This window comes from Mustela nigripes, chromosome 17 (assembly GCF_022355385.1).
Source record: "Mustela nigripes isolate SB6536 chromosome 17, MUSNIG.SB6536, whole genome shotgun sequence".
NCBI lineage: Eukaryota > Metazoa > Chordata > Mammalia > Carnivora > Mustelidae > Mustela > Mustela nigripes.
The window spans coordinates 47397724-47520488 of NC_081573.1; the positions used below are offsets into that span (position 1 = coordinate 47397724).

The following is a 122765-nucleotide window of genomic DNA, read 5'->3' on the forward strand; positions in this document are numbered from 1 at the left end:
GATACGGGACTCGATCCCAGGACCCTGAGATCATGACCCGAGCCGAAGGCAGCGGCTTAACCCACTGAGCCACCCAGGCGCCCAAGAAATGGTTTTTGTGGTTTGTTTTTAAGTAAGCTGCATGCTCAGCATGGAGCCCAACTCAGGGGTGATGGGGGACAGTTGAGCTCACAACCATGAGATCAAGATGTGAGCTGAGATAGAAAGTTGGATGCTCAATTGACTGAGCCACCCAGGCTGAATCTACTGAAATTTGGATTGTGTTTTAATACTTTTTTTTAAAAAGTGAGAATATAATTAGAGTTTTATTTAAGATTGTATGCTTAAGTGATCTCTACACCCAACTTGGGGCTCGAACTCAATCCTGAGACCAAGAGTCCTATGCTCCACTGACAGAGCCAACCAGGCACCCCCAAGAGGATGATTAGGATTTTATTTTTTTATTTTTAAAAAGATTTTATTTCAGAGAATGATCCAGCAAGAGAGCCTGAGTTAGAGGAGCAGCAGGATCCCTGCTGATCAGGGAGCCTGATACAGGGCTCGATCCCAGGATCCCAGGATCATGACCTGAGGCTGAAGGCAGATGCTTAACTGACTGAGCCACCCAGGCAGCCCTAATTAGGATTTTAATCTAGGATTCTCATTTATTGACTTTATCTCAATGACTACCTTCTTTTCTTAAAATTTCTAATATTATTATTTTGTTCTATGCTGATGAATTGTCTAAAAACAAAACTCTGATTTGTAGTTTGCTGACTTCTATGGTAAACACTCCCAGCACGGCCAGCTTCCAGTTACCAGTGACTTAACAGCCAGCTTGTGTTGAGTTTCAGCTTTTGTCTAAATTCACTTAATAATTTTTTAGTGAAATGCTTTTTTTCTTTTCTTTCTTTCTTTTAAGATTTTATTTATTTATTTGACAGAGAGGAGGAAGCAGGCTCCCTGTTGAGCAGAGAGCCTGATGTGGGGCTCGATCCCAGGACTCTGGGATCATGACCTGAGCTGAAGGCAGAGGCTTTAACCCACTGAGCCAACCAGGTGCCCCAATGATTTTTTTCTCTTAACATTCATACATATTTGAAGTCTTTTTTATCAGGCCATTCCTTACAAGTAGTTTTATCTGGAGTGAATTTGATGTTTGTACTCTTTCTTAGCATAAAATTTCTTCCCCCTGACAATCCATGGGTGGGTGTAGCACTTGGCTCCATCCAGCTCCTGCCCTTTTTTCTAGAACAGGTCTGCTGACATTTAGTAGTCTGGGGATCTCACAGAGCAGGCAGAGTCAACAGGATTATGTCAATTGCCTGTTCTAGCAGGGGGTGAGTGGTCCAAGTCCTCCCACCTGCTTCAGAGGTCTGGGTCTTAATGAAAGTCTCCCCTCCAGCCAGCGCGCAGCTCAGGTTCCAGTCCGGCTCCCAGCAGCGAGCCTGGCTTTGGTTCTGGTCCTGTACGCAATGCTTCCCGCGGTCTCCACTCCGTGAGACAGAACAGCCGGTAGTTACTCTGTTTCTGGACTGAAGCCCAGCGAATTTTTGGCTTCAGCCCTGGCTCACCATTTTGCATTTTTACCCTATTGCGGGTCTACAGAAATATCGATCTTGTTTTGGGGTCAGGCAGGGTGTTTTCTGGTTTTTACCTTTTTGGATCACTGTTGTGTTGGGGTCATAGTGGGTATCACTTTAACTGGAGCGCTGGTGCCCCACCTGGCCTCCTCCATCTTCTGGTGTCCCGTGAGGACCTCTTTCCCCCTCCTCTTGTCCCCTCTCTGGAATCTGGTGCCCCTTCTTGCCCACCTCTTTGCCAAACCGCGCTCCCACCTCCAGCTCGCAGCCACCCCTCCCGAAATTGCAGCCACTCTCTTGCACCTGGTGACACCTGCAGGGACACCGAGCCCTTCCTTCCCTCACATCCGTTCCCAGGGGACCCTCTGTATTCTCATTCCCTGGGGGCATGGACTCCAGCCCACACCCACAGCTCTGCCATCCACTCACTCTCGGGACAACCATCATAATCACTTGCTGCAAATTAACAGGGAAAAACATTTAAAGATCTACAGGAATTTAGAAGGTTTACTCCCCAAAAATTGCCGCCACAGGAAACATGAGTAAATAATTTATAATACTGGGATGAGTACAGGATAAATTGGGGTTTATGACATAGGGATGAGGAAAACTTTTCTAGCCATGGCATAAATCCAGATTTCTTAAAAATGAAATCTGAATAACATTAAACTTTTGTGTAATATTATGAAAATTGAGTTTATAAAGACAAATGAGGAAAACACCCACCACTCAAGAGAGTCCCATTTCCTTAAAATAGCGGTGGCTTAAAATCATTAAGGGCTGACATTCAATAGTAAAGTGATGAGGCAAGAATGGGCAAAAACACAAATATCCAATAAACTGAAAAAGTTTGCCAAAGTGCACTAAATACAGAATGCAATGAGATCATTTATTTTTGCTACTCGAACTGGCAAATTTGTAAAAATTGACAATAGAGAGGATTGGCCAGCAGGAAAGAAAATAGGTACTTTTGTTATCACTACAATAATGTAAATTGGTAAAAACGTTCTGGTAGGGTAAGTTGGGAATGGATTAAAATCGTCTAAGTCTCCACTCTCTGACCCAGCACCAGGACTTCCAGGAACAGATCCTACAGCGACTTTCACAGGGCAGAGGTGAGTGAGGCTGCGGGCTGTGGCCCCGTGGCCACCTCCCGCGCCTGTCACTAGAGAAGCCAAGAACGCAATGCATATGCCTATGTGCTAGACATGACACGTCCAAGATAACGCTACTGAGTGAAAAGGCGCGGTGCACTAGAGCCAGAGTAGGATGTTCACATTTTTGTAAAAACGTTGATATGTAAACAGAAGGAAATACTATCGGATGTTCATCAAAATGCCAGCAATGGTGATTCCAGAGAGGCGGGGAGAGACAGCACCTGCTCCTTATGTATGTATATACACATACACACACACACCTTTTTTAATGAGCATATATTAGTCTAGTTAGCAGAAAAATACAAATAAAAATGAATCATGATTAGTAAAGCCTTTCATAATTACCTTAAAATTTCTGAACATAATGAATGATGGGTATAGCTCGAATTTATCTGTCCTTATGCATATAGATGACCTCTGAGTTAAAGTAGCCAACAGGTCCACTATTACAGATAAAGAGCACTATCAGAGTTTCCACTTGGTCCTAACTTCCTTTCCAAACACTGCTGCTCAACTCCAGGCACAGTGTGAAACCCCGTGGATAAGACCCAACTCACTTGGCCAGGTGTGTGTCAGAAACTCACCTGGTGTCTCCTGGGTGCCATGACCGACCACCAGTGCCTGAGCAGACACAGCAACAGCAGGAACAGGAAGGCCTAGATTCTGAAAGGGTTCTACCCTTGCCGGACCAATCCCTCTGAAGATTCACTGACTTCTGTGTTTCTCTCCAAATTGGGAGATTTACAAAAGTACCCAAGATGCTCACCCAAAGAGAAATGGACATCCTCTGGCACAGGGAACAGAGGTAAAAGGGATCAGCTGAAATGTCACTGGATTTAGAAGGAAGATGGCCCCAAGGGCAGGAGACATTGGCAGCAGGTCTCCAGGAAGGGACTGAGAAGGGGGAAAGCTCACGGGTCTCTCTACTGCTGCTCCCCTCACTCCCATCTGTGCAGCGGGGTCCGCACACCTGTGCTGTGAGGTCTCTCTCGCACTCTACATCTACCATTCCTGCAGGGGCAGGAGACGGGACCTATCTCCCCACCAACAAAATAAGCAGGGATTCCTAGGCTCTGTGATTATCCATAGCGACCAGATTATTATAAAGACAGGGAAAAACCATGGCTTAAAAGGGGGGAGGGGCAGGGGGAGGACTACTTTTTCCAAAATGCAAAATTTTCCTTCTACCTTCCCCCATCATTTGCACAATTTTTGTCGAGTCCAAACGTAATTTAAAATGAGGTAGGTAGTTTCTCTCTCCTCTGCTTTTGTCTTTGTGGTGACTGTCGAGGCCTGTGCCGTGAAAGCACTGGTCTCCCATGCAGGCGGAGTGCCGGGGTGGGCACTGGTGACTGGTGGAGCGTCTCAGTTGGCTATTTTCTCAATCTCGTCCAAATCATCTGTGTCCAGTCTTTCTATTTTCTTATCTGAGGAGGAAAATGAGAATTCAGAGAGAAATCAGTGCGGGTCTACCATGGAGACACACACCCAGGAAAGGGACAGCATGGCAGGGAGAGAGGAAACACAGCGTTCTGCCCGGCCTAGGAACAGGACCATACCTCTGGCCATAGCAGTCTTGCACTTGACCCCAAAGCCTCCCGGTGCTCAAGTGAGGGACAGAGAGAGCCCTAGGTCCCTCGGCCGGGCCAGGGGGGCACTGTCCTTTGCATCCCTGACCCTGAAAACTTGCCAGGTGTGCTCTTCGAGAACTTCCATATTGTAGGAAAGGAGGGGACTGTGTGACAAGGACACGGGCCTCTCTCAGGGCCACGGGAGAACCGACCCTTCCCCCCTCCCCGGGGGCCATTCCCAGGCGCTCACTAAAATGCTCCTGGATTCTGTTGAGGATGTTCATGCTGTGCTTGCTATCAACCATGTTCACTGCCAGGCCCCTCTTGCCAAAGCGGCCCGTGCGCCCGATCCGGTGCAGGTAGGTCTCGTTGTCCGGGTTCCCGTCCTTGTCCACGGGGAGGTCAAAGTTGATGACAACAGAAACCTGTTCAACATCAATACCTGCATGAAAGGCAGGTGCAGAGCAGTCAGAACAGGAACCGAAAATCCCTGCCCACCAAGTGAGGCTGGAACACACCAGCTTCGACTGGAAGGAAGCGTCTGGGGCTGGCCGGCTCTGGGATTCGGGGACCGGGGGCATGCAGCAGAACCCAGAGGGAAAGAGAACTTCGGCAAGTGCTGACAAAATTACGACCTCAAGAAGAGAGCCTCTGGGACGCCTGGGTGGCTCAGTGGGTTAAGGCCTCTGCCTTTAGCTTGGGTCATGATCCCAGGGTCCTGGGATCGAGCCCCGCATCGGGCTCTCTGCTCAGCAGGGAGCCTGCTTCCTCCTCTCTCTCTGCCTGCCTCTCTGCCTACTTGTGATCTCTGTCTGTCAAATAAATAAATCTTTAAAAAAAAGAGAGAGAGAGAGCTTCTGCTAGACACAAGTATCAGAAAACGCAGCCGAAACCTCCGTGGGGGCCCCAAAGAGAGCAGACACCATCCTGGGCCAGTGAGCTGCTGCTCCGTGTCCTTCCAGTACATCAGCGCCTCTGGCTTCTGTGACAGTTCTTAGCTGCGGGGGGAGTCCGGTATCTCCAGGAGAGAACCAAGCCCACGTGGACTCCCCCAAACCGACAGAGCGCCCCGTAGAGGACTCCCTGGCTACCCGGGGCCTGGCGGACAGACACATTCTCTGCTCACCGCGGGCACACACGTTGGTGGTCACCAGCACCTTCTCTTTGCCCTCTCTGAAGCGCTCGATCACCGCAGCCCTCTGCTCCACCATCATCTCGCCACTCAGCAGCGCCACCTGGTGGCCTTCTTTGGAGAGCTCTGCTGCCAGCCAGCTCGCTGTCTTGCGGGTCTGGAGAACAGAATTGTTTTAAGTGAAGAGACTTGTTAAAGAAAAAGATAACAGCAAAAAGTGGCTTGTTGCCATTAAAAGTACATGAAGACCTGCTGAGTTCAGTCATCAGGGTAGGCTTACCAATTTCAAAAATACTTCTAGCCCTGTCATTTTTTTAGATTAATTACTTAAATCATCTTAGTGTTCCGCTAGGAAGTGTGTGGTGTGAGCCAAAAGTCTCTAATGTTTTATATAATTATTTCACTGGATGTTATTTGGAGTTTTTTCCAAGTTATTTCAAAGAAGCGGGACCAAAGAAGGTTCAAATCTTGTCTTTCCCTCATAACTCGTTAGTTAAGTCTGAGAATACTCCCTGGGGCAGGTGGAGGTGATTCATCATTTCCTTTCTGGCCACACAGGACAGCTGGCCCGCCTCAGCACTGAGGTGGCGCTGGCTGAGAGAAGGGGCTGGCACACCCTCCAGAGCTGCTGCTGCCACTGCTACTCACATGGCAGAAGATCATGGCCTGAGCGATGGTGATGGCCCCATACAGGTTACACAAGGCCTGGAACTTCTCATCTCTGTTATTGCACAGCACATAATACTGCTTGATGGTGTCCAGTGTCTCCTCCTCGCGCTTCAACTTGATAATGTTTGGGTCTGGGACCACTTTCTGGGCAAACTTCCAGACAGAGTCTTCGAAGGTGGCAGAGAAAAGCAGCATCTGGCAGTTCCTGGGCAGCATCCTGCAAGGGAAGACCCAGGTACGGGGCATGATCCCGAGTCTTTTCTGGAACGAACAGAAGACAGCGGCCCGGGGCTTGCATGGGCTACGTGCCCAGGAAAACAGCGAAAGCGGGAGGAGAACAGCGGGGAAGAGGTGAGAGCAGCCACGGGGCAGGAATGGGGCTGGGGTTAGATTCCCTAAGTCTCCTTCCTCAACCCCAGTCAGTGCTGATGAGGAAGTGGCCCATCAAACAAATGCTTCTGGAGGTACTAGATAAAGAACCCGACAGGAGCAAGAAGAGGTGTTTGAAGTAAAAGGAGAAGATGCTGCAGATCAGGAGGCTGAGAAGTTCCTCTTGACTCAAGAGTTCCTACCTCTGGATGCGGATGCTCTGATCTTGGTGGCCCTGAGTAGCTATCATCACGTCAGCCTCATCCAGAACAAACACCTTGATCTTCTTGGGGTCAATGAACTTGAGCTTGGCGCACCAGTCCAGAACAGTCCCAGGGGTGCCGATGACAATGTGCTCACTGATCTTCTGACCTCGTTCCACTGTGGAGACAAGATGTATTCTGTGGGGATTTCCGTGGCAAAACCAGCTTTGGAAATCAAAGCTTTGCCCATCCTTCCAGAGTTAGTAAAACAAGTTAACTCCAGATGTCAAAACACATATATAGGAGTGTTACCCGAACGTCTTGGGTTCTTCTAAAGCAGGCACAATGGCACCCATCTCACTGCATCGTGGTCAGGATTCAATCCTCTGCAGTGAACCCTCAATAAGCATCATATCTCCTTCCTGTTTCCTCCTGTGATTCAACATCAACTTGCTCATTCTCCTCAACATCACTCTTACTCACTTCCCACCATACATTCACTCACGGTTCATAGGTTTTTCTTTAGTTGGTACTTGTGAGCCCCAGGATCCTGGCCTAATGCATTTTTGCTTTGTTAGACATTCTAATGTGTAGACAGTTTTCCTAAGTACAAATTCTCTCGTTTAAAAAACATATTACTTGGAGTGCCTGGGTGGCTCAGTGGGTTAAAGCCTCTGCCTTCGGCTCAGGTCATGATCCCAGGTCGTGGGATTGAGCCCCGCATCGGGTTCTCTGCTCAGCCGGAGGCCTGCTTCCTCCTCTCTCTCTCTGCCTGCCTCTCTGCCTATTTGTGATCTCTGTCTGTCAAATAAACAAATAAAATCTTTAAAAAACAAAAGAAAACAAAACAAAACATATTACTTTCGAATTACAGCTGGTGGGAGCTGAACCGGTACAATCACCTGTCGACATTACTAATGTGCATAGCCTGTGACCAATACTCCATGATTAGGAATTAAGCCTGTTGTATATTAATATGTGGGAAACAACACATATGCAGGGATATTCAAGCATCAGAAGGGGCACTAGGGGAGCTCAGTGGGTTAAGCCTCTGCCTTTGGCTCAGGTCATGGTCCCAGGGACCTGGGATTGAGCCCTACATCGGGCTCTCTGCTCAGTGGGGAGCCTGCTCCCCCCGCCCCCTGCCTGCCTCTCTGCCTATTTGTGATCTCTCTCTGTGTCAAAAAAATAAATAAAATCCTAAAAAAAGAAAGAAAGAAACCAAAAAGTTTGAGGACCACTGCTCTAGGCAAATATAAACTGCTTGGGTCAAAGGGTGGTCTGTCATAGTTTTTGTAAGCAATGCCAAACTGCTTCCAGAAATGACTGTCCCATTGTCTACTCCCTACCAGGAATGTATGGGCATTCCAGTTTTTGGACATCTCCATCAATACTTAGTATCATCAGACTTCTTCACTTCTGCCCGTCTGAGAGGCATACGGTGGTTTTAACTTACATTTCCCTGATGACAAATGAGGCTTTTGTGAGGAGTCTGTTCAACCGGGCCTCTTACTATTAGACTCTTTCCTTATTTAGACTGCTTACTTTTTCCTTACTGACTTACAGTTTTATATACTCTGATAACTTTCTAATGAACCATTTTCTACCTGCCCCTCCTCTCCACTTTACTCCATGTTCTCTATATGACATTCTATAAAAGACATGGGAGAAAAAAATGGTGGAAGGATTTCTGGTTTTGATAAGACCAAGTTATCTGTACATGCTCCTCATTTACTCTTACTAAGGCTGTGCTTGTTTTTAAACAAAGGGATATGACTCCAACCTACCATCCTCACACCTACTAATCCCTTGTTAGTAATAAGCAGCTTTAAGAACTCTGCATGCTGAATTCAAAACCCTGTTTTCTCTGGGAAGAACGCCAGGCTTTAAGAACTCCATGACTCATACAAAGATTTTTTACAACTCAAAATCTTTTAAGAGTAAAAAAAAAAAGGAGTAGAAACGACTGTTAAATAGCAAGTTTAAAACAGATTTCCTGAAAGTGATGCAGTGGGCCCTAAGGTCAACTGAACCAGTAAATTTAATATTATCATACCTTCAAAATTCAAACACCCAACCACCCTATCCTGCTCACTGCTTAGGTCTCAGGCCTTTATACTTACATTTATTGCCTCGAACAGCATAAGCAAGCTTTAGTTCTGGATGAAATTTGCCCATCTGCTCAATCACTTTTCCCGTTTGAAGCGCCAGCTCATATGTTGGGGAGAGGCACAGACACTAACAGGGAGATCATAAAGGTTGAGTTCAGAAGAGCCTTTCAGTAATAGACAACAGGACCTAAAGCAACAACACGCTGACTTTACCACCACTAAAAAGTGCAGGGAACCACATCCTTTCCAACCAGGCCCACTTTTCAGCTGTAGACCCAAACCTACAGCAGGGAGCCTTGGATGGGGGGATGCCTTCGGAAGCCACTGTTGAAGACTGCTGCTGAATGAATTCTATCCAGACTGTGGCCTAGTGCATGACCTGGCTCTGCCTGAGCCACAAGAAACATTTAGACCCCTTTAGGGGCACCACCAGTAACCTCCCACCGTATGGCACTGCCTTGCCCAGGGCAGGCAAGCCCTCAGGATCCCCCAGCCCTCACCTGGGGGTATTTCTCTGCTGGTTCCACTCGGCTGAGCATGGCCAGGACGAAGGCAGCCGTTTTACCAGTACCTGACTGAGACTGGGCAATCAGGTTTTGGGGGCTGGATCAAGAAAGAATAGAAATGAAAATAATACTGTTTAAACACAATACAGTATCAAAAGTTCTTTTTGGATGGTAGGCATGCAGAACTTTCTCCCTTTAGTCCAGGTTTTCTGCACTGAACACAATGATATATTTTTTATATGTTGTCAAAAAACTGCTTAAATATTAAGGGACATAATGATTTAGCTGTGTTCATGCCAAGAATCTTCACTCTAGACTCCAGCACAGCCAGCGTACCCAAGTTTTGTACCCTAGGGGCCCCATGGAAATTAACACTGCAGGTAAACTCTGTGCTGAGGCAAATCCCCGAAGGTATTTTCTGCCGAGCTATAATGCGTCTCCAGGACTTGGCTCCCTCTGTGTGTTCCCCTTCCCTTCTTTACGAAAATACAAGACACCAAGCCAAACAGATGCTTTAAAGGGAACTTTCACATTTTATTTAACGTAACCCAGTCAGGGAAATGGGAAGAATTTTTGTCGTTAAATAAGAAAAATAATGGAGTTGAATGGAACAGGTTACTACATAGAGTAGGATGCCAATTTTCTTTCTTTCTTTTTTTTTTTAAAGATTTTATTTATTTATTTGACAGAGAAATCACAAGTAGATGGAGAGGCAGGCAGAGAGAGAGAGAGGGAAGCAGGCTCTCCGCTGAGCAGAGAGCCCGATGCGGGACTCGATCCCAGGACTCTGAGATCATGACCTGAGCCGAAAACAGCGGCTTAACCCACTGAGCCACCCAGGTGCCCGGATGCCAATTTTCTACTGCTGAAGTTTCTCTCCTTCTCTGCCCCTCCCTGCACTCACTCATGTGCATGATGTCTCAAAGAAATATTTTTCAAAAAAACCCCAAATTTAAAAACTGCACAGAACAGCAACATTAGCTCTCTTCATCAGTTTTGTTTGTTTTAAAGATTTTATTTATTTGGGAGCAAGAGTGTGGACACATGAGCAGTGGGAGAGGGAGAAGCAGACTCCCCACTGAGCAGGGAGCCTGATGTGGGGCTCAATGAGAGGACCCTGAGATCATGACCTGAGCCAAAGGGAGCCACTTAACTAACTGAGCCACCCAAGTGCCGCTGTTTTATTTTATTTATTTATTTTTTTTTTAATTTTTTTATTTTTTTTAAAGATTTTATTTATTTATTTGACAGAGAGATCACAAGCAGGCAGAGAGGCAGGCAGAGAGAGAGGAGGAAGCAGGCTCCCCACTGAGCAGAGAGCCTGATGCGGGCCTCGATCTCAGGACCCTGAGATCATGACCTGAGCCGAAGGCAGCGGCTTAACCCACTGAGCCACCCAGGCGCCCGTGCCGCTGTTTTAAAGATTTAATTTTTTAAGGTAATCTCTACACCCAATATGGAGCTCGAACCTACAACCCCGATATCAAGAGTCACATGCTCTATGGACTGAGCCTCTGCCTTTGGCTCAGGTCATGATCTCAGGGTCCTGGGATCGAGCCCCACATCAGGCTCTCTGCTCAGCAGGGAGCCTGCTTCTCCCTTTCTCTCTCTCTGCCTGCCTCTCTGCCTACTTGTGATCTCTCTGTCAAATAAATAAGTAAAATCTTAAAAAAAAAAAAAGATTTTATTTATTTGAGATAGAGAGAGAAAGCGTGTGCATGCAAGTAGGTATGGGAGTGGGAAGAGGAGCAGAGGGAGAGGGAAAGGAAGAGAGTATCAAGCAGACTCCATGCTAACTGTGGAGCCCTGTGTGGAGCTGGACCTCACAACCCTAAGCTCATGACCTGAGATCACAATCTGAGCTGAAACCAAGAGTACGAGATGCTTGACCGACTGAGCGACCCAAGCACCCCATCAGTTTTTACTGTTAAGTGGAAAGGCAGAAGCTGTACCAAATTTCAAATGACTCTCTGCACTTGCTCAAGTGGTTTTCCTGAAGAAACATGCTGTCCCAAACATACCATCTTGTTCTCAAGTAGAGTTAAGAGTTATTGGTATAAGACATTAAACCAAATCCTGCATACTCACGGCTCAGCAAGCATCATGGGTAATGCGTTCTCTTGTATCTTGGATGGTCGATTGAAGCCCATGGCATAGACTCCCTGGAGAAGCTGTGGTTTCCTAGGAAGCCAGGGAGAGAAAGAATGGATTCCTAGTCACTCAAATTGTTTTAAAAGCCTAGAATTTTAGCTTTCCCTAAATCTAGCAAAGAATGTTTCCTATCTTTGTCAGACGTATTTTTCTAATGCCTTAAAAAATATCTAAAATGAAACCAAGCCACCATCTTTTCCTACTAAATCTTAATCTGCAACTCTTTATTTTAAGGTTTTATTTTTATTCATTTGACAGCACAAGCAGGGGGAGCAGCAGGCAGAGGGAAGAGGGAGAAGCAGGCTCCCCACTGAGCCTGATGCAGGGCTCGAACCCAGGACTCTGGGATCATGACCTGAGCCGAAGGCGTAACCAAATGAGCCACCCAGGTGCCCCTTAATCTGCAACTCTTGTGCAATTCCGAAAATACAGACTAGCTTCAGTTCTTGGAAAAATTCATGCTTTCCGCAGATCCACAAATATGACTGGTCTTGGAGGACAAATGTTCCCTGAATATTTCAAGAGTGGTATGTATTAATTCATATCAATCTTATAATTTGCATAAAATGAATTATAAAAGACATAGTTAAAAATATACTGCTTACTATACCAGTAACATACAGAAGTCCCCTTAAGGAATGAGATTCAGTTTTAATTTCTGGAGGCAGATGTTAAACTGAACTACAGTCATTTTGTATTCCACGGTCCTTTCAAAGCCAGCTGTGCAAATACTCAGGACAGTCAAGAAATATGAAAATTGCGACACCGGTGTGGCTAGGCTGTTAAGCGACTGCCTTTGGCTCAAGTCATAGCTCGAGTCCTGGGACGGAGACCCGCATTGGGCTCCCTGCTCAGCAGGAAGCCTGCGTCTCCCTCTCTCTCTCCCACTGCTTGTGTTCCCTCTCTCGCTAAATAAAATCTTAAAAAAAAAAGAAGAAAATTGTTTCAACCAGTTTCTATTACCGGATCTATAGTAAATAGGTAGGAGTGTTTAATTACCATACTTAACTTTCCAAATGTTCACATTTAGTTATTATGTCTAGTTAAAAATGAAGAATAGGAAAGCACCAGCTTATGTAAGTAGATGCACAACAAATATCAAATTCAAGTTGGTCGTCTTCTTCTTCTTCTTTTTTTTTTTTTAAGATTTTATTTATTTATGACACAGAAATAAAAAGCACAAGTAGGCAGAGCAGCAGGCAGAGGGAGAGGGAGAAGCAGTATCTCCACTGAGCAGAGAGCCCGATATGGGGCTCGATCCCAAGACCCTGGATCATGATCTGAGCTGAAGGCAGAGGCTTAAACCACTGAGCCACCCAGGCGCCCCTCAAGTTGCTCTTCCATTTCATTTACAATTAGCTCTCTGCTACCTCCACACTGACAGGGTGTTCCACAAAAATCCCACCAGACTGTAAAGAAGAGTCAAACCAAGTCAAGACTTCTGTTCTCTGAGCCCTCCTTGGAGTTAACAGGCTCTCTAAATGGCAAATTCTTCTGGCATATGTTGGTTCTCAGATACAAAAGACCTGAAAGCATAACCTCTGGTGTCTTCTGTTTGGAAGAAAAGGATATGAATCTTGGCAGATTTTGATTTGGTTGCTAAGGAAACAAAGTCACAACTGATGAAGATCTGAATGACCCAAGAGCTTCCGGTGGTTCATTATTTTTCTCTTATTTTGCAGATTAATTAAAAATGTTAAGTACAAAAACAAAGCAAGGCAACTTAAGTTTCATTTTTTGTTTCCTCTAGCCAACAGCTACTAAATCAGAGAGAACTTGACTTTTCAGAGAGGACAGTTCCTCACTGGTTGGACTGGGAGTTCAAGTCCTTTAAAAGAAATGGGGTTTAAAAACCATCAATCCTTGGAAAAGCAAACTGTCGCTTCGGGAAACAAAAGAGCACAACTTGCTGTCCTGATCTAGTTTATAAACAGAGGCAGAGATGACAGATTTGCTCAATGAAGCCCCTGACGGAGGGAATACACATAGAAAAATATAATATCCTAAGAACATTAAAAAAAAAAAGCCATGCTTTAAAAAACTTGTTCTTAGCTAACAGTTTAATAATGACTTGATTTGGTTTTATTCAGCTCTCATAGTTTAAATGTCTCTTACTTAAAGCAGTGGTAATAAGCTGGCAAGAATGTAGCCTTTATTAGCCCATAGTGGGCATACTATAGATTCTGCTGATAAAGGCAAAGAATCTATTAATTCCACCACTTTCTTGTTCACCAGCTATTTTCTGTCTGTGATTTCGGTCCCGGCAGGCAGCAAGAACAGTAGTTACGTCTTATGTTACTCACGACACCCAGCTCAGTAGTATGTCTATAAACCAAGGATTCATAAATACTTCTTTACTAATACGCTGAGAGAAACAAAAAAACTTGGTATGACCTTCCACAATTCTGCCTTTAAAATAAACAGATGTTAGAAGTCATTCTTAGCACAGTGCCATAAAAGTGCTCCCTTGTGGCTTAATTCTGGGTTCTGAATTAGTTTTTTTTTGTTGTTGTTTGTTTTTGTTTTAAATTCCAGGATACTGAAGGCTGCTTTCCGCCGTAGGTACTAGGAATCCTGCATAGGCTCTTTTGATTGATTATGTAAAAGCAGATAAAGTGTTCTCAAGACCGTAAACCCTATAGTCTAACGAAAGGGCTTACCTAATAAGAAATGTTCCTGACATCCAGAAATCACCTGTCAGCCAATATTTTATTGAAAGTTCTAAGAGCATAAAAGAAAAAAGACTTTCAGCTATGATGAATAAATTTGTGGCATTTAAAAATCCCTCCCAAGAGGAGGAGAACTGGGTAGCCAAGAGACAAGGGTGGGAGGGAAAACCATCACCGTAAACTTTTCCGTACTTTCTCACTTTTGAATCATGTGAATTATTAACTAATCAAAGAAGTAAATACATTAAGATTCTTAAAAATAAAGGCAAAAAGTAAAATTCCCAAAAAATCTCTGAGATGCTCAGTTTTAGAAAGGCGGGACCAACAAGGAACAGCTGTTCCAGGGAACAGACACTCACAGCCGAAGCTCCTCAAAGGACTTCACGGAGTAGAGCGGGGAGTTCGGGTCCCGCTGCAGGACTTCCACCTGGTTTGTGTTATCCACCAGGTTGCTTCGGATCAGCTTGTTGAGTAAGGACTGGGCAGCTCTGTCCTCTGTCAGGAAGAAACCAGCAGATCGCTTTCATACTCACTTGGCAAACCCACCCTCATGGAATCTTTCTCCCTGGCTCTGCACCAGCACCTGGGCCGCTGAGCACAACTGGAGAAAAACAATCACACCGACACCGACAGTGTCTAAAGAATCGCTTTAGATTCTTGACCACCAGCCTCAGTTGGGCTGCCCTGCCCTGTAAGTCTTCTTGTTTCTATTCTCTCCTCATTCACTCCTCTCGGATCTCCACCTCCACCTCTCTTCTCATCCCTCCTCCTTCTCACTCATCTGATGAACCACTTGTACATCTTCACAGAGATGTACAAGTGATCAGAAGCACCTCAGACACTGCAGTAACACACCTACACACCCACCTGCTTTGTGTGCATACTCTATGTCCCCTCTGGTAACCTGGGAAGGAAAAGCTTGTGCTTAAGGCTAACCCCTGCATTGGTGCAACAGGTCCCAGCCCCTTTTGCCTATAAGGATATTTCTCCCCACACTAACTCTGTCTTGCATTATCAGCTTTCCCTTCCCCTGGAACATTCCCCTACTGCATGTACACACATTTTAACATTTCATTATGAACTTGCTTCTTCCTTTAGTCCTCATTGCCATCCAGTTGCTGTCCTATTTCTCTACTCCCCTTTATAGGACATTCCCTGAAAAGGCTGTCTATGCTCATTGTCCCCACTTCCTGTCCCCCCCTTCTGCTAAATGTACACTGAATAGGCTTTTGTATTTAGCCTCTGCGCTTGAGACCTCAAAGGCCCTTGTTGAGCACACCAGTGGCTTCTACAGTGCTAAATCAAGTGAACAATCCATTTTTATATCTTCCTAATCGATTTATTATCTATATTTGACTACCTACTTTTGAAACACTTCCTTCTGGTCTCTGGATATCCCTCTCTTTTGGTTCTCCTTCCGCCTCACTGACTGCTTCTCAATCTCCTTTGTGATTCCTCTACATCTCTTTGATCTAGTGCCTCTGTCTCCAGAAAGGCAAATCTTGGGTCACATGTTGTTTCTTGCTACAGTGTTTTAAAAAGTAATTACCTTTCTCTTCTTCTTCTGTTTTCTCTGCAGTGGCATTGGTTTTAATAACACCTACACAAGAAAACAGGTGTCATCATAAAGGCAAATTTCAAACCCATCTGAAAGGTGTGACAACATAAATACTGAATCTTACATAAGTGATCAAAATGTAAATATTTGGCATTTCTTTATATTTAATGGGTTTTTATTCCTAGAAAGCACATATGAAAATTTCAACTTTCCAGATATGTTGGCTGACTTCATACTGATCAGAATATGTCACCTCTGACTTCCTTATCCTATTTTAAAATATACTATTATTTTAGCAAACACAATTGAAAATTGGTTAATTGAAAATTAACAATTGTTAAAATTTGAAAATTGAAAATTAACAATTAATTGAAAAATAACAATTAAAATTAATTGTTTAATTGAAAATTAAAAGGAAGAGGTAAAATCACTTTTTGTGGATTACAGGATTGTAAACCTGCAGGACTAAGTATTAACTTAAAAATGACTATAAAATAATATATCTGAGCAAAAGATAAAAAAAAGCTAAGTACAAAAGAAGTAAATAGAAATCAGCAGCTTTCATAAATACAGAAATATAACTAAAAAGATCCTATTTATAATAGCAATTAAAAAGATGAAATCCTGCACCCAGAAATAAAGTTAACAAAAGGTATGCAAGACTTATACGAAGAAATCTTGAAAAAAGTCATAAAATAATGCAAAGACTATAGCTAAAATGTCAATAAATTAAAGTGGAATTCTAAGATATTCAATTAAACCAAAAGGCAGGAAAAGAGAGGTAGAGAAAATATGAAAGACAAACAAATCAAACAGTAAAATTGCTTAACTAAACCCACCATATCAATTTTAACCCACCATTTATATTAAATGTAAATGGATACAAAAAATAAAAGGCATCCAAATTGGAAAGGAAGAAGTAGTGTTGGGCTGTGATGGCCGAGTGGTTAAGGCGTTGGACTCGAAAGGAAAAAGTAAAACTGTCAATATTTCCAGATGATATGATATTATGTACAAAAAGCCTCAAGATGCCATCAAAATACTGTTAGAACCAATAAATGAATTTAGTAAAGTTGCAGGATACAAAAATTGATACACAAAAATATGGCAAGTTTCTATACACAAATAATGAATTATTGGAAAGAGAAATTAAGGAAAAAATGCCATTTATAATTACATTAAAAATAATTAAATACCTAGGAATAAATTTAACCAAGAAGGTGGAAGGCCTGTGTACTAAACACTGTAAACATGAATGAAAGAAACTGAAGACACAAATAAATAGGAAGGTTTTCCTTATTCATGAATTGGAAGAATACTGTTAAAGTGTCCATATACCAAAAGCAACACACAAAATCAGTGCAAATCCTATCAAAATTCCAATGGCATTCTTCACACAAATAGAACAATTTAAAAATTTGTATGCAACCACAAAACTCCTGAACAGCCAAAGCAACCTCTGCCCCCACCCCCAAAGCAATCTCGAGAAAGAAAAACAAAGCTGGAGGCATTATACTCCTTGGCTTCAAACTATATTACAAAGCTATATAATTAAAACAGTATGGTACTTGCATAACAAGAGACACACTGACCAATGGAATAAACCATGACCAGAAATAAACCCATGCATACACAGTCAACTAATGTATGACAAAGAAGCCAAGAATACACAACAGAGAAAGGACAGTCTCTTCAGGAAACGGTGTTGGGAAAAATGGACAGCTACATGTAGAAGAACAGAACTGGCCCGCTATCTTAACCACATACAAAAATTAACTCAAAATCGATTAAAGACTTGAACATTAAGTTCTGAAAACTTCAGAAGGAACCAACCCTACTGACATCTTGATCTCAGATTTCTGGCCTTAAGAACTGTGAGACAAGAAACTTGGACTGTTTAAACCACTCAATCTGTGACCTGGAATGGCAGCCCCACCAAACTAACAGAGAGTAACAACTGGCTCAATGACCTTCCGGGATAAAAAGGAAGCTTTTTACCTGTTTACACGCTGAATTTTGAACCCAGATTTTTTTCAAAAAATTAAGTTAAAAATGTAAAGAAACACCACCAAAAGAACAGTGGCAGGAGCCAGAGACTAGGTAAAATCTGTAGAACTAATGTATCCTCTTCAGCAACGGAATTTACTGGCTCTTAAATACAGTGCCATCATTTGCGAAACATAATGTTAAGTGAAAGGCCTTTTCACGCAGCAGCTACTACTGCAAAGCAGGAAAGCAAGAGAGCACGCTTAGAGTGTGTATCCACCTAGTAGTTACAAGTGACTCACCATTGGTATCTGGTTTGACTTTTTCTTCCTTGATTTGCAAATTACTCATCTGAATGGAAATAAAAGGAAACAGAGTTAAGCAAATGACCCAATTAAAGGAAAGGAAGTCCCTTGAGCAAAGAGAAGTTCCCTAGTGAAAGTCTAGTAGCACTTATATTCAGGGAGTTGCCCTGCTCAAGCAGAAATCCTACAAGGTTGGGTGAAGACATTTCACATCCTCAAGAACCTTAAAAGGGGAGGGGACTAACAGAGCAGATGGGAAAAAAAAGTTTTGTTTTAAGATTTTATTTATTTATTTGAGAGACAGAGACAGAAAGTGTGCACAAGGGAGGGAATACAAGCAGGGGGAGTGGGAAAGGGAGAAGCAGGCTTCCCACTGAGAAGGACCCTGGGATCTTGACCTGAGCCAAGGCTGACGCTTAATGACTGAGCCACCCAAGCGCCCCAGATGGGAAAAAAGTTTGACAGCAGTCTCCAACCTCTACTTTTCTTTCAACTTATGCTCTTTCTAGAACATCTGCCTTCATTAAATACCTATGATAGCCTTTCAATAGCGGACACACTCAGTTTTCCTTCTGGATATGGTAAAAAACAATACCATCTCAGCTTTTAGTCCTGAAACCCACGCTGTGGTGGGTAAACACTTAGCAAATAAATTATAGCTTTCTTTTCTGCTTTATCAACCACTTCCATTATGAATTAGGTTAAAAAGTTATTTTATTTTTTTTAAAAGATCTTATTTATTTAGTTGACAGAGATCACAAGTAGGCAGAGAGGCAGGCAGAGATGAGAGAGAGAAGAGGAAGCAGGCCCCCTGCCGAGCAGAGCCTGATGCGGGGCTTGATCCCAGGACCCTGAGATCATGACCCCAGCCGAAGGCAGAGGCCTAACCCATTGAGGCATCCAAGCACCCCAAAAAGTTATTTATTTTTGATGAAAGAATCAACAAATTCATATTCATGATTTAGAATATTTTGGAAACTTGAACGAAAGATTTTTTATTTTGGCCACTAGTCCTGGTCAATGCAAACTTGCTTCCTAAGCTGCAAATGAAAGTGCAAGCAGACCAATAATTTATACATTTGTAATGAAGTTTCCGATCTCATGAGAACTATTTTTCCACACTCAAGGTATTCTTAAGAGTAAGGGTATGATACAGGTATGGGTATTATAAAGCTATGTTACCAGGGTCTGAAGAGCACCCCCAATCCAGTGCTAGACAGACCCCAAGCCCTTCCTTCAACATGATCCCTCAACTGACACAATCATTCATTATCCTTATGACGACTACCACTTGAGAAATACTTCCTCCTCCATTCCCCCTCTCCTCAACTGACTCTACTCTTGGTCTTTGGGAGAAGTCCACCCTCACGCAGTGGGAATATCCACCTCCTCTCTTTAAAATCAGGTCTTCCAGAGAAAAATCAGATCAACACACTACTGCAGATAGACACCCTTTCCCTAAGGCCAATGGGAAAGCTGGCACACAACAGAGAAGGTATTTTATACCAGAACTTATCCACTGATTAACCCCTATTTTTAGGCTAATACACAGGGATCTGCAGAAGCTGACTAGTCTTGCGATAGGCTGAAAATGCAAATAAGGCAGTCTGGTATGCCCAATGCAACCAAGCTGATTAGTCTCAAAGCCTGACTGATGGAAAAGAAAACCATAACCAAATCTACTGTATTATAATTTGTTTGACAAACGTATGTGCTAACAAAAGATGACAAGCTTAGAAGCTAGAGAGATCTAAGAGTTTGTCAGCATTTATCAGGCTGTATTCAAGGGAAATACTACTGGCAGATGAGTATTCCTGTCTTGAGACGTAACTCCACCATGGGAAAGAAGCAGGCCAGTCAACTCTCATTCTCCTTTATTCTGTATTCATCTTAAGTGAGGAGACCCTTCTGATTATTAATTATGCCTCTCACAGAAAGCAGTGTCCTTGACACTGGACACCTGTTTTCAGTTATGATAAAAACATCCTTCCCCTATCCAAACTGACAGAGTAGCTCCTGAAGGGTGGCTAATGTTTTCTGTTAGTCCCAGAGTCCCTGATCCATGAAGAGGTGAACTCTAAGGCACTCAAAGACTCTCAACAAGGCCTGAAGACCTACCTCTATGACAACCCTAACTGCAAAAGGGTCAGATTATATCTCTAAAAGATTCTTAGGGTTGCCTTTGGGTTTTTGTTTTTGGCTGACCAGGGAAAAGGAAGGAATTAAACTGGTGATTTGGCCAAAAAGAGGCAACAACGGAAGCCATTTGTGCTGGAAGAGATGATAGTGGCAAGAGAACTGGCATCACGTCCTTTCTACTGATTCAAACTCTCAGAATTTTTTATCAGGGTTCCTAGAACTGCAACCAAACTAAACTTCCTGACCTCTGCTTCCCCTACAAACCTGTTTTTATATGTAGAGAAGACTCAAGGCATATCCTTGACCACACAAGCTTAAACCTAACAAAAATCCTCACGGTGTGTAAATGTAGAATCCTTATCATTGTGCTTTCTCTGTCCTCTTCTGTCATTTTCATCTACTACCTGTACACTTGAGAGCACAGTCACATAACCTAATATCATGAATTATTCTTAAGGTACACAAGTCTACACGATAAAATAAAAAAGGGGGGATGGTCTTCCCCAACTAATAGGAAGCAGTGTTTTGTTTTAAAGATTTTATTTTTTTAGACAGAGAGAGAAAGAGAGAGCTTGTGCATGCAGGGGGTAGGGGCAGAGGGGAAGGGAAAGGGAGGGAATCCCAAGCTGACTCTGCTCTGCATCCCAGCCCGACACAGGGCTACATCCTACAACCCGGAGATCGTGAACTGAGCCAAAAACTAAAAGTTGCACACTCAAATGACTGAGCCACCTAGACGCCCCTAGGAAGCAGTGTCGTAACACATTTATTTATAACAGCTTCCTGAGAAGTACACTGATTAAAACCAGATACTAAGTATGTTTAGACCTATATTTACAATATTCGTAGTATCACAGCTAGATTAGAGTCATAGGCTTAAAAAGATTTGAAACCAACTGGTGTGAAATAGTGGATTTTAAATCCTCCTATGCCAGAACCTTAACTTTTGTCATACTCTCTGATTTATTTGTGGCAAACAGCCTGTTTTATTACTTGCCCTGATTCTTCTCCTGACTCCAATGCCACATTTCCAAATGCAAGATTGGTGCTGTGCAGAAAACACAACACAGCTAACAGTTTCCTATCCTTAGAAAAGTCAGCTTGCAAGGCTGGCCCCTGTCCCGCATCTGGGGTCTTGGACTTCTGAAGGGTTCCCACCATTCCTAGAACTGCTGAGGGGTTTGCTATGCCTAAACTGTTTGTAAAAACATGTGCTTTATGTTAAACACCTGCTTTCCTTCTCCAAGTCTGGATTTTTGGTACACGCTAGGCAGAGGGTTAGTTTGTGACAGCACCCACGCCCCCAGTAAGAACCCTGAGCACTGAGTCTCTAATGACCTTCCCTGACAATACTTCACATGTGCTGTTACAATTAGCTGCTGCAGGACTTAAACTCAAATTAAGCTGAGTATGTAAGTCCACTAAGAGAGGACTCTTGGAAGCTGGTACCCGGTTTCCTCTGGACTTTGCCAGATGTGCCTTTTCCTTCTGCAAATTTTGCTTTGTATTTTTTCATTGTAATAAATCATAGCTGTGAGTACAAACATATGCTAGGTCTTGTGAGTCTTCCCAGGAAATCACTGAACCTGGACTATTCCTGGGGATTCCCAACACAGGTACCTACCAAGAGACCTCCTTATCTCAAAATAAGAAGAGCCAAACCTGAACCCAACATCGTCCATATAAAATTTGCCCAACATCCCACTTCCCTGGTCCTGTTATTAACATTTTACTAATACCACCTGTGGGCTCCTGACTGCAAACAGCAACCTTTGCCTTTTTCCTAAATCCTGCTCTTTATACTGCCACAATTCTCTTGAATCCATCTCTTCATTGTCACTTCCACCAACCAACAACATACGCCCTCTCTGGGCTAGACTGCCACAGGGATTGCCTTTCCTGTGGACATCACTCCTTCTAACATTCTCTGTAGTTCGATAAATCTTGACAGCTCTCAGATCTAATCTTGAACAATATCCTCCCGAAAAATCCCCAAATCAACTAAGTTGAGTCTCTCCTCTTTAAGTTTTCAATGAAAGTTGCAAACCACACTGTATAGTATTTTCTGCTCAGCTTCTACTACAACCCATAAACTGAAGTTGTAGCAAAAATGAGTTCTGATTCTTGCTCTCTAGATAAGTCCAGCCCCTCTGAGCATTTTCTCCTAAAATGCCATTCACCTCTCTCCTAAATGACTCATTCTCTAAAATCCATTTGAAATAAAAACTTTTTCACAAGGAATTTCGCTATTTCCTACTCATAAACGGCCTCTTTCCACTCAGAGATCACTTATCACATTATTCTTACCATCTTCACAGCACTTCCCACATTCTCACCTTCCTAACTAGACTGTAAAGATTCTTTTTAATACTCCACTGGATTTAGCCCATAACATTTGCTGACAAACTGACAATCCTCCCAATGTAATCAAGGATGACTGGGGAAAAAAATGTAACTTAGCCATTAAAAAACTTAGATAAGAATTCAGACTATCAAACAAACACAAACTATTAAAATCAATTATCATTATCACTAAACTAACCTTAACTAAGATATCAGAACAGAAAGCCAGTTTACACTCTAATGACCTTAAGCTGAATGGGTCTTCATTGATCAAATAACCAGTATATGAAATAAAACGTCGCTTCAAACATCAACGAAACAACTTGAAGGGCCTCCCGCTGACATCTGCAGTAGACTGAAACAGTAAATCTGAACCTGAATCTGTTATTCTTCAAAGAGCTACAAACTGACAACCATGTTAAGCACAAACCGAAAAACAATGTTTAGCACAGAATCACTCAGAAAACAGACAAGAGAATTAGCACCTAAATTTCCCTACAAACCCCACGCCCGAAAAGGAAGTGCAACAGAAAAAAAAAAAAAAAAAGCAAAGTGGGAAAAAACTTGCTACTGGGTAAAAAAGTCTTTAACCCGCCCAGATGAACAGTACAAGGACGACGTTGGTCTCTTTCGTCCCAGGCGCAAATCGGGGCTAAGTGATTCCCGGCAGCAAACTCTAGGGAGATGTGGGCCACAAGCCTGCCCAACCCAGGTAGCTAGCTCCCTGGGCTCGCATCAGGGTTCGATCGGGCCCCTGCTACGTTCGCCCCGCGGGAGCTGAAGCCACTGACCGACTTGACAGCCGCTTCCTGCTCGTCCACTGCCAGGGCCCACGAGTCGGTGGCCATGATCCGGCGGGAAGTGAGGTCGACTCGCTAAAGAATTCACCGCACGCGCGCCAACACCAGTGCCGAGTCCGCTGTCTCGGCGAGAACCACCCCCACGAAGACCGGAAGCGGTGGTGCCGAAAGTGACGCCACTTCCTGCCCGGCGCAAGGCGTCACTATTCCGCGCCGCGCCGGGCGTGTTCTTCAGCGTCGCCTCTTCCGGTCGTTTGCTGACGCGCGTGTACCGCGGGCTGGAGCACCGTTGTCGCGCCTTGAACTCCCCAGGCTCTGCGAAGTCAAACTCTTAGTCCTGGCTCTATTGCCTTACTTCACACTGAGGTAACCCATGCTTTATTTCAAACCTGTCACGTGTCTCTGAATTCTAAAGACTTGCACAAAGGTAAGTCCCCTGAGAATGCCGTAGATGGCTGGTGTCTGGTGTTAACGCGGTAGCAATAAGACGAAAATCAAAAAACGAAACCAGGAGCCGTTAGACGCCCCCGTAATTCCATCACTCCGAAGAATACACGCAGCAGCGTTTTATTTTTCTTCTGGGTCCTTGCAGTTTTCGTCCACATGCATCAAAACACGGGTGTTTTACATAGACAAACAACGTACGCATACAATTTTAAATTTGACCCTTGTATTATATGGCTAAGTATTTTTTTCATGTTATAGTTACCGATGTCATGGCATTATAATAGGCCATTAAATTCATGTCACATAAATTACCTAACTCCCCCTGCCTCTGTCACCTTGGGGAAGTATAGGTAGTTTCCAACGTTTTCTCGTTTATACTCAGTGAACTTCTCCATCCCGTCAAAATTCATCTTGTTTGCTTTTGGTTCACGTTCTGCCTCTCGCCTCCCACCCCAGAATATGAATTCTTCGAGCAAGAGCGAACATTTTATGTCTTAGTCACAGTTAATTTGTGAGATATTCACGACACATACTGGCCTCTTGATAAATACTTCTTAATGTGTGGATGAATACGTTAATAGAGATTTTAGTTCAAAATGTATTACTTTAGGGCATCTTTTTAAAACGATTTAATTTATTTATTTGTGAGAGAGAGAGAGAGTACATGAGAAGACCCAAGGTTCAGAGGGAGAAGCAGACTCCCCACTGAGCTAGGAGCCTGATTCGGGACTCCAGGATCATGACCCGAGGGCTTAACCAACTGAGCCACCAGGCGCCCACTTCAGGACATTTTTAATTGCAACATTTATGTCAAAATGGGTGAATGACTTGAAAGCTTTGCAAAAGAGGATACCGTTGTGGCGAGTAAGTTCATGAGAAAGAGCTGGAAATCCCTGGTTCTTAAGGAAATGCAAATCAAAGTGAAATGCAAATTGAAGTCACCACACAGAGATACCACTGCACATTGGTAGAATGGTTAAAATTAAAAATTGACCTACCCTGTGTTGGTAAGAATGTGGAATGTTAAAGAAATATTCAGCGACATGGTAGAGATGGCAAGGCACACAGGATAGGTAGAGGGAACTCTACAGTGAGATTTTTTTTGGTGAGGGTGAGATGCAACATGAGGGAGAGTTTATAGCTGAGGAGCAGGGTGGTGGTGGTAGGGAGTGGTCAGTGGATCGAAAATTACTAAGAGCAAACATAAAGGTGTAGGGGAATTCTGTTAGTGGAATTCTAACCTAACGGGATTCTTGCTGATGAATCAGACCCTACCTGGGGGATGGTGCTGTCAAATACTGAGGTGGCCAGATACCAAGTGTTGGGGGGGGGGAAAGTCTTGCTAAAACTGGATTTTACAAGGAATGCACAGATAGGCTTAGTAGAAGGTTCAAGAACCTGACTAAAGTTTGGTCACGCAAAGAAGCTTTGTCAGGAGCAACTGGAACTCTCAGAAACTTCTGCAGAGAATGTAAAATGGCACAGTGGTTTTTGTTTGTTTATTTGTTTATTTGATAGACAGAGATCACAAGTAGATGGAGAAGCAGGCAGAGAGAGAGAGAGAGAGGGAAGCAGGCTCCCTGCTGAGCAGAGAGCCCTAGTCGGGACTCGATCCCAGGACCCTGAGATCATGACCAGAGCTGAAGGCAGCGGCTTAACCCACTGAGCCACCCAGGCGCCCTGGCACAGTGGTTTTGTATGTTAGGCAGTTTCTTAAGAAGTTAAATCTATACGTACTCTGTGACTCAGCGAATCTACTCCTGGTTACTATCCAAGAGAAATGAAACATATGTCCACCGAAAGACTTGTACCAAATGTTTATAGCAAAATTCATCAAAAATAGCCCCAAACTGGAAACCCAAATGTCCATCAACAGGAAAATGGATACACACATTATGGTATGTTTATTCATTGAATTACTACTCAGCAATGAAAAGGAATAAACTATTCATGATGAAGTAGGTGAATCTTAAGAGATGTTGCATTGAAGGGAAGAAGTCAGATATAAGAGATGCAATACTGTAGGATCCACATATATGCAAGTCAAAAATTGGAAAAGGGGGGTGCCTGGGTGGCTCAGGTCATGATCTCAGGGTCCTGGGATCGAGCCCCACATTGGGCTCTCCTCAGCGGGGAGCCTCCTTCCCCCTCTCTCTATCTGCCTGCCTCTCTGCCTACTTGTGATCTTTGTCTGTCAAATAAATAAATAAAATCTTTTTTAAAAAATTGGAAAAGGGAAATCTATAGTGAGAACACTCATTTGAGGGCAGTGCATCTGGATGAGGGAAGGTTGAGCAGGTCACAAGGGAACTTCTGGGTGATAGAAATGTTGTGTACTTTTTTTTTTTTTTTTTAAGATTTTATTTATTCATTTGACAGAGCACAAGCAGGGGGAGCAGCAGAGGGAGAGTGAGAAGCGGGCTCCCACTGAGGAGAGAACCCAATGTAGGGCTCGATCCCAGGCCTCCAGGATCATGACCTGAGCCTAAGTCAGACACTTAACCGACTGAGCCACCCAGATGCCCCTAAATTTTATTTTTAAGTAATCTCTACACCCAACATGGGTCTTGAACTTAGAACCCTGATATCAAGAGTCACATCCTCCGCCGACTGAGCCAGCTAGGTACCCAAAATGTTCTGTATCTTGATTGGGGTCCTGGTTACATAGATGTATAAGTTTGTTATATGGAACAAACTTGGAACTGGGGGTACCTGGGTGACTTAGTTGGTTCCAGCCCCATGTTGGGCTTCCCACTGAGTGGGGAGTCTGCTTGCTTCTCCCTTTCCCTCTGCCCCTTTCCCCATCTGCTTGTGCTCTCTCTGTTTCTCAAATAAGTAAAATGTTTAAAAACAAAAGAAACTAGTGGAACTGTATATTTTAAATGTCATTTTATTATATATAAATTATCCTTCCCAATAACATTGATTTAAAAAACAAAAAGGGGAATGAAGTACTGATAAATACAGCAACAGAAATGAGAGTTCTGCGGTCTTACAGACATTATGTTGAGCAAAAGAATCCAGAGATATAGTGTGTAGTACATGTTTCCATTTATGTAAGTTCAAAATAGGTATGTATATATAATCTCTAGAGATAGAAATCAGAATAGTGGTTGTTCGGGGATGGGCTGGGGTGAGTAGGATTGTTTGGAAGGGCAAAAGAGAACTTTCAGGAATGATGAAAATATTCTGTATCTGTTTTATTTTTTAAATGTTCTGTATCTTAATTGGAATGGCAGTTACAAAGCAGTGCAGTGAAAAAAAAAACCTAAATTTTTAAAAACACAGGTAGTAACACTTTGTACTGTAAAAAGTGTTTCTGGGGGTTTAGAATGTTTTCTCAGCTCTTAACTACTCATTTAAAAAGAGGGCATGCACAGGAGTATACCCTATGCTATAGAAAAATGCCAAATAGTCTTCCCAAGTAACTAGTTTAATTTCCGGCATCCGTAGCACCAGTGAGTTGGAAAACTACATTACTTATAAGGAGCCAGCACCATGCTCTAACTCTATGTGGGGCAGCAACCCTGAGAGAAACTGCTAATTGCATTTCTGAGGAATAATGTTTCTTCTGTCTTATTATTGCAGCAATTGCTGAAAATACCAACAACTAGATTTTGAGGCACCTCTCCCTCCCAGTCTGTCTTATCTCAAACATCGAGGCAGCAAACTCTCATGAAAAGCAAAAGCAAGAACATGAACAGCCTCGTTTTTCTAAGTTCTTTGGGGACAGAGGATCTTGTGTAGAGCACAACTGAAGTCTAGGAGTCCACTCTCCTCTTTTGATTGCTGGGGTTTTTTTTCCCCTTAAGATTTTATTTATTTGACAAAGAGCGCTCACAAGAAGCTAGAGCAGCAGGAGGAGGGAGCAGGAGAAGTAGGCTCCCTGCTCATCAGAGAGCCCCATGCAGAGCTCAGTCCCAGGACCCTGGGATCATGAGATGAGCTGAAGGTGGACACTTAACAGACTGAGCCACCCAGGGGTCCTTGATTGCTGTTTTATTACAAAGTCAGCTGCTCTGTCACTGAGAGGTGACACCTACATTGTTTCCACTGAGACACAACTCCTCAAGCTAAATATGGTCTCCTGGGGAATTGAGGATAGGACTTTTGCTTGCATCGGATATGTAGGGTGTTTACTAAATTTCTTTTTAGTTCACGAACTATTCCAGTTAGAAGGCTGGCGGGCATTTGCTTAGTTTAGGTGAGTTCTCTCAGGGAGATCTAGGGTGAAACTCTAGCCGGAACCTGTTTTAGGGCACCTCTGGGCAATAGAGAACTTGCCAAGGCTATCACTTCCCCCTCAGTTAGCATTTATATCCCAAAAGGAGGGCATCCAGCCGGAAGCCACCGAGAATCCCACTCTTCTCCAGACCAGTGACTGACAGGAAGGGCAAATTCTCCTGAAGCTGCAGAGTAGAGAGTCTCCTGCTCTGAGTAAGATTCAGCTCTGCTGGGTAGTGAGGACATAATGTGTTAACATTTTAAATGCATCCTACGTGACTTACTTGAATTATCTAATTAACTTTACTTGGTTAATCTAAAGACTAAAAAGTTAACTTTTCCCAGATACCAGTGGCCTAATAAGTGGCAAATATAGGATTTGAATTCAGGGCAACCCAGTTTCAGAAATCATTGGGCAAGAAAACCGGAAACTAAGGGCAGAGTGAGGGGTCAGCATTCCTGGGATACCTTTTTTTTTTTTTTTTTTTTTTTTTTTAAAGATTTTATTTATTTGACAGAGAGAGATCACAAGGAGGCAAAGAGGCAGGCAGAGAGAGAGGGGGAAGCAGGCTCCCTGCTGAGCAGAGAGCCCGATGTGGGGCTCAATCCCAGGTCCCTGAGATCATGACCTGAGCCGAAGGCAGGGGCTTAACCCACTGAGCCACCCAGGCGCCCCTCCTGGGATACTTTTTAACTGGCCCTTTGGGCCTGGGTGAGCTTGAACTGCATTGTCCATGGAATTGCCTGATCACTTGATTGTTTCAATTTCGTCACTCAGTTGGGAATCCTGTGGGCTGGGACCTTACCTGTTTTGTTCACATTTGGTTCCCCAGCATCTTGCCCAGGGCAGGGACACAGTGAACAGTTGGATTAGGTAGTGAACAGATCAGTGAATGAACTGGCGATCAGCAAATAACCATCTCTCAGGGACACACCTGCCTTTGTGGCATCATTTCTTCTGAGTGAATGGGTACAGGGAATTGCATTGCTTGTTCCTCTAGTGGGGGTGGGCCTGGCAGGACGATGGCTCTGCTCTGGGAACTGCTCTTTGCTCAGGATGCCTCTGTGGACAGGAGGCAACAGGAGGGGGATGGGAAGGGGGATGCTGTAAGGATCAAACGTTTTTTGAATAACAAAAAAAATTCTATGAAAAAGTGATTGGGATGATTTTAAAAGAAAACATGTAAAACGTCTTCCATGTTTTCATTGGTTAACACATTAGCAAAGCAGATTTCTCTGTAAAACACATCCTGCTGACAGGAATTCAGTGATGATTGAGTAAAACTACTTCCTGCCTTTATTGTCCTTAAGTACAAGGAACACAGACATCAAACCAGCAGTCTTAAACCTAGGCATATTTGTATGTGAAGCATATACAGCCTAGTGGTTAAGAATGTGGCCCTGGGGACACCTGGGTGGCTCAGTCATTAAGCATCTGCCTTCGGCTCAGGTTGGGATCCGGGATCCTGGGATTGAACCCCAGCATCTGGCACTGCGCATGGTAGGGGAGCCTGCTTCTCCCTCTACCTGCTGCTTCCCACTGTTTGTGTTCCCTTCTCTTTCTCTCTCTGTCAAATAAATAAATAAGCAAATATTAAAAAAAAAAAAAAAAAAAAAAAAAAGAACCTGGCCCTGTAGCCAGACTGCCCAGACTCAAGGCCTGGCTTGCTACTTCCTGGCTCTATGTTGTAGGGCAAATTCCTTAATCTCTCTGTGCTTGTTCCTCATCTGTAAAATAGGAATCATAACATTTTTTATAACATATTTCTTATGAAGAGTTGATAAGTTAATCCATATAGACCTTTAGAAGGTTATTTAACAGAATATTAATAAGGCAAGAACTGGACAAGATGGGGGATTATGATAGGGGAGTGAGGCATGCCTTCCTGAAGAATCAATTTTTACCACTGAAATTGGAAGGACCAGGAAGAGATAGAAGGATTGGGAGAGGAGTTTCAAGGAGAGGTATAACCATGGCAGTGGATGCAAATGGTCACAGGTTGTTAGGGGGCAGCTTGGGGAGGGATGAGTCTCTCCCTCCAGGCTCCCTATCCCAGTCTCCTGTGCTCTGCTGGGGGTAGGGGCACTTCCAAGAGATCAGGCAAGAGGGAGCTCCCCAGGGTGGAGCAAAGGGAGTGTCCTCTGAGCTTCTTCCACACTGCTCTCTAGCTGCCTGCAGCACTGGAGGGCTCCCATTTTTAGTTAGGTCTTTTTCCCCCAATGCTCATCTTAGCCACAATCCTGGAAGTGAAAACCTCTTCTAGCATTATATTTGAATTTTTGTTTCAGCTTCAGAGTGGGCTGGAGGAGGAAATGCAGTTTTGAGAAATTGGGGAGGGAAATGCACAGGACCACCACCTTCTGAGACATATTTGCCCAGCTCGAGGGCAAATTTCAGTGATAGTGGAGCAGAGAGTATGAGGGAGAAAGTAAAGCAAGTAAGGCATCTGATCTGGAGAGCCTAATTAGTACCTACCATGTTAGGCAGTTTGGGCTTATCTTTTTTTTTTTTTTAAAGATTTTATTTGTCAGAGAGGCAGAGAGTACATGCACACAAGCAGGAAGGGCAGGAGGCTGAGGGAGAAGCAGACTCCCTGCCGAGCAAGGAGCCTGATGGGGAACTCGATGCTAGGATTCCGGGATCATGACCTGAGCCAAAGACAGATGCCTAACCAACTGAACCACCCAGTTATCCCCTCCTTTTTTAAAAAGAATTTATTTATTAGAGACCTAGCGGGGGCGGGGGAGCAGAGGGAGAGGAAGAAGCAGACTACTCACCAAGGAAGAAGCAGACTGCTGACCCAAGGCTCTCTTCCGGGACCCCCGGACCATGACCTCAGCCAAAGGCAGATGCAAATGGACTGAGCCACCCAGGTACCTCTGAGCTTATCTCAAGAAAAATGGAAAGTGTGTATGAGGGCAGGAGATGGTTTTAACCTGAAGGGTGGGGTCATCAGACTGAAATGTTAGATCACTCTGGCTGCTGTGTGACAGTTGAACTAGAGAAAAACCTGACTGGAGGCAGGTTCCACTAGGAAGCTATGTAGTAGACCAATGACAATGGTGTCTAGACCAGGGGGAATTCAAGAAACATCAGATTGAACCATGTGAAAGTGCCACCTTTGTAGGTCAATATGTCATTTGATTCAACCCAATAGAAGGTGGTAGATTAAAAATAGCCACAGATACTTCAAGCTCCTCCTGTGAGAAGATATTTATTTCCCCATCATCTCTGCACTGGCCTTGTCATTTGCTTCAACTAAAAGATTGTGACAGAAGTGCACTGGGGAGGGGTGCCTGTGTGGCTCAGTTGGTTAAGCATCTGCCAGGATCCAGGGATTGAGTCCCCAGGTGGGCTTTCTGCTCAGCAGGGAGCCTCCTCCCCCTGCTTGTTCTCTAGCAAATAAATGAAATCCTTTATTTAAAAAAAAAAAAGTGGACTAGGGAATTCTGAGCCAAGGCTTCAGGAGAACTTAGAGCTTCTGCTCTCCCCTCTTGAAACCCAGAGACTATCTGCCATGTTATGAAGATGAAAGACCCTATGGAGGGGCCCAGCTGTCTCAACAGGGTCCACACAACAGCCAGGGGAATACAGCTGCATGTGTGAGCCTGGGAAAGGCCAGCAGAGCCACCCAGACTAAGTTGCTTTGAGCCATTGTTTTGGGATGATGTGTTACACAGCCGCAGATAATACATATGAAAGGACTTGGTGATTATTGATTGGGGGTCAGGAAGTTCCTGTTGAGTCCAGATTTCTGTTTTGAACAACAGACAATTGCAGTGCCATTTTGTGAGATAAAGTTAGAGGAAGAGCTAAGAGCAGAACATGGGTTTTTTGGAGTGGTGATGGGTTCAGTTTTGGATATGTTGAGTACAGGAATCCTTGACGACATTCCAATTGCAAGTGTCATGTGGGCAGTTGTTTCTATAACCCTGGAGCTTGAAAAGTGGGTCTTGGTATAGATTTTAGAGTTGCCAGCAGAAAGAAAGCCAGAGGAATGAACAAGATTGCCCACAATAGAGAAAGAGGAAGAGATACCCCAAAACAGATTTATGAGGAGTGCTCACATTTAAGAGGTAAATATAAAAGCCTACCAAGGAAACAGAGAAGTGGCCAGAGTGAAGGAAGACCAGTAAGTGTGGTGTGTCACTTTAGTCACCAAAGAATGGTTGGAGGAAGGGCCTGTTCCACAGTAACCAAACTATGGAAGGAGCCTAGATGTCCATCAACAGATGAATGGATAATGAAGATGTGTGTGTGTGGGGGGGTGTATTATAGAGTTATCATGCAGCCATCAAAAAAATATCTTACTATTTGCAACAACGTGGATGGAACTAGAGGGTATTATGCTAAGCAAAATGAGTCAATCAGAGAAAGACAATTATCATATGATCTCACTGATAGGAGGAATTTGAGAAACAAGACAGAGGACATAGGGGAAGGGAAGGAAAAATGAAACAAGATGAAACCAGAGAGGGAGACAAACCATCAGGGACTTTTAATCTCAGGAGATAAACTGAGGGTTGCTGGAGTGGAGGGGGATGGGAGGGATGGGGTGGCTGGGTGAGGGACATGGGAGAGGGTATGTGCTATGGTGAGTGCTGTGAATTGTGTAAGACTGAAGAATCACAGAGCTCTATGCCTGAAACAAATAATATACTATATGTTAATAAAAAAAAAAAAGAGGAAGGGATTGTTATGGTGCTAAATGCTGTTGGAGTCAAATGTAAGTACAAAGTTTTTCAGAGGTGCCTGGGTGGTGCAGTTGGTTGAGCATCCAGCTCTTGGGTTCAGTTCTAGTCATGATGTCAGGGTTGTGAGATGAAGCCCTGCGTTGGGCTCTGCGCTCAGTGGGGAGTCTGCTTCTGTCTCTCTCTCTCTCTCTCTCTCTCTCTACCTCCCACTTTTCTCCCTGTCCTCCTTGGGTATAGTTTCAGTTTTGCAAGATCTGAAAGAATTATGGAAATAGATGGTGGTTGCTTTATCACATTATGAATGTATTTCATACACTGTACACCTGAAAATGGTTAAGATGGTAAATTTTGTTATGTGTATTTTACCACAACTACTAATACTCCTACACACACACACACACACACGGAAAAATTGATGGGGGTGATGGGGGAACCAGCTAGTGGCATGGGAAAGGTTGAAAATATGAGAGGGAGAAGATGGAGCAAGTCCTTAAGCAGCCACAGTAGAGGGAATTCGGTGCACTGGTAGAGAAATTTAGACAGTAGGCACTTCTCCCATTGTAACAGGATGGAGAGGGAAGGATAGGCGTGCTTGGGAAAGGTCTGGTGGCAGAAAGCTGAGGGGGTTTCCTTGTGTTGACTGTTTACTCTGAATATGGAGATAATGGAGTTGAAGATTGAGGTGAGTCTTAAAATGGTTACTGGATAGCGTGGAAGAGTTCATCTGAAAGGACTGATGAGGGGCACCTGGGTGGCTTAGTTAAGCATCTGACTCTTGGCGTCAGCTTAGGGTTGTGAGTTCAAGCCCTGAATTGGACTCCATGTTGGATGTGGAGCCTATCTTAAAAAAAAAAAAGAAAGAACTAATGAACCAGGAGGCTAGAGGTACTGCAGCTGTTTCTGAAGTTGTTCCTTCCATGGGCATTAAATGCGAAATCAGATGAATAGAACACTATTTGTCCCTCTAACTTAACCTTGTTTTAGAAATTAAACCAGTGCCAAACACTGGGACTTGTGCTGTTGTTAAACCTGGATTCAACTGGCATTAATTTATCAGGACATTTCTCGTGTAAATTTAGAAGCTGTTGGTGTGAGAGGAATACAGACCAGAGGACAACACTTAGCACATTTGACCACACACCCAACCAGGGCTTTCTCATGTTCTTTCAACTCTAAGCATGGGGATGTGTGCTCTCAGGGATAAACTAACCTGAGACTACTTGGCTTTCTTTCAATTGGAGAATTCTGAAAATGGTGGAAGTATGTGGATAAAGATAGAACAGTTGTTAAGAATCAAGAAATGTGTACTGGTACTTGTAGGAGAGTTCCATTTAAACCCCTCCCCCTGCCTTAAGGGAGCTGACTGTAGCCCTGGGCTGCAGATCTGCATGATCCAAAAAGATCTGCCTGAGAGAGATGGCTAAAGTGGAAATGAGAGTGATCTCACCAGAGCAGCTGACACCCAAACCATGACCAATCTCAGACCACATCCAGTATTTGCCTCCACCTACTCCTATCCCCCATCTTACAACTAGAACTACTATGGAGCCCCTTGCTCAGATGAATACTCACACCAGTATGGTTTCTAAGTCAAGGCAGAAGCATCTAGCAACAGGGACTGGAAAACAAGAGGGCATTAGGTATGAGTATGACAGATACCCTCTAAACAGATCTCCACCTGGACTAACTTCCAACAAGGTGTTTGAAGTTATTCTGGGAAAACCCTGTTCCAGATGCAGGACTGGGAAAGCAGGGTCCTGGAGCCTCCTAGCATCAGCCCCTCTAGTTCCCTCACCTCCATTATATCATTTTTAGAAGATGCTGCAATCTGATTCAATCAACAGGATAAAGAATAATCATTCTCAAGCAGAAAAAGTCAAGTCAGGTAAAACCGCAGAGTTCCCAAGAACCTGACATTTGTGTCTAAGACCAAGAAAAACGTGAAGACCCCTGAAATCTACAAGATGTTGAAGAGGGACCCAAGTCCCTGCTTGTAGAGGTGACAGGCCTGAAATCATACATGCTGTGTATGAGACTCAACCCTGATGCATCTGTTCTTTCCAAACCTTCCCTTTGGGCTTCTTCCCAGAATTATTTTGCACAGTGGATCTTTCCACAAATCCTTTTTGGAATAATAAGCAGGTATAAAAGCCCATCATTTTTTCTGTGATAACCGTCTAGTCCACTTCTTTTGTGCTTTCAGTACAACCTTGGCACTTGCTGTGTGATGGGACTACACAATCATCTTCAAACTGTTTTCTCAGATGCTTGCCTTTCCCAGCTCCAACATATCCTACAAACCTCTGCTAGACCCCCCCCAAAAAATAACCCCACTAATTTAATCACTCCCTTTATGTGATTTAACAATCTTTGACTGTTCACTAATAAATCCAAACACTGTTCAAGTTTTCGTTTTGTACCTAACAAGACTTCTCTGTCACATGGCGAAGCTGCCCTTCTCACTGCCCTTCCAGTATGCTAGGTTTATCCTGGGGAAGCTATTTTATTTTATTTATTTTTTTTTTTAAAGATTTTATTTATTTTATTTGACAGAAAGAGATCACAAGTAGGCAGAGAGGTAGGCAGAGAGAGAGGGAGAGAGAGGAGGAAGCAGGCTCCCTGCTTAGCAGAGAGCCCGATGCGGGACTCGATCCCAGGACCCTGAGATCATGACCTGAGATGAAGGCAGAGGCTTAACCCACTGAGCCACCCAGGTGCCCCCTGGGGAAGCTATTTTAGTTTTAATATTACTTTCCATTGCCTACAGCACTCTCCTTGTAACTTTTCTCTCAGAAGCAAACTCCACTCCTTTATGAAACCCCTAGCCTCAGAAATCCTTAATTTCTGAATACCATTGACACTGAATGAAACTGCCTTCATGTTAAATAATAAACAAGATGAAACAAGGGGAGAAGACCTGCTTCCAAGGCCTATTTGTACTTCTTTCCTAGGACTAGAAGAATAGAATGTAAGGACTTTGTCTTTACTGCCATCTGCCGTCTTTCTGATTAGGTAGCCAGTGTTCTCTGGGTTTACCAGCAGGAAAAAAGGAATGTGAGGAGCACTCTGGCAACCGAGAGGGGTCCTTGGCCTATAGAGACATTGAAACTGTTCATGCTGGAGCAATGGTAATTTTGACATGTAGTAGTAGGATCAGGTAATGACTAACCTATGGAATCTTAAGTGTCTCGACTTAAGCATGATCACTAATTCCAGCAACCCAAAACTTACTTTTTATACTCATTAATGGTATCCTAGTAACATGCATACTTCATAATTCATTTAACATCAGTAAGAAATACATCAGCAATTGACGGTTCTTATGCACACAGCCATTCAATGACACTCCAGAAAATCCCAATAAAAAATCCATTGTTTATGGATGAACATATCCAGAATCTTCCATTGGACCAAAAATCTCTTTTTCCAGCTGAGTTTCTCTGTTCTAGGACAGTTTATCATTCCATACATGAGAACTTACCAAAAAGAATAAGAGAAACTCTGGGGACTGAAGCTTACCAAGTACATTTTCAGTACATCAGTGGTATCTCAAAACAGCACATAGTCAGAGGCAGCTGTGGACCACTGAACCCTGGGAGCCAAGCTCTGGCAAGGATGAATATGGATCGTGAAGAAATATGGGCTGCAGTGACACTGGGGTGACACTGCACAGCCAGCATAACACTCCTTTGGGAGTCTCACCCCAGGAAAATGCATCTAAATTCAAGATATGGCACATACTTCATAGACTCCATGAAACCCATCTAGTGAATTCTTAGAGTCCAAGCCCCCAGATGGAAAACTGTTGATCTAGACTTCTACCAGATACCTACTTACTCCTAGTACTGAGAAGTCCGAGGCCTATCCCTTCCCCTTTTCCTCCTTAGATTTAGGGCTATGTAGTAGGCAGGTTACAAATGTTGTGAGAAGAGGGGAAATGGAGGTCACCCTGCAGCTTTGTGAGGAGTCAGTACTCCTTTAATTATTGCCTTTGATTTAGTTATTATAGGGTTGGTCCACAGCACTGCAGGGGGTAGGAGACAAAAACTTCTTCTCAAGAGATTCGCAATGTGGGTCACAGTTGGCCAGAAGCAGAGAACACTCAACAGTCAAATGCCCACTGGGGTGGCGGATTGGCAGTCTGTCTGCAGCATCTGTAATGTCCAATTAAGGAAACCACCTGGAGGCTGGTATTAGCACCTTCCCTTCCAGGAAACAGATCTGGCCCTAAAACATGAAAACACAAGGAAAATCTGGGATTGGAGCAGTTCTCATCATAGAAAATCCCTCTTCCAGGCCTGGGCCTAGACAAATTACCCATTCTATATCAAGGTCAAAGAACTGGAGAGGACTCCTTGTGACTGGGGTCTCCGTTTCATCTCATCCTTGCTTTGTCATTCTGTGGGTACCATCAGCTTAGGCCGGGTCTGAAAAGCGTCCATCACTAGTATTTGCTTGGACTGTTCTGCACAAAGATGCCCAGTAAGGAGGGAGCCAGTTCCTTGGCAGTTACTTCGGCCTTGCACAGGTGAATGACCACAGTCCTTCTAGTCCCTTATTGCACTCCTTGTATTCCAAGAACTGTGAACACAGACGTTTGGAATCGCTTCACAACCAGGACGGCAAATAACTGAAATAATACCCCAGCTCTGACAAATCTTGCCTTCTGGGATCTGGAGACAAAGTATTTGTGACTACTGCTGACCACTTCTGGAGCTGCCTTGAAGCTGGCCACAAGTGATTGGAAGCTGTAATTTTCACTGAAGATCCAAACCTTAGATCACCTTTTATTTGCTTGGGGCTCCTAAGGGGTCAAGGTGACAATAGAGATTATAAAAAATATGCTGCAAATGCCTGTGAGCCCAGGATGTGTGGCAAGCTCAGGTCACCGCTAACTCTCCACGATGACTTGTGCACAGGCCTTGCTCAAGCACATGCAAGGGACCTACCAGGAATCATGTGCACCATTGCACCTGCTGATGAGAACCAGGAGGTTGTGGTCCTGCAGCACAAATCTGCATACACCGAAGTCTCAGGGTGGCACTTTGGTCCATGCTAAGCACATACCTTCCTGGTGTGGGCAGCAGGACAGAGGGAGATGACAACATTCAGATGAGCTCTACCACCCCACATCCAGAGCACCAGCTTACAGGCCTCATGCCATACAATAAACATGATGGCTGGCTGATATATCTGTCCTACTTGGGGTCTCTGTGTCCCTCTTCACCTCTATTCTGCTTGAGGATGTTCTGAACACTTCTGGCCAGAGAATAGGCAGGGGCTGCCACAAGGATCTTGAGCAGTGATTAGACACAGCATTTAGATGGGGGAAAAGAAGACGGAATTTCCAAAAAGTAAATTTCTCTGTATTCACGCCTAATCTTCAGAAGTTGTGTAAACAATTTTTTTCTACCTTCCCCCATTATTTGCACAATTTTTGTCGAGTCCAAACGTAATTTAAAATGAGGTAGGTAGTTTCTCTCTCCTCTGCTTTTGTCTTTGTGGTGACTGTCGAGGCCTGTGCCGTGAAAGCACTGGTCTCCCATGCAGGCGGAGTGCCGGGGTGGGCACTGGTGACTGGTGGAGCGTCTCAGTTGGCTATTTTCTCAATCTCGTCCAAATCATCTGTGTCCAGTCTTTCTATTTTCTTATCTGAGGAGGAAAATGAGAATTCAGAGAGAAATCAGTGCGGGTCTACCATGGAGACACACACCCAGGAAAGGGACAGCATGGCAGGGAGAGAGGAAACACAGCGTTCTGCCCGGCCTAGGAACAGGACCATACCTCTGGCCATAGCAGTCTTGCACTTGACCCCAAAGCCTCCCGGTGCTCAAGTGAGGGACAGAGAGAGCCCTAGGTCCCTCGGCCGGGCCAGGGGGGCACTGTCCTTTGCATCCCTGACCCTGAAAACTTGCCAGGTGTGCTCTTCGAGAACTTCCATATTGTAGGAAAGGAGGGGACTGTGTGACAAGGACACGGGCCTCTCTCAGGGCCACGGGAGAACCGACCCTTCCCCCCTCCCCGGGGGCCATTCCCAGGCGCTCACTAAAATGCTCCTGGATTCTGTTGAGGATGTTCATGCTGTGCTTGCTATCAACCATGTTCACTGCCAGGCCCCTCTTGCCAAAGCGGCCCGTGCGCCCGATCCGGTGCAGGTAGGTCTCGTTGTCCGGGTTCCCGTCCTTGTCCACGGGGAGGTCAAAGTTGATGACAACAGAAACCTGTTCAACATCAATACCTGCATGAAAGGCAGGTGCAGAGCAGTCAGAACAGGAACCGAAAATCCCTGCCCACCAAGTGAGGCTGGAACACACCAGCTTCGACTGGAAGGAAGCGTCTGGGGCTGGCCGGCTCTGGGATTCGGGGACCGGGGGCATGCAGCAGAACCCAGAGGGAAAGAGAACTTCGGCAAGTGCTGACAAAATTACGACCTCAAGAAGAGAGCCTCTGGGACGCCTGGGTGGCTCAGTGGGTTAAGGCCTCTGCCTTTAGCTTGGGTCATGATCCCAGGGTCCTGGGATCGAGCCCCGCATCGGGCTCTCTGCTCAGCAGGGAGCCTGCTTCCTCCTCTCTCTCTGCCTGCCTCTCTGCCTACTTGTGATCTCTGTCTGTCAAATAAATAAATCTTTAAAAAAAAGAGAGAGAGAGAGCTTCTGCTAGACACAAGTATCAGAAAACGCAGCCGAAACCTCCGTGGGGGCCCCAAAGAGAGCAGACACCATCCTGGGCCAGTGAGCTGCTGCTCCGTGTCCTTCCAGTACATCAGCGCCTCTGGCTTCTGTGACAGTTCTTAGCTGCGGGGGGAGTCCGGTATCTCCAGGAGAGAACCAAGCCCACGTGGACTCCCCCAAACCGACAGAGCGCCCCGTAGAGGACTCCCTGGCTACCCGGGGCCTGGCGGACAGACACATTCTCTGCTCACCGCGGGCACACACGTTGGTGGTCACCAGCACCTTCTCTTTGCCCTCTCTGAAGCGCTCGATCACCGCAGCCCTCTGCTCCACCATCATCTCGCCACTCAGCAGCGCCACCTGGTGGCCTTCTTTGGAGAGCTCTGCTGCCAGCCAGCTCGCTGTCTTGCGGGTCTGGAGAACAGAATTGTTTTAAGTGAAGAGACTTGTTAAAGAAAAAGATAACAGCAAAAAGTGGCTTGTTGCCATTAAAAGTACATGAAGACCTGCTGAGTTCAGTCATCAGGGTAGGCTTACCAATTTCAAAAATACTTCTAGCCCTGTCATTTTTTTAGATTAATTACTTAAATCATCTTAGTGTTCCGCTAGGAAGTGTGTGGTGTGAGCCAAAAGTCTCTAATGTTTTATATAATTATTTCACTGGATGTTATTTGGAGTTTTTTCCAAGTTATTTCAAAGAAGCGGGACCAAAGAAGGTTCAAATCTTGTCTTTCCCTCATAACTCGTTAGTTAAGTCTGAGAATACTCCCTGGGGCAGGTGGAGGTGATTCATCATTTCCTTTCTGGCCACACAGGACAGCTGGCCCGCCTCAGCACTGAGGTGGCGCTGGCTGAGAGAAGGGGCTGGCACACCCTCCAGAGCTGCTGCTGCCACTGCTACTCACATGGCAGAAGATCATGGCCTGAGCGATGGTGATGGCCCCATACAGGTTACACAAGGCCTGGAACTTCTCATCTCTGTTATTGCACAGCACATAATACTGCTTGATGGTGTCCAGTGTCTCCTCCTCGCGCTTCAACTTGATAATGTTTGGGTCTGGGACCACTTTCTGGGCAAACTTCCAGACAGAGTCTTCGAAGGTGGCAGAGAAAAGCAGCATCTGGCAGTTCCTGGGCAGCATCCTGCAAGGGAAGACCCAGGTACGGGGCATGATCCCGAGTCTTTTCTGGAACGAACAGAAGACAGCGGCCCGGGGCTTGCATGGGCTACGTGCCCAGGAAAACAGCGAAAGCGGGAGGAGAACAGCGGGGAAGAGGTGAGAGCAGCCACGGGGCAGGAATGGGGCTGGGGTTAGATTCCCTAAGTCTCCTTCCTCAACCCCAGTCAGTGCTGATGAGGAAGTGGCCCATCAAACAAATGCTTCTGGAGGTACTAGATAAAGAACCCGACAGGAGCAAGAAGAGGTGTTTGAAGTAAAAGGAGAAGATGCTGCAGATCAGGAGGCTGAGAAGTTCCTCTTGACTCAAGAGTTCCTACCTCTGGATGCGGATGCTCTGATCTTGGTGGCCCTGAGTAGCTATCATCACGTCAGCCTCATCCAGAACAAACACCTTGATCTTCTTGGGGTCAATGAACTTGAGCTTGGCGCACCAGTCCAGAACAGTCCCAGGGGTGCCGATGACAATGTGCTCACTGACCTTCTGACCTCGTTCCACTGTGGAGACAAGATGTTTTCTGTGGGTATTTTCCATGGTAAAGCCAGCTTTCCTCTCTGAGAAAAATCTAAAGCTATGCTGTACTTTAATGTCAACTGTTTTGATGTTTGCATTAATATCTTAAAGTAAGGTTATAATATCACCACAGCTTTTAATAATGCTGAAAAGACGCAGGATAGAAACAGTGACAAGATGAAAGCCTCTTCAGTAGTGTTCTTGTCCGTTCTCTGTAGTCATCCAGTTCTCTTTCAAGGAGGATCTGTTGTTTATTTCTTCTCTGTCAGCATCATTCCCCCAGCCCAGGGTTGCACTTCTCACAAGCAGACTTTCACCGCTCTCTCCAGTGCACTCTGCCCCTCAGCTATCCTGGCACCTACATCAAACAAGCCAGTTGCCTTCACACACCCTTGCCCAGGTCAGAAAATAGGATTCATCATGAATGGCTTTGCTTTCTCAAAGAAGCACAAAATGCCTCTCTTAGGTAAAGTGCTTCCCCAAACAAGGCCCAGCCCACCATGGCACATTCTTGACTCTGTGTGGTTTGAAACTGAGATTTGCCTCTTCGTTTTGAATTAGATGGCACCTATATATTGAATTTAAGTCTCCTAATTACAATCATGAACTGACATACACAATCTCCCTCTTAATCACTGCCAAAGTTTTGCCCAAATGTGAATGTTGAGTCAATTCAAAGCTAATAAATGCTGCTTCTTTCTTAAACCAATTACTGCCTCCCAGAAAAGTTATTCAGACTCTGGCATTCTAACTTCAACCCAGTTTGCAACCAATTTACGTAATAAGTTTATGATCATCTTCCACTAAGTTTTGTAATTGTATTACTTTTTAGAAGCAACTTCAAGTTGGTATTAGTTGGTATTGTACGCTGAGTGGATTTGTGAGTCATAGTTACACATGTGAAAGATTCACAGCCAAACTTTCAACAGTTTTTATATTACTTAAATATTGTTAATTTGTTGCAAAACAAAAGTACAAAGATGAATAAAGAAAGAATAATAAAAACAAGCTCCAAACAAAAAACAGACTCTTAAATACAGAGAACAGATTTGCCATAGGGGAGCTAGGTAGGGAGGTGAGTGAAATAGATAAGGGGGATTATCTTTTACATTTATTACACTTATTTTGATGAGAACTGAGAAAAATACAGACTTGATCTATCATTATATTATACAGCTGAAACTAATAAAACTGTTAATTATAATTCAATTAAAAAATTAAATGCCAGAGTTAATGGTCATGAATGTTCAGGAACATTTTTGTTCTTCTGATGACATTAAAAAGAAATCGGGCAATTAAACAAAACCAGAATGTACAGTATTATAAGCAGTTGGTCTGGACCATTCAAAAAGTCAGAAGTAGGGGGGAGGAGAAGGTGGAGGGACTATTCTAGATTTAAAGAAACGTAAGAGATACAACATCAAATGCAGTGCATTCACACCAATTTGATCTTGGTTCAAAAACAAAACAGCCATAAAGACCATGGGACTTTTGGGACTATTAGGGAAAAATAAAAATGGACTAGATACTAGTTATTAGAGAATCTCCTAATTTTCTTGGTTGTGATAAGGGTTTTATGGATATCCTGAAGAATGTACTTATTGTGGGGAACCTGGGTGGCTCAGTGGGTTAAAGCCTCTGCCTTGGCTGAAGTCATGATCCCAGAGTCTTGGGATCTAGCCCCACATCGGGCTCTCTGCTCGGCAGGGAGCCTGCTTCCTCCTCTCTCTCTGCCTGCTTCTCTGCCTACTTGTGATCTCTGTCAAATAAATAAGTAAAATCTTAGAAAAAAGAAAAAAAGAATGTCCTTACTGTGAGATGCATGCTAAAGTATTTATTAAAAAAGTTTTTTTTTTAAAGATTTCCCTAAGGGACACCTCAGTGGCTCAGTCAGTTAAGCATCTGCCCTCAGCTCAGGTCATGATCCCAGGGCCCCAGAATCAAGACCCACATGGGGCTCCTTGCTCTGCAGGGAGACTCATTCTCCCTCTACCTGCCATTCCCTCTGCTTGTGCTCAGTCTCTCTGACAAATAAATGAATGGAATCCTTTAAAAAAAAAAAAAGATTAAAAAAAAATTGTTTAAGTAGGCTCCACTCTGTTTGTGGAGCCCAATGTGGGACTTGAACTCACAACCCTGAGATTAAGACCTGAGCTGAAATCAAGAGTCATATGCTTAACCGACTGGTAGCCATCCAGATGCCCCAAGATTTTATTTCTAAGTAATCTCTACACCAAATGTGGGGCTCAGACACAAAACCCTGAAGTCAAGAGTTACATGCTTTCCTGAGTGAGCCAGCCAGGTGCCTCCAGGCTTAAGTATTTAGGAGTAAATACCACAATGTCTGCAATTTACTCTCAGATGGTTCCCCCAGAACATGCACACATAAAGCAAATTTAGCAAATGTCAAGTTTTCAAGTCTAAGTGAAATGTTAATTTTTATTATTTCAACTACTGTGTATGTTTTGAAATTTTTAAAAATAGAAGTTGTGGGCGCCTGGGTGGCTCAGTCATTAAGCGTCTGCCTTTGGGTCAGGTCATGATTCCAGAGTCCTGGGATTGAGGCCCATATCGGGCTCCCTGTTTGTTGGGAAGCTTGCTTCTCCCTCTCCCACTCCCCCTGCTTGTGTTCCCTCTCTCACTGTGTCTCTTTCTTGTCAAATAAATAAAGTCTTAAAAAAAAAAAAAAGAAATAGAAGTTGTTAGCTTAATGAATTAGGATCACATATTCATACTCACATTTATTGCCTCGGACAGCATAAGCTAGCTTCAGTTCAGGGTAAAATTTGCCCATCTGCTCTATCACTTTTCCTGTTTGGAGGGCGAGCTCGTAAGTTGGGGAGAGGCACAGACACTGGCAGGGAGAAAGTGCAGAGTGAGATCTCAAGGGCAGTGGGGAATCACCATCAGGACTTACTCCTCCAGCTGACGCTGAAGAAGAACATTAAAGTGCACGCCATTTGATTCTTCATGCTGCAAAGTCACAGGTTAGAACTCTGGTTGGGTAAATACACTTGAAAATAGCTATTGGCTATAGGAATACAAAACCCACATGTGAACAAGGATCTGAAATCTCAGGTGGAGATTAGCTTCCTTTTCATTTACTCAGGAAGTTCTCAGAACTTTCCAGAGGATGATAGCTGTAGATAGAAGAGGTCTTTCCTGAAAGTAAAGGTGCCAAGCCTATCAGCAAAATCTCAGAACTGGCAAACCATGGAAAGGGAACAGGATGCGTGTTGCTACCAGAAGGTCAACCATATTGTTTGTGCTCGACAAGGGGTTCTGTTTATGTAAAAAGTAATATGCATTTTGGCTTTCAATCCATCACATGTAATTTCTAGCTACACATCGACAGAAAATCCAAATTCACCAAGCCCTTACCTGGGGGTATCTGTTTGCAGGTTCTACTTGGCTGAGCATGGCCAACACAAAGGCAGCTGTTTTACCAGTACCAGACTGAGACTGGGCGATTAAGTTCTGTGGGCTGCACAAGAAAACATTGTTTAGGGGCTTACATCTTAAGTACCCTTTTAGTTAGTAACAGTGAAGAATAAATGAGTTTATGGTAGGAGGCTTTGATTGCTGCAGTAGTTATCACATGCTAGTACCACAAACACCAAGCACCACAGAGAGAAGACTAGTGGAATTTAAAGCACTCCCTATCTCTTATTCTTGACAGGGCAGCCAGTGACTCTTTTAAAATGTGAGTCAGCGGGAGCCTGCTTCCTCCTCTCTCTCTCTCTGCCTGCCTGTCTGCCTACTTGTGATCTCGGTCTGTCAAATAAATAAATAAAATCTTAAAAAATAAATAAATAAATAAAAATAAAATGTGAGTCAGCTCATGTCACTGCTTTGCTCAAAAGCCTTCCAGTCACTCCCCCATTTCATTCAGAGTAAAAGTGCAAATCCTTCTGCATTACAAGGTCCTACCTGATCTGGCTCCCTAGTAGTTCTCTGTTTTCAGCTCCTCCCACGGGCTCCCTTACTCATCCCACTACAGAAGCCTTGGGGCTGCCCCAAAAGCAAGCCAGCCATGCCCCCGTCCCAGGGTTTCTGTACTCTGCTGGGACAGCTGTCCCCAGATGACATGTCAGCTCTCTCTTCTCCTTCAAGGCTTTGCTCACACATCACCTACTTGATGAGATCATACCCTAAGCACTTGATTAAAATTGTAGCCTATTTTGAAATGCCTTAAAAATTATGTATTGGTAGGTAGATATGTGATAAAGTTTAGTAAAATGTTAGTGACTGCTATCTAGATGGGGGACATATGAGTGTTCACTATAAAATCCTTTCAACTTTAGGGCACTTGAATAGATCAGTTAGTTAACTGTCCAGCTCTTGATTTCAGCACAGGTCATGATCTCAGGGTCATGAGATCTAGCCCTTTGTGGGGCTCTGTGCTGGGCGTGGAGCCTGCTAAGATTCTCTCTCTCCCTCTCTCTCTGCTCCTCCATAACCGACTTGTGTGCTCTCTCTTAAAAACAAACAAACAAACAAACAAAAAACTTTCAACTTTGTTTTTTTTTTTTTTTTGACAGTTTTCGTAATATAATGTTGGGGGAAAACTGCAATCAGTTCCCTTGGTATTCCTGATCTCCCTTATTATGGTTTCTTTTTCTTATTCGTATTTATCATCTTTTTTTTTTATCACCTTCTTTTTTTTATCACCTATCACTTTTCTTAAAAAAAAAAAAGGATTTTATCTATTCATTTGACCCACAGACAGAGAGCACAAGCTGGGGGAGCCCCTGATGTGGGGCTTGATCTCAGGACCCTGGAATCATGACCTGAGCTAAAGGCAGAAACTTTACTGACTAAGCCACCCAGATCCCCCAGTATTTATCACTTTTTTTAAAAACAGCTTTTAAGTGTACAATTCAGTGGCATTAATTACATTTATAACTTATCTAACAAACTATACACTATATATCTTATTTATTTTTAATAAAAATAAATGATTTATACTCCAGACCATGCTCCTTAAAGACAGGAATTTTGGTCTGTTTTGTTTTCTAATGTAACCAAGTGCCTAGAATAGTATCTGTTACACACCTGCACTCAATACATATTTGTTAGAGAGGTACTAGATAATTCTCTCAGGTGTCTTCTAACATTGATGATTTTAAAAATTGAACATACTTAAGAGATGCATAAATGGAGTATTTGTTTCACACTGGTCATTCGCTTTTTGTAGATCCCAGTGCTTTCATAGATGCTCAAAATGTCAAGTTAAAAAGAGACATTATTTGGGGTGCGTGGGTGGCTCAGGGGGGTAAGCCTCTGCCTTTGGCTCAGGTCATGATCTCAGGGTCCTGGGATCGAGTCCCGCATCGGGTGCGCTCTCCTCTCTCTGCCTGACTCTCTGCCTACTTGTGATTCCTCTCTGTCAAATAAATAAAATCTTTAAAAAAAAAAAAGACATTATTCATCATGAAAAAAGTCACTAATTGCTTCTCAGGCTTCTGGCTAAGATCAAGTGAAAAAAGGCACCGTTTTGACACAGAACAAAGAAAACTTTAATATAGACCTAAAATTTCTATTTTTAGACTCTATGAAAGGAGTTTCAGGATTTAGGATCAGATGCAATACAACTTTCCATAATCATATATAATGTAGGGATCAGTTTTTATGAAAAGCTCCACATGCTCTTGAATCTTGTTGCTCAAAATGTGGTCTGAAACTAGTAGCATCAGCATCACTTAGAAGCTTCTAGGAAATAGTGAACCTCAGAGGGACTGAAATGAGGATCTGCATTTTAATAAATTCCCAAGAGATTCATGTCCCTATGAAAGTATGAAAAGCACTGCACTACAAAACAACCTTGGTAATTAACCTATTCTGATCTCCCAGAACCCTGCTTGGTTTTTGCTTACTGTTTCTGACACAATAAATTCTATCTATCCATCTAATGAAAGCAAGGTGTGTATGAATGATAAATGTTTATTTACCAACAAAGGATGATCATCTCACTAAGTTTTTAAAAAAGCACGTAAGATTTTATATGGTTCCGTTTTTTAAAAAAGGTATAAATATGTGAGTTTATTTTTAAAAAGTCTAGAAGTCTCCAAATGTTAGTATAGTAGGTTGGGGAAGATTACAAACAATTTTTCTTATTTTTAAATTATTTTCTAACTTTTCTAAAATAAACATGTGTTCCTAGTATAGATTTTTAAAATAATAGAAATTTAAAAAAAACAGAAAATTAAAAATGGGGTAGAGTTCTATCAGGACACATACGGCTCAGCAAGCATCAAAGGCAGTGCGTTCTCTTGTATCTTGGATGGACGGTTGAAGCCCATGGCATAGACTCCCTGGAGAAGCTGTGGTTTCCTGGGAAAACAGTTAAAGATGAAAGTCACCATCTCTTTGGTTGAGGAAAGAAGCCAGATATCCGAGGGATTTTTTTTTTCTCTCTTTCTTACTGTTGTTACACACAGTTTATTTACAATTAATAATACTTGAACTGTGCACTTTGCACAATTCACTTTAGCTAGAAATTTTACTTAATAGCCCAAAGTAGCTAAATTCTTTGATTAAATTTGTATTGGCTGGCAGCAGCTCTTTCTGCCCATGGATCCTGTGCTCCTCCTTTAATAAAATCACCTTTTATACCAATAAATAAATAAAGTAAAAAGATAAATTTGTATTAGCTAAAAATGTTCTGCTGTGGAAAAAAAAAAGTGTGTGTGTGTACACGTATGTACACGTACTAACAATGTTAATCTGTATCTAACACAAAGGGGAGAGTCCAAAAGTAATCACTCACAGCCGAAGCTCCTCAAAGGACTTCACGGAGTAGAGCGGGGAGTTCGGGTCCCGCTGCAGGACTTCCACCTGGTTTGTGTTATCCACCAGGTTGCTTCGGATCAGCTTGTTGAGTAAGGACTGAGCAGCTCTGTCCTCTGTCAGGAAAAAGAGAGGAAAGAATATATATTTTTTTTTAAGCAAAGAATTTTTAAAGGCCATGAAATCCACCATGAGCTCATCTGAATTCACTTTTCATTGGCATTTTAAGCACTTACATGTATGTATGCTAGGACTTATAATTCAGGATATATCATAGTTTTGATTTATAAATAGAATTAAAATTGCTTTATTAAAGAAAAAGGTTTTGATACTGGTGTCATACATTGGGGACTCCTATTCCTCTCCAGGACTCTCTATCAAGCCCTCCTTTCTGGAGGTTATCTATTCTTCCTATGTAAACCCAAGTATTAACTCCCTCCTTTGTGCTCAACAGAACATTGAAAATTATTAGCTTGGCCAGCACATCTCAACAATGGAAAAAAAAAAAAAACCCAGAAATTAACAAAGTTTGTATCTTGATATCATATAAGTTGTTTGTATTTTGTTATCCACTTTTAATGTGTTCAAGTAGCATTAACTTTAGTAGACAACGGCGATTCAACTTAAAATTTCTTTTATAATGCCCTGTAAAAGATCATCATTCAGGGCTTATTTCCTGCTGCTGCTGCTGAAGTCCCATCAGTTGTTCAAAGTAAAATTTCTTTAAAATGTAACCACTGAGAATTCCTTCATCAGCAACCATGTTGAGTGTTAGCAATATGACTCCCTTTAAAGTCAAGCCAAGTTGGGTCTAAAAATGAAGCCTGGTAACAATCTATTGTCTTAAGATGGTGGAATCTCATGGGTATAGCGCTAGGCTGTTACCTTTCTCTTCTTCATCTGCCTTCTCTGCATTAGCATTGGTCTTGACAACAGCACCTTTATCAGACACAAAGTGGCCGTCATTCAATATCACATACTATACCCAACAGCAGAGACAGTTCAAATTCTATGAGACACTAGAAATGTAAAAGGCCTGGGGAGCAGAACAATAAATGAGGAAACCAAGCCACAGATGAAACCATTTTATTGTTCTTAAATAAACAAAGGTATGAAACAGTGTTGCTTATATGCAGTTCTTTCCTATTCCGAGTCCTCTCACGGTACATCAAACATTAATGGGACTTTCCCTCATAGCATCAGTATTTCTGAAATGTTATAGAAAGATGATCACAGCAGGCAATGATCACAAACCACCTTGATGCTCAACAGAGGAATATTTGTGCAAACCGTATTTCATCAGTTTTGAACACTATAATGCCATTAAGATTCTATGTATATAAATTGTTTAATAGAAATGTATATTCACACAACGTTGTAGTTATGAAAAAATTACAGAAAAAGATTGTAAATGAATTTGGAATGAGGTAAGTGTTACTACCCCCCGCCCACTATATGTACATCATCAATGAAAATTTAATGGAAATCTTGGATTTGGGTAGATACGATTTCAGAATGACAATAGGTTAACTCTTAGGTTGTTCATACTTTGTATATTCTCATGGTCAGCAATAAGTTTGGTAATAAATAAGTCACTTAGGCATCCTATGCTTATTTTAAGCACAATACAAAGCAAAACAATCCAGTTTAGTTCCTAAAGCAAATGACTGCCAGTATCTGCCAGCCCCCTATTTGTACATACACAACTTTTTTTCCAGAGAGTTATGTCAAAGCAGAAATACTAAAGGAAATCACATTTGTTTTCAAACTAGCTTTTACTCACCATTGGCATCTGGTTTGATTTTCTCTTCCTTAAGATGCAAGCTGCTCAACTAAATGGAGAATATGGGGGGAGGGGGGAAAGTGTCAGGAAAATGACTTAAAAGATTTTGTATCAACAGAGTCTCCCCAGTGAAGCTGGGGAGAAATGAGCCACTCTCAAGATCTATTCATTAAGTTGTTCTGCCGGGCTCCTTTGGTCGACTAAATGTTTGAGTGAAAATAAACAAAATTTCCCATAAACACAGCAGTAGAAAAAAACTGGTTACACAAATGACTCAAAATCCACACTTCCTAATTACAGTCCCTAGAGAAAATTATAGTTTATGAGTTTGCTTAATGCTCTGATTACAAAGACTCTCAGTAGAATACCATTTGTCATTCTCTCATATTCCAAACGACAGGAAAATTTAAAAGATACTGGAAAATGCAGTCACACTTCAGACAGAGAACTTCAAGGGGGAGGGCTGCAACAAAAGCCGTGTGTGGGTGGGAGTCCGCTCCCTTGCACTGTAGGTTTGAGCTGCAGGACCACAATGTGCAGATACGCACCCTCATATTCAGGTTGCCTTGTTTTTTGCCTTGTAGTGGAAATCTAATATTTTAAACAGAGCAGTCTGGGGCATCGTGGCACACTGTGTAATCAAAATACCTAGCTGAAGTGGGAATACAAAGGAAGGGACAGAGCAAAGAGACATTTCAAAGAATTATTAGGACTTTGATAAAACACCATAAATTAGGCATATTGTGATGGCACTTTTCTCCTCTATTAGAATGAAAATATACTTTTGTCACTTATACCTCATAAATGCTAGGGGAGGGGAAGAAAATACCTTAAAGACAGGAATCTTTTTATTTAATTGATCTTTGGATCTAGCACAAAGCAGGTGCTCTAATCATAAAATATTAAGTGGGGCTTAGGACCTCATCTAGTGATGGGTAACAATGAAAATGGCTATTTTTTCTTTTTCTCTTTTAAAGAGTAGTCATTTCTTTCTTTCTTTCTTTCTTTTTTTTTAAAAAGATTTTATTTATTTATTTATTTGACAGAGAGAGAGAGACCACAAGTAGACAGAGAGGCAGGCAGAGAGAGAGAGAGAGGGAAAAACGGGTATTTCTTAACACACCACCTACACTGGTGGTTTATGTTTTCGGGTTCATTCTGTCTTTCCTCTAAGTCCGGGAAAGGCAAGAGAATGAAACAAATGTCTGTTTTTTGGTTTGTTTGTTTTTTAAAGATTTTATTTATTTGACAGAGATCACAGGTAGGCAGAGCAGCAGGCAGAGAAAGAGGAAGGGAAGCAGGCTCCCTGTTTCACAGAGAGCCCGATGCGGGGCTTGATCCCAAGACCCTGGGATCATGACCTGAGCCGAAGGCAGAGGCTTTAACCCACTTAGCCACCCAGGCGCCCCACAAATGTCTGTTTTAATAGGTGGTTAGTTAGGGTTGGAGGAACTACACTTCTTTTGTTGCCAACTGAAAAGGGAGTTTCTGGTGTTTCTGCTTTGGTGTTAGGGGAGGGAGAAGTAGGGGGGAACATATTGGAGAGACTGGCAAGAAAGGAAATTGGCAAAAAAGGAAATCATTGGGACACCTGGGAGGCTCAGTGGGTTAAAGCCTCTGCCTTCAGGGGCTCCTGGGTGGCTCAGTGGGTTAAGCCTCTGCCTTCAGCTCAGGTCATGATCTCAAGGTCCTGGGATCGAGCCCCACGTCGGGCTCTCTGCTGAGGAGGGAGCCTGTTTCCCTTTCTCTCTCTCTCTCTCTCTCTCCCTGCCTCTCCATCTACTTGTGATCTCTCTCTGTCAAATAAATAAATAAAATCTTAAAAAAAAGAAAGAAAGAAAGAAAGAAAGAAAAAAGCCTCTGCCTTCAGCTCAGGTCATGATTCCAGAGTCCTGGGATCAAGCCCTGCATTGGGCTCTCTGCTTAGCAAGGAGTCTGCCTCCCTTCCTCTCTCTCTGCCTGCCTCTCTGCCTGCTTGTGATCTCTGTCTGAAATAAATAAATAAAATCTTTAAAAAAAAAAAAAAAAGGACATCATCAGAAAACAGTAAAAATCCTTAATTCCAAATGATAGCAAACACACTAATAGATAATGAATATAAAGGGACCAGCGTAGTGCCTGATACACAGTAGGTGTTCAATATATTTTAATCTTCTCTAAAGCACTTCTCCATATCCTGCTGACAAACCCTGTTTTAAGTATAGTATCCACATCTATTGAGAGGGAGAGAGAGAGAGAGAGTGCGCAAGATGGGGACAGAGAGACAGCGAGTCTAGACAGACTGCCTGACTTACTGGCAATACTTCAACAGTAAACTTAATAGTACTCACTCCTAGGGTGAAAATTGCTAGCTAAAGCAAATGACAGGGCTGAGGTATAAATGAGTTAATGAAGTATAAATGAGTTACAAACATCTATTACAAAAAATTTTAATAATGATAAAAAGGACAAACCATTGTTTTGTTGATACATTGTTCAAACTGAAGTTAACAGTAAATAAAGTTAACAGTTAAAATAACTAAATGCAATATGTAGTAAAGTTGTTAGCAACAATGTAAATGAAACCAGCAGATGTTTTGATTACAACGTATCAGGATTCTGTAGAGGGTCCAGCGAATCTAAAAACAAACTCCTCCCTTGGCTATAAGGACCTTAAAGCCTGTAAAGCAGAGACAGTGATGTCTGTATTACCCAGTGCAGTGTCAGTGAACTGAACGCTGAAACTTCTATTGAAAGTACAGTTAGATACCTTCTTTGCTGTTTACTTGGACCAAAAAGGAGAAACCAGTTTCTTTTGCAACTTCATCAGAAACCATTCTGAAATTAACCGAAAGGCAAAAAAGCAAAAACATCCACTTTGTAATACCCACATTTTCAATGCCTTTAATACTTTAGTTTTTAAGGTATGTTAAAATAACTGAAAACTCTACAGTTACACACTACATTTTATTCAAAAGCTACTTGAGAAAGCATTCTTGAGACATAAAAGATTTAATAGTGAACTATAGAGAACAGGGATTATCTCTGTCAAAATGGTGAAGTAGAGGACATAGTCATACTCATCAGTTTTCTTATCTGTTTGCCCTCCTCTAAAAAGAAATTTCCCAATGGAACAGAAGGAGAACAAAGACAGGAGCCACTGGGGGATGAAGAAATAAATATAAATAGAATCTAGTATTTTCTTACCTACAATAAATAAGGAATGAAGCTTAATATTTAAAATACAGTAACTATGCACTACACACATCAGTGTTACCTATGTCATGCAGTGTCCTCAGTGAGAGTTCCATGAGGCAGAGGGTAATAGAGGCTTCTTGACTCATTTGCTCAGTTTTGGAAAGTTGTGATCTAATTTACCTGTGCATGGTTAAGTAGATTCACAAGTCTTATCCAGGTTCAACTATCTAATCCATACAATATGGACAGGTAATTTAAAAGATTCCTGCAGGGTACCTGGATGGCTCAGTTAGTGAAGCATCTGCCTTTGGCTCAGGTAATGATCCTAGGGTCCTGGAATCCAGCCCCATACTGGGCTCTCTGCTCAGCAGGAAGCCTGCTTCTCCTCCTCCCCAACTTCCTCTCTTGCTGTCACTCACTCAAATAAAATCTTAAAAAAAAGATTCCTGCATTGGAACTGTGATTTATACATAATAACAACAACTGCTATTACTTACATTGCACATATAACAGGCATGTCCATAACTCAATGAGGTAGGTATTATGATTATCTCCATTTTACAGATGTGGAAACCAAGGCACATAAAGATTAAACAATTTTCCCAAAGTCATAGAACTAGTAAACCATGGACCTACAATACAAATCCTAGACTGTCTGGCTATAAAGGCTAAGGTTTTAACCTCTACACAATAGTGCCTGTCACAGATAATACTAATCTCATAGAAAGCAATTATTTTAAGGGTGATACAATGGTGCAGCCACTTTGGAAAAGTCTGACAATTCCTCAAAAGTTAAACATAGAGTTACATAATCCAGTAATTCCACTTGTGGGTGTATACCCAAGAGATTTGAAAATAAAGGTCCATACAAAAACTTGTACATGAATAATCATGGCAACATTATTCATAATAACCAAAAAGTAGAAACAATAGAAATGCTCATCAATGGACACTGATAAGCAGAGAAATAAGATGTGATATATCTAGACAATGGAATATTATTTGGCAATAAAAAGGAATGACACCTACTGCAACATTGATGAACTTTGAAAACATTATGCTACGTGAAAGCAGCCAGACACAACAGACCACATATTGTACGATTCAACTTATATAAAATATCCAGAATAGACAAATCTCAAGAGACAGAAAACAAATCATCAGTTGCCAGAGAAGGGTGGGGAGAAGGGAGTGAATGCGAAAGTTTAAGGGAACTTTGGGCAGTGGTGGAAATGTTTTGTATCTTGATTGCTGTGATGGTTACACAACTGAATGCCTTTGTCAAAATTCACAGAACAAGGTGAGTTTTATTATTTTATTTATTTATTTTTTACAAGGTGAGTTTTAGTGTATGTAAATTTTACCTCAACAAACTTGACTTAATGATTGGGCCACTCTGAGATATCCAACGGTCAACTAGTAAGAATTCTTGAAAGAGCAAAGAAAAAACAAAGGGGGAGAAACAAAAAATGAAAATTTTCAAGAAAATTTCTCATAACTGAAGGATAAGAATTTTCCAGATTGAAAGGACCCCCCCAGGGGCACCAGGCTGGCTCAGTTGGAAGAGCATCCAACTCTTGATCTTGGGAGTGTGTGCTCAAGCCCCACACTGGGTATAGAGATTACTTAAAGTCTTTTAAAAAAAGGATATATCCAGTGCCCAGCAAAATGGATGAAGACAGACCCATACCAGTTATCAGGAATGTTCTGTATACTGGAAGCAAACAGAAGATTGTTCAAGTTTACAAAGGGAAAAACAGGTCACATAAGGAATCAGAATGGTCTCAGACATCTCAGTAACCAATAAAGTCTAAAAGGCAACGAAACAATGCATTTAAAAATTATTAGGAAATTAATTTCCAACCTACAGCTCTACACCCAGCTATAATACTATCCAAGTGACAGGGCAAGATAAGGTATTTCCAGAAATGCAACAGTATCTAAAACAAAACAACAACGACAATACTTCTGATATACTTCCAGAAAGCTGATGAATGGTTTCACCAAATCAATAAAGATGAAGAGAGGGGATCCAACACAAGAGAAGAGTGAATCCCCAGAATGAAAGCGAAGGGAAATCTGCCCTGGTCCCTCCAGTCCCTGAAATGAGTTCTGCTCTAAGCACAGGGAGAACTAGTCCAATATGAAGCAGGCTGAAAGACCTGGGGGAAACAGAATTAATAGAATACTTTTTTTTAGGGTGCCTGGGTGGCTCAGTGGGTTAAAGCCTCTCTGCCTTCCACTCAGGTCATGATCCCAGGGTCCTGGGATCAAGCCCCACATCGGGCTCTCTCCTCCACAGGGAGCCTGCTTCCTCCTCTCTCTCTCTCTGCCTGCCTCTCTGCCTACTTATGATCTCTGTCAAATAAATAAATAAAGTTTTTTAAAAAAATACCTTTTTTAATGAAATTTTATTTACTTACATATTTTAGAAAGAAAGAGAGTGGGAGAGGTGGGGGAAGAAGCAGATGGAGAGAGAAAAAGAATTTTAAGCAGTCTACAGGCTGAGTGGAGATCCCCATGAGGGGATCGATCTCACCACCCCAAGCTCATGACCTGAGCTGAAATCAAGAGTCATAGCTTTAACTGACTGAGCCACCTAGGTGCTCCAAACTAATACTTAATGTGTTTGAACATCCTGAGATAAACTAAACAATTAGCAAAGAGCTTGCGGTTGAGTTGGTGATAAGTACAAAAAACATGAAGCAAAAATGCAAGACAATTACAAATTCCAGGGAAAAACAGAGTTTTATAGGAAAGTAAAAGTATTCATAAGTTACTAGTAATGTAAACATGAAACACTGATCTAAATGAAATTATAATATAATGAAAAGGTAGGGAGTGGGAAGGTGTGCATGGGTGGTGGAGAAAGTATGGAGAAAGAATAAAAATCAGTAAATAGGCTAAACTGAAAGTTCAAAAACTAGCATAACATGCTATTTGGAGAACAAGGAGGTCAATGATGTAAATTACCTCCAACAGAACTATTAGTTGTCTCTGAGGAGGGAAAAAAATGGTGGTGGTGGAACCAGTTTTTAAAAGTGTGACTTGGGGCACCTGGGTGGCTCAGTTGGTTGAGCCTCTGCCTTCCACTGGGGCCATGATCCCAGGGTCCTGGAAACAAGCCCCATGTCGGGCTCCCTGCTCCGTGAGAGCCTGCTTCTCCCTCTCTCTGCCGCTCCCTCTGCTTGTTCTCTCCCCCACCACCCCGCTCCGTCTGTCAAATAAAACCTTTTAAAAATTCTAAAACTATTTGACTCTTCGAATTATGTGCATATAATCTATTATCAGTTATATAATAAGACCAAGTCCTTGTTCTCAAGAAATTCACAGATACAAGGCCTAACAGAAATAGGTTCAAATCATTATCAGAACTTAAGAGTGTTGAAGTAGAAGGAATTAATTCTCCATAGTCATGTTTAAGTCGTATCTTGATTGCTGTGTGTGAGCCCCGGAACAAAGTTAAGGTGAGAAGAGGATTTACTTACTGACTACCGGGCCCACAGAGTAGGTCATTCATCATCACTAAGCAAGCAAAGAAGTACACAAAGAGGAGTAAGCCACGGTCACAGAGCCCAGAAAGCTCAGAATCCAGAGGCGGAGAAAGACACAAAGGTGATTATACTCCCCAGTGGGGAGAGTGCAATGTACAATCAGTCTTGCTTCCAGGAAGACAGGCGGCTGGGGCTCTTCATCCACGGGAGTACTCACCTGCTCTTACGTAACCCAGGAGGCGGATAAACAAAGCCAGCTCAGGGTCCAGGCTCCATCCTCCATCCTCACACGCACCCCATACCCGTCCGGACCAAAGTAGTTAGTGTCTTATCCAGGGATGATCCCCGGCCAAATCTGACCCCCTGACCCTTTTACGGCTTTAGTCAACTCACCGACTCCGCCGCCGCCTCCTGTTCGTCCACTGCCAGCGCCCACGAATCGGTGGCCATGGTCCGAGGCGCTGGTGAGACAGACTCGCTAGCTGGGGCGGCGCGATCGTGGACTCTCCCGGGTCGCCCTAAGCCCAGCTCCAGCCCCACCAAGGGAGAAGTCATTCGCTCAGCGGCTGAGGAGCGGAAGTGGCGCGCCGCAGTGACGTAGGACTCTGCGCCCACCCAGCCGCCTCGCCCACGTCGAGCTGTAACTTCCACCGCTTTCGGAGCCCCCGACCTAACCCTTGGTTAGCTCACGCTCTTTTCTAACGTCCGGAAACGCTGGCTGCCAACTGGCTCTCCACCGCACGAGCAAAACCATATTCCCACCCAGCACGCCGGCAGAGAAGCTCATATAGATTGAATATGTCAAGAACCATTACAAGTAGAGTAGCCACCAAAAGCGTATTGGAACATCTTTTTCTCTTCAGGTTGGTAATTTTCAGTGCCCAAGGATTGGCAACCAGCCATGTCAAACACCATTTGGTTAAAAATTTGTTCCGTAGACTATGTGGCAATACCACTTACAGGAATTTCACCTTCAAAAATACTCAAGGTGCTAGGGAAATGCGTTCCAGGAGAAGGATCGGAAACTAGAAAAAGCAAAGAGGTTTGAGTCTGAAGGACACAATTCCTGCGGGGATTGACAAGAGCCCGGGATGAAGAGATTGGTAGTAGGTAGAGGGAAAGGGCCATGCAAAGCCGCTTAATGAGCAAATGAGTTCATTCCAGGGAGCTCTTCCCCATCTGTCATGACTTTTGGAGTTACCTGTGCCTGGGTTGCAATCCCAGCGCTGGTTGCGTGGTTGGGAGAATTTTTTTTAAAGGAAAAAATATCTTGGGCTTTTAGAAGAGGTAAAATAAGGATTAAATGTGACACTCGCTTTCCCTTAACTGGAAATAAACAAGGTCTCCTCCCCTTGTTACTTAACTAGAAAGAAGCTGGGTATTTTCCTGCAAGCTGAGAAAATGAATCCCCACTTCTGTTTGCCGCTGTTCTACTCCAGTGAATTTATTTCAAGCAATAGTGGGCTCTACCTGGAATTTTACCTGTAGAGTGTAAGAATGTTCAGGAAAGGGTAAAACAGTTCCAAATGATACTCTGTTTGCCATGATTCTTTTTCTCTTGTACCCTGGCAGGGGTTAATTTGGTGAAGATTTTTTTGGAACCTATAGGGGAGGATATGCAAAAAGAAAAAGGCACACACACAGCCAGGGAAGCCACAACATCTCATCGTATTCAGAAGCAATCCTTTTGCCGGCAAAATTATATTGATCACAGGACCAATGGAGGTTAAGGATTTTTACGTTAAAAAAGAAATCATCCAAGGTGCAGGACTGTATACAATAGGATCCACTTGTGAAAAAGAAAACCCTCATGTGCTTGTAGATACTATAGGAAATGTATGAGACACACAAATCTGTTAACAGTGGTTGCTTCTTGCGAGGGATCTAGAAATGTGGGGTGAGAGAAGACTTCCTTTTTGTTGTGTACACTTCATCCTCTGAAATTTAGTTTCTATGTGCATGTTTTCCTTTTAAAATTGTATTTCAGGGGTGCCTGGGTGGCTCATTCGGTTAAGCGTCTGCTTTCAGCTCAGGTCATGGTCCCAGAGTCCTGAGAGCTCCCTGCTCAGCCAGGAGTCTGCTTCTCCCTCTCCCTCTGCTTCTTTCTCCACTCGTGCACTCTCTCTCTCTCTGTCTCAAATAAATAAAATCTTTAAAAAATAAATTTGTATTTTAGACAAACAAGAAAGGGAATAATACAATGAACATCTAGGTTCCCACCTTAGGGCTTAAGAAAGAAAACAATTAAGATTTGATTGAAGCCCCCTGTATGACCATCCCTCAACACAGCAGCTGTCCTGAATTTGGTGCTTATCCTTCTCATAAATGCTTTTTATCATGTGTTGCTTTCTCTATTTAAAAAACAAACAACCCAGTGGTGCGTGGGTGACTCAGTGGGTTAAGCCTCTGCCTTTCGCTCAGGTCATGATCCCAGGGTCCTGGGATTGAGCCCCGCATCAGGCTCTCTGCTCAGCGGGGAACCCGCTTCCCTCTCTCTCTGCCTACTTGTGATCTCTGTCAAATAAATAAATAAAATCTTAAAAAAAAAAAACCCACCCAAATTTAATAAGCATCAGTATGCTAAGGTTTCCTGTCTCCATCTGTAGATACTAGCTCAACGTGAGACACCTGCTAAGAAGCAATCTGCTTTCCAAAGCAGAGCATGGAGAGAGGAATCAAGGTTACAAGAGCCACTGGATTAGAATGCAACCTCCTGCATTTACTCCCACATGACTTTGGCAGCCTCCACATTCTCTGAAGTTATGGGTAAGTACCCGGTGCACCATTCAATAATTCAGCAGTCACAAGCTTATGTGATATAGCGACTGGCCTCCGGCGAAGGCTTGATAGATATTAGCTATTATTACTACTCCAGACTCTTCCCTCCATGGGTGGGGGGGTGGGGTGGGGAAGACGCCTAACTGTGGAAAAAGGGTCTTATTTCTAACCTCAGAAATACTCACATCGCCCACGGGCAAGGCAAGCGGAAAGCACCCCAAGGCGCGGCCTCGGATACGGCCTGCAGCCCCAGCCATCGCCCCTCAGCATGGCGGTTACCTCCGCCAACGGCCCCCACTGCGGCTGCCTCATTGGCTGAGGCCTGGGAGCCGGTCCGTCCAGCCAATCAGCGGAGGGGATGGCACAGCCTCGGGCTCGCGTGCCCGGGTAGCTAGCGGCGAAAGGCTGAGCCTTTGCTCCAGCAAGGGGTCCTTTGTGTATTGAACGTTATTTTTTGCTGAATATCCAGCTCCTTCGCTAGACTGAAAACTTCATGAGGGCAGGGCAATTTGCATTCTTTAATGTTACCTTTAGGGACTAAAGCATAATAGACACCCACCTGGTGAATGACTAGGTGAGGAATACACAACCCCCAGATAGGTCAAACTTTTAAATCTTTATCTCCGAACAAATAGGGGAAGAAGCTCATTCCTAGTTGATGCCCTCGCTACTCCAAATGTGATCCTCCTCCTCCAGTAGCAACAGCATAGGTATCAGCAGCACCTGTGGAAGTCCATTAGAATGCAGAATCTCAGGCCTCACTCCTAGACCCACTAGATCAGGATCTCAATTTAAATATATCAGGTGATTTCTTAACAACTTGTGGTCTGAAAACTATTCAGTCACTGCCATTTGACCTGATAGCAAATAAATGAACGGTCTAAGTCCATTTTATGGGTGTTAAAAATATTTTAGGTGCCATGGGAGAATTAAAACCTAGGACTACGTATTTCCAAAACTAAGTATCTAACTTGTACTATCTTGAGCTCTATTAGCTTCCTCATTTCCCAAGAGGTTCAGCCAATGTTTTACTTCAGAGTAAGTCATATGTATAGCACTTATTCTTACCTGCAAGCCTATTTGCTTAGCCCAGAATAAGAATTTTCCTATAATACACAATTTGCGTTGCACTAAAATAGTTTTCCTGGGGGGCGCCTGGGTGGCTCAGTGGGTTAAAGTTTCTGCCTTTAGCACAGGTAATGGTCCCGGGGTCCTGGAATTGGGCCTGGCATCGGTCTCTCTGCTCAGCAGGGAGCCTGCTTCCTCTTCTCTCTCACTCTGCCTACCTCTCTGCCTACTTGTGATCTCTGTCTGTCAAATAAATAAATAAAATCTTTAAAAAAATAGTTTTCTTTCTATTTTATAGTTGCATTACCTACAAGAGAAACAGATCATAGAGAACAGGATAATTCAAGTAGAATGCTTAGAAAAATGTTACATTTGGGTCTCAACTATTTCTTTTCATGTGTATTGACACAGTCGTTGGGTGAAATGAAAAAAATTTTTTGTAAATGTGTCTCTAATTCTTTCACAAGTGAAGGTGCTATCCTAATAGCGACAACTCCAGCAACATAATAAAGGTATTTAGACTACAACCAATATCACTTTATTTTGAAAATAAGCTTGTACAATTCTGGCTTTCCATTTTAATTGTGGTGGCACAAAGGCTGACCCATTTCTGATTGTTTAGGCCAAATATGTTATTTTGGGCTAATGTGGATCAGAACAAACACTTGTCTTTCTTGGTTTTGTCCTTGTCTTAACCTCTGGGTGCCTCAGTCTCCTTAGCTGTTAAAAACAGGTAATATTAGTAACTCCATTATAACTCATTCATTGTTGTGAAGATTAGCTCGAAAGTTTACATCAGTGCCGGCGCATACTACATGTGTTCAGCAAATGTTAGGTGGGATAATGATTAATGAGTTGGGGTGAACTGGGAAGCTAGTTCAAGTGTTTTTTTTTTTTTTTCTTTTTTCTTTTAAACTGGCTTTTGAGCTTGGCCGTCCTTATGTATAGAATGCACTTTTATATACGAAAGTAACATATTTCCACAATGAACAGAACTGTACACCAAGGCCGTGACCTTTAACAAACACACGTCGTTGGTTACCGTTATTAACCAGGTCAACTATTGGGACTTTGCAAACCAAAATGTCGACCTCCAGAAGCCCGCAGCCTACCCGGTCACGTGACTTATCCCTGCCCTTCTATTCCGGGCCATTGCATCAGCCGACATAGAGCCGCCTTTCTGGAACCAACTAGTAAGCTGATTCGTGCTCAGATTGATTGGCATCTAGACGGACCAATAATACCTCGTAAAGATAAGGCTGGGCGGTGCACTTTCCATCGCGGCGCTCTGACTGGGCGGGGTTGTGAAGGCTGCGGTCTGTAGTGGCTCGCGGCTGGTGCCGCTCTGCGTCTGCTGGACCAGGTAACCTCGGTCTCTGGGTGGGGGGTCCTTATGTAGGAGTTGGGGAAGGCGGCCCTCTGGAGAAGTAGACGGGCCTCGGAGAGATTTGCGGTGTCGCTAGAGCTGCTAGGTCGTGGGCCTGAAAGCGCAACCTCCCCAGCGGGTCCCTGGGGCCAGGCCCCACGAGGCCTCTGGAACCAGGGCCTGCGGTGGACTTGGGGCTGCAGCGCAGCGCGGGAGCGGCATCTTCAGACCCCTGGGGCGCTGCGGCCGGAGTGGCCTCGGGTGGCCTTGCGGAGGACCAAGACCTTGGGAGGATCACGGTTGCCATTGACTACCTGCTCAAAGCTGAGGTTTTATCTCCTCGGGTTTTAACCCCTCGGGACGGGCGAGGAGGTTCTGTGTGTGTTGGGGGTGTGTGCGAGGGTGGGCTAGAAGGTTGGAATTCCCCTGTGAGCCATTTCCTAAATTCTTAAAACTAGGCGGTACTTATTCAGGTTTATCTGGAGGCACTGTGTGTGCCCCGTCGTGTTCTGCTGGTACTTTAACAGAGAGTGCATTTCCCGGTGTGCTTCCGGTTCGCTAGCAGTTTGCTATTAAAGGATCATACCTAATCCTGAAATACTAACTTAGCAATCATTGGACTAGATGTTGAGGCTATTCCCGTATGGTGAGCAAAAATCAGTCATGATTCTCACGGGGGTGGAACTTAGAGCGTGATGGGGGAGATGGACGTTGACCAAACAGTCCAGTGGGTGTAGAAGTTTTAAAGGAAGACACCTGAAGCTACGGTGGGGGGGGGCGGGGTAGGTATAGTGAGAATCTGGTCAAGAAGGAGAAGGCTTCCTTAAGTAAGTGTCTTCGGAATTGCTATATCAAAGTCCAGGAGTTAACTAGGAAATGGAAAAGAGTGGGGTAAGGTAGACAACTTACTTGGCAAATGAAGAGGACATTGAAAGGTCCTAGGACTGGTGTCTTAAACCCAAAAGCCATTGTGATTTAAGGTACTCCAGGCCTTTACAGCCCCTGCTGGGAAGTAGAATCTGAGGACCACCCTTTCTCCCACTTTTCAGTGGATATAAATACTATACAGCCTTCCCGTATATATTGAATAAATGAATTTGTGATGGTGACGTGCCTTTTAAGAGTTCCGCCTCTATATGGCATATTGTGAATATATATCGGATCCTTACATCATTTTGCAGTTCTTTCTGTATGACTGTCTCCCTGTTGAGGGCAGAGACTCATTCTTGGTTCCTCGCACAATATGCGTTTATATATGTTGAATGAGTAAGCAAAATGGAAAGTCTACAAGTCTTTTGGGATGCAGCTTATTTACCTCAGCCTGTTCAGAGGAGGAGCAGTGAACGTTTTGAAACTGCTCTGATGTTGCTCATTCAGAATTGGCACTGTACATTAATTTTTGTCACCATTAAGACTGATTGAGAGCCACGATGAGGAGGGATGGGGTGTAGCAAAGTTTCTAAAAACCCTAGCCTTCACTCCTTTGCCTGGGCATTAAAGTCCTTATCTGTGGGAGTTTTAGTTCACTCGGGTTCTTTCAGCCAGTGTTTCACCATCTTTTTGTCCAAAGGGCTTTTGTTTCCGTAAGTAGTTGATTGAATTGTGAATTAATCATTTGAAATTCTGGTTAACTGTGAATCACTGTGTGCATCTTTATCTTCTTAGAAGAAGGGAAAAAAACAACTTTGCACACTAAGTGCCTTGAAGTAATAGCACCCATGTTCCTTTATTTTTTTTATTTTATTTTATTTTTTAAAGATTTTATTTATTCATTTGACAGACAGAGATCACAAGTAGGCAGAGAGGCAGGCAGAGAGATAGAGAGGAGGAAGCAGGCTCCCCGCCGAGCAGAGAGCCCGACGCGGGGCTCGATCCCAGGACCCCGGGATCCAGTCCCACGTTGGCTTCTCCTCCCCTCCCCTGCACTTGAGCATTTGCACTCTCTTTCTCCGTCTCTCAAAAACAAAACAAAACAAAAAAACCCAAAGAAGAAATTTGGGACGCAGTAACTTATTTATGGTTAGAGTTGGGTCTCGAATTCTAGAGACTAATGTCAGCCAGATGGTTCCCATTTTTTTGGACAGCCAGTGCTGATGGCACTGTAGTACTATGCTGGCGATGGGCACCTGCTCACCAGGGACTGTCACTTTTCCCCAACCTGCCTCTCAGGGAAATCATAGTAAGTGTGAAAGAGCTTTGACATTGTCAAGTTGTATCATTTCTTAGCTTCTCTCTCTTCTGAACTCCTTTCTCTTTTACTGGCTCTGAGCTCTGCCTCCTCAGTGTGGCTGTAGCATCCTCACCCCTTAGTAACCTAATAGCTGGGAAGGTCGCCGTCTGCCAGCCAGTTGTTCTGGGGGGTGCTCCGGCTAGGTGGAGGCAGGTATCGTCCTACTTGCAGACAGTTCCTTGTATAACTGGCCCCATCCCCAGGTCCACTACTGTTGACAGCAGCCTCCCTCAGGTGGTCAGGCCAAACCTAGAGACCCTGACTTTAGGGATAATGGGACGATTGTAGGCATGTAGATGAACACAGAGCTGGAAGGGGCCTTCGAGTTCATTCTCATATGGACCTGTCCTTGTGTTGGCGAAGTGAAGTAACTCCATTAAGGATTTACAGCCAGGATTGGAACGCAGGTCTTCTGAGCATCCCCCGCATCCCCAGTTGGCGTCTCTGCTGGACAGTAAACCATGAGGTTTTTATTCCCATTTCCTAATTCCTGGCCTAGGCCTTGGCACAGAGGATGCGCTATACATCTTCATAGTTTGGAATAAATGAACACACGAAGAAACACTCCTGCTCTACTTGATGTGTTGGTGTATTGAACCTATTGAGTTTGGCATGGGAAGGAAGAACACGTGGGACTATTGTCTGCTAGTGCAGCAAGTTTTGCTTCGATAATGATTTTAGCCTTGGACGTTACAACATAGAGGTTTTAGGATCAAACAGCTTTCTGTGTCCTGATTTGATTTGGCTTGAGAAGCCAGGAGTCTTGTGTAATGCCTACTTATCTCTTAATTTCAGTTCCCCGAATTTTCCTTCTTTTTTTCCCTCTGCTTAGTTCCATAGCGTTATTTTCAAGATGGACTCGACCCTAACAGCAAGTGAAATCCGGCAGCGATTTATAGATTTCTTCAAGAGGAACGAGCACACCTACGTTCACTCGTCTGCCACCATCCCGTTGGACGATCCTACTTTGCTCTTCGCCAATGCGGGCATGAACCAGGTAAGAAGGGTTTTTCCTTTTCCTTTCTTTGATTTAACATTATTTATTTACTTATTTAATTTCTTTAATTTTTTTTTTTAAAGATTTTTATTTATTTATTTGACAGAGAGAGAGAGAGAGCAATAACGCAAGCAGGGGGAGCGGGAGAGGGAAAGCAGGCTTCCCACCAAGCAGGGAGCCTGTTGTGGGGCTTGGTCCCAGGGCCTTGGGATCATGACCTGAGCAAAACAAAGGCAGATACTTAATGACTGAGCCAACCAGGCGCCCCTAATTTATTTTTTTAAATAAGCTCTATACCCACCGTGGGGCTTTAACTTAGATTCCGTGGGGCACCTGGATGGCTTAGTGGGTTAATGCCTCTGCCTTTGGCTCAGATCATGATTCCAGGGTCCTGGGATTGAGCCCCACATCGGGCTCTCTGCTCAGCTGGGAGACTGTTTCCTCCTCTCTCTCTGCCTACTTGTGATCTCTGTCTGTCAAATAAATAAATAAATAATCTTTATTTTTTAAAAAAAATAAATAAATAACTTAGACTCCGCCGTTCAGGAGTTGCATGTCCTATCGACTGAGCCAGCCGGGTGCCCCTGCTCTATATAAAGTTTTGCCTTTACTTTCTTCTAAGGAAAAAGCTATGTTTTCTTCGTCATTGGCTAGATTAATCTGACTGAGCCCTGAAGAGACCTATTCACCTGCTGCTGTGATTCTCCTTGACTTCTTCACTTTCTTTTGTTATTTCTCTCTCTCTCTCTCTCTTCCGTTCCTTCTTTCCTTCTCCCTCCCTCCCTCCTGCCCTTCCTTCCTTTTTTCCTTTCCTTTCCTCTCTTTTCTTTTCTTTCTGATTTTATTTATTTATTTGAGAGAGAGTGCACAAGCGAGGGGAGCAGGAGAGGGAGAAGCAGGCTCTTCACCTTGGAGGGAGCCTGACATGCGGCTTGATCCCAGAATCCTGGTATCATGACCTGAGCTGAAGGCAGATGCTTAATAGACTGAGCCACCCAGGCGGCCCCCCCCCTTATTTTTTTCTTTATAAAATAAGTGAGTACTTCAGGATTCTTTTAAAGCTTTGCTTTTGGGGCATCTGGGTGGCTCAGTGGGTTAAAGCCTCTGCCTTCGGCTCAGGTCATGATCCCAGGGTCCTGGGATCGAGCCCCAAGTCAGGCTCTCTGCTCGGCAAGGGAGCCTGCTTCTCCCTCTCTCTCTGCCTGCCTCTCTGCCTACTTGTGATCTCTCTCTGTCAAATAAATAAATACAATCTTTAATAAAAAAAAAAAAAAAGCTTTGCTTTTGTTCGCATTCTGAGTCATGTAACTTTATTGTTTTTTTACCTTTTATATTATTTTAAATTTTTTAATTAAATCTTTTAATTACATTTTTAATTAAATCTTTTTAAAGATTTATTTATTTAGAGAGAGAGTGTGTGCACATGTGTAGGGGTCAGTGAAAGGGTTAGTGGGAGAGAAAGAGAAAATCTCAAGCAGATTCTCCACTCACCTTGGAGCCCACATGGGGCTTGATCCCAGGACCCTGAGACCATGACCTGAGCCAAAATCAAGAGTCAGATGCCTAACAGACTGAGACACCTAGAGCCCATAGTGATTTTTTTTTTAATCTTTCTTGAAGCTACTGCCACCAATGCCAATTTGGATCCACTGCTGATGAAACTTTATTAGTAGGATTTATATTTAGAGTAGTGAGCTTTAAAAGATAATTTGAAAGCTTTGTTGTGATATTGAACACTGTTTATCAGGCTGATTGTGGCCTGGAAGTGGATTCAGGTTACATAATGCCTTCAGGTGGTTTTCTTGGAACCCTTAGCCCTATGGACCGACTGGCCCTTAGAATGTGTCTCACTCTGTACTAACTGATAAGTTGATATTTTCTTTTCTTTCCTGACATAGAAAATTAGAGGCAGTAGGAACAAGAACATTTTCTTTCTTTCTTTTTTTGGAGAGATTTTAAATTTATTCATTAGAGAGAGAGAGGGAGAGAGAGTATGTGTGCCAGCAAGAACTGAAGCATAGGGGAGGGTCAGAGGGGGAGAAAGAAGCAGACTTTTCACTGAGCAGCGAGCCTGTTGCAGGGCTGGATCCCAGGACCCTGGGTTCGTGACCCAAGCCAAAGGCAGACACTTAACCAGTTGTGCTACCTAGGTGCCCCAGTGGGAACACTCTCCATCTTGTATAACATTAGCTGTACAATTATACACATGTTTTCAATTATATGTGTGAGTCCTTTGTCTACATCTGGAATAGAGGGCACTAATTTTTTTTTCTTTTTTTCCTTTTTTTTTTTTTTAAGATTTTATTTATTTATTTGACAGAGAGAGAGATCACAAGTAGGCAGAAAGGCAGGCAGAGAGAGAGGGGGAAGCAAGCTCCCTTCTGAGCAGAGAGCCTGATGCGGGGCTCGATCCCAGGACCCCGAGATCATGACCTGAGCTGAAGGCGGAGGCTTAACCCACTGAGCCACCCAGGCACCCCTAATTTTTTTTTTCTTAAGATTTTATTTATGTATTTGACAGACAGAGATCACAAGTAGGCAGAGAGGCAGACAGGGCGGGGGTGGTGGGTAGGAGCAGGCTCTCTGCTGAGCAGAGACCCCAATGCAGGGCTCTATCCTAGGACCCTGGGATCATGACCTGATCCTAAGGCAGAGGCTTTAACCCACTGAGTCACCCAAGTGCCCCAGGGGGCACTAATTTTATGTGGATTGCAAGGTGATGGGTTTTCTGGAATACTGGGAAGGTTCTCTTTTACTCTGGCATTCCTAGGCATGAGTTTTATCTTCTCCCACATGTGTCAACTATACTTGGTAGAAGAACCATGGGAGTCCAGTATTTGTTTTGTTTTGTTTTTAAAGATTTTATAGATTTATTTGACAGAGAGATAGACAGTGAGAGAGGGGACACAAGCAGAGAGAATGGGAGAGGGAGAAGCAGTCTTCCTGCTGAGCAGGGGGCCCAATATGGGCTCAGTCCCAGGACCCTGAGATCATGACCTGAGCTGAAGGCAGATGCTTAACGACTGAGCCACCCAAGCGCCCCGGGAGTCCAGTGTCCTAATGTTCTCTGAATAGCCGTAATTATTAGACTGATGTACTTCGCATTTACTATGTGCCAGGAATTGTTCTACGTCTTTTATGTGAGCTGACTCATTTAATGCTCACTCTGTACTGATGCACTGACAGCTCAGGTAAATTGCCCAAGCTGACATAGCTGGTGAATGCTGGAGTATGGATCGGAAACCCGGCAGTCCTTTGCTTAGCTTAACTTTTGTGCTGTACTGCCTCTTACTGCTTCTTAATCAGAAATACCTTGATGGGTTTTTGCTTTTTTTTTTTTTTTAAACATTTAAAAATAGTATTTATTAGGCATCTGCCCTTTTTCAGGTATTGTGCTAGGTACTGGATATATGAAGATAAGTAATACGGTTTTTGCTTTTAAGGGGTTCATGGTCTAGTTCAGAACTGTCAAATGGAACTTTGACAATGATGGTCATGTTCTATGGCTATGACTGGGCTATCGGGTATGGTAGCCACCAGCCACATATGATGATTTTTTTTATTTTAGGTTTTTATATTATTTATTTACGTAATCTCTACACCTAGCATGGGACTCAAACTTACAACCCCGAGATCCGAAGTTGCATGCTTCACCAATTGAGCTGGCCAGGCACCCCATGCGTATTAGTGAGCTGATGCGACTGAGGAACAGAATTTTTTTTTTTTTTTAAAGAGATTTTATTTATTTATCAGAGAGAGAGAGGGGGAGAGAGTGAGCACAGGCAGACAGAATGGCAGGCAGGGGCAGAGGGAGAAGCAGGCTCCCTGCTGAGCAAGGAGCCCGATGTGGGACTCGATCCCAGGACGCTGGGATCATGACCTGAGCCGAAGGCAGCTGCTTAACCAACTGAGCCACCCAGGCGTCCCGAGAATTTTTTGTTTTTAGAAAATTTTGGTTAATTACTAATAATTTCATTTTAATTAATTGTATAAGTCACAGGTGACTGGTGGGCTACCAAATTGGACAGGTCTAGTGAGTGGGAAAATAAATAAACTTATATAACAATGTTACATCAAAGTGTAATTTGATAAATCCTGAGAGCAAAATAATACCTTTTCTGCACATGGGTCGTTCATCAAGTTGTGCTGATTTTACTCCCTTAATAGGTCTCAGTTTTTTTCTTCCTTATCACCTGTACCATTAAGCCTGCACATCATTTTTTAAAATAATAATTATAATTATTATTTTTAAAGTAGCTCTGTGGCCAATGTGGGATTTGAACTCATGACCCTGAGATCAAAGTGTTCCTTGCCCTACCAACTGAGCCAGCCAGGTGCCTCCAGCATATCACTTTTACACTAAGTTCTTCCAGAAAGATGTCCTAAGCCCTGACCACCAGAGACTCCTGAGGAAGCGTGGGTTTCACCACATCAGCCTCTGGCTGATACACAGATCCAGCAGGTGTTTCCCTGGTGCAGGTGGTGTTGCTAGCAATGGTGGAGACTGAGAGCAAGGACCAGGAAGAAGCTGCTCTCAGACAGGCTGCCTGTGCTGCTGCCCTGTCAGGCCACGTGCCTCCCAAGTGTCTCCGTATTCCAGGCTAATTAAATACATCACAAACAACAGTTTCTGTGTGGTCTCTACCTGCCACCATGTGACCACCTGATGGCTCGACACCTCCTTCAAAGCTGAAATGTTCCCTTTCTTTTTTAGTTCAAACCCATCTTTCTGAACACTATTGACCCATCTCACCCCATGGCCAAGCTGAGCAGAGCTGCCAATACCCAGAAGTGCATCCGGGCTGGGGGCAAACACAACGACCTGGATGACGTGGGCAAGGATGTCTATCATCACACCTTCTTTGAGATGCTGGGCTCCTGGTCTTTCGGAGATTACTTCAAGGTAAGTTCGAAGAGGGGATCTAAGCCTTCCAGGATGCAGTGCCTAGCATTTGATGATTCCGGTTTATGTTTTGGTATCTTCTATAAATTGATCCTTCATTTGTCTGGGTTGATAGTAAAGATGTTGTAGTTTTATATTTGCATTCCTCGGGTCTGCACTTTTCTACTCAGCCTAAATAGATTTTTGGCTTGGCCACATTCTGCATTTTTTTTGTTTTTGTTCTTTTTTGTAGGAATTGGCATGTAAGATGGCTTTGGAGCTTCTCACCCAAGAGTTTGGCATTCCAGTTGAGAGGCTTTATGTTACTTACTTTGGTGGGGATGAAGCAGCTGGCTTAGAACCAGACCTGGAGTGCAAACAGATCTGGCAAAACTTGGGGTAAGAATGCATCTCACATGTAGAGTGTGGAGGAGTGAAGTGATTTCTGACTTGGTGCTGCCATGGGCTATTAGGGCTTGGGGTGCATTGCCTTGTCCTGTTGCAGGCTGTGCATTTTGAGATGGAGGTGGGAGTGACTAGGAACAATTACCCTTTGGTGCATTCGTTGTCTTTTTTTTTTTTTTTAAAGATTTATTTATTTTAGAGAGAGAGCAACACAGCGTGAGTAGGGGGAGGGGCGGAGAGACAGAATCTCATGCAGGCTCCATGATGAGTAGGGGGCCAGGCATGGGGCTCCATCCCAGCACCCAGAAATCATGACCTGACCTGAGCCGAAACCCAAGAGTCAGACGCTTAACTGACTGAGGTACCCATGCACCCTGTTCATTTTCTTTTTCTTTTTACTTTAACTCTTAGAAAAGGTATAGCTTTTTACCACACTTAGTGGTTTTGCTGTTTCATTCATTCATTTATGAATTAATTACTTTGACTCCAGTAATACTACTCTAATCCGGCTTCCCCTGGTACTTGGTCTGAAACCCCTCCTTGCTTAGATTCTGTCATTTACAAGTACTTGGACATTTTGGCTAATAACACATGCGAACCTTAGACACTTGAGTGGGAATCCTGTTTTGCTTGGCTTGTGTGTATCTGGACCCTGTTATCCAGTGTGCACAATCTTTCCTGACTGCCTGTCTTACCTAGCAGCTCTCAGGAGGGTTCAGTATTTTGGAAATAATTTTAATTTTACTAAATGCATTTTGGTATCATTTTAAGGTGAGAAAGTTGACTAAATTGAGGCATAGAAAAGTGACTCGAAATATTCAGCAGCTGTTTTAATGCTTCTGGTGTTTCCATTTTTTAAAAATGAAGGAACACTTGCAGAGTAAGTATTTGCTTAAATTCTGGTCATATGAGCATATATGTTTTCATTTTCATGTGTTCCTTTCTAGGCTATATCCTTGTCTTTGCCGATTTTTGTTTAGTTATGAATGTAGCTTTATGTGTATTTTGTATTCTGTTGTAGTCACGCCTGAGAAGAATCCTGTCCTGCTCCCTTAGCCCCTGCTGTGTCGGCCCAGCGTTAGTCATTGCCAATGAGGGTGCCTTTTTTTTTTTTTTTTTTAAATAGGAATGCATAAGGATCTCCTTTAGTAGTGGATACAAGTCTGGGCAGAATCCTTGTCATTGGGGGCACCTGGGTAGCTCAGTTGGTAAAGCGACTGCCTTCAGCTCAGGTCATGATCCTGGAGTCTCAGGATCGAGTCCCGCATGGGCCTCCCTGCTCAGCAGGGAGTCTGCTTCTCTCTCTGACCCTCCTCCCTCTCATGCTCTCTTTCTCTCATTCTCTCAAATAAATAATAAAAATAAAATCGTTAATTTAAAAAAAAAAAAGGATCCTTGTCAATGGCTGTAACTGAGCTTATCTTCTTACTCTCCGCAGGCTGGATGACTCCAAAATCCTCCCTGGCAACATGAAGGATAACTTCTGGGAGATGGGTGACACGGGCCCATGTGGTCCCTGCAGTGAGATTCACTATGACCGGATTGGTGGCCGGGATGCTGCACACCTCGTCAACCAGGATGACCCCAACGTGCTGGAGATTTGGAACCTTGTGTTCATCCAGTATAACAGGTGGCCTTGGGGTCCTAAACTCTTCCTGCTAATAGCAGCACCTTTCCCTGAGCCATGTAGAGAAAGAGGGACTCAGAGCACAAGGCTGTCTTCTCATCCTCATCTTTGAGGATAGTGGAACAGAGCTAAAGCAAGACTAAAGACATCAGGGGATCTTGTGGACATTATTTAGATTTTTTCTCTCAGGTTTTCCCTCTGATCTCTGAGTCACTGGTGGACCTAATCTTTTATAAAATAGTTTTATTTCACATAGTACCTGCTTCAGGACTATTCCTATAATGTCATTTTTGCTATAATTTGGACTGCGATTTTATTTTATTTTATTTCAGTTTTTTAAAGATTTTATTTACTTATTTGACCAGAGAGAGAGAGAGAAAGAGTGGGAGAGAGAGAGGGAGAGAGAATCTGAAACAGACTCCACACTGACTACAGAGCCTGATGTGGGGCTTGATCCCACAACTGAGAGATCATGACCTGAGCCAAAACCAAGAGTTGGATGCTTAACCAGCAGAGCCACCCAGGTGCCCCTGTGGACTGCAGTTTTAAAGCTCATTTCCTTGAGACCTGCTTCACCCTTTATTTTTTATTCTCTAAAGATTTTATTTATTAGAGAGAGAGAAAGCACAAGAGTGGAAAGAGGCAGAAGGGGAGGGAGAAGCAGACTGCCCATGAAGCAGGGATCCCGATGCGGGGCTCGATCCCAGGACTCTGGGATCATGACATTTAACTGACTGAGCCACCCCAGCTCATGCCTCACTCTTTCATAGGCCCCAGAGTACTTACGTTTTCCCCTCCTCTCCTCCCAACAAGTCAGGCAGAGGCAGGTGGCAAATAGTCACAGCCTGTCATCTGTGCTACATAACAGAGTTTTAACCAGCGGGGAGAGGTGGCACCTAGAGCCCTTGTTTCAACTTCTCTTTCTCTGGGTCCTACAGGGAAAGCGATGGCATTTTGAAACCTCTTCCTAAGAAAAGCATCGACACAGGGATGGGCCTGGAGCGACTGGTGTCTGTACTGCAGAATAAGATGTCCAACTATGACACTGACCTTTTTGTTCCTTACTTCGAAGCCATTCAGAAGGTACTGGTCCTATTGCAAACATGCAGATGTTTGTGGAGGTTTCTAGGTTGTACTCTGAGCAGTACTGTCAAAGGTAAAATAATCATGTCTTTGCCAGCTAAGGGTACCTGTGACCATCTGTTAATTGAATTGTTAATAACTTAAGAGGCTCTAAGCATAAGGTACTGAGGTTTGTTGAGTGCAGGGGTCTGGCTGGAGGCTCTTTCTGTCCCTCTTCTTAGTATTAAAAGATCTGGGAAGAGGGCCATCCTTTCCCTTATGCCCATTCAGTTCTCTTGGAATCTTCTAGGGCAAGGCGGTACCAGAAGGGTGCTTCCTAACGAGCTGCCTCCTGGTTTTTATCTGTAGGGCACAGGTGCCCGGCCGTACTCGGGGAAAGTTGGTGCCGATGATGCTGATGGGATCGATATGGCCTACCGGGTGCTGGCTGACCATGCCCGGACCATCACCGTGGCACTGGCTGATGGCGGCCGACCTGACAACACAGGGCGGGGGTAAGTCGGGCGGGGTTGGGACTGCCACTGTGAGTTTGAGGACTCTCCACGGAACTTAAAGCCATGCTTTATGTTTGTTTTCTTTGTCACTTAGGTAGTTGGAGGGATCCTTGTATTTTTTAGGGATTAAGAGAGTTTCAGCTTGTGTTACAGAGTTGCCATTTTTATTAAATCTTTGTTGCTAAGTACAAGAGAAGAAGATAGAGGTTGTATTTTAGGTTGTCTGGTAGGATATTGGAAGGGCGGGATGGGCTCCATATTGATGAAGCCCAGGCAGTTTTCTTACTGATAGGCAGGTCCTGAGATTTGAGTCATCAGCCGTCTGGGCTGAACTTGACTCCATCTCTGGGTCAGCAGAATGTGGTAGAAAAACCGACGTATTTGTTGGGTATATTCCTGAGTTTTCTGCTGGAATAAATGTCCTCAGGGGCTCACAGAAAAAGGACTTAGATAAAAGAATGTCTCTGGAAGAGTCAAAATGCTGGTTATTTGCTTTGGGTAGAATTCCAAAAACCCCATTAAAAAATGCTTGGAAGGTTGTCTAGAGGAGGTGGTCTTCTGCCTGTTTCAGGTATGTGTTGAGACGGATTCTCCGCCGGGCGGTCCGATATTCCCATGAGAAACTCAATGCCAGCAGGGGGTTCTTTGCCACGTTAGTAGATGTTGTCGTCCAGTCGTTGGTAGGTGTATCTCCCTGCTTATCTCTGTTCGGCTAATGCACTTAGCTTAGAGGGCTGGGGTGGGAATTAGCATATTGTCAGTGAGAGTTTTTAAGGCGCTCATGGAATGGTCTGTCTTCAAGGAGTCCACGTCTCTGTTTTCCCTTTGCCAGGGTGATGCATTTCCTGAGCTCAAGAAGGACCCAGATATGGTGAAGGACATCATAAATGAAGAAGAAGTGCAGTTTCTTAAGACTCTCAGCAGAGGGCGCCGCATCTTGGACAGGAAAATTCAGAGCCTGGGAGACTGTAAAACCATTCCTGGTAAGGACTAGTTTGTTCCTTTCTTCATCCAGGTTAATCTTTCCAGAAGAGGCAAGCTCTTTTTCACAATTGACAGTGGAGTCCCCTGTCTCCAAGGGCTCAGGATAGCTTGGTTGGTTATACTGCTTTTGGTATAAAATGGGGTTTATAGTAAAATTATAAAAGTAATATGTTAATGTGGCAAAGTATTTAAATAACACAGAAGTAAAAAATGAAGATTCTCTTTTCTCCTGTTACCTCATTTCTCAGAGGTAACAGATGTTAAGAGTTTGTTGTCTAACTACTCAGGACTTTACTCTGTTTACCTATGTATGTATGTAGGGGCGTGTGTGTGTATTTTCTAGCAATAATGGAACATACGGTATGTACTGTTCTGCAGCTTGGCTTTTTTTCTTTCTTTCTTTTTTTTTTTTTAAACTAGACTGGAAAATTTAAAAACATTTTTTTTAACATTTTAGTGCAGTGTAATGCACAAGGAGAAAGCCTGATGAATTTCCACAAAGGGAACACTTGTGTTCTGATTAAGAAACAGAACTTTTCGGGGAGACCTCTTGTACTTGCTCCAGATCAATCTGAAAGATTTGTTGGATTTTCTGACAAGTGCACAGAATCAATACTAACTAGCCTTGTCTCCAGTTCCTTCTGTCACTGCCAGCTTCCTTTGGGAAGTGCTTGAGATGGCAAAGGAGGGGACTTTCATGTCATTCTTACACAGTTCCTTTGTGCCATGCAGGGGACACTGCTTGGCTCCTCTATGACACCTATGGGTTTCCAGTGGATCTCACAGGACTGATTGCTGAAGAGAAGGGCCTGGTGGTGGATATGGATGGATTTGAAGAGGAGAGGAAACTGGCCCAGGTAAAGAATTTAGGGAGTGAGCTGAAAACCCAACACTAAACAAGAAGAAGAATAGGAGTTTCCCTCCATTAAAGTCTTCAGAATTCCATTTTTCCCAAGACCAGTGAGTGTCTTGCAGGGGCATGTTGGCCCCAGGGGAGATTTGGCAATAATATATGAAGACATTTTTTGGTTTTCGCAGCTGAGTGTGGGATGCTGTCGGCATCAGGTGGGTAGAGGTCGAGGGGGCTGCTCAACACCTGCCGTGGACAGCCCCCCAAAACAAAGAATTACCTGGCCCCAAATGTTGGTAATGCTGAGACTAAAAAACTGTTCTAGAGCTTTCTGTTGGGCTTATTTTAGCAGTCTGAGGTCCTTCAGAATTCTTGTTCCCACATTGGGGTAACTTATGTTTATTTCTCTTACTGGCAGCTGAAATCACAGGGCAAGGGAGCTGGAGGGGAAGACCTCATTATGCTGGACATCTATGCTATTGAAGAGCTCCGGGAGAAGGGTCTGGAAGCAACAGATGATTCCCCAAAGTATAATTACCATTCGGACTCCAGTGGGAGCTATGGTGTGTTCTTGTGTTACTGTGCGTACCTTGGCCAGGTCTCAAGATTAGGAACCTAGGGTATTTAGCAGAGCCTCTCCTGTAGTCCTGCAGAGTCGTACTCTGTAATTTTATACTCCTAGAGACCCATGGCTACTAATTTTCTAATCCTTTCTTTTCTTTTTAAAGATTTTATTTATTTATTTGACAGACAGAGATCACAAGTAGGCAGAGAGGCAGGCAGAGAGAGAGGAGGAAGCAGGCTCCCTGCTGAGCAGAGAGCCCGATGCGGGACTCGATCCCAGGACTCTGAGATCATGCCCTGAGCCGAAGGCAGCGGCTTAACCCACTGAGCCACCCAGGCGCCCCTAATCCTTTATTTTCTAAGAATTACAGATTCATAGGAAGTTGTGAAAAAAATTTATAGGGACAATCCTCGTACTCTTTACCCACTTTCTCCTAATTGTAACACCTTTCAGAAAACCAGGAAATTGGCACTAATACAATCTTCAGTGGCTGCTGAATTTTGCATCAGGATAGCGGCATTCTAGGGGCGCCTGGCTGGCTCAGTTGGTAGATCATGTGACTCTTGATCCTGCAGTCTTGAGTTCAAGCCCCACAGTGGGTACAGAGATTACTTAATTTATTTTTTATTTTTGAACAAGTATTTTATGCATTCAGTTGAGAGAGACAGAGATAGTGAGAGAGAGCACGAGCCGGAAGGAGTGCAAGTGGCAGGCTCCCCACTGAGCAGGAGGCCAATGTGGGCCTCAATCCCAGGACCCTGGGATCATGACCTGAGCCGAAGGGAGACGCTTCACTGACTGAGCCACCTGGTGCCCTGAGATTACTTAATTTAAATAAATAAGTAAAGAGAAAAGGATAGAATAGAGGCATTCTGAAGTTAAGAGTCAAAGAAACAGGCAGTATGTGTTTTTGCTTTTTTGCATCAGCTGAGATCCCTAAATCTATCCAAGCAAGCCCACAAAATGAATACATTCTTTATGACTTGACCTTGGCAGGCGAGAATTCTACCACTGAACCACCCATGCATGACTTGACCTTGGGAGTAGGGAATTTATTATTAGTCCTAAATATTCAGATTCACTAGGTTCCTGTTCAACAGCTCAGAGATAGAGTGACCAGAACTGTCCCAGTGATGTGAAAGTCTCCCCTGGTCCGAAGCAAACTGACAGGTGGTCACTCTACTGAGTGTTATATTCCCAGCTGTTAAGCCCTTTTGGGGAGTCTAATGGTCTTGATTGTAAAATAAAATCAGACAGTTAGGACCTAAGGAGAGTTTGAGCCATAGAATCCAGCAAAGACAGCCACGAGTGTAGGAGTGAAGTCCTTGACCCTCTGTTCCCCCTTCTGTCCAGCATTTGAAAGTGCGGTGGCGACAGTGATGGCTCTGCGCAGGGACAAGATGTTTGTGGAGGAAGTGTGCACGGGCCAGGAGTGTGGAGTGGTGCTGGACAAGACCTGTTTCTATGCCGAGCAAGGCGGGCAGATCTATGATGAAGGCTACCTGGTGAAGGTCGAGGACAACAGTGAAGATGTGAGCCAACAGTTCGTCCTTGTTAGCCGGGGATGGGGGCATCCAGCAGAGGGCTGGGCCTCGGCTGGGGTAGCTTTTCTGGCTTCTCACGCTCCTGTCCTTGGGGAGGAGACACAGTGGTCTTTGGGTGTGGTCCGTTGTCAGTGTTTCTGAGACCAAGGGAGCTGCCTCTTATCCCACTGATCACTGTGGTTAGGTCCCTCTTGGCAGGATCCCTGTGGTTGTGCTGTGTTCGTTGATCCTGGATTCCTCCAGGCTTTCCTCATGAATAAGAGGTAGCTCTCTGGAGGACAGACTCCCTTGCAGAAGCCTCAGCCTCTATCTCTGCCACTGCTGACTCTGTGATCTTGGAGGAGTTACCTCGTCTCATGGACTTCAGCTTCCTTACGATGGCTTTACATTCTCTAGCATGCTCCTTAAGAGAACATCTGTTTCTGTATATATACACACATATATTTGTATACCTATAAAGTGGTCTGTATCTTTAATGGTAAATACAGGTACCGTTCAACTATAAAAATGAAACTGGTATTTTACCAGGAAAAGTAAGTTTATTGGGAAGTAGCAGAGAATTGTAATTTGGGACATGTGAGCTATGGCAAAAGCACAGGCAAGTCCAGCAAAGGAAGGAGAACTGCCATTTTATGGAGAAGGCGGAGGAGGAAGTTGGGGGGGGCGAGTATTTTAAAGGAAAGTCCACTGGAGAAAATCACAAGCTTGGGTGATGGGGGTTTCTCATTGGCTGAGTTGCAGGGGTAGTTGATTTCTCGTAGGAGATGCAGTGTATATCTTTCCTTGTGAGGGCCTATACTTGATGGTTCTTTCCTGTCAAGCATTCCACTTGGTTCGGTAATAGACAAATTCTTTCTGAAATTATTACTGCTCCTGTTCTAGCTTCCCCTTCTAGCCACTGGGCTCCACTTCTGTGTGATTCCTTTTGATTAATTTTCAGTAGATTTGGTGCGTGTGTATGTATACAATAACGGTATTAATGGTATAATGTGTGTATAACAGTATATATATACACAGTAGGAAGAGGAGCTTAGAGAATGTGTAATATGTAGATAAAGAGAGAGGAGATCATATATATATATATATGTATGTATGTATTTGGGCTTACTTACATATTCTTCTTCTCCTGGACTCCTCTTAGAAAACAGAATTCACAGTGAAGAACGCTCAGGTGCGAGGAGGGTACGTGCTGCACATAGGGACCGTCTATGGCAGCCTAAGAGTCGGGGACCAGGTCCGGCTGTTTATTGATGAGGTGAGTTACATTATGCTGCTTGGCATTGGACCTGGTTAGTAATCCTCTCCCTTTTATTTTTATGTTTGTAATTTAAAATTTAATTTTTTTATCGAGGTATAGTTGACATATAAAATTCTAAGATATTTCAAGTGTGTGTCATAGTGACCCAATATACATTATGAAAAGAATTCATCTCCTTTGGCTCTAAATTGGTCCAGTCATCGTTGTCACTCCTAAGTGAATTCGTGAGATGATTCTGAGTCTGATGCAAGAGAACATTTTGTGATGGGTGCAGCTGTGAGTTACTAAATGGATATGTTCTTAAGTCAGAGGACTGTGATTTTATTTTATTCTATTTTAATTAATTTATTTTCAATAATCTATACCCAGTGTGGGGCTCAAACTCGTAACCCCGAGATCAAGATGAACAGTTCCTCCTGCTGAGCCAGTCATGTGCCCCAGAGGACAGTGACTTCAGTTGAGATTTAGAGACTTGTTTCAGGGATGGTCTTTCTCCAGATTAACTGCAAATACTTCCTCAGGAGCCTGGGATCCTGTATTAATTAGGAACTAGGTTCTGTTCATGTGACTGAGCTCAAAATTAACAGTCACTTAAAACAAGGTAGAAGGGTGTTTCTCATCTCCAAGTCCAAGCTGCTACAGATACTCTGCCCCACAGAGTCATAGGGCCCAGCCTTTCCTTGCTTGTTTTTCTGTCCTTACTCCTGCGGTGTTGCCCTTCATTTCACAGTCCAGGAAGGTAGCCACTGGATCCATTTCTAGGCCAGGAGTTGGCAAACTTTTTTTTTTTTTTTTTTTTTTAAAGATTTTATTTATTTATTTGACAGAGAGAAATCACAAGTAGATGGAGAGGCAGGCAGAGAGAGAGAGAGGGAAGCAGGCTCCCTGCTGAGCAGAGAGCCCGATGCGGGACTCAATCCCAGGACCCTGAGATCATGACCTGAGCCGAAGGCAGCGGCTTAACCCACTGAGCCACCCAGGCGCCCCAAACTTTTTTTTTTTTTTTTAAAGATTTTTATTTATTTATTTGACAGAGAGAGATCACAAGTAGGCAGAGAAGCAGGCAGAGAGAGAGAGGAGGAAGCAGGCTCCCTGCCGAGCAGAAAGCCTGATGCGGGACTCGATCCCGGGACCCCAAGATCATGACCTGAGCCGAAGGCAGCGGCCTAACCCACTGAGCCACCCAGGTGCCCCGGCAAACTTTTTTTTTTAAACAAAGTTCCAGATAGTCAATATTTTCAGTTTTGTGAGCCATATCGTCTTAGTCACAACCATACACCTCTGGTGCGGTAGCATAAAAGCAGCGTAGATCATGTATAAACATGTGGGTTTGGCTGTGTTCCAATAAACCCATTTATAGAAATGGACAAAAGGCTGGATTTTGGCTCACAGGCCATAATTGGCCAACTCTTACTTCTTACTCTAGGTAGTGCGAAAGAGGAAGGGGAGGGCGTGTTCCTTCCCTTTATTTATTTTTTATTATTATTTTTATAAATTTTTATTTATTTATTTGACAGAAATCACAAGTAGGCAGAGAGGCAGGCAGAGAGAGAGGGGGAGGCAGGCTCCCCGCAGAGTAGAGAGCCCGATGTGGGGCTCAATCCTAGGACCCTGAGATCACGACCTGAGCCGAAGGCAGCGGCTTAACCTACTGAGCCACCCAGGCGCCCCTGTTCTTCCCTTTAAGGGTGTATATCACATCTTCTCACAACACACTGACCAGAATGTCATATGGCCACAGTGTGCTGCAAGGGAAATGGGGAAACGTAGCCCTCAGTCCGGGCAGCCCCGTGTCCAACTAAGAATCCTGGCAGTCGGGAGGGAGAGAGCGGGGATTGCAGGATGACTGGCAGACCCCTCCACCAGCTGCCCCTGCCCTCCACAGCCCCGACGGAGGCCCATCATGAGCAACCACACGGCCACGCACATCCTGAACTTCGCCCTGCGCTCCGTGCTTGGGGAAGCGGACCAGAGAGGCTCCCTGGTTGCTCCCGACCGCCTTCGGTTTGACTTCACTGCCAAGGGAGCCATGTCCACCCAGCAGATCAAGAAGGCCGAAGAGATAGCCAACCAGATGATTGAGGCAGCCAAGGTAGGTTGGATTGTGCGTCAGCTCTCAGGCCGTGAGCCCTGCTCCTTCCTACGCCGGCGTCTTTCTCCATGGAGCCCTCTCCGCAGTCCTGATGCTCGTCCTCATGGGACCGCATCCTGCCGAGCACACAGATTTGTTCGAAGCAGTAATTCTTAGCTGCATATGTGGAGGGGCTGCGGTGGTATCCTGTGGAGGGACCTTAGGGCCTCTGGGGAGGGGGCAGAGGGAGGTCTTTGCTTCACTCCCTCCAGAGCTCTTCTGGTTCTGGCTCACATGCAGCACATCTAAGATCTGGTCCACCAAAAAAAAAAAAAGATTCGGTTCACAGTTTAGCAAAGCAATTGGGAATTCTATTTTGAGCTTCTTGACTTTACACCTGGGTGCCTTATTCCAGGAGGCTCAGGGCACATGATGAGAGCCAGGATTAGAAACCAGAGTCCTGCCTGTAAGACTGTGCTTTCCCTGCTGCTTTGTACTGCACCTCCAGAGACTTTTCCCAGCTTTGTTCTGTTTTCTTTCCATGGCAGCCTGTCTACACCCAGGATTGTCCCCTGGCAGCAGCTAAAGCCATCCAGGGCCTACGGGCTGTGTTTGATGAAACCTACCCTGACCCTGTGCGAGTCGTCTCCATTGGGGTCCCCGTGTCCGAGCTGCTAGATGACCCCTCTGGCCCTGCTGGCTCACTCACTTCCATTGAGTTCTGTGGGGGAACGTGAGTACATTGGGGAACAGTGGATGGACTCGCTTTTTGTTAATTTGGTGCTGTCCTTGGAGGATGTGAGTAAAAGGCTAGATCCACTCTTACTTTTCTAAGGCTAAAACAAAGTTCTCAGACATTTACTTGCAGACAGCATACCCAAGAACTTTAGGGTTTTCTGAGCTCCTGAGGAATAAAACCTGTTTACAGGATTGTGGTGAGATTTTAAAGGTAATCCTTGGATATTCTCAGGTACTGGCAGGGACAGAAGAATATAGTTTCTATTCCAAAGGGGACCAGAAATAGAATGAACACAGAGTCTGCCAGCAGGAACATTGTGTTGGGCATTAAGGATTACAGAGTACTTTTGTTTGATTTCATTTGAGTTTCACAGTAGTCCCGTGCAGGAGAATTCTCTGCATTTTATACCTGAGAACACTGAGGCTCAGAAAGGTGGTGTCTCACTCAGTGCCTGTGTGTTCTCAGCCCCAGCTGGGCTTTCTCTGACTTGCTGCTGGGCTTTCTCTGACTTGCTGCTGGGCTTCCTGGCCTGAGTCCTCCCCGAAATCCACGTAAAGGGCCTCTTCCCCTTGTCCTGTTGAGGGAGCTTCCCCAGGATCGCAGAGACCTCAGGCCCTCACCATGGGCTCCCGGGTGCGGTAGGGACCAGGGTGCGTGGGCTCTCTGGTCACTGTGGACTTTGTGTTGTTCCAATCAGGCACCTGCGGAATTCAAGTCACGCAGGCACTTTTGTGATTGTGAGTGAAGAAGCTATTGCCAAGGGCATCCGGAGGATCGTTGCCGTCACGGGGGCCGAAGCCCAGAAGGTAAGTGTGGCAGCTGGTTTGTGGCTTATGGGAACAAGGCAGGAGTCGTGCAATCTGAGTCTATAGTGTAGACGGTTCCATAGATGCTGTGCTCAGAATTGGAAGTACAGTGCTACCCCCAAACTGTCCTTCAGTGACCCCCACGTGGCAAAAGAGAGCCACCACTGTGCAGAACTGCCTAACTGCTGGCTTTAATCTTTAAAAATATACGTAAATTCTGCTGTTTGTTCCATCATCTGTCGGCGTCTAGGAGGGTAAGCCATAATTTGGCTGTAGCTTCCAGTGCCCCAGCACTCACTCACATCTCCCCAAGGGTACATGCCTAGTTTGAGATGTACAGTGCACGGGGATGGTTGCCCGAGGGGTGGGGACTGTACCTGCGGCCTGAGGTGTGCTGAGGCTTGAAGATCGGTTCTTGTGTTGGGGTGAGAAGGGTTCCTGACTCGGAAGTTTTTGGTTCTCCCCTAAGCCTGAGGTGGTACAGTCTTTGTGCTAGTCAGGTACGAGGGCGCCCTTCCTGGGGCCTGAGGCTGCCAGCACTTGGTCCCTAAAGAACGAGAAACTTCTGCCATGTTGGGGGCGTATTGTTCCGGAGCTTGCCATCAGTGCGCCCGCAGTTTACCGGTAGTGAAGCTGAAGGTTACCGCACGGGGGTTTACAACTCTGCCCCTCTCCAGGCCCTCAGGAAAGCAGAGAGCTTGAAGAACTCTCTCTCGGTCATGGAGGCCAAAGTGAAGGCTCAGACTGCGCCAAATAAGGACGTGCAGAGGGAGATCGCTGACCTTGGTGAGGTAGGGGCTGTCTCCCTCCTTAGGCCCCGCTGAGGGCTGGATGCATCGGATGCTCCTGTAGAAGCCTCAGGTCCTGGTTCTCAGTGCAGTGGTCCCACAGGGGTCTTGGTGGATCCTGGCCTGTGGACCCCCGGAATCCGCTAGCTGCCCCACTGCCGACGGCAGGGCCCATTCTCAGCACTAGGGGGAGTTGAGGGAGTTGGGAGGAGGGGTGCCCACTGTTCCCAGGCCGCCTCATGTCTGTTATGTGGAGGCTTCCTGTGAGCCTGTCACAGTCTATATTCACTGCCTGGTGGGGACCAGCTCTCTGTGTCTGCCCCTTTCCCCACTCGCCCTACTCGGTACGGCACCAGTAGTTGCTCACAGAGTGACTTGTCTCTAGGCTAGTGGATACCTTTTTGTTTTTTCTTTCCTCCTGGATATGAGTCAGGGAAGACTGTGGTGTTCAGAGCCAGAAGGGTGGGCTGGTCTTGGGCCTCACATCTTAGCTCCTTGTGGTCTGGACTCCAGTGGTATTGTGGTTCTGGTTCCAGGCCCTGGCCACTGCAGTCATCCCCCAGTGGCAGAAGGATGAATTCCGGGAGAATCTCAAATCCCTGAAGAAGATCATGGATGACCTAGACCGGGCTAGCAAAGCCGATGTTCAGAAGCGCGTGAGTCCTGCCGTGCTGGTGGGTGGATGGGAGACTGTGTGGACAGCGGTCTGGGCCTTTGACCTGAGCCCTCTCCTCTGGATTTCCTTGCAGGTGTTGGAGAAGACAAAGCAGCTCATCGACAGCAACCCCAACCAGCCCCTTGTCATCTTGGAGATGGAGAGCGGCGCCTCGGCCAAGGCAAGGGGCTGGGACGCCACGCGCTGCTCTGTGCCTGTCCAGTACTTGTCTCCTCTCAGGGGATCAGCCCTACTGGTGTCTGAATTGTGAGCTTTGTGGCTCTTCATGGAATGGTGGCCTGAGGGCCCGCTCTCTGGGATTGAGGTTAGGTTGCGCCATGGAGAGATCCGGTGACTGGAGAGCTCCAGCTCCTTGGGATGGAAGGCGAACCTCAGAGCTGGAGGGTGGGCAGAGCCTTGTGCTTGGGTTCTCCTCCCCGTACAGTCTCCTGGGACCAGCACCTGCTCTGAGAGAGGGGGGCACAGGGGATGCTCTGAGAACTGGGCTCTGCAGACTCGCTGTACAGTGGAGAGCTTGGCTCCCTGTCCCTAGGCCTGGCCTGACAGCAGGTTTTCCTACAGGCCCTGAATGAAGCCTTGAAGCTCTTCAAGACACATTCCCCTCAGACCTCTGCCATGCTCTTCACAGTGGACAATGAAGCTGGCAAGATCACGTGCCTGTGTCAAGTCCCCCAGGTCAGAACACCCTGCAGCCCTGTGCCGGCGGGGAATGGTGTTGGAAGCTTGGCTCTTCTCACGGTTGTTTGCCAAGACCCTTGTGTGCATGTGCCACCAGTTAGAAACAGCCGTCCTCCTGGCCCTTGTTTGTCACCTCCTCCAGCACCCCTACCCTCAGGCCGTCTCCTCGGGGAACACGTTCCACTGTGCTGACACCTGGCCTGGCAACTCCTCACCTGGGCTGGGCACCAGCTGTAGGATCCGTCTCAGCCCTGGCAGCCGCACCCGGAAGGGCGGGGGTCGGGCTCAGGGGTTCCCCCATCCTTTTTCATTTCCTCCCCTCTCCATGTCTTCCTCAGTCCCGTCTTCTGTCCTGACTCCCACTTCTTTCTGTTTTCCAGAATGCAGCCAACCGGGGCCTGAAAGCCAGTGAGTGGGTGCAGCAGGTGTCCGGCCTGATGGACGGCAAGGGTGGTGGCAAAGATGTGTCAGCTCAGGCCACAGGCAAGAATGTGGGCTGCCTGCAGGAGGCGCTGGAGCTGGCCACTTCCTTTGCGCAGCTCCGCCTGGGAGATGTGAAGAACTGAGGGGGAGGGGAAGCTTCCAGTGGGAGGCATCCTTCCTTCACCCAACGGATCCGTCCAGCCAGCTCTCCATCTGCCACGAGGACATTGGGATCTTGGGACCTTTAAACAGCCCTGTCTGCTCCTAACCCAGCAGTAACGAACTCACTCACCTGGGAGCTGGCCTGTGACTCCTGGCCCACGTTACATTTCTGCCCTGAGCCCTACACACCAGCGCCATCCGTCTGAAACCACTACCCCAGGATTGCTATTTATCACTGTCCTGCTCGTGTCTGTAGATAGAGTTCCTTGTGGGCCTGAGGGTCTGGGTCCACAGGGAGGGGTCCTTTGTGCTGCAGAGAATAAAAGGACTATGTGCAATACCTGATGATGCCATGTGATCTCGTAACCGCCCGCCTCCCCGGAGCCCCTGTGTAGCAGCCTGCAGCTCCAGCTGGCTTCTGGCTCTGGTCCTCACCAAGTCCAGCCCCAGACTCCTGAACTTGGGGAATGGCTGCTGGGAGGAGGTGGCCCATAGAATGGGGAGTTGAGGGTGAGATGAGAGAGATTAATCATTGAATAGAAGATGGGCCATGGGGTTACTGGAAGCAGTTCATTGAAGAAGTCCACTTCTTCCCTTCCCTTTTGATGAGTCTTCGGGGGTGAGACCAAAGGTTTTCTCTGGTATGGGACAAACTTAAGGTGCATTAGTTGCCTGCCCCCATCCCTCTGAGCCAAAGATGGACCGTGAGGATTGGGACCTGCCTGGTCCTGAATCCTTCACTCAGGTCTGAAGACAGCTGGGCTTGGAAACTGTGTGCAGGGGAGGTTAAAGGTAAAGGTACTGGTTGCTTGTGCTGGCTCTGGCTGATTCCATGTTCCCTGGGTATAACAGGTGGCTATGGGGCCCTGGTTCACTTAGGTCTGCTGACACGTTAGGAGGGGGAAAGCGGGTCTATGGTGGAAGAAGCAGTGAGGCTAGCTGTCCTTGGGGTGAGAAGCGCTGAGGGTGAGGGTGCTGAGGACCTGGCTTCACCAAGCACATGCGAGGTGAGGACTCCCGTGGGTACAAAGAGTACACAATCCAGTGTGTACTCTCCGTACACAATCCAGTGTGTACTCTCCGTTCCATCAACAAGCACGATGCCAGCCAGGGCACTGAGGATGGGAAGAATGACCAAGACAAAAAGCCAGCCCTCTTGGGGAAGTCCTAGGGAAACACGTAGGAGATAGTCACACAAACAAGTGCAAGATAAAAATAATCACAACCTTCACAAGTGAAAGGACGAAGACGTACACCCTGGGACTGCTCGGGCCCGAGAGGCTAGAGGCCAGCCAGGCCGGACGGGGTCCCACTCCTGCAGGCCTGCCCCCGCTGTCTATCCATTTGTCCATCCAGATCCCGGGGTCCTTGAAGCGGCCTCGGGGATTGGCCGCGCTCGGGATTCTCCCTCCAGGACGGCAGGGGGCGGTGCGGCGCCGCACGCCGCTATCCCGACAGCCCTCGCGCGGGCGCGCGGCTTTAAGCGGGCGGAAGAACCCGCGTGCGAGGCCGGGACGGCGGGCGGAAGCGGCTCGCACAGTAGGCGCAGCCATGCCCGGGGACCACCGCCGCATCCGCGGGCCCGAGGAGTCGCAGCCGCCGCAGCTGTACGCGGCCGACGAGGATGAGGCGCCCGCCGCCCGCGACCCGACGCGGCTGCGGCCCGTGTACGCGCGCGCCGGGCTGCTGAGCCAGGCCAAGGGCTCGGCCTACCTGGAGGCGGGAGGCACCAAGGTGCTGTGCGCCGTGTCCGGCCCGCGCCAGGCCGAGGGCAGCGAGCGCGGCGGCGGCCCGGCCGGAGCGGGCGGCGAGGCCCCGGCCGCCCTGCGCGGCCGCCTGCTCTGCGATTTCCGCCGCGCGCCCTTCGCGGGCCGCCGGCGCCGCGCGCCCCCGGGCGGCGGGGAGGAGCGCGAGCTGGCGCTGGCCCTGCAGGAGGCGCTGGAGCCGGCGGTGCGCCTGGGCCGCTACCCGCGCGCGCAGCTCGAGGTGTCGGCGCTGCTGCTCGAGGACGGCGGCTCGGCGCTGGCCGCCGCGCTCACGGCCGCCGCGCTCGCCCTGGCCGACGCGGGCGTCGAGATGTACGACCTGGTGGTGGGCTGCGGCCTGAGCCGCACGCCGGAGCCGGCGCCCACCTGGCTGCTGGACCCCACGCGACTCGAGGAGGAGCACGCCGCCGCCGGCCTCACCGTGGCGCTCATGCCGGTGCTCAACCAGGTGGCCGGGCTGCTGGGCAGCGGGGAGGGCGGCCCAACCGAGAGCTGGGCCGAGGCAGTGCGTCTGGGCCTGGAGGGCTGCCAGCGCCTCTACCCCGTCTTGCAGCAGTGCTTGGTGCGGGCTGCGCGCCGGAGGGGCGCCGCCGCGCCGTCCTGAACCAGAAGCCCGAGCCACGACGGACGGCGAGGACCTAGCTGCCGCCGCCCTCCGAAGGACCCGTGCCCTCAGCTTCCAGACTGAGCGGAGCTGAGAATTCGGAGGGCCAGGGCGGGTCTGAGGCGGCGTGCACAGAACCGATGCCCTGGACAGCCGTGTTGGAACGGATTTCTTACACACTGCCATTAAAGAAACTTTTCTGCTTGAGCTGGTGCTTCCCAGCTACGACCCAGTTGAAGACACTTGCTAATGCGGCCTGACTCCCGAGTTGGAAAGGACTTTTCAGGCGGACTTGCCTGGAAAACTGGCCTTGGAGCTTTTGTCTTGTAAGGGATGGACCCTATGCAGGCCAGCTGGTGACTCCCTTCTGTAGAACTGGTCTGCTCTTGAGAGAATGGACAAGAGGGCTGGGCCTTCTCATTTATATCTGAGCTAAAACAAACTCCTTTGTATCTGGAAAAGTCTTCTATTGTGGTTCTTCTCAGTAGTGAATTTAAAGGAGCAAGGCTCTTTTGGACAAATAATGGACCCTTGGTATCAGGGCTTGGGACCTCATTGTCTTGAATGTGCCCTGTTCCTTAGACCAACATAAGTAGAAGAGACGGGCTGAAACTGAAAGGTGCGGGGGCTGGTGTGGGCAAATGTGCCTTGGAGGAGGAGAACCTGCCCCTTGAGTATCAGAGTTGGCCATTGGTGAGGTGTGACAAGAGTAGGGAGGGTTGTATGGGCCCAGGAGCACTCTGGGTGTTCTCTCCAGCCTCTGGTTTGGTGCTCGGCCAGACCCCAACTCGGTTGGGTCCCTGGAAGGGGTTTGGTTCTGGGTGGAAGCTAGAGGCCTCCTCCACTACTGGTAAGAAGAAGTGGGGGTCCAAGCTGGCTTGCTTTCTTTTTTTTTCCTTTTTTTTCTTTTTGAGATTTATTAATTTAGAGAAAGTGCATGCAAGGGGGTCAGGGGTGTGGCAGAAGAGAAAATCCCACAGACTCCATTCTGAGCACGGAGCCTGATGCAGGGCGTGAACTTAGTGACCTTGAGATCAGGACCTGAGCTATAATCACGAGTCCGACGTCTAACCGACTCAGCCACCCAGGCGCCCCACCCGGCTGGGTTTATTATTTGGGGCCCGTGATCCAGTCTTGGCTCCTGGGGGAGGGCAGATGAACTTCTAGGAGATAAGAGCTTCTGGGTGTTGGGAAAACCAGGTACAGCCTGGCCATTATTCCATGTGGTGGAGATGGTCTGAGTGACCACAAGAGTGGGCTCTTCTGTGTGGCTGCTGAGCCCAGTGTGTTTATGCCCAAGTCTGAATAGGAAGAAGGCAGGCAGCCTGGTCCCCTTTGTGTGCCCTGGCTTAGGAGGAGCTTCTGAACTTGTGTGACTCAGGGGCCGGCTCAGCTTCTCCAGGAAGGCCTGACCTCAGGGAGCCCCAGGACCAGAATAAGCCTTGGAGACCACACCAAAGAACCCCTGGCCAAGGGAAAAGAAATACAAATTTTATTTCTGCCCTTTTGACATAATAGTATTTCCAGAGCCAATCTGAAGTACATAGTATCACACCAGCAAGAGACAAGATAGAAATAGGATGTGAAAATGATACCCCTATTCTGAAGGATGGCTTTATAGGGTAGGTGAGGAGTCTGGAACTAGAGGGGGCTTTGTGGGGGCGCACGCTGAGGAACTTAAAGTTCCCTTTCAGACTGGAAGGGGGACTGTAGGCACACGAGTTTCCTGGGCACCACTGGCTGGCCGCTGCGGGACGCGCCACACTGGGAAGCGGCAGGGGGATGGGAAGAGCAGCCAGCGCAGTACCTGCTGTCCCCGGGAGCTGACGTGTGTCCAAGGGGGAACTGGGCAGCTGCCCCTTGCAAGACGGCCTCAGCTTCGTGAGCGCAGTGAGCTTGTGCTAAGGCAGTTGCAGGACTCCCTCTTGGCCCCTATCGTCTGGAAACATGGCCTCCAAAGCAAAAGCCACCATTAATGGGGGAGGCTTCCTGGCGGGTCTGGCTGAGCCTTGCTTCCACTTTCACTGTGCTCATTCTAGAACAGGTGCCTCTGGCGGCACAGTCTCCTTCGAGAGGCTTTCAGGAATCCACACGAGGCAAGCAAAGGAGCCACTTGGGAAGGAGCCCGGAGGGGTTCCACCCTTCTACTGGCTGCCCTCCAGGTCTGATGCATGGTTCTTCCCCTGTAGGAAAAACAGAAGCAGGACTCTGGCCAGGAGGGCTGAGGGACATGGAATGCCTAAGAAATAGGCCTGCTAACCTCTTCCCTCAGCCCCATGTCTCTTTCTCGGCAGCTTCGGCAGCTCAGGGCCACTCCGGATTCTTCCTGAGGCCTAGAAACCCAGAACCACCAAAGTAGCCCCTTCCTGTAGGCCTGGGCAGTGGGAAGGGCCCTTCAGAGCTCAGAGGTCCAGGGGACAGGGCCCCAGATAGGTGGAGGCAGGAAGCATCGTTAACTGCCGGCCCCTCAGCATCCCAGACCTTGCGGAGATGGCCCCAACAAACATGGGGCTTGGCCTGCTGCCGGGACCTCCAATCAGGGAGCAGGACATGGTAAGACAGGAACATTCGGGCCCTTTAATGCTACCCAGAGGGCTGTTATCAGATCCAGGTTCTGATGGTCTCCTTCCAATGACGTCCCAAGTGCCACAGCTCCCCCGGGGAGCATGGTACCCCACAAGATGTGGGGGCAGGGCAGGAAAAGAGGCAGAAATGGGTTTTAACTGGTTCCAGGCCCTCAGACAAGGGGTCTGGGGCCATGAGGCATACCTATGACACGGTGTAGTGCTCAAAGCCCGCCCCCCAGCTTCCAGGAGAGGGTGCTATGTCAGGCCACAAGCAGCCCCTAGTGCCCTGAGTTCACCCAGCCCGAGTTGAGAAGGGAAAACAAGCAGTACAGGCCCCATCTCCTGGGGGTCGCATGGGGCACCTGTCCCAGGTCTCCTCTCAACCCCCACTGTAGGCGCCTCAGGGACGTATGTCTCCCCCTTGTTCACAGGGAGGCCACAAGGAGCCAAATGCTAGGAGGGTGAGGATGAGGGGAAGTGCCGCGCCACTCACCGCCTCCTCCGGGTCTGCGCTGTCCTCATCGCTGTCTGATTCCGGATGGGCGCTCTGGCCCCTGGGCTCCTGCTGGGGGTCAGTGATTCTGCATGAGGAACCCTTACTGCCTGGGCCCTTGGTTTCTTCACTGTCCTCTGACCCTGTGCAGGGGGAGTCACCAGTTAATGGCCAGGTTGGGAGGCCCCAGCTGACCTCAGAGAGGCCCCCTTGGTGCCCAGCCCTGATCAAGGGTGCCTAGGGCTTGAAAGGACAGGATGGGGAGGGGCTGGGACACTGCTCTGCCTCCAGAGAGCTGGAGAGCGGATGGGAGGGTGGGGGTCGGGGAGGCTCACAGAACAACCTAGAAGCCACAGGCCTTCCAGCCATAGGAACAACCAGTGGGAGTGGGGGGAAGGAAGGCAGGAAGGAGCCCCCGCAGAGGGAAAGCCTCGGGGCACGATCCGAGGTGCCCCGGGACCTTCAGCCGCGGGAAAAGCTGGAGCTCACTGGGAATGTGGCCTGGGTCCACAGTTGGTGTTCCACCCGGAAGCTGGTCCCTCTGCTGGTCCATGCATTCCAGATTCTCCAGGAGACGGTCCACCTGGGCTTTGATCTGGCTCAGCTCGCCCCTGATGGAGTGCAGCTCCTCAGTCTGGACTGTTTGGAGAGGGGCCAGAGCTGATGCCCACCAGGCCGGGAGGACAGAGGACTCTGCTGCCTGGGCTCCCCCGCCTGCCCTCAATGCTGAGGTCCGCCCAGCTCTTCCCTAGCCTTGCAGGTGAGGGCTGTCCCCCCTCACTCACGCTTTATCTGCTCTCGGGGCAGGTGGCTCTTTCTGGTGCCCTTGTGGGGACTGAAGCTGCTCTTGACCCCCAAGCCCACCTGGGTCCTCCGGATCTTGACAGGCACACGATGGATGAGCGGAGGGATCCTTTGGTACTCATACACCCTACCGGCACAGAACAGAGGGAGTCAGGCCAAGCAGCCCACCCGTTTACCCAGAGGACCGAGGGTTAAGACTCACTGACCTGTAGGGGACACCTTCCCTGTATAGCTTGTAGCCCAGGTCATAGTTATTCCTGCTGCAACAGAGACAAATGGAGACGGGCTCTCTCTCCATGGCCAGAGTCCTCGCCTAGACCCCAGTTTAGCTTGAAGAAACTGAGGCATGCAGGTTTTCCTTAGAACCCCAGGATTTTCCACCAAAAGAGCCCTGAGGGACTTAACCAAGGTCATTTTGGGGGACCACAGCTTCCCCATGTCTGGCCTCTGACAAGGGTCACGTTCCAGGTGACGGGGGAGACAATTGCCTGCAGCCTTCTGGCCAGCCAGACAGGAGCCCTCCAAAGGTTCCTCTGCCTGCCCCAGGAACAGCTGACGTTCTGGAACTTAAGTCTGGCAAAGGATGAAAGGGAGGAGTGAAGTCAGGGCCCAAAGCCACGGTGGTTGCATGAGAGCCCTTAATCCTTGCGTGGGGATGGCCAGGATGCAACCCAGCTCTGGCAGAGCCAGCCAGGCAGTCGTAAGGGCTGTGGCCAGGCCACCTTCCTCTTTGCTCTACGCCTGCGGAGAGAGAGGAGTTTGGAAGGTCCCAGACTCTCACTGCCTGTGTCTCCGGTGTCCTAAGATCTCCAGGGAGCCAACTGTTGCCTAGGAGGGATGGGGAGATGGGTACAAAGGGACAGCTGGGTCGCGGCCTGGGCAGCGATGCTCTGTGGGGACACAGCTGCAGGAGCCCCTGCGCCTGGAGCCGGAGGCGTGACGAGGGGAGGGGATGTGAGCGGGGGCAGCACAGTTTCTAAAACAAATTTCAGGTGCTGTGCGCCCACGACCCCAGCTCAGGCCCAGCCCACGAGGGGCGAGGCCAATAGAGCCACCAGGTCGGAATGGGGGACGTTCAGGGGACCCCTTCCCTTTCATCCTGGCTCCCCCCCCCCCCCCCCCAGGCCTGTGGGTGCGAGTTCCGACCACCCCCGCCCCTGCTTTCTGGCATCAGGGGGTCTGGAGGGGCGGCCTGGAAGCGGCAGAGATGCTGATTCCGGTGGTGGAAGGCCCGCCTTTGGAGGAAGGAAAGCGTCGGGAGAGGCGCACCCAGCCCCCGGGGGTCGCGGTAGGGGCGGGGGGGTCCCCGGCGGGGTGCCAGAAACCCGCAGCCCGGCGGCGAGGGGCGGGGGCGGGGAGCGGGGGAGGAGTTGCTAGCGGGCGGGGCTTGGGGGCTAGGGCCAACCTGAAGCTGGTGCGTCTCAGCTGGGCGCCACTGCTCCGAGAGAATTTTCACTGGCCCGGATCCCCTTAGGTTGGCCGGCGGGTCCCCCGACCCACCCCCTAGACAGGCCGGAGACCTCGGCGGAGCGCAGAGGCGGAGGCGGCCTCTATGAACCCTCTGGGTCTCTGTGGCAGCATCCCTGTCAGCGCAGCATTGGTGGTTCAGTGGTAGAATTCTCGCCTGCCACGCGGGAGGCCCGGGTTCGATTCCCGGCCAATGCAGACCCTTCTAATTTTCTTTTTATCCACCCCCGGCACCCCCCACCCCGCATTTTTCCCTAAAATGACATTTTGAAGTAGCTACGAATGGATGGTACAGGAATGGTGCTTCACTGACTGCTTAGCACAGACTTGAGAGCTCCCGAGTGGAGACGGGGCAGGATCGGTTTGGGACTTAGGGGTCAGGCTGCAGGCAGAGGGTCCCCCTGGGCCTGAGGAAGGGGGGGTCCTGCTTCTCATCCTCATTCCACGGCACCCCACCCCCTCAGCAATCAGCCTCTGCTGAAGCCTGCGCCCTGATCCTGTGGCCTTGCCTCTCGCCCGCCCTGGACTTGACGCGTTCTCACGGGGAGGACATCCCGCAGTTCAGCGGCCACCAGAACCCCATCCCCACCCTGCCCTTCCTCTGGGCACTATCCCAGGGGCCCAAGCCACAGCCACTACTGCCCACCCACAAAAGGCTTCATCCTCCCTCCTGGAGTGCCCCCTGGGGACAGAGCATTATGAAACCCCTAGAGTCTCCCACAAGACACAATCTAGCCAACAGAGCACGTAGGCAGCTCCCTATCACTGAAGACAGGCCAAGTTCAAAAACCGCTCATTACCCAGCACCAGACACCTGCTCATCCGCCCAAAACAAAAGCAGTGGCAAAACCACCCACACTGGCACACTCACAGGGTGACACACACGCCCAGGCGGGTGCTGGCAGGGAGAGGTTGGGCCTCTTCTATGTCAAGGTCAAGCTGAAGGTGCAGAGACTTCTGGGAGCAGCGCCCAGCCCATCCCTGCCATCTCCTTTCCGGGAAGACGAGGCAGGACGAAACCCAGAAGGCACAGGGCATTTACACAGCATGGTTCCTAACAGCAAACCCCTGGCCCACAGCCTCTTCCACCACAAGGTGGGAACCCCCCACCCACCCCCACTGCTCACAGGAGGGCCAGGAGCTGAGCGAGGCCACCATAGATGCCCAGCTCAGGGACACGCTTGCCTTGTGCGGGTGAAAATGGCACGCGGGCTGGCAAAATGTGGGGCGCTCCTTTCTGAAAATGTTTCAAGAGTTCTTAACATTTTCTTTAAGGTTCCCAGGTTAGGGACAAGGTTTCGTCCAGGCCATGTTCCCATTTGTGACTTCCCAAACATCTCTAGCTGGAAGAATCCCCCAGGCCCCAGGCAGGTGGGACTCTCCGAGGAGGACCCACTCGCCCCGGCTCCAGGTGGGAGAAGGGGTACCCAGCCTCTGTCAGCAGGATGGTGCTGGGTGACATCAGTGATGAAGGCCCTGGGAATGAACGGTGTCATCTCCCTCAGTTTACAGACAAAACCCGAGGCCAAGGGAGAAGAGACTTGCAGGTGCCACAGTGAGTAGGCAGAGCTGGCCTCCTGGGGATCTTTTGATCTCAGGGGAACCCAGAGCATTGGACAAGACAGCCAGTGGCCTGCTTCCCCTGCAGGCTGCAGGCAGCCCCAGACAGACTCACCAGGCTGTGCCCTGATGCCTCTTCTCGCCCTGCTGGGCAGGGCCCGGCCTGGCCTCTCCAGCCATGGTGAAGTCTGAAGAGAGAACAGGAGAGAAGGTCAGAGCCTGAGGAGGGGGGTGCTGCATTGAAAGGGCCCAAGTGCACACGGGCCCCCCTGGCATCCAGGCTCGCCCTTCCCTGCTCCTCCGCTCCGAGGCCCTGGGTACGGCTCCGTAAGAGGCCGTGAGGCAGAGCACCGCCCTGGCACTGGGCAGCCCTGTCTGAGCTCCTTCCACCCCAAACCCACGATGGGATCCACCCCATCGCCCGTGCCCTGGAATTGGGGGTGGTACCGTCAGAAGGCCGGAGGGAAAATATCCGTGATCTCTGTGTCCTCTGAACAGACACCTAGCTGGCAGAGTCAATTCTCGAATGTCCTCTTGCTGCCTGTTTTGCCTGCCTGCTGGTGGCCCCCGCGCCCCCGCCTGCGTGATAAGCCCAGGGGGTGGGTGCTGGCCGCGGCAGAGCTGGCCAGGGTGGCTGTGAGTGAGAAGCAAAGGCAGCAGCTGGCCTGGGCTGGGGAATGGACTCCCTGCTGCCTTCTGTCAGAGCGGGAGGTAAGAGTCCACTGAACCCACACAGGGGAGGGCCGAGACACTCAGTGAGGCGGCGTCAGTGCACTGTCACCACAGATTGTCCCGTGTCTGGGCTTCTGTCCTTTGGTGGTTGGTCCCCACTTGAGAGAGCAGTGCTGTGCCCATGGCAGAGAGTGGGGCGCCGGTTCACTGCACACCCCATTCTGTGCTCAGGGCCTGGCACTCAGCAGGCACCCGCTGATGTCCACGGAATATGTAGATGAGAGTCCATTAAATCAATTCTGTTTTTTGTTTGGGGTTTGGATCAGACCCCAGAGTTTCACTGGTGACTTCAGGGCCCCTCCCTGACCCCAATCCCTTTCTTCCTCAATCTGTGATCCCATCATCCGTGGTCCACTGTGGCTGCCCAGACGGAAGCGACTGTGAGCCTTCTTCCCCCTTTCTCCAGACTTCATGCCACATGAGCGCCGAGAGCCCTCACCCAGCCCCTGCTTGCTTCCGGGGAGAACAGGAGACTGGCGACAGTGTCCCCAAGGCACTGACGATCCAGACCTAGTGTTTAATTGGATGAAAGTGGGCAGGTTGTCACCTTGGCTTTTCTTTCTCATCTGTGGTCCTGATTCATCCCCTCAAGGACACATCACACAAATGCCCTGTGTGCCAAGGCAAACGCTCACATCTGCATCTTGTCTAGCTTCCTGCATCTTTTCCCTTGGCATATCTTTATACCTGTGGTCACGTTCACATTTGCAATATCCAGAGGGGACAGAAAATCACACCCATGTCTACCACACAGAGCACAGACAGAAATGCCTGCTCTGCCCCAGATAGAAGGCAGAACATTCAGATAAGCTTTCCATTCTATTTGGGTTAAACATCATCTCCTAAAATTGGGAATACCGAGTGAGATGTGATTGCCCAGAAAGGAGAGAATGCAGAAACCTGCAACACCCTCCTGGGGCCTCCATCACAGGACCCAGCTTTGGGTCACATGGGAAAAACCACTCAGTGGCCCCCAGATTGCCAGTTATGGGCTAATGATAACAAGGGTGCTAGTGGAATATCTGGGAAGTTCACCATCAATGGCAAACCTTGTCCACATGTGTAATAGGCATCTTCCTGGGCACCTGCCACCTGCAGCCCAGAGCAGATAAGCCTGGGGGCATGGCTTGGCCCCACCCCCACTCAGGGGCTGTATTAGTCAAGATTCTCCAGAGAAACAGAACCAATAGGTGGCATATACAGAAAGAGATTTATTCTAAGGAATTGGCTGACAAGTCTCAAGATCTTTAGTCAGCAAACTAGAGACCCACGAGAGCCAGTGGCATAGTTCCAGTCTGAAGACCAGCAGGTCTGAGACCTAGGAAGAGTCAAAGTTTCAGTTCAAGTCTGAAGGCAGGAAAAACAAAAACAAAAACAAAAACAAAAATGGGTGTCCCAGCTCAATGGCAGTCAAACAGGAAAAGTTCCCTCTTACTCTTGGGAAGATAAACCTTTCTGTTCTAGTCAAGCCCTCAACTGATTAGATGAGGCCCACCCACACTGGGGAGGGCAATCTGTTTTACTTAGTCAGCCCCTTCAAATGTTGATCTCATCCAAAAACACTTTCACAGACTCACTCCAAATAATGTTTGGCCAAGTCTCTGGCTGACCACCTTGTGGCTGACATTGAAACATAATATTAACTATTATAGGGGCCAAGCATCAGAAACAGGTGAGGTTTTTGCTCCATATTCTTCTCTTAAAAGGGACACCCCCTCTTGCATTCCCCCAGGCTGTGAGTGCCTGATTCATGGAACACAAGTCCAAATTCTCTGCTCAAGGCATGGTTAGAAAACCAGGGAATTTTTATATCTTGCACCTACAAGAATGAGTGAGTGGGAAAACAACTTGATCAATGGCTAGAAAATGACGCCATTGGGTGACCTCATACCCTTGCCTAGTCTCTAACTGGGAAGGAATGGAGAGTGGAGGGCAGAGGCCATCAGAGCGGGGCTCTTCGGGAAGGTGGGAGACTTAAGCACCCCTTACAAACACATGCACCCCGATGGAGCCTCTCTGGTCAGCAGCAGCTGCCTCTTGGTCATTCTGAACATCCCGGAACCAGAAACTTGCTGGCTACTTGCCAAAACCATACCCCTTCCCTGGGCATGTGTGTCGCTGGGGTTTCTTGCCCTCCCTCACGGTTAGTGTGCTGTGGGGCTGAGGGGCGGCCAGCAGCTAGCGTTTCTTTAAACAATAGAGCCCCGAATCACCTTGAGCTGACCTACCCCATCAGCCCCTGTTTTCGCTGGACCGAAATAACAAGTCAGGCCCCAAGGGGCTGATGACTCCAAATCCAAAAGGAGGACATTGGATCACCAAAAGAACCAAGAGAATTTGCTAGTTTTTTTCCTTTTTAATTTATTTAATTGACAGAGAGAGACACAGCCAGAGAGGGAACACAAGCAGGGGGTGTGAGAGAGGGAGAAGCAGGCCTCCCACAGGGAGGGAGCCCTATGCGGCCTTGATCCCAGGACTCTGGGACCATGACCTGAGCTGAAGGCAGACACTTAACAACTGAGCCACCCAGGCACCCTGAGACTTTGCTTATTTATATTGGCCAAAATTTGGCAAAGTGACTGGGGGAGGATATCTGAGACCAGAGGCCTGGGGAGGGAAGAGTGAGATGGGGCTTATTGTACTGATACTTAGAATTCTGCAGGGCCAGTGTGAGTAGCTGGGTTAGTTCTTTTTTTTTTTTTTCAGGATTTTATTTATTTATTTGACAAGGAGAGGCAAGAGAGGGAACATGAGCAAAGGGAGTAGGAGAAGGAGAAGCAGGCCTCCTGCCAAGCAGGGAGCCCAATGTGGGACTCGATCCCAGGACCCTGGGATCATGGTCTGAGCTGAAGGCAGACGCTTAATGGACTGAGCCATCCAAACACCCCAGCTGGGATGGTTCTAATTGTTTGCTCTGGTGACTGCTTGAAACCTGGTCTTCACTGTGGCTAGATAACCTTTGCTAATAGCGAAGAAGAAGAAAAATGAGCTTAAGACTTACTGAGCATTTACTAGCCACCAGACTTTAGACTTATTTCACAAATTTGTTAGCAAGTGAGGTTTAGATGGTGTTCTGTGGATGAAGGAATAGAAAAAATTAGGGCATGAGCTCAGGACTGAGCTGACGTTCATCCGTGTATACCGGTCTTGGGCTCTGGTCCAGACACATTAGTGTACCAACTCAATTAATTATCCTCATTTTTTTAAATTTAATAAAGCTTATGTATTTATTTGAGAGTGCACACGAGCATGCTGGAGTGGGAGGAGGGGCACAGGGAGAGGCAGAAGCAGACTCGCCACTGAGTAGGGAGCTCTGACATGGGGCTCGATCCCAGGACCCTGACTGAGGTCATGACCTGAGCCAAAGGTAGAGGCTTAACCCAGAGAGCCACCCAGGTGCCCCTATTATCCTCATTTTACAGGCGAAGTACATGAGGTAGAGAGATGTATTAGGGAGACCTGGGACCCAGGAGTTTCCCAGCAGGTGGGACAGGGACTGTTCTAAGACCCAGACAGCTCCAGGCAGACGGGGGGGGTGGTGGTGGTGGTGGTGGTGGTGGTGGTGGTGTGTGTGTGTGTGTGTGTGTGTGTTTTAAGTAATTTGCCCAAAAGAACACAGTAAGTGGTGGAGCCTGTCCTGATGTTCAGGTGATCTCAATTTTGTCTCAATTTAGGCTCAAACTCTCCACCTCTGCCCGTGGTTCTCGAGTCCGAAGTAGCTGGAGATCTTGCGGGGGGGAAAAAAAAAAAGCCCCCAGCCCTGGCCTCACCCTCACCATTCTGTCCGTTGGGGGCAGCTGAGAATTTGCTTTTTCCACCAAGTTCACGGGTGACGCCGGTGCTGCTGAGCTGCGGACTGATACGGACAATCGCTCCATTCTCCACCTCGCCTCCGGATGAGGAGGCTGGGCTCGACTTCTCAGGTAGGACCCGGTCACCACCACCTGCACTCACAAACCCCGCAGTGGCACAGGGAAACGCATGGGTGAGGGAAAGGGCGGGCCGCCAGGGGAGGCTGCTTCTGGGTGGGAAGCTGGTGCCCCGGCTCTGGAGGGCCAGGCTGGGGTTGCCACAGACGTGTTGCCAGGGCCTGGCAGCAGTGGTGTAAGTGTCTACCTGGCCTGACTTTGCAGCAGAATTTGGGGCCTGGGTCTCTGGCTCTCTCCAGGATTCTGGGACCAGGCCTTTTCTTAAAATTAAAGTGAAATTCATATAACATGAAGGTAACCGATTTGGGGCATCAAGTCCAATCACCATGTCGTGAGACCACCACTGCTAAGTTCCAAAACATTTTGTTTCCAAAATAAAACCCAGACCCATGGAGTAGTTACTCCCCCATTCTCCTGTCGCCCCTGGCACCCCCCAGTATGTGCTTTGTTTCTGTGGGTTTATTCATTCTGAGTATTTCTTCTGAATGGAGTCGTATGGTATGTGAACCCCTGTGACTAGCGTCTTTCACTTAAAATAGGATTTTCAAGCTTCATCTGCCTTGTAGCCTGTATCTGTTCTTCATTCTTTTTAATGGCTGAATCACGTTCTGCAGCATATTTGACTGGTTTCCGCCGTTTTGCTGTTGGCAGTGATGCTGCTGTGAACTTTGTGTAGAAGGATTTGAGTACTTGTTCGTGGTGCTCGTGGGTACAGACCTAGGAGAAGAATTGCTGGGTCAAATAGTAGCTTCTCTGAACTTTTCGAGGATTCACCAAACTGTTTTCCAGAGTGGCTGCCCATTTCCTGCTCCCCCCAGCAGCCTGTAAGGGCTCCAACTGGTCCAAGGCCTCATCCACATTGTATTGTCTGTTTCTTTGGTAACAGCTGCCCTAATGGGAGCTAGATGTGGATTTCCTAATGAGTAGGGATGCTGTGCTTGCTGGCCATTTGGATAGCTTCTTTGGAGAGCAGTGGATTCACATTCTTTGTTCATTTTTAAGTCATGTCTTTTTGATTAATTCCTTTTCTGCTATGATGAGTCAAAGCTGAGTTTCTATGTTTCTCCTGGTTGCAATCACAGTAAAAATTGTGGCTGCTATGCATGTCCCCGTTCCATGGTCCCGGACCACACTCCCACCTCCAACCAGCAAAGCGACTCCACAGTGTGCAGACGGGGCTGGCGGTGCTTTCCAGACCCTAATGACAGCCCCTCCCAGCCTTCACCTGCCCACATGGCCTCTCTCACCACTGTAGGGAGCGGAGGGAGAAGGGGCCATGACACACCCCCGCTCAGATAATCACAAAGGACACAGGAGGGACATGCAGGAGCAGGCGTGGGGACCCTAGGGGAGGGTGTGAGCAGGAGCACGAAGACAGCCAGTGGTGAGAGGAGCTGGAGCAGGAAGTCAGGAGTACAAACAGAGCTTCTCAATCTGCATCCCTCAGGGGCTAAGACCAGGAAACTTCCAGAAGGTGGTCTGGGTCATGCGGGTGCACAGGGAAGGGACTAGGGCAGGTAGCGGGCAGCCAGCAGTGAGGCCTCTCAGGCACCCTCTGGTCTTCCTGAGATCATCCTGGGTCAGCCGAATTCGCCTTCATAACAAGCGGTCACAGAGGTGCTTGGGTGCCTCAGTGGGTTAAAGTCTCTGCCTTCGTCTCAGGTCATGGTCCCAGGGTCTTGGGATCGAGCCCCACATCAGAACATCGGGCTCTCTGCTCAATGGGGAGCCTGCTTCCTCCTCTCTCTCTGCCTATCTCTTCTGCCTACTTGTGATCTCTGTCCGTCAATAAATAAATAATTAATCTAAAAAAACAAAAACAAAACAAAACAAAAAAACCAAGCAGTCACAAGTACAGCTGATTCATAACTTAGTTTAATCCTTTGTAGGGAGCACCCTGGGCAGTGAGGAGCCTCCATCTGCCCCAGAGGGTCTGGCGACCATGGAGGAGGGTGGTCTCTTCTGGCTGCTGGCCCTGCCTCATGTTTGGGTGTCTGACCCCCACCTTCCCGATCCACAGCAGGCTGAGGGGCCCCAGCTCCCCTCCCCATGGTGCAGACTCCCTCTGGGGGCTGACTTGTACCCCCTTTCCCCACTTCCTGCAGGGCCTCTCTGAGACCTCTGGATACTGGCTTGCAGTCCTGGGCTGGCCCCGGTTCCAGACAGGTGGGCAGCGGGGTGAGCGCGGCTGCATATCTGGGAGCTGGCAGGGGAGAGGCACGGCCGAGTCTCAGGGCCCCAGGTCCCACCGGGAAATGTGCTCCTCAGCTGGAAAGGAAGCCGGACAGAGCAAGGGTCACTGGCAGCCCAGGTGGTCCTAGGATGGGGACCTTTTGGCAGTTGGTCCTGAAATATGCTCCCAGTTGGAGTTCCAGACCTTTCTAGCGGGAGCTGCTGGGGGTCGGTGCTGGGCCACCTCTGTTCCCTGCTGTAGTTTACTGGGCTCTAGGGAATCAGGGAACACGGGTGAACCCAGCAGGTCCCTAAGTAGCAGCTTTGGTAACAGGAGGAAAGCGACCCTGGAGAAATCCCTGGCCAGGCTGTCATTCCCGTCCTGTTGCCTTGTGGACATGAGGCTGGGCTTCTCTCTCCTCCCTTGTACTCGGGGGCCTGCAGGTCCCACGGAACTCGGACCAGGACATCCCTGGGCCCTGCATGCTTAGGTGCTTTCTGGGACTGTGACCTGGACATCCTAGCGCCTGGAGCAGGCCAGTAGGGACCAGAAGAGGGAGCTGTGAGGGGGCCCTCACCAAACTGGCAGATGTAACGGTTTCGGGTTTTGCAGCGCTGGTCGTTCCAGTTGAAGGCGGCGGACGCCTGTAGTTCCACACAGTTGCCGAACCTGCCAGGCCAGGACGCTGGGGGCTCAATGCCGGGGAAGGGAAGCAGGAGTCCGGGAGAGGCTTCCATCTTCCCCTCCAGCAGGCCCCTGTGTCTAATGGCCTGGCCCACAGATGGGGCTTCTGGAAGCCAGACCCACCCCCCATATGAAGGCTCAATAAGCTGGCCCAAGGGAGGGAAGGCACCCCAGACTCACCCCTGGTTGTCGGGCTGCCCAAAGGCGAAACTCGTAAAGGACTGGTGCTCCCCCGTGGTCCAGCGGAAGGAGTCCTTGGTGGTCTTGTAGGTGAGCCCTGGGCCGCGGCAGGTGAGTTAGCCCACCACCCCGGGCCCCCACCCAGAGCCCAGGCTCCCTGAGAGGAGCCCCCTGAGCTCAGAGCCTGTTGCCTAATCCCTTTTCTGCTGCCATCGAGACCTTAGCCCCCTTCCTAGCTCTTCCAGCCCCCCCGAGGCTCTCGCTCTCCCTCCCTTCTGTGCTCTCCCCAGGGAAGGAGGTTGCCTGCCCCATCCTGGGTCCCTAGCTCTCACCACACCCTTACTGTCTGCTGGTGGGTTTTCACAGCTCAGATTCCTGCACCCCCAACCAGGCACTCACCGATCCAGAAGTTTCTGGTTTCAAAGTCACTGTCGGTCACCTCATTGGTGGTCTCCAGGCGGCCCAGGTAGAAGGCGAGGATGTCCTGCACTTTCTGGCTCTCGATCTGGGCCAGCATCCCGCCCTTTCCCTGTAACCCCCATTCCAGCTCACCCTGGCAGGGCCCCAGAGCTCAGACCAGCCCTTCCTGCCCACCCCGCCACAGCCAGGGACGTCTCTTCCTCTGCCTCCTCCTTCTAGAGTGGGGGTCCCCCTTCCTTGCCCCTGCCTGCCTCTCCTCTCTCTGGGCATGGGGGGTGGGGGGCCAAGACTGACTGGGCCCTGCCCTTGGGAAGCTTTTGTTTCACGTGTTCAGTGTCCTGAACACATGTGAATCGGTTGCCAACATGAACACCTCGAGAGATGGCAATGAAAATCTGAATTTCTGATTCTCTTGAAAAATCCCAAGTTCTGGCCTTTCTGCAGAAAGGGGGCAGCCCGCTGCTAGAGCTGAATCAGGGTGGCTCCTTAGAGGGGGGTGGGTGGGGGCTCACCTCTTCCCCACACCCCAAGTCCCTCAGCTCATTCAGTGACCTCCTGGCTTCCATGGACCTCTGAGTTTGGGGCCCCTGCTTTATCCTAATGACCAGAGTCAGGTCAGGAGAAATTGAAGGAACCATCTCTTCATCCAAGGTCCTTCCAAGGACCCTCGCTTGAGATCCTGGGGTTCCCTGGGAAGGCTGGGGTTCACTGTCACCTGGCATTTCATCTTGGCTCCGTAGTAGGTGTCTGCCTCCGAAGACACCAGGAAGCAGTCTCCGTCGATCCTCAGGTCACAAGTGTGGAAGGGAAAGTGCACCTTGGCTGGGGACAGGGGGGCCCGACTGTGCGCGTGGGGACCTCAGACGCATTACACCTTCCTCCCTGCCAGGGAGCTAAGCTCAAGAAGCCCCTTCCTGGGCGCCTGGGTAGCTCAGTGAGTTAAGAAGCCCCTTCCTCTGGCCACTGTCTCCAAGCTGGGGCGGGGGGTGGGGGAGTCAGCGGCGTGCTGGGCAATGTGTGACATCCAGCTTGCTCTCTCTTCCAAAAAAAGAACGATCTGTAGCATTTGCCAGATTCTGTGGAATGCCACCGACGTGATGTGATTGCATGGGGGGTCGGGAGATGTGCCCAGTGAGGGGCTCCTGAAGGTGGCCTGGCTCATCGGGGGACCTCGGGGCAGGACTCACTGGCACACTGGGCTCCCCCGTAGCCGACGTCACAGACGCAGGAACACTCCTCTTCCCGGAACCGGCCGTGAACACACTGTACGCTGCAGCGCACTGCCGGGGGGCGGGGGGAGGGAGAGCGGAGCTCAGCCCGCAGCCCCCGGACCCCGTGCTGCCCCTCATGGGCCTCGCAGTGTGGGCAACAGTCAACCGTGACAGGAAAGACCCTCGAGGATGGGACCCCATCAGGGCTTCCCGCTGCAGCTACGCTTGGTATCTGGATCTCCGTCGTAGAGAGCAGCAAATTAGGGTTCAGGGGTGACCTGCCTACAGTCACAGAGCTGGGAGGGAGACAGTGGGATCAGAGTCTACTTCCAGATCCTGATCGGGTCCTCTTCCCACCCTCTCAGGACCTAAGGGCCAAGTCAGATTCCGCCTTGAATCCCCTACACGGCTCAGGCTCCGGCAGGGGCTCAGGCTGTTGGTCGAATGACTACACGGTGTTCAGATCAGCAAGTACCCGGTCAGCAGCCGCACACTCCCTCAGGGCTCTCTCCAGGCCCTTGCAGTGGGTGCCCCCACGGCCCCTGGACACACCGCACAGGGGCACGGGGCCCTCCTCACCCCCCATGGCTGCCTGCCTGCCTCGGCCCTGGCCCAGGCTTCACTCACCGGGTCCCCGGGTGGCTGTGACCTGGAGCTCTAGGTGCCCCTCACCTTGGCAGTATCTGCCCGTGTAGCCAGGGGGACAGTGGCAGTGGCAGGTGCTGACGTTGAGACGTCCATGGTTCCGGCAGCTCATGCGACATGGGTTCCTGGGGACCTCTGGTCAGATGAGGATGAACTCTGAGAGGGCGCCTCCTTCCGGCAGGCCAGGGGGCTGCTTCCCAGGGTGCCAAGGGCCGGAGCCTCGAGGACAGTCCCACCAGATGTTGCCACAAAGGTCACCACACGGGAGTTCTCTTGTACCCGCTGCCCCAGCAGGAGGCAGGCAGGGTCGGGCACTTACCACAGAGCCCTCCTGCGTGGTCCCAGGCTTTGAAGCAGCCCGAGACGCTGGCCGTGCAGAGCGAACACCAGGAGCCCTTCTTATAGGGGACGATGGTCTTCCCATTTACCTCCCAGTTGCCCCTGTGAGAGCGAGCACCAGAGGGCTGCAAGGGCCTGGCCTTGGGCAAGGCAGGCGTGGGCCCTGCCGCACGGCCCCTGCAGCTCCTTCTGGCCCAACCCCGGGAGTCAGGGAGCTGGAGGAGACACGAGATGTCCTAGGAAAGGAAAGACGGCCTCCAGACTAACACGAACACTCCATTCTTCCGTGGCCAAAGCAGAATAGTGCTGCCAAGGAGGGGCGTCTGAGGAGAAGCCACATTCTGCTTGGCTGCCCACTTCCGCACCCACTGCCTTTCCTCCTCCCCTCTCCCCGAGAGGGTGTGGACCCAGGGGTAAAGGCCTTTGAGTGGGGGGCTGAGGGTTCTCCCTTGGGTGAAGGTAGGCGCCCCTCCCCACCCCGCCCGAGCCCAGCGGGGGATGGCAGGGCAGCCTCTGTGATGGGACCTTACCCGGGAGAGTAGGCACAGACGAAGGCTTCCATCTCGGCCTGGGCCCCAGAGCACCGATGCCGCCCACAGCCCAGCTGGCTCGAGGTGGCCCACACGAGCTGCCGGAGACACGGCGGCTCAGGAACCCTATCACAAGCCACCCCGACTCCCAATCTGGGGCCGGCAACACTGATGATGCTTGCCCCGGGGGAGGCAGACACAGTCTCTGCCCCCAGTGAGGCAGACAGACAGACCTCGGGGCCTCAGGAGCTGTAGCTGTGCTGGGAAGAGCTGTGGGGACAGGTGGGCACAGCCTAGGAAGGCTTTCTGGGTGAGGGGTGTGGAGAGGTTTGGATGGGCAGATACCTGAAGAAAGGAGAGAATCTTGGAGGGAGGGGTAGTGGTGAAAGAAAGTCTTGGACCTCAAAGTCTTTGTGACAGACCGCACACGTGGCTACAACCCTTCCCTCCTCCCCGTGGGCCCCTCTTAAACGTGCCTTTGCAGTTCTTTGCAATGAGAGGAGGACTCTCTTTTCTAGCCTGGCCCCCAGCTGGGCCTGTGGCTTGTGTTGGCCAACAGAATGCAGCAGAAGTGATACTGAGCTGAGGGGGTGCTGGGTGGCTCCATTGGTTAAATGTCCGACTCTTGGTTTAGGTTAAGGTCATGATCTCACGGTTGTGAGTTCGAGCCCTGTGTCAAGCTCAGGGTTCAGTGCACTTTGCCTGGGATTCTGTTTCTTCCTCTGCCCTACCTGCCCCCAGCTCCCATGTGTTTACTCTCTAAAATAAATAAATAAAATAACGTCTTAAAAAAAATGATATTGAGCTGGTTTTGAACCTAGGGCTGGAGACCCCCACAGGCCCAAGGGAACCTGGTGAGGCTCCTCTAAACGGTCAGCTCCCAGCCCAGGCAGCAGCTGACTGCACTTGTATTTGGGCCCAGCAAAGACCAGAAGAACCTCCACACAGGGCCCAGCCCAAGGATGCTAAACTTTGGGGTAGTGTGTTAGCAACAAAAGCTAACAGGTACAGGTCTCTGATAATATTCAGCACTTGGATTGAAAATCTTAAAATCTGTGGCAGCTTGGAAACAGCACAGTCAATACAGGGGACGAGTTAGCAAACTCCTGTAGCACAGCCATGAAGTAGGGAGACACGGACACATGTGTCCAATAATTAGAGAAAATACATTCTTTTTAGGAATGCACAAAACATTTGCAAACACTGACCCTTCACTTAACCACAAAGCAAGGCTCGACAAAAACCAAAGGAATAATATTCCATGGGCTGCATTCTATAAATTCAATGCAATACAATCTCCAAGTAAGTAACTTAGAAGTAAGGAATGATTGGGGCGCCTGGGTGGCTCAGTCCGTTAAGTGTCTGCCTTCAGCTCAGGTCATGATCCCACGGTCCTGGGATCAAATATAAAAAAATAATAGAGTAAACTGAATAAAGTAAAAGAAAGTGAATAATAGGGGCACCCCATTAAAATATATAAACTTAAAAAAATAAGTAAATAGTAAAAATAAGAGCAGAAATTTAAAAAAAAAAGAAAAAGGATAAAACAAAAGCTTCCTTGTTAAAATAGACACATCTCTGGGAAGACTGGTAAAGAATGAAAGAGAGAAGGTGCACATAAACAAAGCTGAAAAGTTTAAAAGGATCTAGCAACAGACACAGGAAATTTTTAAAAAATTTATTTGTCAGAGGGGCACCTGGGTGGCTCAGTGGGTTAAGCCGCTGCCTTCAGCTCAGGTCATGATCTCAGGGTCCTGGGATTGAGTCCTGCATCAGGCTCTCTGCTCAGCAGGGAGCCTGCTTCCTCCTCTCTCTCTCTCTCTCTGCCTGTCTCTCTGCCTACTTGTGATCTCTCTCTGTCAAATAAATAAATAAAAAATCTTTTTAAAAAAATTTATTTGTCAGAGAGAGAGCAAGAGAGCCAGCAAGGGGAGAGCCAGGAACAGGGAAAAGCAGGTTCCCTGCTGAGCAGAGAGCCCGATGTGGGACTCTATCCCAGAGCGACTTGAGCCAAAGGCAGATGTTTAACCAACTGAGCCACTCAGGGGTCCCAGGAAAATTTTAAATCCCTGTTTAATCCTAGGTTGGTTTTTTTTTTTTTAAGATTTTATTTATTTTTTGGGGCGCCTGGGTGGCTCAGTGGGTTAAGCCGCTGCCTTCGGCTCAGGTCATGATCTCAGGGTCCTGGGATCGAGTCCCGCATCGGGCTCTCTGCTCAGCAGGGAGCCTGCTTCCTTCTCTCTCTCTCTGCCTGCCTCTCAGTGTACTTGTAATTTCTCTCTGTCAAATAAATAAATAAAATCTTTAAAAAAAAAAAAAAAAAAAAAAGATTTTATTTATTTTTTTATTTGAAAGAGTGAGAGAGGGAGAGCAGGCTGAAGGGCAGAGGGAGAGGGAGAATCCCATGCTGAGCTCAGAACTCAACGCAGGGCTCGATCTCACAACCCCGAGATCATGACCTGAGCCAAAACCAAGAATCGGATGCTTTACGGATGTTCTGCTCTTATTTTTATTATTTACTTTCTGTTTTTATTTTTTTTGTTGTTGTTTTTTAAATTTTGTTTTTCTTTTTTTTTTTAATTTTTTTAAAAGATTTTATTCATTTATTGGACAGAGAGAGAGAGATCACAAGTAGGCAGAGAGGCATGCAGAGAGAAAGGAAGGGAAGCAGGCTCCCTGCTGAGCAGAGAGCCCAATGCGGGGCTCGATCCCAGCACCCTGGGATCATGACCCGAGCCGAAGGCAGAGGCTTTAACCCACTGAGCCACCCAGGCGCCCCTAAATTTTGTTTTTCTTAATAATCTCTCTACCCAATGTGGGGCTCGAACTCATGACCGTGAGATCAAAAGTCACATGCTCCACAGACTGAGTTACTTTCTCCTACTTTATTCAGCTTACTGTATTTTTTTTATATTCTTTTTAAAAAAGATTTATTTATTTATTTATTTGACACAGAGAGAGAGAGACAGCAAGAGAGGGAACACAAGCAAGGGGAGTGGGAGAGGGAGAAGTAGGCTTCCCACTGACCAGGGAGCCTGATGCGGGGCTCGATCCCAGGACCTTGAGATCATGACCTGAGCCAAAATTAAGAGTCAGATGCCTAACCAACTGAGCCACCCAGGCACCCCCACTCTGTTTAATCCTAGCCTTAACTCTCTCTTCAGTACTGAACAATTCCTCCCAATCAATTGGGAAACATAAAATGGACAGTTTCTTAGAAAACAGAACTTGGCAAAAACAATCTCAACGCGAAGTAGACCATTTCCCAAAGTTGAATCAGCAGCTAAAAACCCACGCCTGCATAGCGTTTGAGAGAATCAGGAGCCAAGCACAGGCAACACAGTTTTGAACAATAATAGTAATATGGGGAATTTTCATTTCAAAAGTTTCTATAACCCTGTAATAATTAAAATACGATTTGTGCAGGGCTTAAAAATTTTAAAAAGCAGCGGAATAGAATCAAGAACTCAGCAACAGATCCGCGGGCAGACATGAGCTTGGTGGGTGACAGGTGGATTGTGAGTCCGTGGGGGAAGGGTTGAATATTCAATGGAAGGTGCCCATTTGTGGAGAGAAATGGGCGCAAGCAGGGGAGCAGAGCGGGAGACGGAAGCAGACTCCCCCTGAGCAGGGAACCCGATGCGGGGCTCCATCCTGGGACTCCGGGATCATGACCTGAGCCGAAGGCTCAACCAACTGAGCCACCAGGTGCCCCTAGTTGTTTTTTCTTAAGAGATGAGAACACATATAGTTAAACATTGTCTAAGTGGAGCTCATGGGTAAAAGGGAGTCCATTACTAGATTTACGTTTGAAATCGTTCATGCTTAGAGCAGAGAAAAGGAAAACTAAAAAGTGCGTAAGAGCAGCCACAGGTGGCCCTTCTGAGCTGACCCCGGGGGCCGGGGCCGGTGCCACAGCCTCACCTGAGTGTAGTGGGTGCAGGTGGCGTTGTGGGCACACTCGGCGGCCGCGTGGCTGTACCACCGCCGCTCTGCGAACCACAGGTCCACCACGCTGACGAAGGACGCCGAGCCTGCCGGCAGCAGCTGCACATTCCAGCCCACTTGCGGGGGGGCTCGAGGTGCTGACGCGGGGCTCAGGACTGGGGCACCGCACAGGGCCGCCCTGGCCTGAGCCCATTGGGCCAGGCTCTCGCTCCAGTCCTGGGGGCGGCACAAAAAGAGATGTCAGCAGCGACCCTTTAGGCCTTAGGGAACCCACTTCCCCCACCGCCCCCGCCCCGGGGTGGGGGTCATGCTGAGAGCACTGGATGGGGAGTCCTGTTTCACCCACTTCACCCTGGGGCCGGAGAAGGCCAGACCGGGCCTGCGAGTTGCTCTTGGAGATGCGGTGGTGAGAGCACCAGCGAGGTCTGGATGCCTACCCCGGAGCCTGGCTCTACCCGGGCCTGAGAGCCTCCCTCCTCCTGACTCCTGCCTTAGGCGCCGCCCCAGAGGGGGATGCCCGTTCCTGAGGGAGCAGTGCCAGCTGGGGTGACAGGATGGGCTTCTGTGGTAGACTTTTCTGTCCAGTAATGTGAGCCCGGGCAGGGCCCCAGCCATTCAAAATGGTTTTTTGCTTGCCATTAGGTACAACGGGCCATAGCCATTGTCAGGGAGGCTCGGTTGCTCCCACCTGGCTTTTCTTTGATGAAAAAGGCCTCAGCGGCCAGGCTGCTTTGTCCCGTTCCCCCCTCCTCCCCCCCACTCACCGGTGCCAACAGGGAAGCAGGACCAGAGAGGCTCCTGGCCTCAGGGCCCAGCCAGCGCTGTTCTCTGGAGTGGCCCTAATCTCTCCCATCCACACACCAGCAGACTCCCCCCTCATACCCCCACAGCTACCAAATCGTCCCCCCTCTCCTCTTAAATGAAGGGCTCAACAATCAAGAAGACTTGGGTCACCTCACCCCAGCTGTGTGGCCTCTAGCCCCTAATCTCCATGAGACTCCACATCCTCGTCTGTAAATTGGGACAGTAAGATACTCACAGAGGAGGATTATCATGGGGACTCAAAGGGTACTGGGGGAGAGTGCCTGACCCACGGTGGGCTGAACGGCTGTTAGGATTTTACCTCTGATGCAGACCGGAACCGGAGCAGTGGGGATTGCCTGGGGGGGCCCTTGGCTGCCCTGCACCACCCCAAGAGCTTTAGCCTCCCCTGGGTAAAAGCACTAGAGACCCGCACAGGTGAGGGAGGCTGAGTGGTGGGGCTCCATGCTCATCTTCTATGAAATGCTGATTCCTAAGACTTTGGCCAAAGGGGCATGAAAAGCGTCAACCGATGACCGGATGAGGGGGAGCACCTCCCTGCCAGGCACTTGAGCTGGGAGCACAGGGCGTGGGCAGTGGGAGCCAGGACCTGAGCTGAGGAGGGCCAGAGCTGCTGCAGAGCAGGGAAAGGGAGAGAAGTGACCCCCTCCCACTGGCCCGCCCCACCCCCACCTCCTGGGAAACTGACCCAGGAGCTCTCAAGGTCACCGCCCCGCTGAGCCAGCCTGGAGGAGTTTATGGGAGGCAGCCATGGGGAACCCTGCCCACCCCCACACAATCCCGCCCTCACCCCCCAGGGCCTGTTGGCATGTGCTGGGGCAGTGCTTCTGGGCCCTGGGATGACACCGCCAACCCTGCCGTCCTATGCCAGAGGAGCAGAGACCTTGGAGGGGCCCCTTCTAGTCATCCAGATAAACTGTGAAGAAGCACTGGGTCCTGGTCACATTCCAGGCCTTTCCCTCAAGCAGGACGCTTCTCCCTCCCAGTCTTCTGCCCCTCTGATCCTGCGGGGAGTCCTTTGTGGAGCGCCTCTTTCCTGCGGGGCTCCTGCCATGTCTTCTGGTTTCCAGGGCAACGGGTTGGGATGCGCAGAAAGGCCAAAGGACTGGCCCCTTTGGGAAGCAGGCCGCGGCAGAACCCTAGCATCCAGGAGCTGTCCCCTCGTGGGCAGGGAGACTGGCTGTCCCCTGCCCAGGCAGAAGGGCACCTGCCACAGGCCTGGCCTCCTGAGCCGTCTTCAGGATCGCCCCTCCAGCCACCGCCTCGGTGAGCCCGCCTTGGGGTACTCACCATTCTCTGCATGTTGGCCGCGGGGGGCTGCACCCGGCTACGCAGACGGTTGTGCATGGAGAGGAGCAGGAACGTCTCCTTACTGCTCAGGGCTGGGGTAGGAGACAAGGTCAGGTCCCCTGCACAGCGGGACCTGGTCTCCCCTGGGGTGACCCTGGCTGTGGCAAGCTGAGAGGGCTGCCCTGCCCTTAGGGAGCAAGAGCTGATGGGGCCAGGGGCACGGGGATGGTGGGGGATGGACGGCCTACAGGAGACCAGGAGCTGGGGGCCTGGGAGGGAGGCAGGTGTGCAGGGGCCCTTGAGCTGGGGGCTGGGCTGACTGGAGGGAGGTAGGGCCACGGGCTGGTGGGGAGCAGCCCTGGAGCCGCCAGCTTTGGGTTGCCATTCCTCCTTGACCCACACGGCTGGGCCCACTCCCCTTCATTCTTCCTGCTCCCCAGGCCAGCCTCCGCCATCCAACTTGGGTCCCTGGACCACCTTCGGGCCAGGGGGGTTGCTATTAAACCCCACAGGTCTGCCCAGAGCTCAGGCCTTCCTGGCACCGCTCTGCGACACTCCTAGCTGCTTTCACTGGTTCCTCACCCCAGGGAGGGGGGCCCTTACCTCCAGGCATCGGAGCCTGTTCCTCCTGCAGTGGGAGTAACTTCGCCTCCGTCCAGGCCATGCCAAGGAGAGCCAGGAGCACGGGGAGGAGGCCGGGCCGGGGGCCCCCCAGCCGGGCGGAGGGCGCCGGCCCCAGCATGGGCCTGTTGGGCGCTCCGGCTCAGCCGTCCAGCTTGCTTCCCAAGCTAGACAGAACTACTCACAATCTCAAGGAGGCAGGCTGGACGGGCAGACAAAAGGGGGAGGCTGGTGTGAGTAATTGGTGTATCCAAAAGGCCTCCTGTCGACACTGGCATGAAGAGTCAGCCAGCTCCAATCCCAGGGCTCCCTCCCTCCTCCAGCCGAGGGCCTGGCCAGCGGCCCTGCCCACAACAGCCAGCCAGGCAGTGTGCACTGACCCTGTGCCCCTGCTAATCATTGCAGGATTATTGGAGCCCTCGGGGAGCCCCTGGAGACCCCGCTGATTGGCCCGCAGACATTCCAGGGCGGGGGATTAGCAAATGATGGCCGGCCCGGCTGGGACAGTGTCCTCTGGGCCCACCGGCAGCCTCTAGTCCCAGTTCCAGGCCCAGGGCAGGCAGGCAGGAACTGGGCGAGACCCCAGGGGAATTCTTCCCTTTCTTGGGAAGTTCATCCCAACCCCCAGCCATGAATTAAACATGATGGACGTAACCACAGACCAGGCAGCTACCACCGCTGGGTGGGGGCACTGGGAGGTTGGGTTTGTAGGGGAATGGGTTAGGGCTGCACCTGTAGGAGGGTAAGAGTGCCTTAGGACTCTGGGCAGTGTCTGTCTGGGCAGTGTTGGGGGCTGGGCCCCAGCCCCAACGGCCCTTTGGTCCCCAGCATTCTGCAGGCCGGGAGAGGGCCCCCTCGAGCAGAGGAGAGCACATGATGCCCTTAGCTGACTGGAGTCCTGCAGGGAACAAGTGGGACTCTAGATGATCAGGCAGTGTGGCAGGCAGACGGCAAACCGCCATGATGCTTTGGGGCTTGGCTGAGGCCTCCATGCAGATCTGCACCGAGGCCCACAATTCTTAGAAAAGACAAGGCTATCCCGCAGGCCGTGGCCAAATGCCCACACTCCACCTCCAGGCTGACCAAAGGTTAATCACCCACTGCAAAGGACTGCCTTGGAAGCCAACTACTTCCTCCTTCTGGAGTTTGTGTGACCCTTGACCTTTAGGCGGACACCCTCTCAGAGCCAGGTGTCACCTACCTGGGAAATTCCAGAGATGCATTGAGATGCAACAATATCCATGAAAGTGGATATTGTTGTGGGTATGGGGGGAGGGGATGAAAGCAGGGCCAGGCACAAGGACCCCTAAGCCGGCCTGGGGTTGTGCGTCCCCCCCTGACACAATACCTGGGGCTTCGGGAGTTTCTCCCTCCAGTGGGGGTGGCCACACGATTTCAGATTCATCCTGCCCGGGGCCTAGCAATGCTTAATAATAGTGACCTTTCCTCCAGAGCTCACAAAGCACAGTGACACGTGTGGCTTCACTGAATTGTCACAAAACTAGGGCATGGCAGATGCGGTGCCCATCTTGTAGATGATGAACCTGGGCTCACCGGGCGGGCACAGGGTGTGTCCCAACTGACCCAGGCTTTCTGTCTTCACATTCCTAGACCCCCAGTGCAAATCGGCTTTCATTTACATTGTGGCCCTCCAAGTTCAAGTCCCACCGCCCTGCTCCATGCCGATGCCGGGGAACAAAGCCCTATTCTTGCTCCCAGGCTGCAAAGGAAAATGTGGCTTTTCTCTTGAGTAGCACCATACCAGGTCATTGGGGCAGCTAGGGAAATAGATTTTGACCCGAGGTGGTGGCTTTTGAGGGGTCTTGGCTCACTGCGAATGGAGGTCAGGGTGAGGCCAGCCTCAGGAGCTAGAAGATGAGGAACTGAGGGGATAAAATGCCACACCACAGAAGACCTGGGTTCTAACTGAGACTGTCTGTAAGACGCTGGGATTGTCACTTCCACCCCTGGGCCTCCATGTCCACTGGTGTTAAAAGGACTCCCTAACCAAGGGATTGTACCTTGCTTTCCATGGCATTTCATGCTGGGTGTTGAGAATGGGTAGGTCCTTTCTTGCATGGCTGATCTCCCCAGTGAGCAACTTCTCTTCGGATTTCTACCACCATGGATTAGTTTTCTTATTTTGAATGTCAGAGGAACCGACTCCTAGGATATGCACACTTTAAGGCCGTGATTCCTTTCCTCTCCGTGTCTATGAGATTCATCTATGTTGTGGTCTGTTTTAGTAGGTTGTTTTTGTTTATGTGTTTTTGTTTTTTTTTATAAATTTTTTTTTGGGGGGGGAGAGAGAGAGAGCCCAAGCAGGGGCACAACAGGAGAGGGAGAAGCCGACTCTCCTCTGAGCAGGGAGCCCGATGTGGGGCTTGATTCCAGGACCCCAAGATCATGACCTGAGGTGAAGGCAGATGCTTAACCAACCAGGCGCCTCATGTTTTGGGTTTTTTAAAAAATGTATTTATTTATTTAGTTATTTATTAGAGAAAGAATATGTGAGGTGGGGAGGGGCAGAGGGAGGAGGCAGAGAAACTTCAGCAGACACTGTGCTCACTGTGGAGCCCACACTGGGCTCAGTCTCATGGTTCTGAGATCACAGCCTGAGCCAAAACCAAGAACTGGGTGCTTAACCGACCACATCACCCAGGTTCCCCTCTTTGTTTTTAATTGCTGGGAGTAGTTTATATTTTCATTCTCCTATAAATGGACATTTGGGTTGTTTTAAGCTTTTGTTTATTATGAATAAAGCCGCTGTCAACATGATTGTACAATTTAAAATTTTCCTCTCATAAACAGCTACAAAAGAAAGAAAAGACAAAATTCTCCAAATCAGGAGGGAGATATCATAACAACTGATAGTATAGAAATAAAAAAAGTAAGAGAATATTAAGAACAACTTTATGTTAATAAAATAGACAATGTACATGTAATGGACAAATTCCTAGAAAGGCAAATCAGCAAAACTGATTCAAGAAGAAATAGGAAACCTTAATACCCATTTAAAATTGAGAACCCTTTATAAAATATAAAAAATTTTTAAAAAATTGAGAAACCAAATGGGAGAGAATTTCTCAATATAATTAACATTTAAAAATATGCTTTTTATTATATCTGAATAGTTACAAAATTTAAAAATGTCCATACTGCTTATAGTAAAATCCACTTTTGAAGATTTTTATTTATTTATTTGACACAGAGAGATCACAAGTGAGCAGAGAGGCAGGTAGAGGGAGGGGGGGAAGCAGGCTCCCCACTGAGTAGAGAGCCCAATGCAGGGCTCAATCCCAGGACCGCGGGATCATGACCTGAGCTGAAAGCAGAAGATTTAACCCATTCAGCCACCCAGGCACACCTAAAATCCACTTTTAAAGTGTAGCTATTTGTGTTGTACTATTATATCAGAATTTTAAGGAGGATCAAAGAAAATGAGCAAAGATTAAAAGTTTATACAAAATCCTGTGAAAATCCTATAGTGAACATCATACGTACCGATGGAGGACTAAATGCTTTCTCTCCAAGATCAGAAGCAAGGCAAGAATGTCAGCTCTCACCACTCCCGCTCAGCACTATCCTGCTGGATGTGCGATTAGTGCAATCGGGTGAAATAAGCAATTAAGGGCATCCAGATGGGAGAGGAATCAGTGAAACTGTCTGTGTTTGCAAATGATATAATCCCATGTGTAGGAAATCCCAGGGAATGTTGAAAAGAAAACCCTACTAGAACAAAGGTCTCAGAGTACAAAATAAAGATACAAGCTACCAGCTACCAATAAGCAATCCAAAACTGAGACTGAGAAGGCAATCCTGTTGACAGTGGCATCAAAAAGAAGAGCACTAGAAAACCTAAGACGAGAAAACATTGCTGAGAGAAATGAAAGTTCTTTTATGTTTTGAAGATTTTATTTATTTGACAGAGAGAGAGAGAGAGAGAACACAAGCAGGGGGAGTGGCAGGCAGAGGGAGAAGGAGAAGCAGACTCCCTTGCAAAGCAGGGAGCCTGATGGGGGGCTCCATCCCAGGACCCCGGGATCATGACCTGAGCCAAGGGCAATCGCTTAACCAGCTGAGCCACCAGGCGCCCCTGTGAAAGATTGGAATGGAGAGATGCTCCGCGTTTATGGAGTGGAACTCAATGTGGTCAGCATGGCAATTACTCCTAGATTCCATATAATTCCTAACAAAATCCTAAAGCCTTTTTTCTTTTTTGAAGATTTTATTTATTTAATTGAGAGAGAGAGAGAGAGAGAGAGAGCGAGAGAGAGCACATGAGCAGGTGGAGGGGCAGAAAGAGAGGGAGAAGCAGACACCCCACTGAGCAGGGAGCCCAATGTGGGACTCGATCCCAGGACTCTGGGATCATGCCCTGAGCCGAAGGCAGACGCCCACCTGGCTGAGCCATCCAGGAGCCCTGCCTTTTTCCTTTTTGAAGAAAGTGAGAAATAGATCTTAATGTGCCAAAGAAAGGTGAAGGAATTAGAATAACCAAAACATTTTTGAAAAGGAACAAAGTTTGAGGACTTCTACCAGATTTCAAAATTTGTCATGAAAACTACAGAAATCACAAATACGGGCTACAGAGAAAGACAGACATATAGATCAAAGGAACAGAATAGACAGTTCAGAAAAAAACATTACATTTTAGGGTCAACTGATTTTTTACAAAGGTGCCAGAACAATACAATAGGGAGAGGATAATTTTGTCTACAAGCGGTGCTGGCATAGTTGGATATCCATATTTAAAAAGATGAACTGGCTGTCATTTCACACCAACCACAAAATGAATTTCAAATGAATCATAGACCTACCTATAAAAGCAAGAACTGTAAAAGATCTAGGGGGAAAAATACATCAGAGAAAAGCTTAGTGACCTTGGGTCAGGCAATGATTTCTTAGATATGACACCAAACAGATAACTCATAAAACAAAAAAATCAATAAAGTGGATTTCATAAAAATCAAAACTTTTCGTTCTCAAAAGACACCATAATGAAGATGAAAAGAGAGGCCTCCTCCTGAGAGGAAATTTTTTTAAACCCTTTATCTGGTAAAGGGCTTACATGCAGTACATAAAGAACTCTTACAATGAAATAATGAGAAGACAAATAACCATTTAAAAAAGTGGGCAGGGGCACCTGGGTTGCTCAGTGGGTTAAAGCCTCTGCCTTCAGCTCAGGTCATGATCCCAGGGTCCTGGGATCGAACCCCACATTGGGCTCTCTGCTCTGCGGGGAGCCTGCTCCCCCCCACCCCGCCACCTGCCTCTCTGCCTACTTGTGATCTCTGTCAAGTAAATAAATAAAATCTTTTTTTTAAAAAGCGGGCAAAAGATTTTAATAGAAGCTTCATACAAAAAGATGTATGAGTGGAGAAAAGGCATGTGAAAAGATGCTAAGCATCATTAGTCACTACGAAAATGAAAATTAAAACCCCAGTGAGAAACCATTATCTATCCAGGAGAAGGAGGACAGTCCAAGAGACAAGCACTCCCAAGTTTTAATGAGATTGGAGCCTGCATATTATTGCTGATGGCCATGTAAAATTGTACACTTTGGAAAAGAATTTGGCAGTCTCTCAAAGTGAAATACTTACTTGCCATGAACCCCAGAAATTTAGGCACACACGTGCATACAAAGACTTGGTCACAAGTGAGCACAGCACCATTCATAACAGCCCCAAACTGGAAACAACCCACATGTCTCTTGAATCTTGAACGGATAAACTGTATGGCCGTAAAATAGAATACGTTTCAGCCTTAACAGGGACTGAACTTCTGTTCCTGAGCTTTATTGAGTTGTCACTGACAGTCATGGAACAAACTTGTGACTTGTGCTACAACACGGATGAACTTCAAATGACTTCAGCGAAACGAGGGAAGTCGCACAAAACACCGTACATTGTGTGATTTCGTTGGCAGGAAATGTCGACAAAGGCAAATCTCTAGAGGCAGAAGGCAGACCCATCAGTGCTTGTCTGGGATGGGGCTGGGGCCTGACTGACTGGAAACGTCCATGAGAGAAGGTTTCAGGTGATAAGGACGTTCTGAACCCGGATTGTGGTGATAGTTGCACAAATGTATAAATCGGCTGAAAATCATCCCACAGTACATATACGATGAAACTCCTGGCATGTAAAATAGATCCCCACGAAGCTGTTTAAAAAATGAACAAACGGTAGGAAACACCAACTCCTTTTGTGAGTCTGGCATTACATGGACGCCAGAAGCAGACAGAGATAACACAAGAAAAACGTGTAGGGTGAAGAGCACCTATGTCTCCATTTACTTTGAAACGTACCAAAACCAAGACAGATGAATGAATGGATGTAGGGATGGCCAGACGAATAAAGAGGTGACAAAGGATGTTCAGTAAAATGGGAGGTTCTAGCATTAGGTATTTGGAGGTTCGCTGCAAAATTCTTCCAACTTTGCAGCACCTTTGAAATCTTGAATAATAAAACAGAGGAGGGGAATGAAGTCATAGCACGTGACACGGCTCAGAGGTGAGCATTTTTTATGAAGTCAAACAATGTAAATAACACTGATTTCATCCAAAAGGGAAAGGAAAAACAAAGTTGGGAAATTAGGAGGCAGGGCACCTGAGTGGTTCAGTCTTTTGGGCATCGAACTCTTGACTTCAGCTCAGGTCATGGTCTCGAAGTCATGAGATTGAGTCCTGTGTTAGGCTCCTTGCTCAGCAGGGAGTCTGCTGGAGATTCTCTCTCTCCCCTTGCCCTCCCCCTGGGTCTCCCCGTGACCCCCATGCTCTCTCTCTCTCAAAATAAATAAATCAGTTTTTAAAAAAACTATGTGGCAAGTGGAGGGAATGAGTATCTGCTGTCTAAGTCAGTGGAGAATACTTGAACTTCAGGTCTGAGAAATAAGGGTAGATTTAGAGACTGACTTAGGCACAGGAAGAAAGATCTGTAAGACTTGACTGAGAACCAGAGCGGGGAGGCTGGTCAGGGACCTGTTGTTTACCATTATCAGCCTTGTAGTATTGGTCGACTTAAAACTATTGACTGTGTTACTTTGATACGGTAAACATTAGATCATAAAAATTAGTCATCAAAAGCACATACTTAAGCTCTTAGAAGAATAAGACCTGGGGCCTTCGCATGGTTGAAGTGGACAGTCAGGTAGGACACTGAAGTTGCCTAGGGCTGGCTCCCTTAGGTCAGGGTTGCTTCTCTGGGGCAGTGGCGGTGCTGGGGGCGCCCCTCCCCCTCCAGAGTCCCCAGATCCTGCCTCTGCCTTGGCTGGTGCTGTGGAAGTTCGAATTTGCAGAAGCCTGGAGGCTGCATCCCCATTCATTGTTCCTCTTGGGCTCCTGGCTGGCTGATGCCTGGCATCCTGCCTGGAGGAGGAAAGCAGGGCCCAGCGAGGCAAAGAGATTTTTATATTTGGGATGAGGCATGGCAACGGTCATATGGAGGGGGTCTGGGCCTAACCCTTCCCGAAAAGAGTATAAGGACCCCATGATTCCAAAGCATTTTGAGAAGAAAAGGTGGAGCCTAGAACAGACACATGTGTCATCAGGCCCAGACCTCTGGACTTAGTGGATTTGGAAAGGAGAATGGGACCTCGCTCTCGCACGCCCAGCACTCCATGCTTGTTGCCACTGGGATTTCTCTCTCCTGTGATTCTGCCAAACTTCCATTTGAGAAGCTTCAGGACATGGAGGGCCTGTCACAAGTGGGGTGCCTCTGCTGTAAGAAGGCTCTGGCCAGGATCCCCTCTATTTACATCTCCTCTGTGGCCAGGGGTCCCAGCTGCCTTTGCTCCTCAAGGCTGGTGGGCATGGGTCGGTTGTCATCATGGGCTGGAGAAACTAGATGCAGAGCTTCCCTGGGAGGCTGCTGTTATGTTCTAAGCTGGAGCCTATAGGAGCAAAAGCTGGGCATCCAAATGGGCCCCCCAGTAGAGGAGATCTGGGCATAGCCAGCAGAGCAGGGCCAGCTGGTCCAAGGAGGGAATGAAGTGCAAACATCCAGCTCCATGCGCAGCCTTGGAGAAGTTAGAGAGTGCAGGGGCCAAGATTCCCAGAGGCTTGGGGTCGTACTGCTCACATACCATCCACAGAGCTGCATGGCCTGGACATGAAGAGATAGCTCACTGAGGGTCCCCTGGGTGGCACAGTTGGTTGGGAGATGACTCTTTGTTTCAGGTCATGATCACAAGGTCCTGAGATCGACCCCTGCATCAGGCTCTGCACTCAGTGGGTAGTCCACTTGAGGTTTTCCCACTGTCTCTGCCCCTGCTGCTCATGCTCTCTTTCTCTCTAAAATAAGAAAAAGAAAGAAATCTTTAAAAAAAAAAAAAAAGGAGCTCACCGATCTTGGACAATTTGGACAATTGTCTTGGACAATTTTGTAGAGCTCCTGGGCACATCATGGAATAAATTTACATCTAGCCCAGGCCTTTATAGTAAACAGGTCATGATAAACTCAGTTCAAAGACATTAGCCCCAGTGGCACTTGGGGACTGGAGCCCAGCTTTTGTTGTAACCATCTGCCTAACAGGTCCTTTGTTCCTTGAGCTTCATAACTCTGATTCCCTTTGGGTCACTGAGTGTCACTCATCCCCTTCTGTCTCCCACCCATGAAGGTGCCTGGCCATGCAGCTCACCTTGCAAGACTAAAAAACAAAACAAAGCAAAACAAAACCCAGCTGTCGTGCTCTCAAAATTGTGCTCTGAGCCAAGTATTTTATCCACATTATTTGAGTCTTACAAAAAAAAAAAAAAAAAAAAAAAGGAAAGAAGGAAGGAAAGGTGTCATGGCCAACTTTCCAAGCAAGTAGACAGAGGCGACGATGGTTAGTTTCACATGTCAGGTTGGCCAGGCTAGGGTGCCCAGACATTTGGTCAAGCACTAGTCTGGATATCCTTGGGCAAGTGTTTTTGTTGATCTAACACCGAAACCCATAGACTGATTAAAGCAGGTCACCTCCTCTAACGTGGGTGGGGCCCATGCACTCACTTCAAGGCCTTAAGAAAAGGACTAAGGTCTCTAGAGGAAAAAGGAATTCTGGCCCCAGACTCCCCTCGAACTCGAGACATTGACATCAATGATTCCTGGGGTCTCCACCCTGCCTGCCTGTCCTGCTATTTCAGACTTGCCAGCCGCCAAATCCTTCAGATAAATCTCTCTATAGAGACGCACATGCTAATGCCCCTCCTTCTCTATAGTCTGTACTGGTGATGACTGGAGAGGAGGCTCAGGGCAGGTAATGTCCCAGGGTCACACACCAACGGGGAGGCAGTGCGGGCATTTGGACCCAAGCCAGGTCAGCTCCAAAGTCACTTTTCGTTTTCTTTCTTTTTTTTTTTTTAATATTTTATTTATTTGACAGATCACAAGCAGGCAGAGAGGCAGACAGAGAAAGAGAGGGAAGCAGGCTCCCCGCTGAGCAGAGAGCCCGATGTGGGGGTCGATCCCAGGACCCTGAGATCATGACCTGAGCCAAAGGCAGAGGGTTAACCCACTGAGCCACCGAGGCGCCCCCAAAGTCATGTTCTTAACCAAAGAGGACAACGGCCCTTTCACCTGGGCTCTGGGGGATGAGTCAGACGATGCCCCAAAGCCGTGCATCTGAGGTCCCTAACTCCACAGACCCCTCCAGGGGAGGACAGCAGGACAGAAAGGGCACATCTCTCTTTTCAAGGCTGCACAAAGGAGCCTTTCCTCAGCCCCTCCTGAGTCACGGGGACCACACGGGGTATCCCCTCTTAGGGAGAGATTTGATTGGTCTGATTTGGGTTTCTAGTTCACCCTGAGGACCTGCACTCCATTAGCTGGCCTGGGAGGCCCCAGGGAAACCTCAAATTGTATGTCACAGCGCCACCTACTGGTCATATTGAGGGGCAGCTGCAGTAACCAAATGCCCTCTGCTCTCTGAGGCCAGAACATTATCCCATTTTACAGATTGGCGAAAGGAGCTTTTGCTCAAAACTTTGCCCCATTTGCTCAATCATGTGTTAGCTGCCAGGCACGATGCTAGATGCTGGGGGTTCAGAGAAACTAGTCCTCCACGGAGGGAAGTGACAGAAGGCATAGGGGAAAAGACCAGGAAAGACAGAGGTGGAAAGAGTAGAGGTGACATGCCAAAGGGAGGCCAGTTTTCGTGGGAAGGAAGGGCTGCACCACCATCGTGGTGATGGTGGGAGAAGGTTTTGGAATTCTGGAGAAGTCTGCCAGGCTGACATGAGGGGCCTCGGGAGCATCATTTGATTCTCAATTCAGAACTCTTCCCCAAGGACAGAAGGACAGGTGCCAGGAAGGGCACCTTAGTGAGCAAAATATGGGATTGGTGGAGTGTGACTTGAACGCAGGGTGGGGGATAGGATCAGTCGCACACAGGGGCAAACGGGCCAGGATCCGGGGTCCCTGAGTCACACACAGTTGGCCCCAGAGCTGCCTGGGGCACGTCTGCCAGTCCCACTATGGAGACAGAGCTCTGCCACGCTAAGGAGTCTGAGCACGGTCTCCCCAGCAACGGGGAGTCCCGAGGAGCTGTTAAGTTATGCCAGGGAGTAAAATGATCTCACGTGCTTGGGAAGGACAGCCCTGCAGAGTGAGGACGGGGGGACACCAGAAGCAGGAACATCGTTTTAGGGATGACCCTTGCAGCAAGCTTGCCAACGCTCAGAACTCCAGCGGCGGGGTTGGGGAACCAGAGGCCAGAAGAGTCAAGAGACCTGGCGACCCAGTCTAGATGGGGCCGGGCGATTAGGCAGAGGTCCAGGGAGAAGCCGGTGGGGTGTGGGAAACAGATGCAGCGTGACCTCGGGCCCAGAGCTCAGGGTCTCTATAAATCCCGCCTCGCGCGGGAAGAGCCGAGAGCCTGCGGGTCCAGAGCGGCTTTGAGCCTCGACCCTCCCGGGGACAGAAGTGGGAACGCGCCTGGAGGGCAGAACGAAGCTCCGCGCTCCCCACAGCACCGCAGGGCGAGCGCCCCACCGCGGACCTCCCGGGTCCACCTGCAGAGGTCAACCTGGTGGGTGGCCGGAGGTCAAGACCACCGGAACACCGCAGGGGGACCTCCAGTGATCAGGGGCGGGGCCTCGCGAGACCCAAACAAGCCACACGTGGCAGGGGAGGGGCCGCCACGACGCGCGCGTGCGCGGGAGCAATCTCGCGCCGGCGTACCCTTGTGGGGGCCGTAAAGCGCGGAAGGTCGCGGTCCCCGGCGTTCCCCGGAACTTTTTACTCCCTCTGCCCCGCCTCTTTCCTTTCCCGGCTCCCCGCGTTCTGGTGCCGGGACCCCTCGCAACTGTTGTGGCTGCTGCCCGG

At 47.5% G+C, this 122765-nt stretch overlaps 5 protein-coding genes, 1 long non-coding RNA gene and 1 other non-coding gene across 12 annotated transcripts; 3 read left to right on the top strand and 4 right to left on the bottom strand.

Moving 5' to 3' along the window:
- Positions 1-2096: 2096 nt before the first annotated feature.
- DDX19A (DEAD-box helicase 19A) lies at positions 2097-23397 on the bottom strand. Its single transcript, XM_059383780.1, has 12 exons — positions 23223-23397; positions 17947-17995; positions 15650-15700; positions 14460-14595; positions 11369-11461; positions 9275-9377; positions 8787-8901; positions 6664-6841; positions 6071-6308; positions 5417-5579; positions 4541-4732; positions 2097-4146 (listed from the first exon to the last, which is right to left on the bottom strand). Exons 1-12 carry the CDS (start codon positions 23277-23279, stop codon positions 4085-4087), a joined length of 1437 nt encoding a protein of 478 aa, XP_059239763.1. The 5' UTR covers positions 23280-23397; the 3' UTR covers positions 2097-4084.
- A 12555-nt stretch (positions 23398-35952) lies between these two features.
- LOC132004881 (ATP-dependent RNA helicase DDX19B) lies at positions 35953-57059 on the bottom strand. 3 transcript variants are annotated; one of them, XM_059381500.1, is made up of 12 exons: positions 56597-57059; positions 49533-49581; positions 48635-48688; positions 47730-47865; positions 47201-47293; positions 44342-44444; positions 43700-43814; positions 40767-40944; positions 40174-40411; positions 39520-39682; positions 38644-38835; positions 35953-38249 (listed from the first exon to the last, which is right to left on the bottom strand). In XM_059381500.1, the coding sequence occupies exons 1-12, from the start codon at positions 56756-56758 to the stop codon at positions 38188-38190; spliced, it is 1545 nt and encodes a 514-aa protein (XP_059237483.1). In that variant the 5' UTR covers positions 56759-57059; the 3' UTR covers positions 35953-38187. The 3 variants fall into 3 exon arrangements, with proteins under 3 accessions (XP_059237483.1, XP_059237484.1, XP_059237485.1); XM_059381501.1 differs by lacking the exon at positions 49533-49581 and having other exon boundaries at positions 56597-56641; XM_059381502.1 differs by lacking the exons at positions 48635-48688; positions 49533-49581 and having other exon boundaries at positions 56597-56674.
- A 1808-nt stretch (positions 57060-58867) lies between these two features.
- Positions 58868-85017, top strand: AARS1 (alanyl-tRNA synthetase 1). Of its 3 annotated transcripts, none has more exons than XM_059381499.1 (21): positions 58868-58969; positions 64478-64642; positions 69357-69545; positions 69778-69923; positions 71368-71559; positions 72495-72639; positions 72988-73133; positions 73705-73813; positions 73966-74116; positions 74850-74974; positions 75386-75530; positions 76886-77064; positions 78218-78331; positions 80220-80426; positions 80954-81138; positions 81842-81950; positions 82628-82741; positions 83275-83394; positions 83488-83574; positions 83976-84089; positions 84473-85017. In XM_059381499.1, the coding sequence occupies exons 2-21, from the start codon at positions 64499-64501 to the stop codon at positions 84656-84658; spliced, it is 2907 nt and encodes a 968-aa protein (XP_059237482.1). In that variant the 5' UTR covers positions 58868-58969; positions 64478-64498; the 3' UTR covers positions 84659-85017. The 3 variants fall into 3 exon arrangements, with proteins under 3 accessions (XP_059237482.1, XP_059237480.1, XP_059237481.1); XM_059381497.1 differs by lacking the exon at positions 58868-58969 and adding an exon at positions 61321-61412; XM_059381498.1 differs by lacking the exon at positions 58868-58969 and adding an exon at positions 61644-61744.
- A 1098-nt stretch (positions 85018-86115) lies between these two features.
- On the top strand, positions 86116-87547 carry EXOSC6 (exosome component 6). The gene has a single exon (XM_059381503.1). The coding sequence runs from the start codon at positions 86229-86231 to the stop codon at positions 87045-87047; it is 819 nt and encodes a 272-aa protein (XP_059237486.1). The 5' UTR covers positions 86116-86228; the 3' UTR covers positions 87048-87547.
- Positions 87548-88547: 1000 nt separating this feature from the next.
- Positions 88548-92477, bottom strand: LOC132005073 (uncharacterized). Its single transcript, XR_009400717.1, has 5 exons — positions 92317-92477; positions 90893-91038; positions 90597-90746; positions 90108-90250; positions 88548-89230 (listed from the first exon to the last, which is right to left on the bottom strand). It is a non-coding gene; the product is annotated as an uncharacterized LOC132005073 (long non-coding RNA).
- Positions 92478-92505: 28 nt separating this feature from the next.
- Positions 92506-92576, top strand: TRNAG-GCC (transfer RNA glycine (anticodon GCC)). Its single transcript has one exon. It is a non-coding gene; the product is annotated as a tRNA-Gly (tRNA).
- A 7880-nt stretch (positions 92577-100456) lies between these two features.
- LOC132005185 (C-type lectin domain family 18 member A-like) lies at positions 100457-111858 on the bottom strand. Of its 2 annotated transcripts, XM_059382036.1 has the most exons (13): positions 111843-111858; positions 111445-111664; positions 110842-110933; positions 108706-108945; positions 104782-104879; positions 104232-104353; positions 103940-104047; positions 103244-103336; positions 102772-102878; positions 102036-102165; positions 101637-101733; positions 101350-101441; positions 100457-100867 (listed from the first exon to the last, which is right to left on the bottom strand). In XM_059382036.1, the coding sequence occupies exons 2-13, from the start codon at positions 111581-111583 to the stop codon at positions 100830-100832; spliced, it is 1356 nt and encodes a 451-aa protein (XP_059238019.1). In that variant the 5' UTR covers positions 111584-111664; positions 111843-111858; the 3' UTR covers positions 100457-100829. The 2 variants fall into 2 exon arrangements, with proteins under 2 accessions (XP_059238019.1, XP_059238021.1); XM_059382038.1 differs by lacking the exon at positions 111843-111858 and having other exon boundaries at positions 102036-102049; positions 111445-111801.
- Positions 111859-122765: the final 10907 nt, after the last annotated feature.

What these genes read in the sequence shown, in the direction of transcription:
- DDX19A (XM_059383780.1), bottom strand. Translation starts at nt 23,279, where the DNA reads ATGGCCACCGACTCGTGGGCCCTGGCAGTGGACGAGCAGGAAGCGGCT. An exon ending in CAGCAGAGAAATACCCCCAG is followed by an intron (nt 8,902 to 9,274) that starts GTGAGGGCTGGG and finishes TCTCCCTGTTAG; the next exon opens with TGTCTGTGCCTCTCCCCAAC. An exon ending in AGGCCATGATCTTCTGCCAT is followed by an intron (nt 5,580 to 6,070) that starts GTGAGTAGCAGT and finishes TCTGTTCTCCAG; the next exon opens with ACCCGCAAGACAGCGAGCTG.
- LOC132004881 (XM_059381500.1), bottom strand. Translation starts at nt 56,758, where the DNA reads ATGACTTCTCCCTTGGTGGGGCTGGAGCTGGGCTTAGGGCGACCCGGG. An exon ending in CAGAGCATCCGCATCCAGAG is followed by an intron (nt 40,412 to 40,766) that starts GTAGGAACTCTT and finishes CTTCCCTTGCAG; the next exon opens with GATGCTGCCCAGGAACTGCC. An exon ending in CAGAATCCAGGAGCATTTTA is followed by an intron (nt 38,250 to 38,643) that starts GTGAGCGCCTGG and finishes TTTCCTCCTCAG; the next exon opens with ATAAGAAAATAGAAAGACTG.
- AARS1 (XM_059381499.1), top strand. Translation starts at nt 64,499, where the DNA reads ATGGACTCGACCCTAACAGCAAGTGAAATCCGGCAGCGATTTATAGAT. An exon ending in TCCGGCTGTTTATTGATGAG is followed by an intron (nt 78,332 to 80,219) that starts GTGAGTTACATT and finishes TGCCCTCCACAG; the next exon opens with CCCCGACGGAGGCCCATCAT. An exon ending in GCCTGTGTCAAGTCCCCCAG is followed by an intron (nt 84,090 to 84,472) that starts GTCAGAACACCC and finishes TCTGTTTTCCAG; the next exon opens with AATGCAGCCAACCGGGGCCT.
- EXOSC6 (XM_059381503.1), top strand. Translation starts at nt 86,229, where the DNA reads ATGCCCGGGGACCACCGCCGCATCCGCGGGCCCGAGGAGTCGCAGCCG.
- LOC132005185 (XM_059382036.1), bottom strand. Translation starts at nt 111,583, where the DNA reads ATGCTGGGGCCGGCGCCCTCCGCCCGGCTGGGGGGCCCCCGGCCCGGC. An exon ending in GTCTGTGCCTACTCTCCCGG is followed by an intron (nt 104,354 to 104,781) that starts GTAAGGTCCCAT and finishes TCGCTCTCACAG; the next exon opens with GGGCAACTGGGAGGTAAATG. An exon ending in GGGCAGCCCGACAACCAGGG is followed by an intron (nt 101,442 to 101,636) that starts GTGAGTCTGGGG and finishes CTGGCCTGGCAG; the next exon opens with GTTCGGCAACTGTGTGGAAC.